This window comes from Solea senegalensis, linkage group LG19 (assembly GCF_019176455.1).
Source record: "Solea senegalensis isolate Sse05_10M linkage group LG19, IFAPA_SoseM_1, whole genome shotgun sequence".
Taxonomy (NCBI): Eukaryota; Metazoa; Chordata; class Actinopteri; order Pleuronectiformes; family Soleidae; genus Solea; species Solea senegalensis.
In genome coordinates this window covers 4,506,843-4,651,021 of record NC_058038.1, presented here as the reverse complement: position 1 = coordinate 4,651,021, position 144,179 = coordinate 4,506,843, and the positions used below count along the sequence as shown (strand labels likewise).

Here is a 144,179-nt window from a genome sequence, read left to right as displayed (position 1 = left end):
AGAAGACCCAAACGGTCACCAGTCACATCATGCTCCACATGGTAAGAGTCATGTGACCAGGCACGTCAATGTTTGCCTCGTATCGGGAATTTCTCTCCAACCTTCTTTTCTTTCTTCTCCCCAGAGATGGCACGATGAATTCCTCACTTGGAATCCGTCCGACTTCTGTGGGATACAAACGGTGGTCATCCCCAAATCGAAACTGTGGTACCCAGATATAAGCATCCTAGAGGAGTGTGTATATTCATTCATTCATTCATTCACTGAATCAATCAATCAACCATGAATACAACTTGGTGATGGGAAAGGCTAGTTTTACAGGTTCTCGTGTATCTTTGTCCATAGCTGTTCCTGCTTTGGACGGACTGAGGTCCACCTTGACACTTGAATATGTAGAATAACTGTGACGTTGCTTCTTGTCGTCCCTCCAGCATCTCAGACACCGGAAGCATCCGGCAGAGTCCAATGGTCAAAGTGTTTTCCGACAGTAAAGTGAAGGCTCATGTATACCAGCACCTCACCTCCACCTGCCCGCTCGACCTCTACCTGTTCCCGTTTGACAAACAACAGTGCAACATCACATTTTCATCAGTGAACTACTACGGTAACTTCCACCCCGATCAGCTTTTTACTTCTGCATCTGAAACATACTTTTAAAACGTGAAATGATTGTTGTCTATCTTTTTTTTCTGTTTTCAATCCATCTACCTCTCAGTGGACGAAATCAAACTGGGAACGCTGAGCAGTGACGAGACCCTCACTTGGGTGTCTGATACGTTAATGATCACAGAGGGAGAATGGATACTCGTGAACTTGACAATTGTGGAGTATAATCTCAACAAAACGGATGAAACGCTGAGCAATCTTGCGTACATGGTAAGAAAACACACACCTGGTTCTCATTTAAGAGCGTTTCATGGGCAGAAATTGAATGTACGACACACAATTTGCCAGCGACAACTTGCAGCAAAAAGACCGAGGTGCATGATCGGTGTTGGAACAAGGGGTTCTCTCTGGGTTCTCTCTCATTATCTTCGTCTCACAGTCCAAAAAACGTGCACGAGGTTAATTGGACACTCTAAATTGCCCGTAGAGAGTGAGCGAATGGTTGTTTGTCTCTGTGTGGCAGGACTGGTGACCTGTCCTGTAGATACCCTGTCTTTTTCCCTATGTCAGCTGGGATTGGCACCAGCAGCCGACCCTCAAGTGGTAGACGATGGATGGAGTATGCCTTGTGACGTTTTCCCGGTTTTAAATTGTACGTCTCGGTCGTATCTGGTCTTCTCATTGGTGTTTGGACAGGAGACTTCGCTCAACAGCTTTATCCAAGGGTGAAAACGAAAAGGTCAACATGCCAGAGTAGTGGCTAGCATTGTGGCCTCACATCAAGACGATTGAACCGCATTATTGGTCAAATCCCGGTTTGACCGTGTGGGTTCCTTCCACAGTCAAAAAACATGCAGAGGTCAATTGGACACTCAAGATTGGCCGTAGGTGTGAATGAGAGAGTGAATGGTTCCCCATGCCTTGCGTTGGACTGGCGACCTGCCCTGGACGTACTCCGTCTTCCACCCCATGTCAGCTGGGATTGGCACCAAGCGGCCCCAGAACCCTCATGTGGAGGATAAAACGGAGAGACAATGAGTGAGTGTCAGATTTCCGGAATATTAATCATGTGAATATCTTTTTTTTGTGTGTGTGTTTTTATTTCAGGTCACTTTAGTGAGGAAGCCAATGCTCTATGTGATTAATTTACTCGTGCCCATGTTTTATTTCCTGATCCTGGACCTGGCCTCCTTCTTCATCAGAGGCGAGAAGCTGAACTTCAAAGTGACCGTCCTCCTCTCCATCTCCGTCCTTCTGCTCATTCTGAAGGACTTGTTGCCCTCCACTGAGAGGAATATGCCGCTGATTGGTAAGCAAGCAGAACGTTGGTGCATTGTCACCCGGAATTATGGACTCTGTATAATCCAGGTAGGACTTTATGTTCTGGAATGGATTATAATGTGGGGTTAATAACACATGGAACACTAGTAGTATGAGTGGAGCCGGGGTCTGGAGAAGCCTTTAGTCCATAGGCCCAACAATTGTGTGAGAACCCTCCTAAATCCTGTGCTCCAACTTGTACAGGAGGCTGCACTGACACCAAATATTTAGATTTAAAATACTTTAAATCAACCATTTGAAGCATTATGCAATTTGCGTCATCCGGCACGACTGACAAGCAATTCTACACAACTGTCCGTGAACTGACATCGAATGTATCCTTACCCTGTTGTGTGTGAACGCTATTAATCCAATGACCAGTGCACATTTGTTCCAGCCAAATTCAGTCTCATCATTTTTATCATGGTGGGATTAAGCCTCCTGGAGGCCATGCTGGTGGACTTCCTAATGGGGCTTGATGGTTGTTGTGGTCAGAAAACTCCAAGCGCCAGTAATACCCAGGTGGAGATTCAACTGGAGGTCAATTGCCGCACAGGTAAGACGGTTGAGTTTCACCACTTCAAAGTCTGCCCAACACTAGAGGATTTTCAAATCTGAGCCACCGGTTGGCCAGGCCTGGACTAGACGATCCAGTCAAGACGCAGGACCACACACTTGGCGTTTAATCTAACGATTTCAGGGATTTGGGATCTCACGGAGAATTGCGTGATTTAACGTAACTTCAGAATGTCAACAGACATGTGGCACCTCCCACTGTCAGTATTGTCAGTTAATAGCTATTGTGTGTGCAAAGTTTTGTGCTGAGGAACGCAAAACAGTGTGGATGACGTCAGGGCTGAGAAGACGGAATCGACTTGGCTTGTACAGGTTACGGTTCTAAACAAAAGTACACAACACTTGTCAATCAATACTGATTGACAAATACTGTTTTGCGATTTGAAATCAGGAAGACTGCTCGGTCCAATGACGTTAAAATACCGTCTGTGAACCTCTCACACTACAGGATAATTTAGCCAGATAATCCAGGATAGAAATCTGAGAAATTATCCTCTAGTGTGTGGCAGGCTTATCAGACACAGAAGCACCTGTGATCCTTCACATCCTTCTGGTAAATCATGTTTTTGCCACCCAGAGCCTGTTGAAGCTGGAGAGAAAAGCCAGGCGAAGCCAACGGCGAGGCCTCGCGAGGGTGACCTGCTGAAGCTCCTCCTGGAGCAAGTGAAAGCCGCTCGACAGGAAACAGAAAGACAGTGCAAAGATGAGAGGAAACCTGGATGCTACGCAAGACTGGCTAAAATCATAGACTATGTCTACTTTGTCTTCTACTTAATTTCGGTTGCCACTTTCTTATTTTATATGTATGTAGTGTGGGTTGAGGGCAGATGTTTCAATTTGATCAGTGAATGCACTTAAATTTGACTGTGTTTGGCTCCTAAATGGATTTTAAATGCATTACATCTGTGTGTTTTTCACATCCATGTCTACATTTAATAATAGTTAATTATGTGATGGCACTAATTAAGATTAATATTCAAATAAAAAGTATAATAATGGGATTGAAATGATCGTACGTGCTATCATTTATCCTATCTTTTAGTCTGTGGTAGCGACAGAGTGCATTCCAATTCTCATAGTTTGCAGTTTCCCAGTTACAAGTAGGGAGTTTTAATTAGTATGCCCCTTGAAGTCATAAATACAAGCTGTCAACTTGTATTTAAACTCTAATTCTGCCGAGCTTCAGTGTGTGAAAACTGTGGTTTATACTCTTGTTTTCTTTGTGTTTCTCTCAAATTTAACAAGCTGTACACAGAATACTGTCCTACTGCTGTCTGCAAACATATGTTGCCGTGTTGTTATTGAATTAAATACTGTGTCTCATCACACGGACTGGATTAACTTGCTAGTTAAATCTAACTCCTCACTTTTTTAATACTTTTACTTAAAATACAAATACTTAAGTGCACTTTATATGAGAATATTACTTTTGATACTTAAGTACAGTAAATGTCATATGCTTGTTTATGAGTAATTTTATGGTAAGATACTTGTGCTTTAACTCAAATATCCTTTTTAAGGAATTTATACAAGACTGGCGAGCAGCAAGTGCGGTTATCACACTCGGAAGTGTTCATTTGACCAAATATGCATCAGGTGGTCACTGGTGCGTACTTGGTAAAATGTTGTGGAACGCAGTTTTAAGATTTTTTGAGGTGAGAAATTACTCATTTAGAAATCCAAAATTCAAAACGTCCACTGGCTCAGACGTCTCTGTCATTAGATACTTGGTGTGACCAATACATTTGGTGTTGAAACGTTATTTTATTTTTAATGAAAAGGTTTGGCCTGGTTGAAAGTTAGTGTATTATTAATATTTAACTTTGAATTTTAGATTGACTTTAAAGTTGCACTGGTGCACTGTCAGTCCCATGGTTTGCTTGATTCCCCCTCTTCAAATAGCACTTGACTCCTTGGTTAGAAAAAGAAAAGAAACATTTATGAGTCATGTGTTGTGGTTGTTTTATATAACATGTCTATTATTATTTTTTTTTAGTGATTTTATAAATAAATAAATGTGTAATAGAAAAAGTGCAGATTATAGAATATCGTATTTAAATGACACCTAACTGCTCAGATCCTCATCTCCCGACATCCTCCTGTCAATTTAACTGACGTTGACACGCAGCAGAATGTCACATGACGTGAACACGTGTCACGTGACACGTGGCAAAACAAGCTAGTCGTTGTATGTCACCGAAGCAGCACGGCGGGGCGAGATTTAAGACATCCGGAACGTCAAAATAATTGCTGTTTTTAAACCGGTCGTATAATGGAAAGCACGGCCACGCACACTGACGGTGATATTGTTGCCGATGTTGTGATTCCTGTACTTAAACAAACATGAAATGCGCTCACAGTATGTGATTTGAAAACTCTCATCTCGGTCTGCACTGGTTATTAGATATTTAAAACGATATTGCGGCGCACAGATGCTTTTATTTTGAAAACTAACACCGGAAACGTGAGTGTTTGTTGTGGGTAGTATTGTCGGAGGGACTCAGCTGGTGTGTGGTTTAGTTTACTGTCGGTTAGCTGAACGTTGGAGCCTCGTTAGCCTCCCGGGAAGGCGATTCCGCTTCCCTCCAGCTGTCTGACACCACAGCGGCTCATGTTAGCGAGGACACGGGGCTCTGCGCTCATTCAGCCCACGAGTGAGCATCCAGTTCCCGGCTGACAGCTCCGAGCTACCCTGCTAGCCTATAGCGGCTAAATTAGCAAAACACACTGGGAAAGCAGGTAAGAAAATGACGTCTTACGTGTTGTTTTGAGGGAAGACGCCACTGGATAGCGTCAGTAATTAACCCACATTTATCTTAAGTTTAACAATAATGAATAAAGCCAATGAACCAGGCGCTGTCGCTTTGAAGTCCATCTAACAAGGGCTACCAGTTGCGCAGATGACAGATTAGTTATGATCCTTGACAAACTCTCACATTTGTGTTGAAATATGCTCTGCTTAGTGAATCATGTTTAAGCCGATTTGAAAAATGTTCTTCAAAACGTAATGTAAGTCTTGAATGAAGTGTTTAACACGTGCGCCTTCGTGCTGACATTAACGTGATTTTAAAAATGCAACATATGTAAATGGAGTTCTTTTTTTCCCCTTGCGTTCAGAATGTGCCTTTTTCCATCACGTGCTCTGTTTATGCCTCATGCTACCTGGCTGCTTTTCTTTCCTTCAGGTAAACACTAGTGTCATCAACAATGGCAGGTGGAATCACAGACACTGGGGAACCCTACTCTCCATTTGTGAGTATTAAAAAGTCCTGTGATAAATTCCTAATTCACCCTTTGTAATCATCCACACTCTGCTCAACTGCTTAAATCTACCGTATCTATAGAATATGTTTGCCATTTTAACTTGTGATTAAACAGCCTTTTCTGTCTTGAAATGGAAGTTTATCTCACTGAGTACACTGTTCTCTCACACGGCACCAAAGTCCATAGAGAAAATCAGTAATTTTACGTCACAGCATTTAGGAGTTGTTGATCCACTTCTGACTCCATCAGTACGTTAAAATGTGTTCATTTTGTGTCACTGGTGTTTGAAATTGTTTGACCTAAGTGACTCAAACTCAGCAATAGACCAGCAGCTCCTGTGTCCCTGCGAACTGTGAGCACAGATTGTATCGATGGACTTTTACGAACTTAAATTTCATGATGAAAAAAGTTGCTTAACGGTGACAAAACTGACACCTGCTGTGACTGGTGTATAAAATGCCTTATGAAGCTGGTGTGTTAAATAAAGCCGTGATGCCTCTTTAGTGTTGATGGTGCACATGAAAGTGCTTAAAGAGGAAACTGAATTGCTTACGCATGCGTTTCTTTTTTTCATTCCCGTATTTCACACACTAGGCCTCTTTATGGTCTGGACTGACTTTACTCACGTCTACAGAAGTTCCCCACAAGTCTTAGAAGCTGCTGGTCTAATGTCTTTTCCAGGAAGCTTCAGCTTTGAATCTTTAAAGCGCTCTGTTACCTGAGAGCTGTCCTGCTTTATGCTGGGGGACTTCATCAAGAGTAGTCCAGAGGATATGGATGATGAATCACTGATACACGATTTTTTGGCTGGTTTCCCCTTTCACCCTCCATCTGATAAAATACTACTGTTCAATAAGAATAAACTATACACATGTGTACAAGTGCAATCCCAATTCATGTAATAATGGGCCGATACCTCAATTTCTCATTCCTACAGGTGGGGCTGGTGTATATGTTCAATCTCATCGTGGGAACCGGAGCTCTGACGATGCCCAAAGCCTTTGCTACAGCCGGTTGGGTGGTCAGCCTGTCACTCATCTCGTTTTTAGGGTTCATGAGGTGAGTGTTGCTCAGCTTCTTCACAGTGTGACACCAGCCGGTAAGCACAGCACCTGTATTTCCGTCTGAGTTTCGCCTTTTGCTCTCATTTTTTTTCACCAGCTACATGACCACCACTTTCGTGATCGAGGCGATGGCGGCGGCAAACGCTCAGCTGCGCTGGAAGAGGAGGGAGGAGGTGAGGTCATAAACTCTGCACTCTGCCGTGTACATTTTTATATCTCTGCATGTGTTCACTGCGTTATCTCTCTGTTTGGCAGTTTTATCTCTCTGAAAACTAAAGATTGTGTTGCTATGTTAAAAATGCTTACTCCTCCAAACCAAAGTCCATTGACAAAAACAGTGATTTTAGCTTGCGGGATACAGGAGTTTCTGCTCTACTGCTGCCTCATTTGGTAAACGTGTGTCACACACAGTCGCCCTCGCTTGATATTAATCTGTACAGAATTTGTGAAATTATTAAAAAAAAATAAAAAAGCAGCTTGTGATCGGTGAAACCGTGACATCATCTGTTCTCCAAGGAGCTTCCCAGCTGTTACTCGTAATGTCCAGATGTTACCTTCCCCTGTGTCTATATACACACACACACACACACACACACACACACACACACACCGACAGCAAGTAAACACTGTGTTTACAGCTTGTAAATCAACCCCTCTTCATGCTGGGAAATTAGGAATAAAACAAGCAGACAAAGTAGATCCATACACGCCATCATCATCAACCTCACCCTCCTCCTCCTCCTCTCCCTCGTTAGACTGACGACAGTGACTCCACCTCTGACTACTCGGACGATGACGTTGTGGTTCGAGGGCGATCAGAACCGGAGACGAAGCCCATCTTGTCTATCCGTAAGTGGGCAGCATTAAAACTACAACTACGCGAATGTTTATTATTATGAATGATTGTTATTATTATTGTTAGTTTTTTAAATTAGTCTAAAACTGTTCTAAAGCCATAATGTTTCAGTTTACTCTCATTTAAGTAAAAGAAGTAAAATATATGTGTCTGTGCTCCTGGAATCATCAAAAGTTTTGCTTTTATCACTGATGCATCACCTGTGCATTATTCATTTGTCTACCACTTAATCCTCCTTGTGAGGGTCGAGGGGGGCTGGAGACAATCCCAGTTGACATAGGGCGAAAGGTGGGGTAACACCCTGGTTATTTGGACCATAAAATGTCAGCAAATTGTGAGAAATGAGAATTTAAGTGTTTCCCAAACCTCAAAATGATGGCGTCCTTTAAAACAAACCAAAGAAACTTACTTTACTGTTGTAGAGCAACAAAGAAAGCAGAAGATATTCGCATTTAAGAAGCAGAATTAACTGCATCAACACCTAAAACCGATGAATCAGTGATGAAAATAGTTGTAATAACATTTTAAATGTAGTCAGTAGTTGTCTACTAATTGATTCATGGTTGCAGTGCTAAACAAATTGATTAAAAAAATCATTTTTGGCACAGTTTTTCTTTCGCGTCATCGTTTAATTTCACCATTTTTTAACTCCGTCACTTGTCATATCTACTGGGCGATTGTCAGGAAATGAAGTCATCGATAGTTTTGATCAGTGGTCTTTTCAGATATTCCTCTGCGCCGTCCTCACAGATGAATTGGCTGAAGAAAATGAGACATTAAAAGTCCCCAGTGTCCGCTGTGACTGTTCATTGACTGTGGATGTTTTTCATGCTTCCGCAGAGAGGTCAGGAGGTCACGTGGATCACTTCGACATCGCGGAGCGGGTGGAGATGGGTCAGATGGCGTCCATGTTCTTCAACAAAGGTAATATTCTTCTGGCCTCGGGAAGAGTCAACTGTCGCACCGTGGTTTCAATTTAATTTTAATTGTTGTTACCTCTTCAATACATTACATTACATGTCATTTAGCAGACGCTTTTATCCAAAGCGACTTACAATGGAATTGAGTACAATCAGCCACCACTGAGCCACCCCCCTCCTTTTTCTGGTACACTGACCTCATGGTGACCAAAAACCTGGTCCCAATGAAGCAGAACCTCATTTCTGAGTAACTGGTTTAAGTTTATGGCTAAGATTCAGGGTTAGATATTAGCTGGTTATGGTTAAGGCTAGGGATGATGTGTTGTTTAGACCAGTCCAGATCAATGGAAGTCAATGCAGAGTCCTAAAAACAATAGCTGCACAAACGTACGTGTGTGTTTTTTGTATGTGTGTCTTTGTGAGGACAGTTTGACTGTGTGGGGACATTTTGTCTGGGCCCCCCCAACTTTAAGAGACCTGGGTTTAGGGTTAAGGTAAGATTTTAGTAAGGGTAAGGGTGTGATGGATAAGGTTAAGGTAAGGGGCTAGGGAATGCATTATTTCTATGATGTATCCTCACTAAAATATAAAAACAAGTCTGTGGGTGTGTGTGTGTGCGTGTTGGGGGACAACATGAACACTGAAGCCTCCACTTGAATGATTAAGGGGCTAATGAAGCCTCTTTACACTCGTGAAATAAAGTCACCTTGAGCCAGAGACTGAATTCTGGTTCAGACCTGGTTTTAAAGGGATAGCTCATGGTTTTCTTTTTAAAAAATGTGATTATATTAGCGAGTACGAAACAAATTACACTTGACAGTGCAGGGAGTGACCCCTTGCACTTGAGAGGCAGCCTGAGAAGCGGATGCTAAAATCAGATTTTAGCCACTTAATGAAAGACTTCACCCTCCTGCACCAAAATCTATAGAGAAAATCAGTGATTTAACGTCACAAAACACAGGAGTTGTCGATCCGCCACGCTGCCTCCATCAGTAACTTCAAATATGTTGTTTTTTGTGACTTTTGGTGCTTGTCATCTTTTGTTTTGATTGACTTCAGTGACACAAACGTATCTAATGAGAGCAGCAGTAGAACAGCAGCCCCCTGAAGTGAGCCGAGTACAAACTTCAGCCTCCAGTCACAAGAGGCCGTGTTATAACAATATAAAGCACTGAACATATTCTTTACATATCGTAGACATATGCAAAAGTGGTTGAAATCTGTTTTATTCTGATTGAGGCCAGAGAAACCTTGAGGCTTTTACGCACCTCATTCAAATCAATACATTGTCCTCACCTTGTCCACACGCCGCTCCCCTCCCTCTTCTTGCATCACACCTACCGGCTCCGTTTTCCACCAGATGCGCGTGACTCAACAGTTCATTGCATCCCCACTGTCGCACAACGGAAGGTCAAAACACTGACATCATCATCATCATCATCATCATCTGAGCTGTCCCTCGGCTTTTCAACACTAGGTGGAGCACTGGGCACGCACGGCACAACCCCGGCATCTCCCAACACTTGCACGTGTGAACCGCTGTCATGCAGCCCCGAGCTGTGAGAGCTGCTGCGTGTTGCTGTCCATTCAGCTTCCTGTCACTCACTCATTCACCTGACTGTCCTGCCTGCGACAGGACGACCTCTCCCTCTGTGAGACGGGCTGTGTGTGTGTGTGTGTGTGTGTGTGTGTGCAGGTGCCGGTGAGGAGGCACGTGGCGCTATCGATTGGTTGTAAGGAAATGAGTTTTCTCTCCTTGTGCTGTGGGACAGCAGCACGCCGAGTCTAATCAGAGATGAATTTGATAGACGCAGGTCCCAGTGCACACAGGAGGGTGGGGAATAGAGCAGAGGCGCGTCTTTCTTCTTGTGCATCCTGAATCAACTAACCTGCTCAGCTCTGACCTGCTGTCAGCAGCGTCGTGTTTGTTCTGTGCACGGAAAATGAAATGTGACACCTGTGTATGAGCAATACCCGAGCTCTGTCTCCAAATGTGGAAAAAGACACAAGTGTGTGTACATTTTTTGAATGACGCCTGAAGGTCACACAGATAATGTTTTTCATTCAGTAGCAATAACACAAAAATCCATTTTTATTTTATTTATTTTCCACATGTTAAAATAATAAGATCAGATAAGATAGTCCTTTATTTGTCCCACAATGGGGAAATTTGACAGTTTAACAGAATTTTCCCGGAGGAAACTAAAATTTGTCGACCAGTCACTCTACCATACCAAAGTCCATAGAGAATATCAGTGTTTTTAGCTCACAGGGACACCTGCGCTAACGGTCTACTGCTGCTTTCTTTGGTATGTTTATGTCATTTGGGAAAGTCGGAGTCGAGCATTTCAAACACACAAAGTAACAAAATAACACATTTTAAATTACTGATAACTGAGGCAGCAGCGGATCAACAGTTCCTGTGCTCTGTGATCCAGAATCACAGGTTTTCTCTATGGACTTTGGTGTTGGGGGAGTTATCCGTCCTCAAACTTCAGTTTCCAGTCAGAGAAGTGCTGTTTAAATGTGAGATAAAGAGGCGTACATATATCCTTTATATATCATAGACTTAAGCAGGCATAGATTTAATGAGGCTACGAGTCATTTGTTTCCCCAAATGGCCGCCATGTTTGCGAGAGGCAGCCTGCCTGGGGTGCATTATTAGTACCGCATGCATTCACACTTACACTAGCCCACCTCACGTCTCTTCGCAGGTAATAAACTGTGTGTGTGTGTGTGTGTGTGTGTGATCACACTGTCTTTCTGCCCCTGCACCTTTGCAGGCAATTAAAAGCATCTCTCCTGTTTGGAGGGCACTCGACTTCCCTCTGAGCTGACCATGACGCGGCAGCGATGGGGACGTGGTCTTGGATTAGGGCCATGGCTGTTGTATCAGCTCAACAGGCTTTATCTGCGCCTCTGTTGGAAGATGTTGCCTTTCACACTGTCTATTTGAAAGTTGATTAGAAGGTCGACTTGGACTTGGTCACAAAGGGAGTGACTGATGTAACGCTGCCCTTGCATCAGCAACTCGTCTCAGCTTTTCCTGCCTCTGTGACGCGACGGCGAGGTCATCAACATGGCGGCTGTGCAAACAGCGGGATTGTGTCTTCGGCACGTGCCGTCCTTCCCCTGACACACGTAGGACCATGGCAGTGAATACTAATTCTTCTCCGCCGTAACCCTGTCTCCTGTCCCCTAATGAGAACCAACATGCATTTTCAATACTTGAGTGACTTTTACTTAAATGTCATACTTGCGCACTGAGAGCACTGTTGAAATGGAACCAGGAGTGAATGCACGAGCCACTCGGAAGATAAATGGACGCGTTTGCCTCCGCTTGCAGCCCAATCATTTTCCTTGAGCCTCTGCTATAATAGTCTCCAGTGTCGCCCTTTTAAAAGATGCACTTCAGTTTCAGAGAGTATGCGGAAACGTCTGTACCTGCGATCAACTCCAACAATTTTACAAGTTCCAGGAAAGAAGGTTTTTCTCCATGAAAATGTGATTTGTTTCTGAAAGTGAAGTCTGATACGCCACACTGACGGTTGGAACACGGTTCTTTCTGCATGGAGTTTGCATGTTCTCCCTGTGTGGGCGTGGGTTTTTCACGGGTTCTCCCCCTCCCTCCCACAGACCAAAAACATGCCATATGGGGATTAGGTGAAGATAGGCGATAGGCTCACCCCCTGCGGATAAAGCGGTAGAAAATGGATGGTACGTGTGACTTGGTCTCTATTCACTATTGTACGACCCAATGACCTCTGATTGATCAAAGGTCATCGCGACACATGCTTGGCATGGGATGATGTGATCAAGATTAGCAAAATCAGTTGCTTTGAACTTTTAAAATGCACTGAAATCAGTGGTAATGAAGGGAACCGTTACTGAAATGACAAAATCTTAGATTTTCTTCGTCATACCTTTTTTTTAATTTGGTTTGTACCTGTTCACATGTTCACATACAAATATGTTCTAAACGTTTCTGGTCACAGAATAAATGGATAAACTTAAACGTTAGAAATGGGTGTAAAATGGACTGGAATCACTTTAACTTAAAGAATTGGACGAAATCCTCTGTCCATACCGCTGCATTTGGTTTGTACATCTTACCTTATACAGATACAGAGGAAGCACGTTGCTAATGTTAAAACTTGTGTAGTAAAAAACCTGTAGAGCTATATATATATATGTATATATATATATATATCTACAGGTTTTTATATGAGTGTATATATGTGTATATATGTATATATATGTCACATTTCCTGTCACAAATATCCTGACCTACTTTATTCACAGTATCATTATTGCAGTCATTTTAAAAATCGGCTTTTAAGGGAAAAGAAAACTGTTGGGTTTTTTTTTTTCCAAAAGCGTTACTTTCTAAATATGTCCATGTTGACAGTGAAGATCTAAATCAGCTCTCTTCTGTCCTATTTGCTTATTTTTGGAGACGCGCTGTTAATGGCGTTGCTGCCTCTGGGGCAGGCTCAATTTAGATTTGTGAGCGTGTGTTAATCTCACTTCATCAGCATTACACTGTGACGTCCCCACAAGATGCAGAATTTGTAATATGAGGCGCCGGGGGTGTTAATGAGGTGAAATCCAAAGTTTAAATTCATTTGGCTCACTTCCGATTTCGTCTCTACAAGGTAATAAAACTGCCCCGTCGCCGTTGTGGCCTCATGGCTTTTCTGCGCCGCTCATCACAGCCGCGTTGTCAGCTCCACTGTCGGTCAGGCCGACGTGTTGATTGATAGCGCTGCATTTTCACAACCACGTGAAACAATCAGGCTCCTACATGAAGAGACAATTTTTTTGCCTGTGGCTCCGGGTAACTGCTTAACGGGAAAACGTTAGTCGCCGAGCGCCGAAAGCCTCGCGTCCCCGTGGTCATGCAGAGTTCTGTCCTTGCTAACAGCGGTCGCAGAGCAAAGTATGTCTCGTCTGTGCTGTTTACCACTGCGTCACTTTATGTGTGACGTCCGTTCCGTGCCCCAGGAGACCGTGCTGCAGAAATGACTAAAAACGCTAACCCTAACTCTGATTGTCTCAGTGTTAAAGGGACACTCTAGGAACCACTTAACAAAAGGTTCACCCTAATAAAGTGTACACCACCTTAAATCTATCATCACTTTCCAAAACCTTGACTCCGCACACCAGATTCCATAGAGACAATTAGCGTTTTTTCCACCACGGAACACAGGGGTTGCCGATCCATTGCTGCCTCCAGCAGTACGTTCACATGACAATTATGTTTGAAATCGCTTGTCTGCATTGTGACACAAACTTGTGTCAGATGAGGCAGCTGTAGTGCAGCACCTTCTGTGACCTGTACGATTAAAATGCTTATTTTCTCTATGGAATTTGGTGCAGGAGACAAACGTCAGCTTCCAGGTGTGAAAGCCTGATAAATCGTCGTCATCATACCGAGGCACTGGCCATAAATCCAGTCTCCAGATTGGCTGCTTTTAAAACTAACTGCTAGTTTTAACTTTGAATAAACTATCCACTAATTAAGACTCGCAGTCCTCTGTTATGCCTACAATCTCTAATGGAGGTTGAGGAATCCCTTAATGCCCCTTTACAAATAAGTGAAGGGTTGTTTAGTAGGCTGCCAGTTCCATATGTTTTCTACTGTTTGATAGGCACCTCCAGCCCTTTATTCATAAAGGAATCAGTGTTGCTTGAAAAGCTGTAAATCTGTCACTTTTTTTTTTTTTGATGTCTTTTTAATGGACTCCATGCTCTAATTTCCCTGGCAGTAATGAATTAGCTGAAGGGTCCAGTTGGACGGCTGAACCCCCTTCTGAGGAAGTGAGGAGTGTGATGGATGTGCGGTGCTCTGTGATGATGTGTCTGCTGGTGAAAGCTTGATCTCAGCTTGGCGAAGGCAGCTGCTGCCAGTCGTGCGCGTGTGTGTGTGTGTGGATAATGGAAAGCGGGGGCAGATGGTGAAGAGCAAAGGCCGAGGGAAATTTTCCTTCGTGGAGTTGCCTTGTTGAAATCTTAACGTCCTGATAGCGTCAATAAATTAAGTTGTTTGGAGAAAGGGAGGAAAAAAAAAAGGGTATAAATTGTGGTGTCTGTACACCTTGCGATGCTGTAATAAATTTTGTCTGGTTTGATTTGCTAGCACACCTGTCACTACCTGACCTGCCTACAGCGCAGTTCACTATGATTATGTTTTTTTCTTAGAGGTGAGTAAGGCACTGTTAAGTGTTTTTTTTTTTGTACTCAGATTCTCATACTTGTTGGACAGTGTGGGTTATGTGGGCGGAGCTTTGATGAGAGAATAGACGGGAGTAGTTGAGATGTAATAATTTAGCTGACTAAGAATTATTTGTCATCGTCATCGCTTAATCTGACGATTGTTTACTGGTGAAACCATATTTAAGAAGGTGGAAAATCAGAGAGTAAAAATATCTTCACAATAAAAAAACTTTTTTTTATTGTGAAAATGTACCGTGAAGAGATTTCAGCATCCATCCATCTTCTACCGCTTTATCCTCCACATCAGGGTAGCGGGGGGCTGCTGTGCCAATACCAGCTGACATAGGGCGAAAGGTGGGGTCACACCCTGGACAGGTCACCAGTCCATCACAGGACCAAACAACAAATTTAGAGCGTCCAATTTACCTATTCCCCAAATATGCATGTCTTTGGACTGCGGGAGGAAACCGCAGAACCCGGAGAAAACCCACCCATTATTGTCTGCGGGGTTTGTTTTCTCGGGCAGAGAACTGTTTGGGGTCACAGTTGCTTGCTCAAATCCAGCCGTGACACACACTAGTCCCGATAGCCACCTCCAGGACCAGCCAGGTGTTAGACACGTCCACTGTCAAGCGTAGAAGCGACGAGTACATGCCAGTATAAACCTGTCGCTTCATATTTGTGATGCGGTCATTTATTGGTTGTTTGTGTTTTTGTCTTACAGTCGGTGTCAACATGTTCTACATCTGCATCATAGTCTATCTGTACGGGGACCTGGCCATCTACGCCGCAGCTGTGCCGATCTCATTAATGGAAGTTGCCTGGTGAGACCAATACACTTATTTAATCACGTTCATTCCATCACTGTTTTATTGCAAAATAAAATGATATGTGCAGTATGTTAATCATGGATTTATTGGTGTTCTCCTTGAAGAACATTTTGCTAATCCCAATTTTGGCAAGACAGTGTGTCTTTCTTCATTTCCTTTGCTCTCGTATTTTGGCCCAAATTTCACCTTCTGAACCCAAAATTTAGACAATAAAGCTTTGCTGATAGAGGCCTGTAGGCCTGCTGACCTCTTTTCTCGCGCACTTGACGTCTTGAGTCTCGTTGACTTGCTTCCAGACACGTTTTTATTGCCAGTCTGTTGGCCGGACTGGCCCAGAATACGGTATTTGATATAGTTAGAGACTGTGCCCTTCAGAGCCCCGGACTACAGAAATAGCCATTTCCCCTTAAGTGTTGTTTTACTGAGATGATTTTAAGGAGGGTGACAGTTAAAGTTTCTGACATGGAAGGTTTTCAATAGAATCGGACAGTTCCAAAACTTTCAACCATGAAAGAATGGATCACTATTTTTATGATCTTTCATGAAGTAGATCACTTTCTCGCCGTTAGGTTCTCTGACGTCAGAGTTTTGCATCGTCTGGAGTAAGAAAATAACAATAATATGCGATTATTGCAGCAGACCACTGACCCGGGGAGGGGGACCCTTTTCAGCGTTGCACCAACCAAAACACATGCTAAAGGCTTAGCCAAAGAAGTAACTTTGAAAGTAATAGCAGGTGTCGAGTGGCAAAAATGAGAAATGAAGATTGGACCTTGAAGGTTCCAGAACTAAAGTGGTAGCTGTGTCTGTTGTTTGGAGCTTTTTTTGGGGATTTTTATGGGGATTTAAATAGTTTGATGTGGACCAAATGATGGTTAACTGCAAATGTAGTTGTGCTGAAGGCAACATGAGTAATTTGCTTCACTGTACGTTCATGGTAAAGAATTTGTGACGCGAAACAGACACGGATGTAAATGTAAATTGAGAGCACCACTCACCGCGCGTCTCTGTAACGTCACTTTCGGGTCGGCGAAATCTCTTCTCCACAATGTGCTTCCCTTAATGAATTCACGATAACAAAATCACCGTGGCGATTTGAGCCGAATACCCACACGAAGTCTTTCTTCTCCATCTTGAAATCATTCAGTCACCGCACCGCGTCCTGTCCACGCGGTCAGTAAACAGATGCTCCTCCAGTGTGGTCCAACTCGTGTTCTCCTTCCAAAAAAAAAAAAATACGAGACATAACTGAGACTTCAAACGACGCCTTCTTCGCCTGGAGGCACAGACTGCACAGACTTCTTTGTAGCGTGGACGGCACCACCTCGCCCTGTCATGCAGCAGTGATGGGGTCTGTGATTGCTTTTAAATCATCCCCTTCAAGTCTTCACAACCTCTGCAGCACGCACCCGCGTCTCCTTGAGCGGATCAGATTCGGCCTTTGATAAAACTCCCATGTTTTACACGGTGATCTGCGATCAAAGTGTGTGTGTGCGTCATTTTCGGAATCTCATTCTGTCTGTTTGTGTAATTTATTCTTGTCATAACGAACAGGGAAACGACTGTGTCGCCAAAGTTCTGCTTCCGTGTGGTTGAGGTGCTAACCCTCTTTTGTCTTTGTGTTCCCGTGCAGTGGAAATCACTCGTGCAGCGCCGGAAGTGTGAAGTACAACGACACGGACACGTGCTGGGGCGCCGTCACAAGGAAAGACGCGTACCGGATCTTCCTGGTAAGTGCAGATTCCTCGTTCCCGCAGCCGTTCACCTCTCTTTACCTCCCAGTTTCTCCTGTAGTATTCTGAACAACCCCACATTCTGTAACTCCTCCTCCTTTCCAGTCAAAGCAACTGGTCAAATTGAGGTCAAAATGTCCAAAATATCTGGACTGAAAATGTCCTCCATGTCCATTTTGCAGTTTGTAGGGATGGGACGATTAATCGGTTCAAGCAGTTGTTGACCTGCTAATTTGGGCGGCACAGGCTTCCTCCTTAGGCCACAGGACGCCACGTTCTTGTCCTTGAAGTCCGACGCGAGCCAAAAAAAAAGTGCGATTTCGACTCGAACTTTAATTTTGCACAGCGACAGTGACGGATGAGCCATTCCCTCCGCTGTATAATTCCCCCAGCCTTCTTCCTCACTCCCGCTCCCCCCCCGTCCTTTTCAACGGAATGAACCGACCTCAAATAGTTTGCCAATAAATGAACTTTTCCCTCCTTCATCTCCTGTCGGATTATCTCCCCGGTGTACTGTGTACTGTGTGTAATCACGGTGAAATAATGCTGAGTTGTGCGCTCCGGGTCAGTTTGTTTACACTTTTACAGGCTAATCTTTCCCCAGTTTCGTGAGGGAAAATCGATTTTTAACGTTGAGGCGAAGACGGACACTTAAAAGGGCGAGACTGATTTGACCTTTATCTCCATGTGAATCTGAAACCTCTGTGTAAATGTTATTTGCGCTGATATTTAGAGATTCAGTTCTTATATAAATGTAAATATAAAAAAAGAGGATTTAAATTGATCACTGTGTAATGTGAACTATGTCAAAATTTAAATGCTGATCAATTTGCTCGAGGGGTCGCTTCCTTTTATGCTTTTGACCTAGTTGAACTTTACTGAAATAAATGGAGAATTACTGAGGTGTGATTAAACCTTGATTAGTTTCACTCCACTCTGTGTTTGTGCATGTGTGTGTGTGTGTGACGCTGCCCCAGATTTCTAAATAATCGACTCCCTTTCATCAGCTGAGCTCTACTCTGTGGAAAGAGCTGTGGAGACCTGGTCCAACCAGGTTGGAGTCTGCAACAGTTTTAGAGTTTAGAAAATGTCGAGGGATTAAAGAGCAGCCTGATTATTGGTGTCACTCGTAAGAGTTTTAATCCCCGTGTGTGTGGGGGTGATTGATGCCAACGTCTGGGGCAGAGAAAGAGAAGGTGTCGCACATGAGTGTCGCAGACCTAGGTTTTGGGAATCTCCACAGCTATCAGCGTAGTCAATTCATCACCAGTTAATGTGTGGTTTTTTTGTGTGTGTATAAAATGTCACGTAATAATGGAAAATTCCCCAGTTTTGAAATCTTTGGGGAAACCCAAAGATTCTCAGTTAACGGTGAGATAAAGCGGCAAGAACGTAGCACGTCCTTGAGCCCAATAAGCCAGAGCAAGTGAGAGAGCGTAACTTTTTTTTTTTTTTGTACTTGATAAATTACATAATAAATCGTCACAATTGTTGCTGATAAATTCTCTTGACGACCATTTCGGCAGTAATCCATCTCGCCCCTTAAAAGCAGACAGTTTAACAGCCGGGGTCTTTAACGGAGCTCCGTCCTTGTTAGGCGTCGTCGTCCCGTCTGTGTGAAAGTGGCGTTCTTAGATTCTACTCGTGCCTTTCTCCCCAATGCTTTTGGCAGTTTTCCCATCAGATGTTTGGCAGTTTTGTTCGTAGCAACCGAGGAAGATTTTCTGAGTTCATGTTAGGTTTGAGGGCTGGGCGATATATCGATATTACATCTATAATCGTCATATGAGACGAGACACTGGTCTTAGATTTTGTATGTCGTCACAACATTTTCCCAGTTTTAAAGGCTGTTGGATTTAGTGCTGAAACAATTACTCGATTATTAAATTAATCGTCAACTATTTTGATAATCGATTTGAATATGTTATTATGTAATTATGTTATTTATTGATTGAAATACATGGAATTGATGGAAGTCACTTCATAACACTTTTACTTTAATTTTAAGTCTACTTTTTTGTATTATTCAGTTAATGTCATTATTTCTAACATAGATTTAACATAGAAAAGCCAAAGACATAAACCAGGAATCTGAAACGAAGCACAAACTTCTCATGAGTCCAGAGAAACAACCTGTGTGCAGCAGCTTTATAGCCTAACAATATCAAGATATCATTTATAAACAATGTCGCCCAGCCTTACCGTCAAGCTTGACAGCAATATTTATTTGATTTATACTGTGATAGATATTTATATCGAATGTTGAGAAAAAAAACCAAAAAGAAAATCATGATATGATTTTTTTCCCCCATATTGCCCAGCCCTAAAACTGCGTATCCTTTGCAGGACTGTGGCAGAAGCTCTGGCTGACATTAGATGAGAGTGAGGGTGAACTCCACACACATCACCAGCCTAACACAGGGTCAATATACAAGCCGTGTCTCAGAGTTCAGAGAAATGCATCTGTGTCATTGACTGCTCGGGCGGGGTATCTACCTCCCTCTTCTGCCACATTGAGTTTTCCTCAAAGTCTCGAACAGAGCAACGTTGACACCTGAGTGCGTGTCACACTCTCGTTATTGTGGGCGGTGTCATTTTTGTTTTTTATAAAGACCTCAGTGCTGGATTCACACCGAGGCTGACTAATTACTTCATGGTAATAAGGCTTTGATCAGCCCAGTTGATATTTCATCAGGTCAGATCTTTTGACTTAATCAGTATTGACGTTACTCGGCAGCACTGTCAGCGGTGGACATGACAAGACGGCCGTTTTTCTCCGGGCTGGTGTCGTGAAAGCTCTTAAGAAGATCAATTGACCGTGATTTGCCCCGCCGCTGATTGATTCTCATGTTCGAGTGGACAGCTGTGGGCTTTTCCTCCAATAGCTACGATATTTGTTGGCTTAAAGGGTGCGAAAAGCGAAGATGACGGAGGCCGTTGCATAACGGAACCGTCAGTGTTGATCCTGGCTCTTTACACCACTCTGATTGAAAAGATTAAGGGGGCCGTGCTGCAACAGTGGATCCTTTCTGGTTTCTTTTTTTTTTTTTGTTCAGCTCCAGCAGAGAGTCCCGAGACCTCAATTAAACTTCTCTGTCCTTGATTGTCCCCTGCTAAGTTTTCTTTGCAAATTTCACTGCAGGGGCTTTGTCACAGTGGTTAACCAAGCAGTGGTTGGTACACTCTACCCTGCTGGCCTGCGAGGACAATTTAAACGGCTGATTTATTGTCCTAATTGTATGTGGAAAGTGATGTAAAATCAATGAGACCGAGCTGGATGACGTTTCCACCGCAGCATCATCGGCTTTTCATCTTTAATGAAGACGCTTCCTCTCATGTGTTCCAGGTTTTTTTGAATGTGGTTCTAAGAAGTACACATTCTAATTAGGGCTGCAACTGTTACGTTTTTCGAATCGAATAATCCATTGATTATTTTCTGATTATTAATCGAGTGTTCTTTTGTCCATAAAATGTAGAAAAATGTTGAAAAGAAACCAGGAAAATATTCATATTTAAGAAGCTGAAAAATCTTGAGAGCTTGTATTAATTTTTATAAAGAACCTGATTAATCCATTGTCAAAATAGTTGGCGATTAATTTAGTCATCGATTAACACTCATTACATTTATCGTTGCAGCCCTAATTGTCATGCACTTGTTGTTCTCTATGTTGTGAATAAATCCTGCAGATATCGCCGTCTTTCGCTATGAAATTGTCTCGCAATATATCGATTATCACAGAGTTGCTGTATCGAGACATTATTGGTATCGTGGGCCGTGTATCGTATCTTGAGGTGTCCTGTGATTCTCACCCCTAAGCATGATCAACAGATCTTTTCTTTGTCTATTTTTTTGCTGGGAACTGTGGGGGAAAACAAACTCTAAATTAGACCAGCAGGTCTGGCCTCATTTACCATCCAATTGGTATATATTGTAGATATGGAGCAGTGAATTTACCAGTCAGGGTCTGAGCTGTGGGGAGATAACGTTGTTTGTGGTATAATGGCGATTATAACAGCGGGAAGTCGTATCAGAGCGGCGCATCGGTGCTCCTGGGGTGATTCCTGGGGGGGTGAAGGAGCAGTCATTACTATTTGTTTAGGGATCTTTGATTGATTGATTGATTTTTTTAATTGAGCTGTTCAGTTCATTTTGTTCCCTCCTGATAAACTGAATGATTCATTAGTTGTTTATATTCGATCAGATGAAATGTACACCAATAAAATGGCTTTTTATTCCCATCTTATCAGATGTTTTTTCACGTTTCAAGGGCATTTGCGGTCAATGTGTCACCGTTCATCTCAGCAAGTGCAAAAAAAAAAAAACAAACAGATGTCAAACAAGTCATTATTTACACTCTGTTTTCTCCAGTCTGACGGGAACACTTTAAGTCAGTTATTCTCAAAGACTGGGTCGGGACCCGAAGAGATATTTATTGGGGTCTCCAAACAGATATTTAAGATTTATGTGGATATGTTTTAAATGAAATGCATTAAATGAAGTTGTACTAATTCAATATGGCATCAGGTGTTAGAGATATGGCTGTAAATGAGTCATTTTTCTATGGACTTTGGTGCGGGAGGAGAGTTACGACCTTTGAAACAACCCGAAGGGGCAAAAAACACACATTCACAGCAGTCACTGATCAGAATAAACTGCAATCAGTGTTCACCTGCTGCAGACTTTTATGACTTTACACAAGCTGCCGTTTCCAAGATGTTTTCGCTAATTAAAAGCCATAACACGCTGTTCTGCCCCCTCACAATGAGACTGTTACACACCTACGACAGTGAATATAACGAATGATGGCACGCGGGGAAGATTTATGACAGGCTTGGGACATATCTGCGGAGGAAATGAGAAATGATAATTTATCGATGGCTATTACCTCCCATCATTGTCCCAAGTATTGTAAAAAGGGAGACCGAGAGGGTGGAGGATGAGGAAGAACAGGAGGAGGAACCTTTGCTCCCAATTTAAAGGGAGCATAGACCTTGTGTTAAAAACATTAAAAGAACCAGTTTGTGAACCAGTAAAACATCAAGACGTGTCTGAAGGGAAGGAAATGATGAGGGCACAGTGGGTCAGTGGACAGCACTGGTGCCGCCGCTCTGTAACTACCTCCCCCTTCTCTGTTGTCAGAACTGTGGCAGAAACATGTATTTGTAAATGTAATGAGCTCGAGGTTACACTTAGTGTCAGCGCGGATGGCTGTTGTTGCGCTGTCTGCATTTTAAACATGGCCCTGAACTACTGTACAGTTCGCGGAAATCACATTAATTTGCCCTTCGCAAGGGAGGCTGTTACACATGTCTGCACACGCCTCAGTGTGTGTACATTTCTCTCATCTTTGGCGGGGGACAAAGAAAGGGACCTTGTTGAATCAGCGGAAGGGGTCAACTGAAGTACATTTACTTTATCTCACACTCGCAGTGCACACAAACAAAATGTGTGTCTTAAGACTTATGAATTATTAAAAAAAAAACAAAAAAAAACAGAGGACACAACAGTCAGAGAAACTGAGCGCTTTTGTGTAAATAAACATCTCGTATCTGAAGCAGCTGAACTTTTATTTACATTCAACCTTAAGTCTTCGGGATCTCTGTAGAGCTGCAGTGCGTCATTTTTTGTTGTTGAACAGAAACGATGGAACGTGATTTATCTGAGGAAGTGTTTGTGTGCATACACCAGCCGCACGGGGTGGTTGGTTGGCAAGAAATCTTAACAGACATCTTAACATCTGTTTATGTGTAAATGTTTTAAAACCAGATGACTGTTGTGTCTCCTCTCCAGGCTACAAGGAATTGAGTCACACATAATTCTTTAGAAATCGTAGACTTCGATAGCTAACAAAGACGTTTATGAAGTGAGTGGTTTGTTTCGTGGCTAAAATATGTTTTCCTTGTGTCCCAGGGTTCCGATGGGTCCTTGAAATCCTTGAAAGTTTGTGGAAGAATTGTCCAAAAAGTGGTGGAATTTTGTGCAAGAAAGAAGTTAAGTTGATATTTAGGTAAATGTCTCCCTAGTTTGTTACGACACCAACTACTGTTTCATGCCCTGCATTGCTTGACTAGGACTACGCCGGTCATAATTACGGTGTTGTGGACCCTGTTCACTGTCTCTCTCCACCATTGACGTGAGATTCCATGCAAATGACGAGATGATGCCTGGGAAATGAAAATTCCAAGATCTCCGTCTCGTCAATGAAAATGACACAGACTGACTTTGACCAAGATCCCAAGGACAATCACTTGTCCAGATGCAGTAAATGCTTTAAATCAATAAAAGTGGACACAATGGGCGAAGCAGTTTGCCCTTCCATCTTAAGCTGTGAAAGCACACTGAGGTCCTTTTATTTGGAGGTGAACTGGTCCTGGAAATTCCTTGAAATGTCCTTGAATTCGATGTCAACCAAGGCGTGGGAGCCCTGTGGCAGCCATGTTCTCCGAAGAACAGTGAGCCTCCATGTCTCCTGCTCGTTCTCAGCCGACTTGGTTCACACAGCACAGCACAATGGCCACATTTAGAAAATGGCTTTAAAAATGTGGAAAAAGTTTGATGGGAAATCATTTATTGAATGTCTTATAATTAGATATGTACAGCTCCACCTCTGTGCTGATGGCATTTTGCGGCCCATTCCGCCATTGAGGAGTTACAAGCGAGAGCAGTCAAAGGCCGGACATTGGCGTCTGCTTCGTGAATTTAAGTGCAGCATAAATGCTTCATGTTCAGTTTTAGTTTTTATGAATGACCTTTGCTTCGTTTTCCATTCCGAGTGTGTTGGTTCTGGATATGTGTGACCCAGCTAATGGAAGGTGAGAACTCTGTCCGGAACAAGTCTTAGTTGTTATTAAAATCATGGAAGCGGAACAATCCTAATCACCGCAGATGACCAACGTGTGATTAACTTTTTACCTGCTACAAACAGTGCAGCCAGCTCATTAATCGCGGTTGCATAATGTCAGACTAGTCTTTGGTTGACAGTGACGAGGCCGTGTGATTTAGTGGTACTGCAGTGGACTAACGGCTTCTCTCTGCTCCATATTTTTTCCATCAGCTTGGTTCCCTGGTCTAAAGCTGAATGTCAAGTAGTTAATCTTGCCACACTCTTAGTGGCTGATATTATCCAAAGTCCTTAAACGGCAAACATTTCTGGAAAGGTGGCCTGAATCAGAACTGAATCAGTTACTGAATCTTATTTATGGATTTTTTTTTATCCATATTTATGGGTAAACACCTTTTGATATTTATAGATATTTGTAAAAGTGCATGTCAGAGGAAGACAAATGTGATTGTGGCCGTGCGTATGTGCATGATTTTTGATGGCAATGCTGACGGGAAACAAAGCAGCATCCCACGATTACTGCACGTATATGGACGTAGACGACCTTTAATGTATCATAAATGTATGTGCTGCAGCTACAGATTAGATCCTCATTCAGAGATTAAAAACTGTTAAGTTCCTTTGGTCTGCTCTGATGAAACTGGCAAATTCCAATTATTACATAATGATTTATTGTCTGCTATCTGGGAAGTCGGGTAATCCGTCAAATATTTTCTCGATTTATTGAGTAATCGTTTGGTTAATAAAATGTCAGAAAATGTTGACCAAATCTCAAACTATAGATGTTTTCAAATGCCCACAGGTTGTTAAAAATACTCTGACTTAGTGTTGGCGGCTCTTTGTCCTGAGCTCATCAGATTGTTGTGGGCAGATACTCTTTCGCAAGCGTCAGACGCCCCAAAGGAAATCTCTCCACCTCTGCCCATATTGACACGCATTTTATCGGCGTTTATTTTAGGGATGGGCCATTTCAAGCAAAAATGCTATTCAAATATTTAACCCGCACACATATCTCAAACACAAACACTGACTCTTTCTCATCCAGCAGTTTTTTTTCTCTTTCACTTCACCGCTGTCTTTCTGTGGGAGGAAAAAAGTCTTTGTGCTCCAGTCAGAGATTTAAATCAGAATCAGAATCAGAATCAGAAGAGCTTTATTGCCAAGTACGATTTGCACATACAAGGAATTTGTTCTGGTGTCAAGGGGACATATTATGCAAAATCAACTTTTTTATCATTTTAATACTTATATTTGAGACTCTGGAAGCCCTACCAGTTGCCAAAGTGTGGAAACTTTTTTTGTGGTCCCCCTTAGTGTAAGTATTGGCGATATATCACGTGATGTTGAATTCCCTGCGCATTATGACGGCAGCATGTGCATTTCACCACGAATGTTACCACCCCACCAGTAAGTGTACTTTGAGAGCTCCACTTTAGCTCCACCTTGTCCCTATAAAATGCAAGCGTGCAGGTGAGGGAGGAAGAGTGGTATTATGTCAACACTGAGGGACAAGTGTGCTGTTGGTGGCTGCACAATGGAGCACAGTGTTTTTACACAAACTTCCAGCCTCAGAGGATTTTATATATGAAGCTAATGTGCCAGATAATGTCAGCAAACGTGTGTTTGTGTGTTCACACCACTTCGCATCAAACTGCGGCCAGTGGTCGCCGTATTTAGTCAGCGACCGTATTTCACTGACGCACAAACACACACATTTTTAAGAAAAGGTCAAATAGAGCTCATAACTGACCATTCTGACACGTCCTAATTAAAAATATTTGTTCAGTACGTCCTCCATGATCGGAGCACAGACTCAGTCTGATACAGTCACATACAGCGGCAGTGTATGCAGCTCGCCGCTCGACTGTGGCGATCAGCGGTGCTGTCCCTAAGTGTTTTTAACTGATTTACAGTTCGGCACTGTTCGGCTTGATCCTTGTGTTGGACGTCTCTTTCTGTGACGGTACTCTCGCTGTTGTCCGCGCACGCTGCCATGTTGATATTGTCAGAGAACTAGCGGAGGGAGGGGGGACAGGAATGGAGTGGAGGGAACAGGAGCTGAGCGAGTGAGCGCTGTAAAAAGGACAAATCAGAAACCCCCTGGAAGAAGTGGGTGTGTGTTTGCCTGTGTCTCATTTGCATATAAAGGGACCATGCACAAAACCGAGCGTTCTGAAAGGGACGGTTTTGGCAGGGTTATTGAACTGCTATGGTGCTTCATCCTTATGGTATTTTGACCAAAGCATGTCACAGACATGTTCATTAGGACACCAGGGAACTATTTTAACTTGGAGAAATAAGGTATAATATGTCTCCTTTAAGCCTGACCCACGGCATTGCCATTCCAAACTGCACTGTACCATGATGGGAAGACTGCTTGTTACTGCTGCCACCTTGTGGTAATAGATGCACAATCACTACAGTTATCAATCCGACCACACAGAGGAAAATAGTAATGTCAAGCACGTTCATGAGATTTTTAAAACCAGACTTCTCTACTATGCTGACTGGAAGCATGTCCTGGGCTCTGTGATCAGTCACTGCCTCAGTCACATGGCACTGTTGCAGAGTACCTCGACAGGGCGGTCTCTGTATCGCCACATGTAGCAGCAGATGAGGTCGATTGCCGTGCCGTACAGCGCGTGGAATCCAGCGGGTGTGAAGATGGTAGATTAAGTTTGTTGATAATAAGTAATAAGCTCTGGGTGGGTATGGTCGTCTGGAGTAATTTGTAGGCGACATTGGCGTGACTGTGGTCGGACTTTAAGTAACCAAAAAAACTGCCATACTGAAGAGGTAGTGTGTCCTTTTTTTTTTTTACTAATGATCTCCTCGCTTTGAGCGCTCATTCTCGCCTCTGCTTTCTCTGTTGTTGTGAGTGACACTCAGGGAAAGGTGATGACGCAACCAAGCTTTACTGGATACCCAGCTCTTCCAAGAGCATCTTCTATCCTAGAACTTACCTACTTACTTACTTTACTTACTTACCAACCCCCTCCCCTGCACTGTTTCGTCTCCTTCTGCACTTGAATCCACCTCGGCACTCTCACCCTCTGTCACTGTCCACTGTTTCTATCTAGTAGAGTTCTTTCCAAGACTACTTTTATGTAGCTTATTCCTCTTTTGTAAGTCGCTTTGGATAAAAGCATCTGCTGAATGCTTGAATGTAAATGTATCTTCTAAATCAGGGGTCTCAAACTTAAATGACCTGTGGGCCACTGACTGTCTCGTCTGGTCAGTCGGGGTCCAGTCAAGTAAAAAAAAAGCCCAATGGTGGACGATATGAGCTCAAAATTACATATCAATATGCCGCATTGATTCCTTTTTTTATATGTACTCTATTGCCTCGTGTGAGCTTTCCTGTCTTTTGCTTCTTCTGTCTTTCATCCAAAATATAAGTGCTTGTTTTAATACGGAACAACATTCACAATAAAAAAAAAATATTTATGATGCAAAATCAATCCATTAATTTAAAAAAAAAAACATACAGAAAGGACTTTTTACAACTTGATATTGTTTGGAGGGCCACATAAAATCGATTGGGGGGCCCCATGTGGCCCCCTGGCCGCGACTTTGAGACCACTGTTCTAAATATAAGCAACAATAGTCACAACTAACTAACTGACATGCCTCCCTAGTTTATTGTCCAACATTTTGATGCTACAAATGTATCTGCGAGGCTGTAAACCAAGGTGAAGTCAATAACTTGCAATAGATCCCATCCACTACCTAATAATACCTAAAAAGTTGGAATCAGACTTGATCTGAAAACTTTAAATTTGACTCTGACTGCAGTTAATGAATAATGGACTTTGGTTGTCTTTATAATTCATTGACCAATCATGGTGGCTCGGTGCCCTTTGCCACCGTTTGTGTTAATAATTATTATTAATGACGTTGTCACGTCGCAGATATAAACACCTGAAGGTAGCACGGTGACATTCCCAGTGAAACGTAAAGCGCGCACGGTTAATTTCTTCCCCATGCGGGGAACATTAAGCATCTGGGGGAATCGTATATCTTAATTGGTTTTCATTAATTGGTTCTCGAAACATGTCAAACACTCTTAACGGATTCCAGTCTTTTGTTATTTATTTATGGTAATTATCGCGCATGTGATGATGGAGATGTTTGCGGGTGATTAATGGCACAGTTTGGTGGATGCTCCCTCACCACGATAGATGTATAGTTCCAATATGGTTTTAAGTGTTGCCTTCGAGGCACACCGACTCGCCCCCACCCCCCTCTGTGTCACCTGTTTCCACTCTTGTCACCCACCCTCCACGATCATGTGGCGAACATCTTTGTCTTACTTCCCCTCCCCGCCGCGTGTGTGTTCAGTGAATCAGTTGACTTGTTATTGCCATCATAAGGGTTTGTGTGTGTCTCCTGGGCTTTTGATGGCCTATTTTTATTTTTTTTTCTGTTTCACGCCATTTCTGTTCTGTACCGCCCTGGTCACGTTACCCCTCAAGTCTTTTATCATACATGTCAGCAGTGAATTGCCCCCTTGATATCGGCCACTGCATTAAGCCCCTATGTGCGCGATGTAGCTGTGTTACAAGTGTTGCTTGTCACGACATCACGCAGTCACACCACGTTTTTGCTTTGTTTTGCCTCATTAAGATGAAATATCGTTTGGGAATCTGAATAATCTGTCTTTGTGTGAGGCAGTGAATCCTGTTTTTGTTGTCAGTACACACACACACACACGCTGTAAAAATAGTTTGGTTCGGTCTTTGGACACCAGACACAATTTGTTTGTGAGATTATATATATTTTTTTAAATCTGTATTCATGTTTGAACAATATCGTTGCTGTTTTTTCCACGCCAAGTTTGATTTATTATTATTTTTTACTTAAAGAAAAAACAATCCACACAAATCCCTGCCCAGTTTTGCATTTTAGCCCTCCATCACAGCTATATAACGTTACTTAGACTGAAAGTGTTAGTGAAAATGTGTCACCTGAGGAAGAATGAGGAACAACACTGTGAGATTATAGTTTGCATCTCCACAGCACTGGAAGTTGATCATTAATTCTGTAATTAGAAATTAAAAGAAATAGGGAAGGAATAGTGACATGCAGTTTGAGCATGTTCTTTTTGGATTAAAAATTAACATCGGACACAAATGTTCAGGGATCTTGGGACTGTGTGGGATTGAGTATTATAATCCTCCTTTCTCTGTTTGATTGTCAGGGAGATTATGAATGTCGAGGCTGGGACCACTGCATGGAACCACCTGATTTCATGATCCTGTGATCTCTGCTAACCCTTAAACTGTTCATCCTCTTTGTGACAACACTAGGGCCGAAACAGTTGCATCACTAATTAATTAATCTTCATGGATTTGCTCCATATGACAAAGAAATGATTTGGTTTGTGGAAATGGTTTGTGGCCAAAACATGACAAATTTGAGAACATCATGGATTTTTGAGGTTTGGGAAACGACCATCGACATTGTTCAACATTGACTGACATTTTATGGACCAAACAATCTAATCTTAAGTGGTTTCATAAAACCAAATCGCTTTTATGGCCCGCTTCAGATTTTGAAAAACCTGCTACAGTGACGTCTAAGTGCTGTCATACCGAAAAGAACAGAAGAAATATGTTGTGTAATTATTTAATTGGTCGGATGGTCGGGGGTTGACTTGTGTGGCCAAACTGTGATGGATGATGTGCAAACCCATCGCGACGCTCAGGAGAAACGCACACACACACACATGTGGTGATTAATGACACCAGTGGATTGGTCGCCTCTCATCCGCACAAATCCAAAAACATTGGTCTTCATAGACTTTGAAGTTGATTGACAGCTAAAGCCGTGGTTGCCAGTTGGTGGCACATTTTCACCATAATTGAGATCATTCACCATATCTAAGCCCCATTAATCTCCCAAATGATATATATATACACACATATATATATATATATTTAAAGCGCTCCAGCGTCACCGAGACCGTTGAAGAAGTTCTTCAAACGTGATATTATTTTATTACTTTCTTTTTAACCCTCTCAGGTTTCATATTGTGGCTAATTCTGAGCAAGAATGTACATGTTCTCTTGTGCGCCACACGAACCACAACATAAATAAATTACATCTACAAGCAATGACAATAATGAGAAGGACGGTAAAACTTGGAGTTAAATTGCTTTCAATTAAATTCATATCTGTCTTTAAACATAGCGTTACTCATCCACTCGTCACCTGGGCAACTTGGAGCTGCATGATACAGGAACAGCAGCAGATGTGTTGTCTTTGGCACATGACAGGTATTTGTTTAGGGAGTGCTTGAAACAGCCAGTGTAGTGATTGTGATTAAAATACAAACGTTTAGGTTTATTTAGCAGTAGAATCCACTTCTGAAACGTTTTCACTGATTGCTGTTTCATGTCTAAAATGTGTCACTACACAGGCATGAAAACCAAAACACAGCTTTAGAGAGAGACACACAGAGTTGTGTGTGTCAGGTTTGATCAGCTTTATGAGAACTAATTTGACAGCTTTAACTATTAAGGACAGTTTTGCATTACACTTGACTCTTTGTACCAGTTCACCATGTAAAAACAAAACAATGCCATTCCATTAGATCCCTTTTGACTATCTCAAGGATGTATAGCCTCTAACATCACCTTTTTAAAAACAGTATTATTGAAGAATTGATCAGGTGCACTTAGTATAAATCTAATAACAAAAAACCGGACTGATATGGTTGATACCTTACATGTCCAGTGTGGGACATTTAGGTGTACTTCATGCAAGCACCTTGCTTTATGGATGTTTCCAGGTGCAACTAGGAAAGTGAGCAGTTAGTTGGAGGGATACAACCTGCAGTTCCACCATTTAAACTTACAATGTGTTCTGTGAATAAATGACAGCAGGGAGCCTCTAAACCGAGCTAACAGGGCTGATCTCATTGTTTGTATCCATCATCTGGCCTTGGTCACCTTTGCAGTTTCTCATCTCACCTCAGACTCATGGTTTATTGCCTTTCATTGAGGTGTGTGATTACAACCAGCAAGGCGTTGTCTCATAAAGCTGAGGGGACCAAAAAAAATGGCAGATTCTTCTAAGAACGTCTTTGTTGCCAAACGTGAAATGGTCATAGTTGATGAGTAGCGCTGTCCCTGGAGGAGCAAAGCCCATCATCCTTCCCGAGCAGGAGGCAGTGGGAGAGAAGCCTCTACCCAGATATAATTCACGCCACTTTTCACCTGACTGAATTTCTGTTTTGTTTATTGAGACATTTATTAAACCGAGCATGAAACGTAAGCAGTTTCTGTGCAGACAGAAATGCAGAGGAAAATATGTATGTCGGCCTTGCAAGCAAGAGTGAGATGAGATTTCTTAGTGCAGCCCAGACCCAGTATTAAATGAATAAATGCATTGGAACCAAGCGTCAATCTGTCTCCGTTATGAATTTCCAGTCATATTCATTTCTTTATCTGCTGTCATGTGGCTCTTTTATTTGTTTAGTGACACTGTTGCATATTTCCTGCTGAAAGAGCCTGGAACCGAGGTTATTCTGTGTGATATTAATCTAATTATTGCTCCCTTACTTGTTCTTTATGACATTTTATCTTCCGGACTTGGATATCTTGATATGGTAAATGATACACTGGAGCCAAATATTTAGGGCCAGAGACACAAATTTGTGCGAGGAACCTCTGGTTGTCCTTCAGATTATTATTATATTTGTGGCTTTGCTGTCATTTTTGAGGGGGTTAACGTGCACAAAAACTCTTGAAACTTTGCATGGAGGTCAGGTGTGGTAAAAATGCAATATTGCCATAGTTCCCTGACCCGTGTGTTGTTTAAGGGCTGTAAAGCGCCCCCTATGGTGAAAACAGAGGCCAAGTTGAGTTCCACCGAATTTCCCGAAAGAGACGTTATAGACCAAGACAAAACAAAATGGTCGACCGTAACCATGGCCTCAACTCAATAGGAAATTGGCTACATTTTGGCGATTTGCACCCTATGTTCCGACATAAAAAACGTGCCAATTTATACTAGACACGTCAAAGGTGAAAATAATGTAAATCCTTCAAATCCTGTTATTTTTTTGCTGAATCACTGTATCAAGATCATCATATTTGTTGGCCGTCTCCGGCATACCCTACATTCCCTAGCCCTAAAAGGTCTTTCTTAAATACGATAATAGTTATTAGCAGCAAAAGTAGGTTGTTGTCCAACCTCTATGGTGCTTCTTACTCCAGGTCTCACATCCAAATTTTTAAAAGTCAGACGAGTGAACTCATGTTGGCCTTGCCTCTCACCAGTTTATGTATCTGCTCCAGTTGGGTTTTGCCAAGTCTCCCAACGGGACGTGGCATCTGATGCCTTTTCGCTCGCCCACTCGCACTTCCACTTTTCCATTCCCATGCTGTCTTTTTCTGTGCCCTTCCCTGCTCTCCTGTGATTTCTCTCCCCCCTCTGTGTCTCGTCGACTACTCTCTTGATGTTTTGACACCATTTGTTTGTATTTTACTCACGGCAACCATTTTTTTCAAGAAGATCAACTTAAAATGGAATGCAGTGCAAATGGTGGCAAACTCATTAACCAGTAATCATTAGTACCATGATAAATCATGTCATGTTCTTGATAAGATCATTTGGAGGTTTTATTCTCCATTTGAAAAATGTTTGCGTATGATTGGTATGATTTCATTTCCAGAAACCCAATGATTTTATATTTGGGTTGGTTAATAATTGGATTTAACTTCAGGATTAAACTAAGGAATATGGATTTTTTAAACTTCCAGATTAAACGTGGGAACACGGTTGATTTGGATTAAACCCACTAAACAAACTCCAAAATAAGTCAAGCTTTGCAGTTTGGCTTGGCACAAGCAATTCTAAAACCAATTTATTATTTCACCAAATGAAGTCATTATCAAAGATTATGTTTACCCTTTAACCTGTTCAATCATGTTGGGTTCTGAATTTGTTGTAGTCAATAGTTGTAGCCTGTTTGTATTCATTTAATATTTAGCTTATACGTCATTTTTTATAGAAAATACTTTATTTTGATAAAATGTGGATTGCTGTGACAGACCATTGGTGTTGTTCAATAACAATTATCAGCCATTGGCTGCCCCTGATTTCTAAAATTCTTTATCAGTCAGAGAAAAACCCTGTATCAGTCGACCTCTAGTTGTATAAGTCATGATCTGAAGAAGCCATTTTCATTGAACAGAAATACATTGTATCTATACTCAGGCTGATGTCATACTCTAGTTTAGTACAAACTGATCTTTATGCAGAAAGCAGAGATGCTGGGAAGGGCTCAGCGTGTCGGCCAGATGCCGTTAATTTCACTTTGTTCTTAGGTCACATCTCCCGTCACTTTGTTTCATTCATTACCACTGACAGATTTATGCTTTGACTCGTCTTGAGCCCAGGCCGAACCTTGCCAAGAAGACAGCTGGTGATACTTTGATATAAAGACACATAGGCGTCATCATTTTTCAGTGGAATTAGAGACCGTTTCCCACAGTTCCCTCCAGCTGTCCATCTGTACATCTGGACCTAACAGCTGACTCTTGTTATGTCCGAAGTTCCTCTGCCCCCTAATTTACTTTGCAATGATTACATTGAAAATAATGTGTAGTGTAGCGTTTGAAACTTTTTTGAAGTTCATGAAGTGACTGACCTTCACCATAGAGCTCAGACATTTTCTGAAATAGATCTTTTGATCTCAGCTGAACTAAAGCACAGTGACTTTAGTCAGATTTTCCACCACAGGAATGATGGAACTTCAGCCAGGAATCATGGACTGTGTGTGATTTCTCTGCAGGGAGGCGCGGCGGCTCGTAAAATCTCCTCACTATAAAAATCCAATAGATGTTTTTAATATGCTTTGGTAGTAGTGCTTGTCTCTTTAGGGCGGCGTTACTTGCATCTCCTTTATGTTTATTCTTTGTTGTGCTTTTATGGTGTGTCACTGTAAACACTTCTTTCCATTAACTGTGGCGGCCCTTTGCTTAATTTGTCCTGCCACTGTTGCCGTTTTACGATCCAAAATATTTCACACTTAAAGATGTCATCATCTGTTTGCTTCATCGCTTCACTGGAGAGCCAAACTGAAGTCTGTAAACTGCTCAATGTCCTGCACCAAAGTCCATAGAGAAAGTCAGCATTTTTAGTAGGTGGAGACACAGGAGCTGCTGTTTTACTGCTGACTCATTTGCTGAGTTTGTGTCATATCGTGCAATCCCAGCAAAAGATTTCAAATGCCAAAGTCACATTTTAACACATTTGAACTCACTGATGGAGGCAGAAGTGGATCAACAACTCCTGTATGCTGTGATGGAAAATCGATGATTTTCTCTATGGGCTTTGGAGTGGGAGAGTGAGTGGTTTACAAATCTAAGTTTCCAGTTGGAAAAAGGCTCTCTAATGGAGAGATATTCTTAAGATATTCTCGACTCGATGGTGTAGAGATTGACTTTAAATTATAAAGACGTGTCTGTCTACATTCAACTGGAGTTCACACAATACTGATTTAATCTATTAGCTCTGCATCTCATCTACAGTGGTTTCTTTCCGTGTCACCTGGAAAGATTCCTGCACTCACAGCACAGTCAGCTCAGACTAAAGAACCTGAATTATCCCTTGAATAGCAGGTCTGAACAGGGCATTTGAAACTCGGGAGGCTGCTCCAGAAATGAGATGGCCTCATGCGTCTCACAGTGTGCAGTCAGAGAATGGAGGGATGGAGAGGTGTGTGGAGGAGTGAGAGTGGGGAGGTGGGCTGATGGAATTGGAGCTGCAGAAGCTGAGCCACTGCCTGTGATCGCTGCTCCTGATAAAAGCGAGTATCTGATAGGCAATCAGAGGTGAGGCTTGAGTGGATTTCAAGTTTTTGTTGCACCGGGGATCGGTCCACATGTTCATCTGTTCACTCATCTTTTTTTCTTTTTTAATCATTAGTATTTTTTTTTTAGTTTTTTTGATACCAAGAGAAAGCTGATGGGATTTGGTCATGTGGTATTTGGGGATTGTGTTATTATTAGGGGAGGTGACACAATCACAAGTCAAAAACAAATGCACTGAAGTGAAATAATGCCTGGAGGGGTGGCCATTTTTATGCCTTCACTTTGGCACCAGCTGCGGCCTAAGGCAGTGTTTTCTTTTTTTCGGGATGTCCATTCCTCCCATTTTTAAAAATAAAAAAAGTCTAGAGGGAATCCTTTAAGATTTGGCAGAAACACCCACTTGGTTCAAGTTCACATCACTCGGCTGAAATGAGTTTTTCCGTTGATCAGATTTTCTTTTGGAAACTCGAGTGAGAGGCCAAACAACTGTGGAGTATAATGCTGTTCTTTTAAAGCTTAATCTCATCACCAAATTGGGTGTGATAGCTTTCAGTTCTGACATAATTTCCCGCTTCAATACTGAGTGGACTTTTCAAAAGTGAAATGTTCTGTGTCGCATTTGAGAGGAAACGGTTGCATTCACGTGAAAGTCAGACGCAGGACACTTGTAGTTACAAGTGGTAAACGGGTTGTGACGTCACCCACACATGAGAATCTGAACTCTTGTTTTGAGGGTTTTCACCTGCAACCAGACTCCTATTGGACAACACAGCTGTCAGTCACGCTGGTGTCCACTCATTATGTGCTTGTACTTTATCATCTGTTTTCCTCTAAATGTGAACACCAGTTTACAAAATTGAAAGATCACAATCAGATTAAAGAATCTGATTTGAATCTGGTCTACACATTGTGACTGTGATGTGAACGTAGCCTTAGCCTCAATCTTGTGCTGATGAAACTTTGGTGGTCCAAGGTCAGTTTTGTTTCTCACTATTTTTGTGACGTTTGTTGGAAAATTCTTTTCAAATTTAATTTAAATGTAAAGGTCAAAGCCACAGTGATAGTGAGTACATATTTATTAAGTGAAACCAGTTAGAAATTTCATTCAATTCTGGCATAAACGCTCACTTGGACTCACGTCACAACGATGTGATTAGATCTTGGTCCTTGTGTCCTCACAGACCCTTTATTCATTAAACACGATTATCCTCAGAAAACATTGAAAGAATATTTCACATTTTCTCCACAAGCCTTCACTTGGACTCACATCACAGGTGGGATAATTTGTGTGGCACAAACTCAAAGGCCTCTGTGGCCACACAAAATTGTGTTTTCAGCCTCTTGAACGTTTAAATTCCTTTCAAGTCCACAAGCCCAGTTTATGTGAGTCTGGAGGAAAACTGTGCAAACTGAAACTGTTTGGTCAATGCTGGCAAACAACCAGCATAATATAATAATATGTGTTGATTTCTTGTCTTTCTTCTTTCTGCAGAGTGTGTTTGCTGTCCTGTTGGGACCCTTCACCTTCTTCAACGCTCAGAAGACCAAATATCTTCAGATCCTCACCTCATTCATGCGCTGGATTGGTAAGACCGATGTAACCCTCCACGATTTGCTACTTACTTAATTCTAGAATTGAGAAGTGAGACATGGCTGTGTCTGGTGACAGCAGAATTGACACCACCTTAAAGATTGTTCAGGTGTTTTTTAGTATGAAAACATGGCTGCCCGCAGGGACACAAGGAATAACTGATATTAACAAAAGACTCACACTGTAAAATCTTAGCCCACTTAAGTCTATAATGTCTTAAGAATATGTTTGTCACATCAACATGCTGTCAGACAGCTGAAAACTGAAGTTTTTATCACAGTGTCGACTATTTTCCCTCCCGCATCAAAGCCCATAGACAAAATAATTGACTTAACATCACAGCGCACAGGACTTGGTGATCGACTTCTGCCTCCTTCAGTCGCTTCAAATATGTTATTTTGTGACTTTGGTGTTTGAACTCCTTTGTTTGGGTTTACCAAAGTCACACACATTTACCACATGAGGCGGCAGTAGACTGGCAGCTTCTGTAAAACCACAAACTTTCTGTATGGACTATGGTGAATGGTGTCCAACGCTGAAACAAAATAGTGACCATGTTCTTAAAATCTATTTAAGTACTTAAATGGCTAAATTCTGTTGTGTCACTTTGTAAACTGAAAACTATACCTGCACAAAAGATTTCCTACACCAATATTACTCCCACTCATCTTTTTCACCATAAACACATTTCTATTCCCTTAATGTCTCCTCGCATATTTACCCCCCACCCCCTCTGCCATGTGCCTCAGCCTGTGTGGCCGCTGTGCTCAGGTCCGTCCATCATGGATTGGTCCTGCTCTGTCTTTGGTTCCCATCTCCCCTCATTCCTCAGCCTGACAGGCTTGACAGCCCGTCCCAGGCTTGATTGGACTGTCACTCACAGGGTGTCGGATGAAAATAAACCGCCCGTCCTGGGCCCCGCTGTTAAAATCACAACACCACTGAATCATGGCGCTCCCGTCACCCCCGCACAGCCGCACGCTACCTCAAATAAGCAACACACAACCACTGTAGCGTCCATACACTGTCCACTGGCTGCCTTTTCGACCGCACTTTTCACTCATCCCCCCCCGTCTGTCCTCGCCCTCCCACAGCTCTCTTTGTAATTGATTGGTTGTGGCTCCTTGCAGCACTCGGCAAATGATTCAAAATGTCTCCAGAGTAAGCTTTATGGTTCCTCTGTGTATTTGAGTGATAGCATAAGGGGTGACTAATAAAAAAAAAATTTGATTTAGACTTAAAAACTAGACATCATTTTTGATAAAAATGGGAAATGGAAAGCTGTGATTTTGTCATGTGTACTTTAAGTCTTGGGCCACACAGGGGTATAGTGGTTAGCACTCTCGCCTTGCAGTGGGAAGACCCGGGTTCAAACAAGGGCCTTTCTGCATGAAGTTTGCATGTTCTCCCAGTGTGTGCCTGGGTTTTCTCCGGGTTCTCTGGCTTCCTCCCACTGTCCAAAAACATGCAATGTGGGGATTAGGTAAATTGGACACCCTAAATTGACCATAGGAATGAGTGTGGGAGTGAATGGTGGTTTGTCTCTATCTGTGTGTGGCCCGGCGATGGACTGGCGAACTGTCCAGGGTGTACCCCACCTATCGACCGGATGTAGCTGAGATTGGCACAGCAACCCCCGCAAGCCCGAGGATAAAGCGGTAGATGATGACTGACTGACTGACTTTAAAGGTGACATAGAATGCTTGTATTGAACATATAGGTTAGTTATGGAGGTCTACTTACATATATTAACTTGTTTTCATGGTTAAAAACCTACTAGTCGCTGCAAACGAGCCAATCAAAATATCTCCTCACTGACGCTCTCGTCAGCCGCGCTGTTTCAGACCAAAACCACACCCCCAGAACGTGGACTGTGTTGTGATTGGCCAGCCAATGAGATCTTTCCCACTGTCCTGGGAAAGATCCATAGAGAAAATCTGATGTTTTAGTTTAGGGGTGCACTGAGAGTTTGCTGGTCTACTGATGCCTCATGTTGGTAAGTTTGTGTCACATATAGGTAAATTCCAAACACCAATGACACAAAGTGAAACAAATTTGAACTTAATGATGGAGGCAGCAGTGGATCACCGAAGCCAATCTTCGCTGTCCGTTTGAAAACGACTGTGAAATGGTGAGATAAGTTGAATCTAAAAAAAACCAAAAACTCTCTAGTGTGTCTTGATTGAAAGAGTGAACAGTGTGAGGGAAAAATCCCCCGGTCGACCCATGCCTTAAGGCTTGCATAAAATTTATTTGGGGTGATTGCAAGGTCGTCTGAGCACCATCTCAAACTCTTTATCTCCTCCAACAAACCGTTATTAGTCAGAGGTAAGTTGGTCAAGCCCGGCATACTAGATTAGTGGTTCCCAAACTGTGGGTCCTAACATCTGTCAGTGTCCAAACGTGCAAAGTAATAAGTAATAAAAGTATCTTTCAGGAACAGGGTTAAAAAGCCAGTTTTTGGTATGCTCTACAAACTAGTGCAGTGTTTATCCCCTTTTTATTGCATTTGTCTTGCGGTGCAGAGAAAAGAGTGGATTTCCTGCTGCGTGAAGATGACTTGTCTTATCTGTAGATTGTTTTTTTCCCCCAAACTTGCTTCTGCACTACGGCTGAATCACACTGCGGGGCTGTTAAGATGCAGTTTCTCTACCGGAATTCAGTACCCGCGCCTCCTTTCTGACAACTACAAGGTGTTTCAAAGTGGCATGCTGCTCTCTGAAGCACTGTAACCGCGCTGTAGCAAGTGGCTGCAATATTCTACAGTGCTCCCCTGTTTACACGTGAATGGCAGATTGTGCCTTTACGTCAAATATAAGTCATTCGACAGGTACTTTGACCAATGTTTCACAGCTGCTGTATAAACAATTCACCCTTTTTTAGTCTGATTGTTTGAGGTACACATAGTCAGTACTGCACTTAGACAGGCACGCACAGTCATCGTGGACCACAAGGAAAAACTGATTTTAACTATTTAATAAAAGGCTTCCCGTATAAAATCTACTGCTTAAATCTACAATATCCTAAGAATATATTTGCCACTTCATCCAGCTGCAACACAGCCTTATTAAACAGGAAACTAAAGTTGGTTTTGCTTTTAAAAACCACTCACAACCAAAGTCCATGCAGAAAATCCGCAATTTTGCTTCCTGGTGCACAGCAGTTGTGCTGCATCCATGAGTAAGTTTAATTGTGTTGTTTTGTGACTTCAGCGTTTGAGATTCTTCTTTGAGATTCAGCAGCTCCTCTGGGCCCAAGAGCTATAAATGCTGATTTCTCTATGTACTTTGGTGTGAGAGAATGAGTAGTTTACAAACTTAAACTTAAATTAAACTTCAGTTGGCAAGATAAAGCAGGAACCATATTCTCCAGGTATTATTAACTTGAGCTGGCTTTGAATGGCAATGTTTGAAAGTTGTTATGAGGGTCGTTAACTGTTTACTCTGTTAATTGACGTACACAATGTTTATTAACGCAACATAGTTTGCGTCTCAGGAGTCTTTGACCATTCCCCCATCACTGCCTTTATATCGTGCCACTGCAGCGTGTCTGTGGTGACACGGTGTGCTGGACGCCAGGGTTAGCAGCTGGCTGGTGCAACAGTCCCCTGCCTCTGCCCCGTGGCTCTGGCCTTGTCACGGTTGTTGTGACTCAAATGTTGTCACCTTGGTGTCCACTGAGCCTGATTTATTTTTTCTTTTTTTCTTTCAGCCATAAGACATGAGTGATGGTGTGACTGTCTGCTCCTCCTCCTCCTGTCTGTAACACTGTAGGATTTTCATTGGAGTCACGATCCGAGTTATTTGGGACTCGTGACCCTAATGACTCGTCCATACATTTTTATTATATCTTTAAAACTACATTTTAATTTGACAGAACACAACAGTCATCTTTTCTGACAATTTTCGTCGCCAGCAGTTAAATGAACTGAGGCATCACATTCAAGATCTGAGACACTAACAATCACTTGTATACCAATCAAAAAATGTTTTATTTTTTCACCCCCTAGCAGCCCAAACAAACAAGGTGTGTGTTTCATATTTTTAGGCAAAACCTAACTAGGCAAACAAATGGGACAGACGGACAAAAGAAAACCCAAAACACGTGATGCCTCTGGTCACGACATTCAAATCCCATGCTCTTAGTTTACGACATCATAGCATGAGGAGCTAAGAAAGTGCACAGATGCCCGCTGCCTATTTTTAATGGATAAGGAGGGAGGGAGATATTGTTTTTGAAGGTCAGCAGGACTCTGTGGACTGGCGGAGTTCAGTTTGTCCAGAGCCTGTTAGCTCACAGGGGGTGGGGAGGGGGTGGTGGGGTAGGGTCAATGAACTGTACACCAGAACCACTCAGTTCACGAGTCCTGTGAAAATTACATTTAAGAAAATCATTTGTTTTCCGTCTCTCTGTGACACCCAAGGACTAAAGCATCAGTCCAAATGAATGGAGACATGACCACAGCCACGGTCACTGTAGGTTTCCATGTCGAGCGTAAGTGGCAACTGGTCATGATGTCATTCGGTCTCATGCACCAATCTGGATTTGACTGTGTTTTCCTGTACTGACCTCTTCCATTATTTCTGACTCACATCTCCACGGTTGGATTTTCTCTGTACTTAAAATATAATCTTTGTAAAAAGGTAGTGCATTAAACTAGTATGTACATGGCTTTCCTATCTATGGAAGGGATGGACATATTTATGTTTTCATGAAGCTGTTAAGACGGTGTGGTGTGGTGTGGTGTGGTGTGGTGGAGTTTCATCAGCCCCTTCCCTGTGAACCAAAATGGCAGGATGAGTGCTGCTCTGCTCTGTGCTGTGTTTACCGATAAACCTATCTGAGATCACACTCGTTGTCTGGAGGCGAAGCGGCCACTTATCACTCAGCCACCCACCAAACGCTGCGGTGGCAGCCCGCTTTAGCACCGCTCCTGATACGTTTGAAGTGACAGCTCTGCCACAGCAAGCAATCCTGAAACCCTGGTGAGAATTGGGCAGAGAGCCGGCGCTGCTAATTACCAACAAGATTATCTAAGAGTGCTCGAGGAGTGCCTCACTTAATTAATCATAGGACGTCTGCAGTGCTCCACAACCACCAGGGGAGGAGAGGTTTGGACTGGCAATCAAGACGGGAAAACGGTGCAGCAGTGTCACCAGAAATAATAAGCACTACCTTCACTTAGAATGCACTTTTTTTCCATTTTAAACTGCATCTGCAGCCACTGTGAAGTCCTTGACCTTCTCACCATCATCAATGAATTCCTCACGTACACATGTCCCAGTCATTCTCTCTAAGGAGCGAGCCCACCCCCCACCCAGCTTTTCTCCTGCTCTGTCGCACACAAGATTGATCACCTCTCACCTTCCACCATTTTCTACTCATTAATTGAGTCCAGGATTCCCATCTCTTCTGAGAGAGCTGCTGAAGAGTCCTTCTCCACAGGCTGTCAACGACTCCTTGGTGTATTGAGAGTGTCTGCCAGCCCTGGGTTAACAGCCACAGCTTTGTTTGCAGCCACAGAGAATACAGCCGAAGCGAAACTGCTCCGGAAGGTTGTTAAGTTGAAGCATTTCTCCCAAGGTCGCTCACATCCTCATTCCGGTCGTCTAAATCACAGGCTGATGGACGGCTGCCTGCTATGTGGATGTGACGTGACGCGGTCTGACATCCCCTCAATATATACTCTCAGTTACTGTATTCACATGTCAGGTGTCGTGGAGAGTATTGGCGAGGCTCGGCACGTCACTTTCATAGCACATTTAATCACCACATCCTGATAGATATCTGCTGAGGAGAAGTGGCTCATTGCGTCTGAATGAATGAGTTGTCTTTGGACAGACGGGGCTGTTATTGGCTTGCGTGTGTGGGTGACACAGATTTCATCAGTTTAAACTACATCAGGGAGTCTGTGGCGTCTCCTGAAGCGGCTTTTCCAGCCTGTCAATACAGAATAAAGAAGGCAAGCATGAAGGAAGTCATGGTGTCAGATTACAAGTGAAAGTTCTTGGTTTCAGTTTGATTTGTAATAGTCACTGAATAATGCATTAAAGGCTTGTTTTAATTTGAAAAGAAGAAAATTCTATGCGCACACGTACAAGCCGTGTGTTCCAATAAAAATGCACACCAGGCACACTGGGCTTGTGCCTGCCATAAACAGGAAGTTGGGGAAAAAATTACACTCTACCCAGTATTCCGCAAACACAAACAGCGTAGCAGCATGTCCATGGATAAAAATTGAACCGCACTGTGTGTACGATGGACTAAATGTGAAACAAATAAAAAAGTGCAGCTACCAGTAAAAGTAGCTTTTTTATTATTGACACCAGTGGTAGCCATCTTAGAATTCTCTTGGAGTCAAAGTTTGTGTGGTTGCTCCAGTTTTCTGAGTTGGAAAATCTGACTCGAGGGGGCATTCCAGTTAAAAGGTCTAAATGAGAACTCAGAAATTCTATCTTCCATGTACAACTGAGACTCACCATTAGTTTCAGAAAGTACCACAAGTGAGAATTGGCAATGGTGAAAAGTAAAAGCAGGAATTTCTTTTCAGAAACTGTAAGGAAAATCAATCAGGAGGTGACCATGGTTTCAGTTTCTAGACTCTCTCTCTCTTTTTGGGGCTCAAAAACGTTGAAGTGGTGTGGACGGCGAGTGTTTGCGAATAGTGGAGTAGCAGGGATGTAGCTGGAGTGTGACTGAATCTGACCCCTCATCTATTACTAAGGAGGCTATAGATGAGAACAGCCCACCAGACTTTGTTGCCCTTGTTTGAGGTCGTAGTTTTTTGGGTGGAAAAGAAGCCCTTCTGACTGATGGTGGCAAGACAGTCTCAGTCAGACAAATTCTGCCAAAATCCCTTGGCTTGTCGGGCAAATCACTTTAGTTGGTGTCCTTTCAGTCTCCTGCCAACCAAGTGGACAAATGACCCTACAGTATTCTTAACTGTTGTCCCTTTTATGTCGTCTTTGTTCTGCCCTTTCAATCCATCAATATTCACTCCATTGACTTTAACATCATTATAACATATAATTTGAAGTGTTTGCCACAGACATTGATGTATTGATGTCGGACGGCTTGAAGCCACAGATCTCTTCTTCTTCTGTGCGATCCTTCGAGTATCAGGAAAAGTTGCTCTCATCTATATCACTAGGCCACATCCATGCACATCCGCAAAGACACTTGTAGCCGGTCTTGTTTGACTGAAGTGCGTGGAATGTTCTGTATCACCTTTGGAATCGTTGTCCTTCTTTGAACACGTGAAGCAACTGTCCTGGAGGAAGATGTAGGAGGATTCTCAATGCAGCGTCACATCACGCCACCTTTTCACACAGATCAAACTGCGAGCGACTCAAGGAAATAGGGATTCACGTCACCCGGCGTCTTCACTTTGACTTCGAGTGTAGACGGCGATTATTAGCATAGCCTGAATTGACTGCGTAAATAAAGAAGTAGACTGTTTCCTTCCTCTGCGTGAGCTAATATACCCTTACTTCATGGCATTGCTGAGATTGATGGCTGCAGGTGTGATTAGTTTTGTCTCTTGTGTAGTAGCATGCTGTCGCGAAGCGTCCGTGACAAACTGTTCCACGTTGTTAAAAGCTTAAAGCAGCTTTGTTGTTTTGTTGTTTAGCTCCCGTCTACCATCTGGAGTGACTCTCAGTTTCTTTGACAAACTTTGGGATTAAGATGATGAATGATTCCACTGCCACTGGTCATCTGAAGAAAGATGCTCTGCTTTAATAGGTTTTTGCAGTTTTAGGGGATTGGGAGCATCATTTAGTCATTACCTCTCATTTAACTAGGAGCTTAGTTACCACTATGGCTGACATTGTTATACTTTATCACAGGCTCTATCACAGCGTTTCAATCTCGGCTGGACTCGAGAAAAAGGCGCCCCGCCACCCCGAGGTATTTTTAATTAAAACTCCCCTGCTTGTTTCCTTCCTGTGCAGCCTGCGAGTCTTGGTGTGAAAAGAAGAGAAAATCGTCCTTTCTCCCGTCCTTCACCTTTTTCTCCCAGGGACCAGGTGGGTCTCTGCGCTCACTGCTTCGACTGAAGCTTCTCTTTCAGACAAGAAAGAGTGGGAACAGGATGAGAGTCTGGAGGAGAGAGCGATGATGGACGGAGCGCAGGGAGCAAACAGATGGGCTGCAGTGACGGCTCGTTCACACCTTAGGATGATTTTGAAGATTAGGAAAGAAATGCATGTGTCTCTGCTGCTGCAATAAGTTGTTTAAGAACCGTTGAGGAAGCATTTTTAAAGGTGTTTCAAACGGTATCGACAGGGAAGGAGTAACTGTGAGTTGCAGCCTGGTATCTTCTGTGTCCTTGTCCTTGAAACTTGGTCCACTGCCCACAATATTTGCCCTCCTCAGTCTCTTAAAGGTCAGAATGAGGAGGTTTCCTAAATCAGAGATTACACTGGACGGAGGCCAACAATGCATTAAATGCCTAACTCTCGCAGTTTAATGTTGCTGTTGTTCACCGACCGGCCAGTACACGACGACGTAACAAAGTCAAGTTAATGATTATCGCGGCAGGCGTTCTTATTTTTAATCTGTGTGTTTTCTGTCTGTAGGGTGTTTTGCATTTTTCGCGTCTGCAGTGTAATTTAAAAAAAGAAGAAGAAAGTCTCAGTTTGCTGGCCTGAGGCTTTTTTTTTTAAATTAAATTTTACTTTTGTCATTTGACCACTGCTCAGTTATTGTGGACTTCACTTATTGCTTTTTATTTGATTCTTATTTCTTTGTTTTGCTCCAACTTTCACCTCCCATTCTCCTTCTCTAAATAATGATAATTATTATTATAATAATAGTGGTAATATTGTCTCTTTCCACACCTCACTCTTAGGTGCTTTCACCTTCCCCGTTGTACAGTCCTTCGCCCCCCCGATAATTGGAATGAATTTTATCCTCCTGACACATTAAAGTGCCACTGCAGGAGCACACAGGAGTTGATTAATCGAGCTTGTTTAAGTCTTCACCTTCCCCTCGACCCTGATAAAGCACCATGACCCTGAGCTGGAAACAGGAAGTACAGAATTCCACGACGTGCTGCATTGACCCTCTTAAATATCTCCCTCAAAAGCAGCTGGGATCTCACTCTTCTGAGTTATGCATTTCAACCAGTCCTCGAGCAGCGCTGCACCAGGCGGAATTTTATGGTATAGAATAATTTTCTGCATATGTGCGGCAAATTATGGTCACTTCCTAAACGTCAACCCACATTTAAACGACTCCCAGTGATGAAAGTCGAAGGGCTGGCTGCAATCCATCCGAGGGCTTTGACTAGGTCCTGTGTCGGGGACTGATAAAGGGTGTGTGTGGAGGTGAAACGGATTACTGTGTCACATGACTGTCAGCACATAACAGGACAGCAGGCCACGCTCACAGGTGTCCTTTAGATACGCTCCTGGAGGCATCGGCAGAAATCAATTGGAGATGAGATGGGAAGAGCAGGGAGGGCGGAGACACGTCTTCACCTGGCTGCGGTGACTTCACATCGGACCATGAAATTTGTTCCATAGTTGGGTGTTTTTTTTTTTGTTATGGCTGATGTTTGTGTGACGAGCAAGGCTGGAAAGGGTGTTCCGCTCCGAGAGAATGAAATCAATCCACACGAGGTGTCGCGCACAGGATGTCGTGGTTTTTGACAGAAATAGCATCACCACATCACGAAGACTTGGTGAAACTCGTGTGTCGTCAAGTCTATTGCATTGTGTGTGTGTGAAATATGCAGCCACATTTGAATTATTTAAAAAAAAAAAAGTCTTAGTATGTAAAATTTGGTATACAAATCATGAAAGATGAGCAGCAGTCCCTGCTCTAAACTGTTGGAAGTGTGTCCACTCAAGGAGGAAGTTGTCAGCTTGGAAATTCAGAGGTGAGACCTCAAAATAAAAGTACTGATAGTGTTGATCACTGGCTACATCCAGAGGTCTCGAGGCTGATATTTTTGCTATTTTGACTTCTTTTATTATTGAAAAGTGAAAACTGGTAGAACCATCACACAGACGCTGGTTCTAGATTAATGTTCTGTTTTATTTGTGTCGAATTGTCCAAATTATATTGGAAGGATATGGAAGAAAATTCATATTCATGAGGTCGTCTTCTGCCTGATCTGTCGTCTGTTGGCTCAGTGTGTATACAGCGACTTGTATGTTCCTTCTGTGAGTTATTTTTGGTCACAACTGCTAACTTTTTTATCTTCTTCTTTTCACAGCGTTCACCATGATGATCATCTTGGCTCTTATCCGGATCGGCAAACACAGCGGTGAGGGACAACCACCGGTAGCCTCCTTCTCTGGAGTCCCTAACCTGTTCGGGGTTTGCGTGTACTCCTTCATGTGCCAGCATTCCCTCCCCTCCCTGGTGACGCCCATCTCAAACAAGAAACACGTGGGCAAACTGGTGTTGGCGGACTACGTCCTGATCCTGTGCTTCTACGTCCTCCTCTCGTTCACCGCCATCTTCTGCTTTGACAGCTCGCTGCTGCACGACATGTACACGCTGAACTTCACGGACAACTGCAAGGTGCTGGATATTCCGGTGCTGCGCTACTTCCTCGGCTTGTTCCCGGTTTTTACCATCAGCACAAACTTCCCCATCATCGCCGTCACACTCTGCAACAACTGGAAGACCCTCTTCCATCGGGACGGCGGCACCTACCCGTGGGTGGTGGACCGCGTTGTGTTTCCCCTCATTACTCTGGTGCCCCCAGTCGTGGTGGCCTTCTGCACCCACAACTTGGAGTCCCTGGTGGGCATTACAGGAGCGTACGCCGGCACAGGGATCCAGTACATTATCCCAGCCTGTCTTGTTTATTTTGCCAGACGCCACCTGGAGCCTGTGATGGGCAGAGATGCCATTAACAAGCACCAGTCCCCCTTCCGCCACGCCTTCTGGGTGTGGTTTGTTGTGCTTTGGGCCATCTCCTGCCTCATGTTTGTCACAGCCAACATCATCCTGACCGACACTAAGACATGAGAACTTCTTATCTTAATCTTCTCGGGCCGGTTTCTCTGTACTTGTACTCGAGGCCTTACTTGCTGCTGGTTGGACAGTGTGCCTTTTTATGGGACTTTTGTTGCATAGATTGTATGTAATGAAGAGTAATTTATCAAAACTCTAAGGGACCAAAATGTCAAATGTTCATGTTTCATTCTAAAAATCTGGAAAGAGTGCACAACAATAATGAAAAGGGAATTTATTAAAATCAACTTTTGTCAACAAACACCTGATGGCCTCAGGTTTTCACACGGTTTTTAACGTAGAGCTTGGGTCCGTCTTTGGTTTCTTAAACGCTTTTTTTGTTTTATTTGTTGAAATCCTCTTTTTGTTTTGTTTTCTGCGACAAAAAAGAAAGGAAATGGGAAGTAGGAGGAGTCTGGAAATTCTCTCAAGAGCAGGTTACAATGCAACCTGTAGATCAAGATTCTCGTATAGCTTTAGCTTTAGCTTCATCATAGTGAATTGCACAGGTAGGCGGGTCGGTAAGTGACAGGTACGCTAGCAAATTATTTTATTTGCTTTTTAACAAAATACTTAAGGATATGCAGGAGGATTTCAACTAATTTGATGAAACACATTTTAGAAACCAATTGCGGAATACAGCTTTACATAATTTGATAAAAAAAAAAGATATAAATGGGCTTCAAATGACCAATTTCCTTTTGAATGCGCTCGTACAAAGTGCAGAAATGTTCAGATTGTCGAGAGTGTTTCATCTGGAAAGTTGTAGAAATCGCCAGACAGCGTTTTGTCGGATGCCATTTATTTGATACTCTGCTCAGATGAAGCTGCAGAAAAAGTTGGTGTGTATTTGCTGAGTGAATCACTGGACCTTCGGCACAGAATGTTCCAATAAAAATATGTGAGAGCCACTGAAAGAGCCAAGTGGCGACAAGAATAAGAGCCTGTCGCGTCCAGACTCGCGTCGGTTGCCATCGACGCAGCTAAATAATGAAAGTGCGGGGGAGAAAGTAAGAGAAGAAATGGGGAATGCATCACTTCAGTCTCGCTTCCAATTCGTCACCAGACGTTGGCTTGATATCTTCATTCCCTCTGTGAACAGAAGAGAAGACAGACAGGCCTCCAGGAAGAGCTCCATCTCTGTTTATCACCAGGAGTTCATGTGCAGGCCATGTCTCTCGTCTTTTACTGCCCCTGCCTCCTCTTTCATGACTCTGGCAGGCTTGACTGCATCTATCACACAGCCCCATCACCTGACAACTTAATGGTGATCTACAGCTCCTCACTTCTTGCTGTGGGGAAGCCGTCAGTGACCCAGAGTGAAGGCTGGGACCGATTGTAGCTCCACAGCCTTGCGCTGCACTTTCTGTGCCAAGTTTGGTAACATTTGGTTCCTTTTTTTTTTTTTTCTATCTGAGTCTTGTCTCTGTTTATGTAGTCACTTATACTGCCCTTATATTTCCATCTCTGTGCCTTTTTAAATGTGCCGTCTCTGTGACATTCCTCCCTCATTAAAGGAACAGTGTGTAGGATTTGGCAGCATGTTGCAGCTCAGTATTCCTTACCTCACCCCTCTAAGCATGTCGGAGAAGCTACAGTAGCCTGTAAGTATCATTACAACTCACAATGTGTGGAGCGGTTCGGTTTGATACAGTATGGCATGTGTTTTTTTTTGCGTTTCCAGTGGGCATTGCACCAAAATAACTATTTATTATGTTCGGGACCCTTCCCTTGGGGTACCAGTTAAATGGTGACAAACACAAAATGAGCAGGAAAAAAAGAGCTGGACGTCCTCCGCTTTTGTCTGTTTTGCGTTCGATTGGCGTCGTCGTTTGTTGTCGTACTGTACCAAACGGAAACCATACCATAATGGAAAAAACAGTCAAACGTGGCGGCCTCCTTAGAGAAGACTTGCTGACATTCATACATACAGGAAGGGCTGGGTTTTAAACGGGTTGTTTTTTAGCAGGAAATTGGCTTCATTTTAACGCCCGCCATGCATGCCTCCTCTCGGGCTTCCGTAGATTACCACAGCTGTGGGGTTTTTTGTGTTTGGTTGCACTGTAAGATTTACGTTTTCACATAATTGTGGTTTTGTTTTGAAACTTGTTTTTGAATCATTTCTTTATTTGTATAAAGTGTTTTTTTTGTTTTGTTTGTTCCTAAGATTTTATGTTTCTTCAAGTGCTTCTTTAGATAAAATAAAGGCTGAAAAAAGATTTGGGCAGGAAACGTCACACAGATGTTTATTTGAGTGCAACAGATGGCGTGAGGTCACTCTCTGGTTTTTATCGTTCTGTCAGTTCTGTCAGGCCTCCACCGTTTGTTCGATCTCCAAGTCTGTGCCCTTGCACACTGCAAGTACTGACCCCACACACACACACACACACACACACACACACACGGTCAGTTCTGCCAGAGCTGTGTGCGCCCCCTGCTGGCACCCCTGCTCCAAGAACCAGCACATCATTTTTTTGCTGGTGTTTCATCTTGTCATTTTGACATCCTTTCATGTCTCTGAACAGTTTTCTCTCCTGCACCAAAGTCCAAAGGAGCTGCTGGTCTACAGCTGGTGCCGCTTCGGTAAGTCTGTCACTAAGGTGAGTCCAAATAAAGGATTTGAGCGGGTGGTGTGGACTGAGACGAAAGACATTACTATACAAGTAAATGTAGGAACAACCGAATAAATCGTGCTGATGAAATGCTCTTTCTACATTTAGGCTTTCATGTATAATTTATTGATTCATTTATGAATGAGTACACTGAGTAGAGTCATTTGTCCTGACCTAAATCAAGTTATGATCTTAATTCCTTAACGTATTTATAATTTCAGCACTTTCTGTCCTCCATTATTCAGTTGATCAGGCGAAAAGGCAGAAAGTTCAATTCCGGCTTCATCTTTTTATGGAAATTCTGCACAGTTGGAGAGCTTCTCCCAAGATTGTCCTTGACACACACCATCTGCAGTTGTGACCCGCAGCTTTATTACTAGATTTATTAACTCTGGCTGGTTCAGGTGTTTTTGTGAGGCCTGTTTGCCCCCACAGGTGTGCCTACCGAGGGGGTGGTGGGGTGGCGTAAGCGATTATGCTTCTATCTGGCGCTTAGCAGCAGCAGCAGTAGCAGCAGCAGACGGGACACTATTCTCAGTCCTGCTCGTGGCTCATTACCATGTCCACTCCGTCCACGGTCGTGCCGTACGACCACACCGTGCTCACCTTGCGGTTTCGACGAGACTGGACCACAGTAAACGCAGCTGCTACAAGGTGTAAACATGAATACATTAAAGGCGACACGGCGGGCTTACTCTGAGGATGCTGCTGAGAAATCAGAGGGAGGAGTTGCAGCAAACAGAAATGTTAAAGCCGCATTAGGCAAGAATCACTGGAAAAAAAACTGCTGATTGTTTATTTTCCTCCCGATGATATTATAGTAAAATCTGCCTGATTTGAGACACCAAAGACACAACGGATTCCAAGGATTTAACTTGACGGTCAAGGAGGTGGACTGTCGGCGTCGTCACTATCGTCGTAGCTGTTGCGTGACACATTTAACAAGCAGTCGTACTGTTGCCATAAATGCCATAAAAGTTTGTCCTCTTTGTCTTGCCGTCCACTGCGCTCGGGAGACGGTCATCACATTCATGCTCGTCGCACTGTGGAGGAGAATGAAGATAGCCATGTTTCGTACGCAACATCCGTTTCCCGGACAACGCCACCTCACACTACAGGATTATTTGGTCTGATAATCTGTTCAAATCGGAAGACACCCACGAATGTCGTAAAGACCAGATTGGGACAGAAATGTGGCCAATTATCCTCCGCACACAACGGATTCTTATGGAATCAGAATTACCTTGATCAGGATAATCTTATCATCCCATCCATTTTCTACCGCTTTATATGCTGTGCCAATCTCAGCTGCCATGGGGCGATAGGCAGGGTAAACCCTGGACAGTTGGCCAGTCCATCGCAGGGCCACATATAGAGACAAACAACTACTCACTCTCACATTCACTCCTATGGTCAATTTAGAGTCACCAATTTACCTAATCCCCATATTGCATGTTTTTGGACTGCGGGAGGAAGCCGGAGGACCCGGAGAAAACCCAGGCACACACGGGGAGAACAGGCAAACCCGGGTCTTCTTGCTGCAAAGGCAAGAGCTGTTATCGTCCCATGCCTAGGAAATATGTGTAATAAGTCTATCTCCTTCCAAAAACCTCACACTGGCCTCAAACCACTCTGTAATCCTTCAAATTTAGATGCTAAGTTAGCACAAACAAATTGAGCCGGAGACTCTGCAGAGACACATGCGGCTCGCTTTGCTTCCTCGTGTTTGTATCGATGTGAGGATGAACATTTCTCTCCAGGTGATGGGGAGTGTTGGCTTTTCAAGCACATAAGGGGGAAAAAAAAAAAAAACGAGGGAAAATGAGATTGTCATCCAGAGATTTTCAATCTCTGTGGGACTGACAGGCTGTGCGATGGGGCTCAGCTCTCTCTATTACAGCTGCCGGGTCAACAAGCTTGCTGTCTGCTGTCAGCTCGCTGCTTCGCTGAGAAAACCCTTCACTGGAACCACAGACTCTTGACACCTGTCCGGTTAACAGACTCGGGCCATGACGCGCGGGCTGTGCATGCAGCGACGCCTCACAGCTCCCTGTCATTCATAAACACCCAGACTCCCGCAGAACTGTACCTCAACAGGCGGGAAGCTGCTCAAGCTCAACGCAGAAACTCCTCTTACACGGCCGCATGTTGATTTGTAAAATGTTGCCCCGGGGTTGAGTCAGGAGGAGGGATGATGAAGGTGTCGTAGACCTGGCAGGTCCTGGAGATCCTCATTCTTCTCATGAGGCGACACAACGACCTTACAAACACTTTGTTTGGATTCAAAGATGAGGAACAAGTAGACGGTGAAGAAGACAGAGTAGACGGGGGAGAGGAAACAGGCGATTGAGATTGTTACCTCCTCAGAATAAATCAAGTGAGACGTAGAGAAGCTCATTGTCCCCATAGAGACCATTCAATATGTTTTCACTTCCTATATTTTTTTTTATGTACAGTTTATGGGCCAAAAAACATCTGAATCGCCCCCTGGTGGCACAGAAACACGTGCGTATCTGACTAATAAGATAATTATTCAGTTAATTCCCCAGCTGACAAATCACCATAATATTCTCAGAGCCGAGTCATTTACTCACAGTCCTGCAGCTCAGTTTATTGCTGAGTTTATTATCGTGATGTGTGTGTCCCGGCTTTTACTGCAGACGTGCACTGGTTCCCGCCCTGCTGTGACAAAAATAACCTCTCTGGCATGAAAACAGTAAACACTGATAATTGTATGAAAAAGAAAAAAAGATGTGTTGACGTGTCTGCAGCTTCGAGGGGGAAGAAATATCGGAATCGCTTTCAACCTTCAGAAATGTATTAATGATTCATTTGTCGTATTTCTTGACGTTAATCAGAGCGAGAGCGTGGGGATGGATGTGCACTCGTGCGAAGCTGCAGTGGAATCTGATCTGTAATCAGTCCATAAAGACGTGCTAAATGTCCATTAAAACTTTGATTTGCCTCCAAAAAGACTTGAAGACAGATTCATAAAAAGGCTCATCTCGTAAAATCTAGGCCAACTTAAGTCTATGATAGTTTCTGAATTATGGAATTGGAACTTTAACTTGCAATTAAATGTTATTTTTCCAACTGATTTTTTTTTTTGCTATCTTAATATAAAACTAGTCAGACTAGCAAAGGCAATATTGCATTGTAAAAATAATTAAAAGCACAGATATAATCAAACCACAAACTTTATTTAAACAGTAGTGCACTATCAGATCAAATTAAACAGCAAACATAAAACAACTAATGAAATATAAAGTACTATCCTATAAAAATAAACCAAATTTTAACCCATGCACAGAAACTACTAAACACTACAACTACAAATACAATCAAATCAAATCACATTTTTATTCTTTTATGGTGGTTCAAATTACTTTTGTGTAGTAATATTTGTTTCTTGCACCAAGTGGAGGAATTCTGCTGTTTCCTCATTAGTGCACACTCTCCTCTTCCCACCTGCTGTGTCCACTTCTCCCCACAGTCTTTGACTGCGCCCGTGTATGTACATGAGTGTATCATGTGCGACGGTGTTTGTCTGCGCGTTTGACTGAGCAGATTAAGATTGTTTTTTCTGTCACACACGTGGTGACTTTCCAGCGTTCTCCTCTCCCACCTGCAAATCCATGGCCTCGGGTCGTGTCTGCCTCGGCAAACAGGGAATCGATCGAGTCACCGTCTCAATCACTGCACTGACAAGGTCACAACGTGAAATGTAGTCGAGGGAGGAAAAAAAAAAAGAAGAAGCTACGATTAAATATTTACAGGTGTGACTTTTATGTATCCGTCTTCCAGATTCGTCTTTTTCTTCTTCTTCAGTGATGCATCACAGATCGCCCAAATGGACATATTTGTCGTATCTGGAGTCGGCTTTGATGCCGTGAGAAGTGTACAAGTCTCTGCGCTCAATTAAACTTTTCTCAGAGGAATTCGACTCGAGGTCCAAGCTGTCGCTGCGACTTTGAAATTTTACAGCGGCGTCACTTAAGATTCAGGCTGCATTTCAACAAACTGTATCTCCCTCACCTCTGTCTTCTTTCATCTGGAACCATCTGTTCCTTCTGTCTCCACCTTCCCCTGCTGCTGCTGGATGTTTGTGTGCAGCACAGCTGTTAGATTTTGTGAATAACAGTGTTCGAGCTTCAGGGTGCGCTCACACCAGCCCTTTATTATTATTCAGTCCAAGACCTCTGAGGCATACCAAGGAACCAGACTGTGGTCTTCTTGAGAGAGGTGAACTCTGGAGCAGTTCATTACTGGTGTGAACTCTATCAGAACCTTTCACTGGAAGCGAAACATTTTCTGTTGCGCTCTAGTACCTTATGTCACACAAACAGGGTAACACCGCCTGGGCTCTATATAGTACATACTATAGGGAAGTTGCCATATTTTGGCCTTAAGATACAGTAGATTTAATGGGTATTCAACCATGGCAACCTAAGCCTTGTTCCGCTGTCTGTTGTGGAAACAGCTTGGCGAGTTTCAGCGTTGGCGAGTTTCACCGTTGTCTTCTGGAGTTCGGAATGGCCGAGAACCGCGTCCAGAGATACTTTTCGCATGACGAAACTCCTGTAGTTGGTACCACTCAGGGAGAAAATCCTGGCCTGGCCTTGGAACGAGCTAGCAAGTCTTCAAAGTAGCTGTGTGTCATCGAAGTGGTTCTCACCCATACGGGTTCTCCTGCAGTAAACGGCTGAAACTCGCCAAGTTGTGCCCGGCTCCAGGGGTGACGTGTGGCAGTGTCATGAAACCACACATGACGGCGGTTTCCTTGTTTGCAGAAGTTTCAACAAGAGATAGACCTTGTGTCGTAGAGAGCGCCGGGTGCAGTGATATCATCCGGAGAACGTTAACATGTAGAAACAAAAATTTCTACCCTGGTGTCAATCGCTCAGCCCGACGGATCGACAATTGTGCGACAAATTCTCTAGGCTGCCAACGCAGCGGTTCATAGGCGAGTCATGTGACATCCGGAGTTCGATAGATAGATTAGAAAGTTAAAAAGCGGCCACAATAACTTGATCGTGGTGAAAAAATAAGGTAAATCGATTTACGATCTTTTATGATCATCATTCGATTATTTTGGCCAGTGTCATCATGACATGAAAGTTTCATATCGTCCCATTCCTGGTCTTCTCTAGAGTCTCCAAATGTGGGGACACTATGACTTTACCCATTTGTCCAGTATAGTCCGTAGTCCTCTCTCTCAAGAATAGGAGGAGTATTACCTCTTCCGCTGTCGTAGGCTCATTCCCGTTTCCCCTCTTCTACGCCTTCTCTTTTTTTCCCCTCTTACCTCGGAGCCTTGCCCTTGATCTAGGTCAGTCCTCCCAAAGCTTGTGTGTGTAGGGTACAAATTGAAAGCAGGCTTTGGATGTCATATCTAATTAGTCTCCGTGTGCCTCGTTCCTCCGCTCACCTCTTCCCTTCTCGCCCCATCCCTCCATGACTTTGGTCCATTAATGCCAACCTTGGCCTCCAATTTGTTCTTAACCAAATGAGCAGTCAATCAGGCCCCTTAATTATACCCTTACATGTCCACGGTCACTCCCGCGATGTTTGGAAGTCACTTCAGCTCAGGGGCGACGACGTGTACACCTGTGTCATCCAGAGAATCTCAGTTGGTCAGCACATCAATTCGAACTCTTTGCCAAAGTTGAACATTTTTAACTGGAGTGTTTGCCGCGATTGACGTGGCAAGGGTTGGGTTGGGGTTATTGTTTTACTGTTTTGTAAAAAGACTTCTTTTCCTTTTCCATATCACCTCTCTCAACCATGTTCACTCCAGCGTGTGCTGAAATTCACCACACAGTCGGTGTTGTCCCACACTTGAGCGTCATGAACGTGGGTGAATATTGATGTTCGTGTTCCTGAGTGGAATTGTGAGTGTGGAAACGACTGAATTAGCCTTCCGATGAGCTGTTTGATGAATAACTATGTATGTACTGTATTTATCATTGTCACGACCTACGGTGACTCTGGAAAAAAATACACTGTAAGCAAATCACGTTCACGAGCAGATTTTCAGCCTCGCGTGTGTCTAATGTGAAGCCGGAAAACAAAAACATGGCAACAAATGGCTTGTTTGTGCACCACAGCTTACGGAAAATCAGGTTGATTTCCCCTCATTGTATTGGTCATCAACGGGTGAAATAGGAGTCTGAGAGGGAGACGTGAGCTCCATCACCTGGAGGAATATGCTCCGGGCCAGTGGAGGAAAGTGACGTATGGCTTTAATATCCCGTCCCAACAGCTCGTTGCACTGCCATGATCCATAAGTTTGTCCGTTTGATAAACAGCGCTGCCCTTGCTGTCTCAATAATCTGAGCCAGTCCGTCCGAGCGCTCTCCAAGGACCAACAGGATGTGTCTGTTTTTATGTGCGGTATTTATGTGGATGTGACAAAATATTTGTCCTTCTGAAACTTTGCCCCCCGTCTTCGAAATTGGCCCTGAGATTTACTCTCGTCTGACTGCAGCGTCCTCTTTTTTTCTTGTTTCGTTATCATCATAAGCAAGCAGCCCGCCTGGGAACAGGGTGGTTAAATCTTACGCTGCCGCGTCTCACCGCTTGTGTGACACTCTGATCGTGAAGTGGTCGTGGGAACTGTGCAGGTTTAAGTCGCAGGTTAGAGTCCCGGGGATTCCGCCTGAGCTTTCTTTAAGTCCTCTTTGCTCGGCGCTAACTCCCGATTGCTGTTTGATGCCAAGAACGTGTGGGAATGTTTTTTTTTTTCCACAGGAGTCACTTTTCATTTGGAGCCTGAAACTAAAGTCCTGACAGCGACAATCCATCACTAACACTCACTATTAAAGTGATAGTTCAGGGTTTTGTTCTTTTTTTTTTTTTTTTCAACCTGAGCTCTCATCTGAAAACATGGCTGCCAGTGGGGACACAATGAAATACAGATTTTAGCCGCAACTTAAAAACTGTTTTTACAGGCGCTTGTTTACGACTCGCTCTCCCACACCAAAGTCCATAGAGAAAATCAGTGATTTTAACGAGTGGGGGACACAGGAGCTGCTGCTCTACTGCTGCCTCGTTTGTTAGGTTTGTGTCACTGAGGTAAATGAAAACAGACGATTTCATACACAGAAGTCACAAAATAACACATTTTGTGACTAATGGAGGCATCAGGGGATTAGTAACTCATGTGTACTGTGAGGAAAAAAACACAGATTTTCTCTATGGACTTTGGTGAGTTCAGTTTCTAGTGAAAAATAGCTGTCTAACGAAAAAATTAATTACAATAAATAAAATTATCAGGAGATTAACGTTCTTTTTGGCCTAGCAAACTTTGTAGTTTTATTAACAAGCTGTTGCAACAACTAGTAACATTGTATGCAGTGCTACCAAGCTAGCAGACCCCCGAACCGTAGGAAGGAGACCACTGAAGACCGCTAGCTCCTTTAGCTCGGGTTAGCTCATCACGGCAACGACAAGTCGAACCACAGGACTCTGTCTGCGTTGAAGAACAGCACTTTATTCACAGCACTGCAGGCTGATACGCAGGCTCTCTTATTATTGTGCGGCTCTCACAATAAGAGGAATAACTCAAAATATGCAGCGTGACAGAAATATTGTCTCAGATAAATCTCAGATAGATAAAAATGTGAGTTAACTATGACATTAATGCGATTAATTGCAATGAAATGTTTTAAACATTTGACAGCACTAGTATTTTAACTTGGAAATAATGAAAACGTGGACAAACAACTGTATTTATCCTTTGTCGATCACAGTTACACCATCTAAATGATGTGTTACTCTTGCAGGCGCTGCAGTATAAAGTTTGTAAGCGCTGTATGTAACCGCGGATCACTTCGCCTAATGACTAAACTATTTCTCCCCTTCACTCTGACCTGACGGGCTCTCTGAGAAGCCAGCAGACGGGAGGAAAACACTTTGCATTTTCAACGAAAGTAAACATCCATGGTTCCCCTTTACTCGCCGTTATGTCGATCACAGCAGGAACTCCACAGTTTCCCTGCCGCTTGTACAGGAATACAAAGCGTGTGTAGCACCCTGTGACAGATGTGCACCTATTATTTCGCAAGAAAAGCGATCAATGAGTGGGACTCATTAGGGCAATGATTGGTGTCGTCAGTCGCTTCAACCAGGTAGATTTGTGCTGTAATGATCAATGCTAATGTATGCTTGGATCCCGATGCGCTCGGTAATTATGGGATAGTTTCCCAGCACGTTATGGATTAGCACATTACTGCTCACATTGTTGGCGCTCCTTATCCGTTCCCCCTCTCCACCCCCTCCAGACCTTGGCACATTCACGTGTCCACTCTGCCACGGCGAGCCTGACTTGTCAACAGCATCGTCTCTCACTGAGCGACGTGACAATGACATTAGTGTGCAAGACATTAGGCACAACAGAGGAGACTCGTCGGTGACAGTGACTTATTTCCTACTTTGTTTTTTCCTTCTTCCTTATAAATATTGGTTGTATTATTCATTTACTACCAACTCTTTTCGTTTAATGACGCTTTCAGGGTATAATCAGATACTTTACAGTTATCCTGACCATCACAGCTGTGGGTGTCTGAACTTCACCAGGTGAAATCTCTGATCCAACCTTCCAGAGGACGTTTGCCTCCATGTTGGAAAGCACAGAAGCCGTAAGACCACGTGCCATGGTGATCTGGAGGAGGAAAACGGCAAAGACGTCGGTTGCACCCTGTCCGGCAATGACAGGTTGGTTTGGACCTTTTTACCCTTTGACCTGAAATGCAGGTTCTGCCACAGTACACAAAGTTTTGATATTTGTCAATGTCTGCCTCATACAACGTCCGCAAAAGTGAAGCCAAAACAACTGCAATGCAGATCCACGACGTGCCACATTTACAGAGACCGAGCAACGTTTTAGTTGCCAATGGATATGTGGAGTAAAGGAGGCCAGGTTTGTGGGAGTCAAACTCAACTGGGGAAATTCATGTTAAACATTCTCAAATTCCATCTTCATTTTTACCAAGAAGAGCAATGAGTTAAAGTTATTAAAGTTGTATGATCTGGTTGAAAACACTATTAAGTTGATAACTATTTAGTTCCATTTAGAATATTGCTGTGTGTGTGTGTGTTGGTCGGCCTCAGGCCTCCTTGTGAAAGAGGAGCAGATGCTATAAACTTCTTTCTTCTTTCTGCTCCATTTAATCAGAAAATAGAATTTATGATGAGGTTCAATTATTAATTTTTTTTTATGAATGAAATAGAATTCCAAATTAAAAAGAAATGAATGACATAATTACTTTTTCAGAAAAGAAATGTGAGGTTTATGTAACTGGCCGTAATAGAGATGATATAATGATATAATACATCCATATGAGAGGTTTGTGAAGGTCTGGACAATAAGAAAACACGATTTCTTCATCTCCACCAGAGTTTTTCTTTTTGCAATGCAGGATTTACTCTCTGCCACTTAACAAGCCGATTGTTTGGATTTGGGATTGGGATTTGGATTTGGGGTTTTTCCTGCATCTGTGTTTGACCACTGCACCAAAATCACGAGCACACTTAACGTCTTTATGAAGTGACCCAGTGGGACGGCGTAGGCCGCTTATTTTTGGAAACAAATCCATTTAAATCTGCCTAAATAAATAAAAAAAATCCAATTTGCCTGCAGTCTGAGCTCAGCCGTTGTCTTTGTTTGTTTCTCTGTGTTTGGAGACCGTATCCTTTGTTTTGGGAAGAGAAGCAGCTGTGAACGGACGTTTCCACATCCGCTGGGATCCGTGGCACTCATTGTGTGGTGGAAAGAAAATTGTTTTGGGCGATAATGAAGGCTCTGTGAGCTCACCCTCTGACCTTGCTGCTGATTGTGAGCGCGTCCACTCCAGCGTGCGTGTGCCGGCCCGCTGACCGTCGCCTGGCACGACACTGGGAGGAGGTTTGAGGCTTTACAGTACGTCACTTTAAACAGCCTTGAATGAATGTAAATGTGACCCTGTGTGATCTACTTCTTAATAATGTCGCCGAAGCAGTTATCATTGTTTGTGCTGTTTTTTTTTTATCTCTGCCTCCGAGATTGGATTTGAGATTGGCGGCCGAAAATCTCATTAGTCACAATGTCAAGTTTTAATTTCCACCAAATCCGCCGTCCATTTATGTAAAAAAAAAAAAAACATGGACGCAGAGGATCATCCTTCCTCCAAACTGACACCTCGAAGGGTAAAGCCATGATGGAGATGTCTATCAGAGGAGCTGCCAAGGTTCAGTGTCAAGGTTGGACACGTAAGACATAAATGAGCGGTATGAGATTGTGCAGCCGTGCGAGACGTTGTTGTCGGCCGCGCTGCTCGTGCCGAGGCGTCATTGGCATGTTCTTGTTCTGCTCCATCATCATGGATCACCAGAAGAAAAACCCCTGGAGGAAGAATCCTGTTCTCTCCAGCGACCTTTTCAACTTTTTCTCAGCACGTCAGGTTTTTCATATGCTCACAGAAAAATATCTCAGCTTCTTCTTGATTTGCTGCCACAACAAAAACAAAAACAAACCTACAGTCAATCAGTTAAACCATAATAACGATCTTCCTATTATACCACTTTTACATTTACAGTAATAAACTAAGACTACCAGCCCTCTGGTTAAAGCTCCGCCTCCAAAACACTCATCATGACATGGAAAAGGACAAAACACACGTTAGGGCCCAAGTCACCAATGGCAGGGAGCTAAACGGCGTTATCCTTCAGATTATTATTATATCCGTGGCTTTGCGGTCATTTTTGATGGAGTTCACGTGCATTAACACTTGGCATGGAGGTCAGGTCTGGCAAAAACGCAATATTGGCATAGTTCCCAGACCTCAAGGGCTCTATAGTGCCCCCTAAGTGAATTTTGGCTTCCATTATACCGACATTATTAACGCGCCAATTTGTACTAGAACACATCAAAGATGAAAAGTTGACGAAAGCGGATTCAAAAACGGCGCGGCCACGGCCACCCTCAGGGTTTGGGCGAATATTCCCCCCATTCGCCACGAAACAGGAAGTGCCCTATAACTTTGGCATACATCGTGTACCACTGAATTACCCGAAACTTGGTGGGAAGATGTTACAGACCAAGACAAACATAACAAAAAAAGTCGACAGTAACCATGGCCTCAACTCAACAGGAAGTTGGCCATTTTGAATCTTGGCGTCCATTTTTGTCAATTTGCACGCTACGTAAATGAGCAAGACACGTTAAAGTCGAAAAGTTGTCGAAAGGTTTTGCGGATTCAAAAGTGAGGTCAGGGAACTTCTGCACTTCCCGAAGGTCTTTTGTAATGTTAGACATTACATGTTGTTTTGGTAATATTTGTTATGTTTTTTTGCAACAAAAAGGTCTGTATTTATGTCATGAATACTTCCCACCTTGTACTTTTTCAGGCCTCTGGTCAAAGCTCCGCCTCCAAAACAGTTGTTTGTTTTTGTAATGGTTGCAATGGTTTCGTAAAATCGCATTGACTTATTTCTATGGTAAGGAATTTTTTTTGTTGTAATGTGAGTAGCTTATTTCTGTAGCATTAAGTAAAAAAAGAAATTGTAAATATTTGTTGTGGTAACTAACCAGGTATTAGTTACCAGTATTAACGTCTTGAGACCACAAATGATTTATTCTATTTTGATGCAAAGTCAATTTTCAGGTTTGGGAGCACAGGAAGCCGAGCAGAAGCTGCGAGTGAAGATATTGACATCGTCTAATCTGCTTAGAAAAAAATAAGTTTTACTTTTCCAAAGTGCAGATTAATGAATGTGCCTTGAATTCTCAGATAAAAGGTTTAAAGCAAATCTGCTCTGACTGGACGTAAACAGATGGGACTTTTTTAGTGTTCAATTAATGTTCAATTAATGTACATACTGTAAATACAGTATGTACTACACTTGACTCAGCCTCGGCCGCTAAGAGTCTCCCTCGGGTTTTGATCTCTGCCACTAAATATGTGAAAATGAGTCTTTTACTCCTCACTTTCCCAAAAAAGAAAGTGAGTGTGTCAGCATCCAGTGACGCCTCTCTGACTGTTTCATCTTCAGATAAGACATAAGAAGAAGGCGAGGCTCCTCCTGCAGCGAGTGTGTGTGTGTGTGTGTGTGTGTGTGTGTAAATCTGAGCGAACACGCTGGCAAATGTGGTTGGAAGTGCAGAAGGGAAGTGACAAGTATAAAACTAATATGTGTCTTGGGGGCTGAGAGAGACAGACTCATTTCCAGCTGATAAAATGGCCTTTCCTGCTCTCTCAGCCGTCCCCTTCATAGCATCACATAAAGAAAAGAAAAAAAGGTAGGGAGAAGAAGTGAGACTCACATTTTTTCTCCCCACTCATCAAAAGCTGATTTCTCCGGCAGCTTTTTTCACTCCCCCCTTTGTCTTCCTCCTCCTCCTCCTCCAGCATCAGCACCTTTGCTCCAAATCTTTCAAACCCTGTTCGTTCCACCCTGGATCAATGTTGTGTGACTTTCCTGTCCATGTTTTTCGGTGAGTAAAAGCTGCCTGAAGTAAACGCGTGTCGTGGCTGTCGCTCTGCACAAATGACCGGTTACATATGTTATTTTTTATTTCAATGTCAAAAACTGCTTCAGAAAAGTCTTACCCTATAAGACCGAAGTGCTAAAGTGACACGTTATTTTACCTCTTGTCGTTGATGCACTTCTAGGCTGCATATTCACAGGGTTTTTTAACCCCGAGAACACTGCTGCTTTTTTCCATTACTATGTTAAAACATACAGCATATACAGAGGGTATAAGAAAGTGTCTTATATCCTTTTATTTCCAGCACAACCAAGGTAATCTGATGAGAAAAAAATAATAATTTGCACCATCTATATAAACAAAAAAAGTACTAAAAAGTTTTTAGTATTGCTACTTTATATCACTGCTAAAAATGCAATATAAAATGAATCAGAACTTTTTTGAATTGCACTTTTTAACGCCTGAATAAACACAAAGCCCCAGGATGTCCATATAAGGAGTTATGTGTATTGTTCCCACGGCAATTTACCACAGGTGCACCATTATCAAACTGTGCCCTCCCCCAAAGTTCAAGCAGTTATCCAAATTTAAGAAGTGACAACCCTAATCAATAAATGTCCCTGTGTTTACCCCGATGACACAAAGCAAATGTCCTCACCCAAACTCTGCCTGCACCGCTCTCACATTCAAATCACACACACACACACAAACATAGTCATTTAACTGAATCTAAAGTTCTGTCTTCACGCCTGTGCGGGACATTGATGAATCTCTACTGCAATGCATTGATAATGTAATCCAGGGACACATCAATATTTATTCATCATCGTAATTACGCTTTCCGAGGATGCGGCGCTTGAACAAAAAAAAAGAAGAAAGAAGCCGCAACTGATTAATGTGGTTATATTTTATTCCATGCAACTTATGCAGGAAAATGTTCAACCAGGCAGAATTTATATTCTCATTAGAGTCGACACAAGGCCGCGTAAAGTGTCAACTCATTCAGATGTCAGAGTCAGTTTGGGAGGATCTGTTTCGTCTGTATCGCCGCCGAGACTCCGTCTCGTATAACTTAGATTTATATGCCGCTGGTTTACTTTGCCAAATTTGTTTGGGAGGGAAATTTAATTGCCGACGTCCTCGCTGTACTGTGTCAGTCATAAAAGACTTAATTAAAGTTTGTTTTTTAACTGTGTTGTCTAAATATCGACGGGGGGGATGTGGTCGTTGGACTCGCTGGAAGCGGCTACGTTGGCACAAATGCGGTGTTTTCTGTGTTCAGATCTGACGCAGTCACGTTAGGGTTTTCTGGTCTGGACTCAGTTTCACTCACTCATACAAAACTGAACACACACCAAAACAGTCCTTTCCTGTACAGTGTTTCTTCACTTCATAGGAAAACTTCAATGGAAAAATGTGAAGGAAAATTCGCTAGACGAGAGGAACCCAAACTTACGGCCCGTGGGCCACATTTGGCCCTCCAATTGATTTCATACGGCTTGCCCCTTAAAATCAAATCATTTTCTGTTTTTCTATTAAGATTCATTTTGCATTATAAATTTATTTTTATTGTAAATTATGCATCGTTCCATATTAACACAAATGCTTTTATTTTGAAAAAATTGGACATTTTTTTTTGAAGCCTTGTGATTTTTTCTGTGATTTGCCGAGTCAGTCTTTGAATACTGGAGCTTCACAGGCATCTCCTGCAACTCCTGCTCCCATTGGATGGTTCAAGCTGTCAATCACACTGGTGTCCACCCAAATCATGCTGTTTTGAAGAAGACCTGAAACTAGTGTCAGAGTTCATTAAGTCCTCAGGACAGTGTTTACTGATGCTGAAAAGTCAAGTGAGATGGAGCAGACTTCCATCAAGTCTGCTACTCTTGCAACCACCGTAGTCGCCCCCCTGGTGGCAATGCGTTCTGGATGGCGGCTTCCTAAGTGTGTGCCCTATCCAGGACCATTTCCTCTTCAAGGATCTGGCTTCCAACTGGGTTTGGTCCTGCTCTGTCCCACAAGACTCAAGGTTCCTTATCTTGTCTGACCATTTGATTTTAAAGATTCTTCTCAGATGATGGGTGTTTATGAAGGTTTGCATCCTGTGCTGTGTCACGTTTGTTGTTCTCCATGTCTCAGATCATGACATGGAGAAGGACTGATTTGACATTGGAGTTGAAGTTTGGTGGCCTGACAGAATGAATGGACACAAATTCACACAGAAACACTTGAGGAAAGTCTTCCAAGAAGACGTGTGGAAGCTGTCATAGCTGCAAAAGTGGCGCCAACTCCATACTAAAGTTCTTTATATGTATTTGACTACGTCATTACAGTCCCTGTCTGCGTGATGGTCAGACATCCCATTACTTTTGTCCATATAGTGTTGGTGTGTTTGATTGAGGAGTTTCATTATCTCCTCCCCTTTCAGTCTATGCTCAAGGACAAACACTAGAAAGCAACGAGGGCCCCTTTCCTTAGCGTTAAGGGGAATTCAGACTGCCATTAAAATGGCTGACGCTGGTCCCATCACTCAGTTCGGGACCTTCCTAGGCTGATTTGGCTGATTCAGATGCAGCCAATAATCTCATCTGTCAGAAAACCAATACGTCGCTGGACAAACTGCAAAAACTCAAGGCTTCAAAACAGCATTGATTTCTCGCGTCGGGGGGTTTGAGTCGTGGGCAAACCACTTTTTGAGGCTTCGTCTTCACACAGATCGTGATTGCTTTCTGCTTTTTGAATTCGCTTTGTTCCATGTCTGTTTTTGTTTCCTGTGTGTTCTCTGGATTTAGATTTCCACAACACTAACGCCTCCCTCTTTTTATCTTTAGACCAGCGAGGACGTTATCTGAGATTGACGTCACGTTCCAGATGATGTCGGAATCTCACGGGTCACTTCCCATTTTCCGCTGCAATCATGGCGCAGGTAATTATCTGTTGGGCGAGGCGAACGCATATTGAGCAGCTTCTCATTGAAGATGTGCTTTTTTTGAAGGCTGGATCAACTATCGAGACTCATTTCCTGTGCAACTTTTTCTCTTTGTAGACTGAGCACTGTCGAGTTTGTGCCTCGGGAGATTTTACTGCACATGCAGATAAGGCTGTGACGACACTTCGCAGCTAAAAACTGACTGCAGCCATTCAAGCAAAGAATGAAATGTCTGTGAACCTAAGTTTATCATTATCTTTCGAATATTTAAATACATTTTTTAATGCTGTTAGACAGCCTTTTCCATCAGGAAACGCAGGGTTTTTGTCTCTTTCTGTAAACGGTTTACTTCCTGTACACAAGTCCATAGAGGAAATCGGCGATTTTACGACACAGCACACACGAGTTGTTGATACTCTGCTGCCTCTGTCAGTTCATTCACAGTGTGTTATTTTGTGACTTTTGGCACAAACTGACCAAATGAGGCAGCAGTAGACCAGCTGCTTGTGTGTCCCTGTTAGCTTAAAATGCAGATTTTGGCGTGGTAGAGTGTGCGCTTTATAAACCTTTGTGAAACGGTTAGAAAAGGCTTTTTAAACTTCAGAGAGATGAACATTGTCAGCAGATCATACCTCCACAATATCCCTGTTCTTAATTTCAACAGATCCCCTCAGGTTGCTCTCGGGCTCCTACAAAACACGAAACTCCGTCTGCTGTCTTTAATCCACTTGTCTGCTGTCACAAAGACAATCAGATGAAGAGATTAAAAATGTGTTAGATTAGAATTTGCACCCCCAAAAAGACAGTAAAAAAAGGCATCACATTTTCATTCCTCCTGTGGATCAGGATCCCCCCCTGTTGTTGTTTCTCGCAGGTGGAGCTGAAGCATTGGATATTAATTTCTCATGCAGCACCTCCGGTGTTTAAATGGGAGGAGACAGATGGTACCATGTTGGCGGCAGTTCAAGAAAAATTACCTGACTCTCAGACACGCCGGCGAACAGCAAATAAAGCACCGGTAAGTGAACCGAACAAGTCACGGCTCGGTCTGTGGAAACGGGAAGACACCTGTCTGTCTGGCACCTCAGCATCTTTAAATCCTTCCAGATGTTTTGGGGTCACGGAAGGTCACTGTCACTGAAAATATGGCTGCCAGCAGAAGATTTTGACGACTTAAGAAAAATACTTACCTAAGAACATCTGCCTCAGCTTACGTTTGTAAACCACTCACTTTCCCGCACCAAAGTCCATAGAGAAAATCAGTGATTTTAGCTCATGGGGGAAACAGGAGCTGCTGGTCTGCTGCTGCCTGGTTGGGGTAAGTTTATGTCTCTAAAGAAATCAAACAATAACATAACTTAACTTGCAAAATAGAGGAAGGAGTGGATCAACTACTCGTGTGTGCTGTAATATAAAATTGCACATTTTCTCTATGGGCTTTGGTTCAGGGGGAGTTTGCGGTTGACAAAATTAAAAAAAACTTTAGTTTCCTGTCTGTAAAAGTGAGATAAAGCAGAAAACTAATGATATTCTTACATATTATAACTTTAAGTTCTTTACAGAACAACACAAACTTAAGTTTCCAGTTGAAAAAGGGCAAATGTAGCGCTGGTCATACTCTTAAAATTAAACTGACAGTGATTTTATTAGGTGAGATTCACGTCAAGTTTCCTTGTGTTTTCAGAGCGAGTGAGCGTCTGTGTTTCGTGCTGTCAGTGCTAACTCTGAGTTAGTACCTCATACAACCACACTTCAAAAAAACTCAATTATACCCCGAAAGAAAACTGTGAAGTTTGCTTATTCCTCCTGCAACAGGGGCACAAATGAAACATCCCCCCTCATACTTATTTTTTGCGGTGTGAAGTCTGAGACATTAATCTTCCACGTGGAGGAGGCAACGGAGACAGAGATGCCTTATTTACAAGAGAATTGCTTTCCATTAAAGTGGACACAACATAAAGCATGTGAAGCAAATTATGACAAACATAAAACACAGCAAAAGCAAATACGGCTTAAAAAGGAAAACACACGCAGCAGCTGTGAAGACGGCAGTTTGTTTAAGACGGAGGTGAAAAGTGTTCGTGTTAATTCTTCCCTGGAGTGGAAATTTCCCCTGAGGAAATTGGCCAGAAAGTAGAAACCATTTATGTGCTCACTCCTCCCTATTGCGAAGAAATGATCCCATACAGAGCAGAGACCCCCCCCCACCATACACACACACAGAGGCAGCTGAGCACCTTGACCTTCACCACGGTCCACCTGCTGTAAAAGCCTCTCCATTTGCTGCCTATTTTGTTCTGGATATAAAAAGTGGAGTGAGTTCCACCGTTGGAGAATAACCTGAACTGACATGTCCATGAATCCCAATAATAATGATAAAAAAAAAACCCCAGACACAGGCACAAGCAAAACAACAGCATACAGTCTATTTATTTCACTGCCTGTGCTGTGTAGTAACGAGTGCCTCACCTGTGGGGGGCGCTGTTGTTAAGTACAAATATAACGTCCAGTATATTATCTCTTAAGTGATGAAGAGAAGGTTGTAGGGACTCAACTGTAAAGATTCTAATCTGCCTAAGTCTTTGAATATGATGTCGATACTGTGAAATAGTTACGTAGTCACAGTGCCGCCCAGTGGTCACAGGAAGCAATAGCAGGTTGTTGTTGACGGTCTGAACAGAAGAGGCAAAAGTCTTCACTTTTTAGTCCGTGTTTAGACGAGCGTTTTCGGGAGGAAATCTGCGTGCATACGGTGACGCAAAAGTGTGTGGAATTCGATTGGGTATGCTTGCCAGGCAGCTAGGTGGCGCTAGGTCTCCGATCCGTAGAGGAGGATCTAAATCTGGAGGCCCAGACGTTCTTTAGCGTGATGAAGGCTGCTCTTGCTTCCTTTAGGAATAAAATAACTGGCCCCAACTGTTCCATTTTTTTTTGGGACCTTTCGCTTGGGGTACTAGAGTAATGGTATAGTATGGGCGGAGCTAGACCCCACAACAGTCAATATTTCTACAGGCAGGCGTCCATGGAAAACATCTTCTTTGTTGTCTCTTTTAACCAAAACATGAGCATCAAGTTTAGAAATCCAGGCCTAGGTTTTAAACTTTCAGGTTAAGTTGCCTTTCTACCAAAAGGTACTAGTGTAGTCCAGCTCATCGTGGTGCAGTTCAGAACAGTAAACCCCCATCTGGTCTTGCATTTGAGGCGATAACTGTGTCCGCTACATAAATAGTGTTACCAAACGTTACCATAGTTACTGATTGTTTTCTCTCATTAACAAACACATAGATAGAAAATGTTAAAAAATGAAGACATGGACGATAATCACAAAGTGGACCAATCACAGCCTGCAGTTAATTTTAAATGATGTCTTTGCATAAAACTGAAAGTGAATTCTTTGTGTTTGCTTGTGCTAATGACACACATTTGCAGAATGTATTTTTGCATACACCTTAAAAGAAATTAGACAGAACAGTCGGAGGTTGGAGTTTGTCGTTGGCGACATGACAACAGAAATATTCACAACAGCGCAGAAGCCCACTTTTGTGTGGATTGTGAGTAAACGTGGAAAACAGGAGGCTGAACGCAGCAGAAGGGTGAGAGAGGAGAGACTTTTTATTTTTCAGGAAACTGAAAAGGGGGCTTTTTAACATCCCTCAGTGTGGGTTGTGTCTGTGTTCCTCTCAGTGTGTGTCTGTGTTTTGTGTGTTTTGTGTGCGCGCTGACACTCTGCCCTCTGCGGTATACCCTCAGTCCCTCAGGGTCTCTCCTCCGACACAAATTTGTTCCCACTTCTCTTGCCCTCCTGACACTTTTCCACTGACTCAGTTTTTTATTTGTTGTTTAGCTTTATTTATTTATCTATTTTTTTAACTTGCAAAGCCAAAAATCTTTCAAAGTCACCTACAACCGTCAAAAGTTTCTGCACACGCCAGCCCAAGAGAACAAGGATGTTCTTATAGTGATGCCAACAACTTTATGCCTTTGTGCCCGGCATCACGTTGTCATTGGAAAAAGTATCCAAAAAAGTTAGCGTCACCGGAAAGTACCGAAGGTTACCGATGCTGCGCAGCGCTCGTGAATCTGTGTTTGTTGCGTGTTCCTGTGCTCTGTAGGCGTGGCTTCGGGAAGAGGGAGGTCTGAAGAAAGGGGCTTGGATCTCCAACCTTGCCTTTAAGGTAACACCAAACGCTACCAAACCAGCTTGTCAAAGGACGTTGAAGACAGACGACAAGACACTGAGGGCAGAAAATGGACGACCAAAGTTTCCTCTTTTCTTTTCATCAGTGCCCCAAAAAAGTGTCAGACAGACTTGGGAATATCTTGTAGAGTAGAACTTCCTGTGCGCTGCATACATCGTAGCAGACTGATGTGGTCATTTCTCTCCACCGCGTAGCCGCTGTGTCACGTTTGGCCTTGTGTGGAAAAAATAGAATCAATAACAAAAATGATCAGGAGTCAACCATCTGCAATTTCCGTGAGGGCGAAATCCTATAGGAGAGTACCAGGATGAGTCGATTTGTCGTTGCCAGACTGCGGGCTCGTTAACTGCCCTGCACACAGAACAATTCATGGATCAAAGTCAACTGATGGATGGCGCCGTTTGGAAGGAGGGAGGGAGGGAGGAGCCGTGGCGATGTTTTATGACACCTGTACTGTGACTACATTTCTCAGCCTTGGGGACAGTTTTCTATTGTTGTATATGATGTTCATGTACGGCAGCTGATCGATGCCCACTGAAAATGGCCATTGGTGATTTTCTTTGTGCCGTATTTACGGAGCATGAAGGCTTCTGTTGGCTTTTTCGACCGACAGATCTGCTGTTTTCGAGTCTACAGACGGGCATATTTGTCCCATGGAGTTGTTGAGTGTGGAACTTGAAGCTGTAGTGTGTAATTTTTAAATATAAACAAATGATTCAAACCACTGTCAAATCATTTTGACACAGCGCTGATAAAGTCCGTCAGCTCCACACGACTCTCTCTTTCTGTATTTCTCCATCTGGCGTCGTGTCGCACACAGGAAGTGATTCGTTTTACATCAATTGTGCGAGTAAAATGAGACGATTAGCGTCCACGCAAGTTTCAATTTACAAAAAATGTGACATTTTTAAAACTTTTATTTAACTTGACAATATTGGTAAAGTTTCCCCTTAAGTTCCCCCTTAACCATCACCTGGAAAGCAGCAAATCTGGATGTTAACTTCAGAAGTTACAAACTTTAATTGTGATGTGTAAGGTCTCCTCGTAGAGTGGAATCAGTGAAAGTTAATGAGGAGGCTGAAGATGTTGTAATGCTGCAGGTTTCCATACTCGTGAAAAGCGCTAGGGGGCAGTGTAAGGGTCAGACACATTCACACTGTCAGGTTCTGTGATTATATTATCTCTCGATCTTTGTTGATTTAAAGTGTGCAGTTTCCATCATAAAAGTGTTTGTGTTGATATGCAACGGTATATTCATCACAATAAAAACAAATTTATAATGCAAAATTAATTTATTAATTAAAAAGAACATACATGTATACCTCATTATGACTCTATATTAAGTGGCGGTTTGAGACCTCTTGTTTAGAGGCTCTACATGTGTCAGGCTGGTGTTTTTTTGTTTGTTTTATGCACTTTCGGCTCTGGCCTCTTCCCCGCAACACAACGCAAAACGCGTGACCCCGTGTGGACATATGGATCGAGTGGCAGAGCAGTGGCGTGAAACAAAAATCCATTTAAAGCGACTCAAAGGACACGAGAGCATTTACAGTGACAAGGAGGAGCCGTAAGAGCGCGTTGGGCGCCTCCAGGCGAACATGACAGCGGGATTTTTTTCTTTAACAGATGTCGGTTTAAGGTAAATTTGGAAAGTGGAAAAAAAAGAAAGAAAAGGGAACGCTGCCTGTCACGGAAGCAGCTCAGCGGTCGTTAAAGAGAAAAGGAATGAGTGGGTTTCCAGGATTCATCACCGCAGACAATCTATCTGTGTTTAGACAGAGGAAGAATCTCATGTTATTCAGTCTCTCCCGTGCATTGATTCATTGATTCAGTTAAAGTCAGTTTGTAAAGCCATAAAGGAAAAACGAGCAGAGGGGAGCGGGTGGAAGGGGGGAGCTGTCGGTGCTTAAATGGACAAATGTTGACGGAGTTTCTTCCGGGGAACATGAAGCTTATATCGATTTTACCTTGATTACTCACAGGCATCTCAGTATTTATACAAACACATTATTACAAATGAACTCTCAAAAAGGAAAGCAATTGTTTTCTTGTCTTTCTTTCTTCTGTTTCTTTTGTGCGTAACTTATAACCTTGACTCCGGCTCTGTCTCATCACCAGAGAGTGAATCGCTCTGTGTAACAACGGCGCTCCTTTCATGTCTCGGTCACTGATGTGGGGAATGAGATGGAGGGAGGAAGGAAGGAAGGAAAGAAGGACGGGAGGGAGGAAGGAAGGACCCCATTAAAGCACTCCCATTGCCCTTGCTGCTGCCATAAACCAAAAACATGCAATGCTAGAGGATTAAGCTCATGAAGAGGAGGGTCACATGACTTGGTACAGGATCCTGAAGGTCGACAACATCAGAATCAGATCATGTCCAGTTCTTTTTTATATCCTTTTTTTATTATTATTATTATTATTATTATTAGTATTATAATAAATTGTAGTATAGAAGAAAACAACATTTTATGGCTTTCTTATACGTTACATGAAAACATTTTAAATAATATAACCCCACCTCAGGCCCCACCCCAGATTTTTATTGTTTGTAGATAATATTGATCATATTGACCTCTAACTGTCATATTTCCTTTTACAGGTACAGACTTGGAATCGTTACCTCTGCAGTAAATTATTGAGGTATGTGCTGCTCAAATGGATTTTTTTTCCAGTGTGAATGTATTCATAGATTCACATGTTTCTGAGTGTCTTCTCTGGATTTTGTCACGAGGAGGAGCTACACGTTAACAACGTGAACATAGTTCAAAGGGAGGGAGGAGAACGCGCGGTGGTCGCCGAATCAATCGTTTCCAAATGGTCACGAGTGGCTGCTTTTCCCGTTAATTGGCAGAATTGTGCCTTAATTAATGACATGTCACTTTAATGGAGAGCGGTCGTCGACGTCATAAGGTCAAAGAGTCGCCAAGCCGCGCCGGAACCATCACAGCGACGTGAATCATTCGAAAGAGCGAACTTTAAATCACATCCTTTCCCTCCGCCGTCTTTTCTGCCGTCACGTCCCCAATAATCTGACATTCACTCAGTTTGCATGATGGAAGCTAATGGTGAGTGAGGAGTGTGTGTGTGTGTGAGCAGCAGGTCACTGTTTGAACGTCTGGCCCAGATGGTTCACTGTGTTTTGCAGCGAGAGAATAAAGTAAAAAAAAAAAGGTGAAAGGTTTTTAAACCAGCCTGGGATTTGAGCGGTAAGACCATATGGTCACAAGTCATCAACGTTCCAAGGGCAAACATGTCACAGATATGGACTGATCAGCCAAAATAAACGACTCAAGTTATCTTCACATTCCCTGCATTCTGATTCAATAGTTAAGGGGAAACTTAAAGGCGCTGTAGACCTTATTCTTGGCTGATGTCCACCAGTATTTTTGGTCCAGGACAGACCCAGACCGAGCATGTGCATTGCATTGGCCTGCATGCTAGTTAGCTGGTCCCCATGCTCATTAGCTCCAAACTCACAATAGTTCCACTTTGCAGAGCAACTTTTTAGGATAATCCCATTGAGATTGCAAATCTCTTTTCCAAGGGCATCCTTCCAGTGCAGTCGCGCCACTTCTTCTTAACCAATACCGAGATTATTGACTCGAATTTTGTGGCAGTTTGTGACAAAGAGTACTGCGCAGCATGTTTTCATTAGCATCTAGCTTCTCCGTGGACACTGAGAGTAGGAAAACAGGTTTAATGGAATGGGAATGTTTTGATCATCAGCCACAAGGAGGTGAATACCAAAGACCCCTTAAATGCAGATTCCTTGTGGGTAAAAAAAACAAACTACCAAACCTAAAAAGCTGCATAATCTTTCTCAGAAACGTCTCAACCAGAGGAGAAGGAAACTGAGGGTCTGCAGTGGAGAGGAAGTTGAAGACATACGTGCCTTTGACGATAATTTTCTCTAATATGGAGGGAAGGATGGAAAGAGCTTCAGCCAAGGTTAGCTCTTTTTCTCTCTCTCTCTCTATTCTCCGCTGCTGCTTGGAGCAGACACACTTTTTCTTTCAATCTCCACCTGCTGCTGACACACAAACATATTTATGTGGAGGATAAAGCGGTAGAAGATGGAAGGATGGATGGATATTCATCTTCCAAAGCCAAACAAACACTGTGACTAGATTTCACTCTCCACCCACAAGATAAACATGCGGCAGAACGCCACTGATCTATTTCTGTTTGCATCATTTCACTCCCCTGCTCTCTTGGAACCACAGACACTCACACACGTTTGCCTACCTTCATTTCCTGAAATTGCGGTTCAGAGGAGGGACCCTGCAGGACCCTGACTTATCTGCAGGGGCATTGGATAATGGATGATGGAAATCAGGCTCCATCACGGCCACCAATCTGCTCCACTGAGAGCTCCTGGCCCTGTGCACTGGCAGTCCCAGCGCAGCTTGGACTTAGACGCCTCGATGCCATGCACACACTAATGGTTACTTAGTAACCCAGGGCCCAGATGACAGGGCATCTGCCCACAAATAGAGGAGCCCTGCGGGCCCTGTGGACTGGCTGGATGCCCAAAGACTGGAACCAACAGGGACTGATACCCGACCTGTCTCCTCAGCTTATCAACCTCTTCTCTGTGATGCTGTTGTTAGCTGCTAACGTCAAGTGCCAAAGCCACCGCATCTTGCTTTATTAGTGGCAACAGTAGCTGCTAACACAAATACCATGGTGTGGGGCTATTTTAGCAGCTTGAAGCTACGGTAGCTGAGATACTTTTTATATTTGTCGGCACAACAATCAAACTTGACATTCTAATACATTTGCTTAAAAAAAGCTGTGATATTTCAGAGTTTCAGATGAAAATACGTTCTATTGGGCACCATCCTGTGGCTTCACGTCCACCTCAGCAAAGCTGTCAGTGGAAGGGGAGTTCAAGGATTCATCATGTGAACAGCAGGACTCTGCTGGTCCGTCCTGTTCCACACATCAGGACTGGGCTAATGGGATGGGTGATGTGTGTGAGGGTCTGGCTCTCGGCCAGCTCTTATCCAGCTCTTATCCATCCAGGTGGTTTGATTAAACCCATCACCTGAGGATGAGAGTGGAGTAAGGAGAGGAACGAGGCAGGGGAACGATGGCGTCGTTGTCTCAGAGTCAAAATAAAACAAATAAAGTCATAAACCACGACCTCGGAAGCTGCAGAGACGACTCAGCTGATGAAAAGTGGAAATACTATGACTGGCGTCATTGACAAAGTTACTGTCAAAAGTGAGCTCTTGAAATGTTCTCTCACCTTCTGTGAATTCACCGGGGAGTGCGAGGGAATGAAATCGTCACATTATTTGCTCAGATTTGCTCATTAATTACTGTGTAGGAATTATTGAAGATGGCTGTGGCCAGAGAGAGAGAGAGAAAGAGAGAAAGTGCGGTGAAAGAGTTCACACATTTACTTTTCCCACAAATTGGTTTATTCAGCCGGGAGCCGGTGTTCTTACACTTATTAATTGCATGTAGAATTAATCCCTCTTTGTCCCATTAGAAGTCTCGTTTCTATATGATATGGAGCTCCAGTGTTAAACTGCTCATGACACTGTAACACCATTGATATCAGTGCACCACGCTGAGCCACACAAAGTGTTCCACTCAGAGAGCTTTTCCCCACAAAAGAGTTGAAATACTGTATGTGCAATATTGTCTGTCTCCAATTAGTAACCGTTTAGCAAGGACATTTTCTCTAAGAATTAAGGAATGTGACTCATTCAATCATTTCTAAAATAATGGGGATGAGAAGGGCTTGTCTGCCAACAAGGACACAAGACAAAAAAAAAACAATTTCAGCCACTTCACCTCATATAATCTACACCATCTTAAAAGTGCAGTAGTTTAAGAATATGGCTGCTGCTGTTGTGTTAAACAACCTTTGAAACTGCATTTTTTGTTGCTTTGTAAACCACTCACTCCCCCCACACCAAAGTCCATTGAGAAAGTCAGCGATTTTACATCACAGCGACGCAAACTTACCAAACGAGGCAGCAGTTGACCAACAGCTACCGAGTCCATGCGAGCTAAAATTGCAGATTTTCTCCATGGACTTTGATGCGGGAGAGTGAGGGAGTTTACAAGCTTCAGTTTCTAGGTAGAAAATGTTGTTTAGGTTGTTTAACAGTGGAATAAACCAGCAAGCATATTCTTATGGTAAAGTATACCTAAGCTGGCATAGATTTCATTCAAGAGCTTTAAGTTAAGAGTCTTAAATCCCTCCCCCTCCCCCGGTAGCCATGTTTTCACTGAGTGTGGGCCTCCATGCACACAGAAACCTGAACTATCACTATAATATGTAACAGGGACACAGTCTTTCTTCCGTTCAGTCAAATATATGCTTGTACATGCAGCAGTTGCTGACACCGTCGGGTAGTTCTGTTTCTCCTGTTTGACAATTTTCACACCGGGTAATAAACCAATGACAACACAGTCACAAATAACAGCGGATGTCTTTCAAGGTCAGTCGTGTCGACTCACTGTCTGTAGAGTGTTAACCTTGATGTTTAATGTTGAATGTGTGCGTGTGCACTGATCCCCATCAATCTCTTACACAGCACACACGTAAGCGTGTTGCTGACGCCTGACGCTGGAGGCAGCTTTCAGATCAGTGTATGTTCTGTGACAGAAATTGCTGTTGTTGAAGTTTTGCTAAAGTGATCATAGTGTTTGTTTTGCATTTTTCATGAGGAATAGTATACCCAAATAACCAGGCCCAATTGTTCCATTCTTTGGAACCCTTCCCCTGTAAGTAAAATGCTATAGTCACGAGAGCCAGCTAATTGGACGACAGAAAACAACAGAAAAACATGTTTTTTCCGGCTGTCCTTCTCGTCAAAGCACCACAGTCCATACTCATACAAAGCTAGAGGTCTTGTGGAGACAAACAGCCACAAACCGAGCTGCTGGATGTCCTCCACTGTTGTCTGTTGTGTCGCGTTCCATGTTGACACAACGGTGCAACGTGGCACAGGCACAGCCCCACAGCCCCGCCCGCCAAGTAAAGTTGTACTGTACCAAACCAAACTGTACCATGGTGTAAACACAACATTAGTTCAAGTTCAATCAATCAAGACTTTCGGGGGTACACACGCACAAATGAAGGGGAAAAGTAAAGCCGCGTTTGACAAATCACCATAGAAAGTGCACACATTAGATAGCATTTTATATAGAGACTGAAATGACAGATGATTCCAAAAGGTCCTTGAGATGACCTTGTTCTTTATTATTAAAGAGTTGTGTGACAATGGAAATACACGTGACAATTATTATTTTTCTATACCCTTTTTTTTTCTCTTTTTTAAATCCCAGTCAAATTACATGAATGACGTGGAGCAGTTTCAGAAAATCCCAGAAGAAACTTTGCACCCAAGGTCACGGAGCAAGAAAATTCACAGAAGATTATGTCAGTGGTTTGACGACAAAATTACCTTAATAATTTACTTCTCAAATTAAATATTGAAATGATTAGAAATGAAAGTCTGGGTGCGGGGAGGAAGAAAAGAAACGTCTCAAATTGTATTGAGATTGAGAGGCTACAGTATATTGTCTCCCAGAATTCTTTCACATAGCAACACAGCATTTAAAAATCCTCTAAATAACAATCGATAGATTAAATTCTTACATAATATATACTTTCCAACACTGCTTTTTCCTTCTTTTTTTTTATATAAGTATAATAGGTTTGGCTTACAAAGTCCCACCATTAATTTGCATGTCTGTGTCCTTACCTTTACATTTTGCTGCCTATGATATTATTGCACTCATAATTGAGAGTCAGCACTCTCAAATACACTGTTGGTGTAGAGTTCGATTTTTGCTTTGAACAGAGGCAGAGGGAAGAGCCCCCAGGTTTACCCGCTCCTCAGAGGGGCTCAGTGAGAGAGATCCAGGGAGAGACTGGTGGCTCAGACCTCAGACTCCAGGCTGGACACCCTGCCCCAGGGCTTTGGCACATAGGGACTGTTAACTCTGCGAGCCACCAACACCTGCCTCCGCTCTCTGCCTCCGGGGCCTGGGTCCTGTCTCCTTCCTGTGCCATCGTAAGCCCCATACATATTGTTATGGTAAATCACTTGCCTGTCGCTCATGCGAGGCAGCATCCCTGTATTATCTGGACAGTGGCTCGCACAAGGAAACAGGTGGCACACGTTCTTGGAACCATTGTACATTTGGGACGGTCCTACGTAAACTGGCAAGTCTGTGTATGAGTTCAGGTAGGTGGAATAATGTCTGTGCACCACTGTGGAGGAGGAGCGGCGCAGGGCGGCAGCGTTCTGTAGGATGGCTTCCCTGTATGAGGGCAGCCGGGTGGAGTCGGAGTACTTGAGCTTTTGCTTGTAGGGGTAGGAGCCCATGTGGGCTGGGTCCAAGTACGCAGGCTCAGCAGCCAACGAGTAGCAGGACAGGTTGTGCCCCAGACTTCCGTATAGCTTTTGGGGTTTTGGGTTGGTCACGACCACGCGTGGAAACAGGTCAGGCATGTCTACGCGGGTGGAGGGAGATGTGGATGTGGTTGGCTTTGTTTCGTCCACCTGATGGATTCTGTCATTTCCCCATGTGGCTCTGAGAAACGAGGCGCGGCGGTTGAGTTTGTCCTTCCCCAGCAGCGGTATGTCATCTGTTTCGGGCTCCAGATATGACTTCATACAAGAGTTGCAGCTGGTGCTGCTGCCTGGGTAGTGCCTTGCAGTGCAGGATATGGGAGCAGCATCGGGAGTGTGGTTACTCAGGAGGTGATTGGCCCTCAACTCGGCAAGGCAGGACCGAGGTTCATCATAGTCACCTCTCACTCTGGGGTCTGCAGCATCAAACACGTAGGTATGGGACCTCCTCCTCCGGCTCACGCAGTCAGGGGGGTAACTAAACTTCCTCCTCAGTGGCCCTTTGTGCTCCACATAAATATCGGGCACCTGAAAGTCCCTGTAGGGAACAAAGGGCGATGTGGGGTGCCGGGCCGGGTTCTCCACATACAGCCTGCTACTGTGGTGGGGGTTTGGTGTACCAGAGGGAGAAGGGTCCCTCATGGCGATGTGAGGGCTGCTGAGGCTGGAGATGGGCAGAGTCCTTTCTAAGACGTGCTGACTGCTGCGGGCCGGCAGGGTGTAGCGGAGTGGGGTGGGCCTGGTCACGATGCGGGGCTTCTCGAGGAGTGGCTGGGTGGAGGCGTCACTATAATGAATCGGAAATGTGGGTGTGAGGGCCCGCTGCGGGTATGGCGAATGGTTGTCAGTGATGCTGGAGATGTAGGGAACGCGGCCATGAGTCATGTCTGCGGCCGTCACTCTGGGTGGTAGGCCAGTGCGCACATTGTCGGCTCCCCGCCTGCTCCAGTTCTCTATTGTTTTAGTGGCATTGTCTAGAGAGTTCTCCACTCTGGCAGAGGACACCATGTCCTTGGCTGTCTTTAGCATCTTCAGCATATTGGCTTGTGTGTAGTTGGTGGTGACGTCTGGACTCGGTATGCTCCCATTGTGGTCTGTTTTCTCCACACCATTGAAGCAGCTGTAGATCCCCTGCAGAGAGAGACAAAAAGGTGATTTTACTATAAAATAAGTGCGCCCTCCCTTTTACTGTTGAACATTGGACAGGGATGCCATACTTCATACTTATCACATTAGTACGGTGTTAGTAAAATGCATATGCACACTGCAAACATTCAATATGTGTGCAAAGCAAACAAAGACTTATCAATCGAGGAAAGTACCTGTCTTTGAAGAGAAAAGATTGATTGTTGTTTCTGGGAGTTTTGTGTGTGTCTGAAATGTTGTTTACACATTGGCTTGATCTTACAAAAATGCAGTGAGCATATAAATAAGTTGCGGGTCATGCAGGGTTTCTCCATTTTTTATTTTTTTTTATCTCACCGGCCTTTATTTTACTTTTAAATTGTGTATTGCTTTGGAATACCTAATCTGACCTTTGAGTACCGTTGACAAACAGATGAAGGGTTTTAATGGGGCAATTTAAATTCAAATTCATCATCACCATCATAATACCTCAGTATAGTATCCATAAAGTCATTTTTTATTGCTTTAAAGTCATTTTCTTACTCTGTTTTTTAATAAAGCTGTCCCCGAGCAGTTATTGTTACACTCAACTGCCTTACCTCAGAGGGAGACAGGAGACTGTGCAACCATTACATTTTCTGTCACGTCCATCTGCAGGAAAAGTGTTTTTGTCGCTCGTGTGGCATTCAGATTACTTTAATTTGAACATGTTTATGGAATAAACACATCTCAATGGGCGCTACACAAAAGGAATCCTAATCCTTACATTGTGAGTTCTCAGCCACAGACGGTGCTTAAAAAAAGTGAGTCCCACGAGTTGTTCTGCCAGCGTTGCCGCACTTCATTACAGTTCATAGCACAAATAGTAACATATGGCAGTTTACACTAACTGTTGTTAGGATTTTATCAACACAGATGCAGCAGATAGTGCTCATTGATTGCCGCTACTTATCTCTACTTTTATTCACACTGCTCTCTAAACTTTGGTGCAAAAAAAAATACGACATGACATAAAACAAATGACAAAAGATTAAGATTACAGTTTCTTCCAAATGTGAATAACAACTTCCTAAAGTAAATTCTCACAGTGTCTAGAGAAAATTAAAACAAGTGTTCCCTTCAGATGCCAGAAGTACTTGATTTATATATAATCAAGCTTAATCAAGGGGGAAATCGTAAACTCCTAATGTGGTGTCATATTTACGCTTCCGAAAACATTAGGCAAATTGGACACCCTAAATTGAATGGTTGTTTGTCTCTATGTTGGCCCTGTGATGGACTGGCGACCTGTCCAGGGTGTGACCCCCCGCCATTCACCCCATGTGAGCTGGGATTGGCACCAGCGTCCCCGCAGGGACGTGAAGGATAAAGCGGTAGAACGTAAATGGATGGAAGCTGTGCTTGTCCTGGACAGTAAACAATGCAGTACAAAATAAAACATAATGGACAAAATGGTAATTGGAAAGTTCTGGCAAATTTTGGAATGACATTAACATAACTTTTGATATTTCGGTGCCGACCGGTGAAGATGCCCTTATCCGTTATGACAGTAAAATAAAGCATGGTCTGCGGAGCTTCTGTTTTACAAATCTGAGGATCACTTACTCTGCTGATGGCTAGGAGGAAATCCACACTCTCCGACTGGCGGACTGAGTGGCGCAGTTTCCAGTAGAGCAGGTGTTCCCACGCGAAAACCAGCAGGCTCAGGCCCATGGCCACAAGGAGCATGTAGAAGACCCCTGCCATGTTGTCGATGTCCAGCTTACTGCTCATCACCTCCTTCTTCTCGTTGCGGCAGATTCCCGTGAGCCAGACGGTCTGAAGCTTCTGTGTGTCTCCTGAGAGGGAGGAGCAGATAATTGCAGGCTAATAAAGGTATTGGGGAAACAAGTATTACGTATCATATATCAGTGATGTGGTGTCAGACTCCTGCTTGTGCTTCTCAATGTGAGGACCAGCTATTAAAATTAGGCTGTTGACCATGTTTATTGGAGAACTTCCTTGACTCATTGACACCTGAATGTTTTATGAACTCATTGTGATTTAGCAAAACACCAAGTGTAACCCTAACCCTACAAAGAACTCAAACAGGTCAACCAGAGCAGGCACTAGAGGAGAATAGTACCTTTGGAAAGCTATATTTTTCTTTCGAGCATCTTAAACCTGGAACAAAATTAACCTGTCCAAGGGACAAAAGATGAAAATTAGCGTTTGGCAATAATCTAGTGTATTTACACTTTAAATGTTCATTGATATATGCTGTCCTTGTCTTAAATAACCTATTTTATTTTTTAGGCCTGTAAAAATAATTACTTTTTGCACATTCAAAGCTGATTAGGTGTATCGTACTCACACTTGAAATTGAGCTGTTGTATGCTAACTTTGGCAGTAAACAGCTCAAAGGTTAATAACTTAGTTTTAATAATATTGAATATGACAACTCACAAGCAGAAAGTCAAAGAGTAAAAAGAGAACATAACAGGATTTGTTTTGCAATTGTCTCACAAACCTTCGAGTATCTCAGGGATCTGATGATACCAATTTGTAATCTGCTAATTCATTGTACGTCTCAGGTAATAAAACTAGCCTCGGGTAATTACAAAACACTTTCTTAATTATCTCCACCAAGAAGATTGTGTTGTGTTGTGGCTTGTCTGATTGACTGTAAGCAGGATTACACAAGAAGAAAAGAACAATTGAACTGATTTCCATTAATATTTTGTGAATTGGTGGGTCCATGACCCATGGACGATCCAATTAAATTTTGGGTGTGATTATCTTTTTTTCTGCCAAGATAAATAATTTTATGTTTAGCTCTTGCAGCACTTTTCCAGTCTTTGATGAGTTTTCATACATTTTACTCACTTTTTCAAGTTTCGACCAACATTTTCAAACCACTTTCCCCGTAATGTTTTTTGTTTTCTTTATAAATGTTTTTTTTTTTGTTGGTATTTTGATCAAATATATCCTCATATCCATTCTCTAAAAAAAAAAAATGCAAATACAGTAGCTATAGACTTAACGGTAACACTCTCTGACATTCTGTGTGCACATCTATGTTCAAGAATTCACCATCAGCCAGGAACTGGAGCAGAGCCAGGTCGATGGGGCGTTTCCAGCGGGAATCCTTCTGCAGGGCGATGCCGTAACCAGTGGTAGCAAACACCTTGCCGCTGCCAATGGTCACCAGCTTGCAGCCTTCATCCTTGCCAGCCATGTAATTCAACACCGCAGCATCGTAGATAAAGGCATCCAGTTTCCTAGAGCAGTGGAGTAAGAAAAAGGGCTTTTTACTTTCTTAGAACCATTTGGCTCGGCTTTGCATTTTCACTACTGTGTATGTAAATGCAAAATTGTTGGCAGACAGACACCGACCCTGTTTTGAGGCTGTTAAGGGCATCCTCGACTCCCTTCTGGTTGTATTTGACCATGTGGGAGTGCATCTCGGGGTAGTTACTCCTTATGTTGCGCTCTGTACTGCCATTTGGGACGGTACCAAAGCGGAACGGCGGGTACTGCTCCTGTGGCTTTTGGAACTGTCGAGAGAGGCAGTATTGATGAAGACACAGTGATCAGTGATATTGACTGGATAGAACATTTTTTTATTTATTATCAGCACCAAAAACACTATAAAGTTGTCTAGCTCCGAGCTGCTGATACAGTAACATTCACCAGTGTGTTTCCTTTTTGTGATTTCTGCTCAACTCCCAGGTGCTTTCATGCTAAGTGTCCCACTGGCCTCTTGCTCTATTCATTTGCACGCCTAACTCTACAATTCAAAGACCTGACAATCACGAGTGAACTCTGTGTCCGCAGGGGTTCCGCGTTCCCTTCATCCCTTTCTTGTCTGCAGTCAGAAATGAATTTTATCGTTTTGCTTTTGGCAGTGCTGTGCGCTCTCAAAAGATCTGTGGGGAACGGGGTGGAAATATAATTGACAAATTCATCATTAACCTTCGGCAGATATGCTCACGGTATGTTAATAAAGGAGCCCAAGGTTATCAGACCTTGAGCAGTTGGTCAAGGTCAAGTTTGCATGTGAAGCGCTGAAATTGAAAGCTTGTCCCTGAGAATTTTTTTATCATCTGAACTGCATACATCGCCCCCTGTCCACGATAGAGATAAAAAAGAAACTGTAATTTTGGTTCACAGAAAGAATCCATAGAAGAGGCACTTTTGGAAGTCTAAGAACTACAAAGGAACAACACTAAAAAGTAATTTTATTCTTCTCTAGGGTTCACCACAGTGGATGAGACGCATATTTGAATTGGCAGAGATTTTCACGCCGGATGCCCTTCCTGGTTCAACCCTCCCATTTATTCGGGCTTGGGACCGGTACAAGGTGTACACTAGATGTGGCCTCCCTGTGGCTTGGGTCAATTTAGTGTGTCCAATTAACAAATGAGCAATGGGGATTAGTCACCTTGCACAGGGGTACTAGGAACATACTGTGCAATAACAAAATTGATGAGATGCAAGAATTACCTTGGTTCATTTCAGTTGTTCGAGTTCAAATATTTAAAAATAGAGTGAAAAGCTGATGACAGTGAAGCAAAGTCCAAACAGAGCACAATGTCCTCAGACTAGCTGTGCTCGTGTCCATCACTCTCTCTTCTCTGATACAAGGTCACTTTTGTCTTGTTTCTCATTTGCATTTACTTAACCTGAGGACTCCAGCACAGCTGGACAAACAGCAGTTCACTCTAAGCAGGATGCTGTTCAATAATCTATGGATTTGCTGTTGAAATGGCTCTGTCTCTGTGTTAATGTGTAATGAGACGACTGTTGTAAATGACTTTGCTAGAATCATAATGAGCAGTGGGGGGAAGTTTGGTCCTTTCCTCAAATGCCTCCTTTCAGTCACTTGCCAAGCAAAAAGTCTACAAATGATTTCCTGTGCTGATGGTTTAACGTGGATTTCCGCGTCGATACTCGTATTGAGCACTTCCTCAGGCCAGCCAAATATGCAGATAACACCTGGGTTTATAATCAATGTCTGCCCAGAAAATCCAACACAGTCGTCCACATAGAGTTTGATAATTCACTGTCACCACTTTGTCATTGCTGTTGCTTGCTTATTGTCCTGTCATTGCTATGCTGTTGCTACACTGGTAGAGGGTTTATGGTATGTAATTCGGTGCTGGTTAGAACAGACACTTGGCCTATCAGGAAAGTCCTTGTGATTTAGGGTAACACATTATTGGTCCATCTTTGTGTCAGTGAATGTTTGTGGAAGTTGAAAGACCAGGTCTGGTTATGGAAAAAAATGTTGTATTGCAAACCCATATTATTGTATGGTTGTTGCTGTGGCTAACTAGCCATGTAGCTAGTGTAGTGTTTAAAGAAAACATGTCTCTTAATGTTATCTTGTCAGTTTTCACTGTGTTTTAGCCAAACTGACTTCTCTCTTTGAGCTACTCGATGCTCTGACTGTATTGTGCTAAAGCGAATGCTAGCTTTCTCTTAACATGCATGTTACACATGCATACACAGTCAGCTACATGTATTGCATAAATCTCTCAAACAGAGCCATGATAACGTAGACAGGGTTTAAAGCTGTTGCGGTATCGGCCAACAATGCATGCCGATGTTGTTAGCGACATGCGGAGAATCCAGAAATGTGTGTTTGATTTGTTATTCTACTCTTTTGCAGCTTTGTGAACTGCCTCCGTGTTCAGGATGGAAAAAAAACAACAAAAACATAATTAAGGAGAGAGAGCACTCAGAGATTGCAGACTCTGCCAAGGCTGCTCGCTTTCCCACAGTTTTGGTGCCGTCAAGTGGGGATCTGTATCCAGATCACCACCAAAACCTCATCATGTCCTCCATGGGTCATAACCTACATTTTAAAGATATAACCTCCTAGGTGCAGGTAATACCTACTAGTAACACACCCAAAACAGTCCACGATATTGTGTTTTTCCTAACACAATCAGGTCAGTCAGTACCTTTTTGTCGCTCAGTCCAGACACGGTGTCGATGTATTGCTCCTGGATCATGAAAGCGGCCAGGTTAGCTGTGTATGAAGCCAAGAAGATGACAGCGAAGAAGGCCCACACCAGGACCATGATCTTACTGGTGGTGCCTTTTGGATTCTCGATGGGCACCGAGTTGTTGAATACGATCCCCCATAGCAGCCACACTGACTTCCCAATGGTGAAGGTGGGACCTCCGGGATCTGACAAGGATGAAAGTTTAAAGTGGACAGATAATTGGTCTGTGCATGTTGGACAATGCTGGAGGAAATACACTTCATCATCTCAGTACAGTGAGTATAACTAATATAACTAAGCGTAAAAGATGTGACAATGAAACAGTAGAGTTAAACACTTAATTCTCAGATCTTCCTTTGTTTCTATCATATGTGTCTCTTCAACAGTAGAGATATAAGCAGGAAGACCTGCTTGGGTTTTGGTTGAAGATGCTTCACCTCTCATCCAGAACTAGAGGAGCCTCTTGGATGAAAGGTGAAAACTTATTCACCTAAACACAAACAGTCCAGTTGCCTATTATCGACACTCTTGGAGAAAAGTACAGTTTTTGGATCAGTGTGAAATTGTGGAGTGACGCTTTGGACTATGGCCGGTTGCCACAGTTAAGATAAGGAATGGGAAACGGTGTAGTCTTTGGCAGTCGGCCATTTTTCATGCAAGAGCCAGAGATCTGTTTGGTTAGGAAACGTGAATGTAGCTTCTGCTGATTAATCCTCCTTAGCCATGTACACAGCGAAAGTGGTTTGTCACGTTTGTCATGTTTACCTTATATTTCAGTTTAGATTTGTGGCCAGTGGTCTCTATGACAAAACTTAAATTAATGTCATCTCAGGTCTTCATCAAAACAGCATGGTGTCCAATGGGTCCAACAGGCACAAGTCCAAGTAAAAGAAAATTCTCATCTGACTTGGTTTCCTTGCCATGCAGTGAGAACAGAAACCTCTATCAGAGAACAGAATGTGAGTCACGGGTGTAGCTTTGGCCCTCACTTCACTCGTGATGAGCTATGTTATAGATCAAGATGAAACTGTACTTTCTCAATTTTCCAGGCATTGATCCAATATGTGGCCACTTAGATTCCATGTGTTCTCTAAAGGCCCCCGGGTTAAGTGTTCATCGCACCTCTCAATGGGTTTTCAGGGATGTTAGTATTAGAAAAAATCAAAAAAAATCCAAGCATTAAAGTGATAGTGGAGTTTTTTGGAACATGGAATATGATTTGTTTAGAATATAATGAATATTTTATCTCACTGTTTTCCAAGAAGGAATTTAAGTTTCACTCTCCCACACCAAAGTCCATTGAAAAAATTAGCAACTGTAGCTCACAGGGACATGGGGTCTGCTGGTTTACTTTAGGATTAAAAAACGAACCAACAAAATGCTGTTGTTTTTGTCATTGGACAGTTCTTCTGTGGTGTTTGGGGAAGGATCGAGGACAGACTGAGAAAAGGAGTCAAGGCTTACCTTTGGCACTGACCAGGCTGCGGTTGTACCCGACCGGACTGCAGTATTCAAAGACGAAAACTGTGATGGCAACGACGGTCAGACACATGACGAACATCATCACCCAAACGGCTGGACTGTACGGTTCTGCGGGGACAGAGGACACAGAGGAGGCGGAGTCAGGCAAGTGAGTGAGGCAATTTATATACTTGATAGAAGATAAATTATTGCCAACAAGTCAAAAATCTGGAATGCAGATTTCATTTAATGTCTGAAATATTTACCATTTAAACCATAAGTTTATTAACTTCTCTGCTGATCAAAAAATTACTCAAAAATAAAATGGTATGTGTCTGAATATGAACATAAAATAACAGTACAGTAAAATGATGTATTTGATTGATTAAATTTGTTTAAAATGAATTAAACACAACTGAAAATATAACAAGAAATGATGGTATAGTGCCACATGTTCTTATTAAATTCAAGTGTTTTCAAGGGTTTTCTCACCTAAGAAGGCAGATGGTGAGACTGTCCCGTTACTTCTGGCCACCATCACACTGATACCCGTCTCCACAAATGGCACAGAGAAGTCAATAATTTCCGAACGCTCTTCGTTGATGGTCAGTGAGCCAATCGCCATGTCTGCCCGCTTGTAGAACACCTGAGGCGGGAGGAAGGGGAGGTGAAAATGACGCTGGACAGACGTCTTGTGATGACCTTTAGTATGACATACATTAGACTATGAAAATACACAGAAAATTTACATTTTTTAGTTTAGTTTTTAAATTAAGCTTCAATCTCTAAAACTATTTACAATCAGTTTTAGTAACCAGAAGTAATAAAACAGAATTAAAGTGACATGTTATTCTTCCAAAACAAGCGTCACTGCATCTGTTAACCCTCAAAGTTGGAGGGTCATATTTGTTTGAACTTTATGTTCTGGGTCGGCGATGACGGAGCAGTGACTTGCAGATGGACAAAATTATCAGAATTAAAATGTCTGGCTTATTTCCTACCTGAATAGAATATTTAGCCTTATCTTTATTGGCTGCTGTAAAGATAAGGCCCATTACTAAAAGATGACAAAAAGTGGAACTAATTGTTAAAGGTTAAACTCGTAAAATCTTAAAATCTTGTTGTGCGTAACATCAGCTCTAAATATCACACAGGACCATTACAATAACACAAGTTTCAGTCTTACTACACAAACCCTTTATCATGCTGCTGTCGTCCAGACACTTCATCTAATGCTAGCAGAGAAAATATGACTGTGGACATTATTCACCTGGACATCGACTCCTCCCCTTTTTGGTCCTCTTTCATGTACTCATTAATCTTAACTTCAGTGCTGCTTTTGTTTTAATTATTTATTTACGAAGAACAAACAAACAAGTGGTCTCACTTGTTTATCTGTTGTCGCCGCACACTGTTAGCATTTAATTTGCAATAGATGGATAGTTCAGTGTTTTTGCTGACAATGCTTGTCTTTCACTGAAAACATGGCTGCCAGTGGTGGACACAAAGAAAAACAAGTTTTATCCACTTAAAGGTTCAACTGCATAAGCTCAACATTAGACGACGTTTTTTGGCTGTAAACTGAAGTTTGTCAACTTGTCACTTTCCTGCACCAAAGTCCATAAAGAAAATCAGTGTTTTTAGCTTGTGGGGGACACAGGAGTTGCTGGTTTACCGCTGCCACATTTGTTAGGTTTGTGCTCCAAAAGTAAACTCAAACTAAGAATTTCAACCTCCTAAATCACCAAATGAAACATGTGAGGTTTACGGACAGAAGTAGCAGTGCAACAACAACTCCCGAGCACTGTAATTTTAAATCACAGATTTTTTCTATGGAATTTGGTGTGGGAGAGTGAGTGGCTTAGCGACTCCCAGTTGAAACCCTTTCCAGATGAAAAGGGCAGTGGAATGAACATATTCTTAAGATATTATACTTTACTGTAAGCTGGTGTAGATTTTACCAGGTAAACGTTCAATTAAGTGGCTAAAAACAGTTGTTTTCTCATCGTTCGCTTGTATTTTAGACGTTAGTCCACTGATTACAGGAATGTCTTAGCACACCTGGCTGCACTTTGCATTTCCTCTCCCTATAAATAGTGAGTGTGCTGTATGTGTTGCATCTCGGCAGTGAGTGTTCCACTGAGTGACTATTCCATGACCTTGACAATGTCACTGTGGTGGAGTGAGGTGTGACCGCCGGCATGCACATGTTCTTACCTCTCCGATCATCCCATTCCATATGCCGCGAACCAGTTTCCCGTGCTTGCCGTTGGTGACCAGGTAGAGGTCGTAGGAGAACTTAATGTTGCGGGACAGCTTCTTCAAAATGTCAATGCAGAAGCCCTTACAGCACAGTTTAGTGTACGGCTCTGTGTGACCCACAATACTGGAAGACAGACAGACAAAAGAAGAGAAAGAAAAACAAAGGACATTCAGTGTCATTCCTGCTTTGTCTCTTTAAGAACTGCCCCTTTTTTTAAATTATAGGTTTCTGTTGCTGCCCTGACTGCTCGGTTGACATTGTTATAGATGATGCTATTAAACCCTCATTATATGATATCAATCGAAGGGAAAATCTTTTAATATATCCAAACTACACAGATGGGCAGCTGATGAAATAAAAGAAAATGGCTTGATGTGAAACACATCAAGCTTATTATGTTATTTGAGGTGTGTTATTTGTATGACATTTTATATTCACTATCATCTGTATCTCAACATAATACTGTCTTTTTCAATCAGAAACTGGTCACTCTCCCACACCCAATTCCATAGCGAAAATGTATGATTTTACGCAGCACTTCTGTCCATTGCTATCTCCAAAAGTAAGCTTAAATGTGTAATTTTGTGACTTCTGTGTTTGAACTCCTTCATTCAGATGTACCTCAGTGACACAAATTAACCAACAGAGGCAGCAGTAGACCAGCAGCTCCTCAATATCAATATTGAGATCAATATTCTGAAGATATCAGAAGGTCTATATCAGATGCAACTTATGCTACAAGGCTAAAGCTGGAGCACTGACCATGTGTCAGTAGCTCGTACGACCACACAACAGAAAAAGAGTGCAGTTGGAAGAGCTGGAGCTATACTCCACTGGCTGTGCATTTGTGTCACAGCCCCGACAGATGGACGGACAGCTGGGTGGCAGGAAACAAATCTGACATAAATGAATCACAAACAAACAGTGGCAGACAGGAATGAAACTGTTTTGGACAACATCGTGGCAAATTGGCAAACGCTACAAGTGTTTAAATATGCTTCTTGAAGAACACAAATAGAGTATTTAGAAAAACATCAACATGACACGAGCAAACTGAGAAGTTTCAAAACACTGCTGATTCTTACATAATCAAAAAGTGAGAAATTAGGATATGGTGATGCTGTTACTCGCATTCGCGTCTTCCAACTCAGCTGTCGGCCGTGCCCATACAGCTTTAGCTTGTTTTCTGGGCACGTTTTCAAAAACACAGCTCGTCTCATTTGTTAATTCAGCTTGGAAAGTCGCCTATTAAAGCAAACCTGATTTTAAACCCTAAACATCCAACACCTCATCCAATGCCTCAATCATTTAGTGGGCAGTTTAGGGGTTTAAGCGTTGATATCTACTGACTCATGCAAGATCAGGTTTCAAATGGGCTTCCAATGAAGGTTTGAGATTAGATTTCCATACTGAAAAAGTTGATATTTTGCTTTAGATACAGTATATCAGAATGGGGATCCTGTTCATGTCAAGCTTGGCAGGAAGGTTTTAGACTTATCTGATCGTGATTGGATTTTGGATAATACCAGGTCTGAACATAGCCTGCGTTTACGATGACACAGCAGTTTTTATTTGCTTTCGCTTAAACCAAAAATCAAACCTCAATAAAGTGCACAAGGTGGGCAGTGTGAGGTGATGCGACAGCAAATTCACTGAGCCATGGATGTGATGCAATGACCACTAATGACATGTCAGCCCACGACCCTCCCTCGGGCCTTCAGCCTAATGAGTTCTGCGCCCAAACATCAGAACCAGGAGGCAATGAGTCGAGCAGGCGAAGTGGCGAGCAGGCAAACTCGATGCCACAGTGAATAGAAACCAATGAAAACGAGGCGGCCACAGCAAACTGTGGGTAAACATAGTGCTCCCAACATCCCCAGTCACACCAGCTGCCAGAGCTCAAGAATCAGCCCTGAAATGGCATTAAACTGAATTAAAAGGACTGCTTTGTTACTGTGTTGCATGTGTGTATTAGACGGCTCTGTATATTCAAAGTGTGGACATTGTTTGACAAAATATTTCAAGGCCATTCTGTGGATGGTGGCAGACAGTGCCAGACAGCTATTTCAGAGTGTGTTCACACCACCGTGAATGGCTGTCTGTGCAGACATGTTTCAAGGGACTTTGGCAGCCCCAGGCAAAAGAGACCTGTATATGAAACTAGGCCAAGCCCCCTAATGAAGACAATAGCCCAAAAATCTAATCAATCTCATGTGTATGGCCCAAATTTTAAATTCTACACCCAGCATCCAGGCAGTGCATGGAGAAAGAAAGAAAATGTTTGCACAGTGATGCATTCTGCAAAGATCAATCTGCTCTTAAAGTGAAAAAAAAACCCACATAAAACAGTCGAAATTTAGCACCGTTAAATCATGAAGTTAATAATTATGCAGTTGTGTCGGGTCATAGTTGGTGTAGTGGTCAAATGATGCTAGCACTGCTGCCTTTGCAGGGTGTGTCCCCGACTTTCACCCTATGTCAGCTGGGATTGGCACCATTAGCACAATTTGTCCATTGGGAACTTTGTTGGTATAAAAGCCTCAGTGTGTGTCAAACACATTAAATCAACTGTCTTTGTGAGTGGAGCAAAAAACAGCACACAGACTGGGCAAAAACTATGTTTTTGTTGTTGCAAAATGAAAAAAAATATATTGTTGGGTACCTGGACAGACTTCAAGATACTGGTATCAGTTGAAATGTAGTATGCCAAACCACATCACTGCATACAGAGAAGATGTGGTTTGACAATAACTGCCTACACTGCAAAGAAACCTAAAAGAAAAAAATGAAAGACTCTTAAATAGAGTCAGACAAACACCATACAACACGTATGACATGAGTGCATCTGTTCTTGCCTGTTGCGATAAAAATTATTTATAAAAAATGTACTTCTTTTTTTTTTTTCAAGCTCCGGGCCGGCCCAAAAATGTGCGTTGGCTCACCGGCCCACTGGTGAATCATGCACTGCTGCGATTATGGTTGAACCCCCAGGATATGTGGACAATATATGGTGATATCATCCCAGGTCAATACTCAATACTTCACCTTCTGAGCTATTCAGCTCAGCTAGCTGCAGTTCAAAGGCGTACGTGGGTCTGTGAGCTTTAGATTTGTCTGATCTCACTGGGGAAAATGTCCGACTAAATGTCCGGGAAAAACTTGAGTGAACGGCTTCGGGCTTCATAAGTCAAGTGTGAGCCAGGTAGCTGTTAGCTGTTTGTCAGATCTCTCTGAGGACAAAATGAGCGACTAGCACAGATGGTGTGCTGGGTAAACTGAACTTATGGCCAATGCTTTGAGGGATGGAAATGGGGAAACCTGCACCAACCAATGATTTCCCATTAAGGAAGCACTGATGTGGGTCTGAGATGTTGCCCATGTTGAGGGCTGTCATTGTGGATGAGATTTGGATAAGGATGGTGATGCTGCCTAAGACAGATTTGGCATCTTATTCAGCCAACAAAACAAATTGTAGCCAAAGTGTTTAAAACCGTGTTTATTTTTCTTATATTTACCAGAGTATATTAAAACTACATGTGCATAACTATTAAATATTAGCAAATGTCAGTTTGTGGCACGGTAATAATATGCCATGATCTCATTCAATTGCTGGAATTGCACATTCTGTAGTGCCATGAAAACTATGTTCATTTTGACTGATCTACACCTGATCTACCGTTTCTCCTTCTCCTGACCGTAGTTTCAACCAGCTGAAAGCGTTCCATTTTGTCCAACGAAGGCAACCATGCACTTCTAATCCTGGCCGGGACGATTTGGTCGGCATGAGTGGTAAAGCTCTGCAGCTCTCCATAACGCTGAAGGGGCGCGATTGTCATCTTCTGTCCTCTTCATCTCGTTAACACCATTGTCAGTAATGGATAATGGCCCGCGCCGCTCTCCCCCACTAATGAACACCAATATCAGCATGCAGGTGTTGAGGATTGATGACATGGCCTAATCACCCCATCTAATTGATGCCCTACCATGCAGCACATATATTTTCCTGATCGGGTCACAGGTTGATCCTGGGGATATTGCACTCTGGCCAAGCAGCCTAATGAGTATCTCACCTCATTGAGTGATAAGAAGCCATGCCTGAGCTAATGGCACGGGAAGAGCCTCTTAATCTCCCACCTAATGACACCCTCAAGTTGGATACAAAATCAATTAGGCTGAGCGTGTTAACATGTGAGAGTGCACGTGGGACTGTAAAGTGGTATAAAGACAGTTTCCTTGACGTGATGATCCACACACACTTAGCTTGAGATGATTCGAGAATACTGATGGGGGGAAAGCAGAAAGACTGAAGACAATCTCAAATTGCCTTATTATCTTTTACCCTTGAGTTCTCACAATGCTGATTGAGCCTCAGCTCCATGTGACTCACTGTTGCTGTGTTTCCATCATGGTACGGTTCATTTTGGAATGCAAAAGCCCTGCTTCAGGCTTGTATTTCGACTGGAAACAGTACCTTTACTTGGTAGGCAGGGTGTGGGCTGTGCCCGATGACGACAACGCAATGGACGACAATGGAGGACATCCAGCAGCTCTTCTTTTCCCTGCCCACTTTGTGGCTGTTTGTCTCAACAAGACGTCAAACTTTGTATGAGAACAGACAGCGGGCGTTTGCCTTGACTTCCATGGAATATTTGCACTTATTTCAAGGAATTGCCGGTCTAGCTCCACCCTGACCATACCGCACCATTTTACCCATGTACCCCAAGGGAAGGGTGCCAAAATGGAATGGTTGGGGCTGGTTCTATTCCTAATGGAAACGCAAAGAAACCTGCACCATACTGTACCAAACTGAACCGTTCATCTCGGTGGAAGCACGGCCTATGTGTCTATCTTGTCGCACACTGGAGAAACCACTATAGCCACAGTTGTGTATGGTTGAAAATGATAAAAAAAAAGCATGCACAAAAGGTTTCAGAAGTGAACTCTCACAAAGTGCCTGGAAGTTCGGCACGTTGACGGGCTTGAACTTCTTGTATCATTCTCATCACATGAAAGATTCAGGTTGCTTTCCGTGTCAACACAACTTAACTGTAATGGAACCTGAGATAGTTGATGAAAACAGAGGACGACACAACGTTGAACGCCACGAGGCAGGACAGCGTGACTCATGCGCTCCAGTGTCCATCTGGCACCGCTGTCCCTACAGGACTCCTAAGAGCTATGACCACGAGGCAAACTTTTACTTTCTTACGACTGTTCGTGTCTGCTGCTGACACATTACAGGTGAAGAACTGAGACAGTTTTTGGGTAAAACACGCGTCATTAAAAGAGTATGACCTGAGGCTACTGCTCTGCCGTGAAAGGTAGAAAGCAGGTCAACCATTAAATAGACAGCTTTGCCTCGCGGCTCAGCTCCCTCTTCACCAGCCCCGTCTGGTACAATGACTGCATTAACGCTGATGCTGCACCAATCACTCCATTTCACCCTCACTCAAGTGTTACTAAAAATATGATTATAAAATTAAGATAAGGGAAAAAGTGTCAACCAAAGAAACCAGTAGTACCTGACCAATCAATATCCTATAAATGACTCAAATGATTCAACTCCTGACTATGAGACAGCCAAAAATCTGTGTTGTATCTGTATGTAACATTGCAAATGTGGACAATTCAGGAATCCAAATTTAATGAAGCGATGAAACACAAGGGAACGTGGCTGGAAAGCTTGCAGGGAACAGATAAACAAAAACAAGAACAATCTGGTGGGGGAGTGACAGGTGAGAGGAGAGTATATTCTGAGATTAAATGATAATGACAATCAGGTGTAACTAATACAACACAGGTGATGACAATAGACTAACAAGAAGTGGGACTAACTGGAACAAGACGCAAGCATGAATACAAAATAAAACAGAGAGTGAAGTTGATTAAAAGACATTGGGAGGAAGTGTCCAAATAAATGAAAAACCTTGAGTTACTCAAAAGTCTGCACAAGGTATGTTCTACATGGTGCCATTGTTCTTATTTTGACACAGTCCACTCCATGATTACGGCAACACCATGCGACGCCATCAATTTAGCAACAGTAGCAGTTCTTGTCTTGTCTCTTCTCTCATCAGTAGAACCCGGTTTGATGGTTCAATAACAGTATTTAACAACTCGATTACTGTCAGCTCCACGGTGACTGCAATCAGTGATGAGGTCTTTGTCACAGTGTTTTTTCCCTTCCTCACAAGAAGTGCTGTATTGGGTTTGCCAGATTTTTAATCAGGGGTTACTTGGAAGTTCAAGGTGCACTTAACGTAATGCCAAATTACCCCTTGTGGCTAATGCAAGCTAACTATAAGCTAACGATTGATTACTTTGCTGTCTTTGCTAAAATATCAAAGACAGATGGGGAAATACGAGGGAGTGACATGCCAGGAAATTGTCAACCTGACAGGGACCTGAACCCAAAATAAATATTGTCTTCTGGTTTGAAAAGAGAAGCCAAGGAAGTAGGATGGAAGTAGCAGTTAACCAACAGGGGGCAGCTGTGCTACTTTTGAGTGAAAGTCATTGGCAAAATTAGCCTTTTTCCCACTTGATTTGTAATGTCAGTGAACATGTTCCATTTTCAATGGTCTTAACAGGTCTTCGTAAATAGAGCATGATGTTGATTTTGTAAATGATGGTCCCATTTAGAGCAGGTGAGGTCTGTGAATAACCTATCATGGCAGCGATCTAATGGCAATGGCTTCAAAATGGGAGCTTGTTTAAATCAGTTTTATACACAGTCTATAATTAAAAATCAGAACCTTCTCTGCTCAAGCTGCTGCCCCCACGACTTGCTTGGATTCATTTCAGCTAAAATGCCATGAACCAACGTGTTGTTGAGCGAGAGCACTACTTACGCCTCTGTTTTGTTGGACTGTCGCCGGCAGGGTACGGTGTTGCTGACACATGTACCGGTCGAAGGGTCCACTGACTCCACAATGACGAAAGGCCGCTCCTCCAGCGTGGCCACGGTCAGATGCCTGTAATCCGACACTGGCTCCAGGTACGAGCCGAAACGTGGCCACACGGGATACCTCATCTGCAGGATCCCCATCTCGTAGGTCCCCACCTGAAAGAGTTAGAGTGAATACTACATGAGCCATAGGGGAAAATCTCTGCAACAGGCTCCAGATGGTGTTTCTGATGTAAAAACAATTAACAAGATGCAGGGAAAATCTTTTATTTTGTCAGGGTTACATAGATTTACCACCGAGGGTACATAAAACCTTCTTAACTCTGCCACAGAAACAGACATAGATAAATAAATACTGAAACCGTTTTCTCATATTTCACTAAAGAAACAAAGGCATACCCATATCTTTTATATCCTCCATTTTTATCCCCACTTCTCTGTTTGTTTTACTGTTATCACACTTCTGTGATTTGTGCGTCTGAACGTGGCGGCAGTGAAGAGAGTTTTAGTTTGGAGACAGTTTAAGGGAAATTGATTTTTGGGTCACTGGGGACGTAGAGAGTGCAATTATACATCTAATGCAACAAAAGCAATTCCACCCTCTGCTATATCACTGATTTTAATTGGATGTTGTGGGGGGAAATGAGCATTCAAGCATGATGAACACCTAATCAAGATCTGGAATGAAACGTTTCAAGCTCACTTATTTGAAGACGCCACGACCTGTTTAGCGCCACGTTTAGCTTTTTTCCCCCGACCGCAAACTGTTTAAATCACAGCTGTGAGATGTATGAGCGGAGGTCAGCGAGGACCGATCGGGCCAATTAAAACAAAACAATGACACATTCCACTGATCGTTCACACAGTGCTGAATCAGTCGAGGCTATTAAATGCCGCGCTGGCCGCCGTAACTCAGTAAATGAATTTCATGCAGATTTTGCGGGTTGATCATTTTTATGTTAGCGCAGAGTAATCAGACCCAGTCTGACCTTGTTGTAACTTCTTATCTGTGACTACATTTTGTCAGCACGTGCTGATTAGACAAATGTTCTTTATTAGCAAACTGCTTCTAACGGCGAGTGATTAGTGAAATGACTTTTTTAATAGGAATTTGCAAAGTAATAAACTAACAAATCCTGAAATGATATTACTGGTGCAGTTATCCACAAAAAGAAACATTCAGCAGTTGTTATTCCCAAAGTGACAGTTAAAAAAAAAATACTCATCATTATTATTATTATTATTATTATTTTTATTATTTTTATTATTGCTGTTATGTTAAAGGTTCAGTGTGTCAAAAATGATTAACATTAAATGGTGAAGTGTACAGAAATATTCTACTAAAGTAAAAGTACCACTATTTTGATCAAATTTCACTTAAGTACAAGTAAAAGTACCTTGTTTAAAATGTACTCAGAGTAAAAGTTACTTATTTACCTATTTATTTATTTATTTATTTATTTAACAAAAATGATTTAAAACCTAGGGAAGTACAGTACTTCCAAAAAACCCATACTTAAGTAAAATTACAAATTAAAAATGAATAAGTACACAAAAACCCTAATCAATTACAGTAACGCGAGTAAATGTAATTCATTACTTTCCAACTCTGTGCAGCATCCTTGCAATTAAGTGTGTTGGAGAATGTTTGTTAACCCTCAATTAACATAAAAACTACTTAATACTTTTTTAAAACGTGGTGGTCCTAAATGGCAGCCTCAACTACTGACCCAACTACTGATATAAAGATAAAAGTTGTTTATTCATTAATTTAAGTAACATTACTGGTAGGTGTGACTGGCTCTAAGTTTTCCTTACCAAAGTGAAAACGTGTTGACGTGAATTTTTGACCTAGTAGCTTTAAAATGGCCACATTTGACAGTTTCCACGTGAAACACATGGATTTCTTATTACGCTGTTTCGTTATTGGCAGAATGAAAATGACTTCTACTACATTTTTCAACCCTAGAGCTGAAGAGTAACATTACTGTTAGCTGCGGCTGCCTCTTGTGCTTCTGTTGTGGTGGAAAGTATTAAAAAAGTTTTCCCAAAGTGAGGACGTGTTGACATTTTTGGTCCAGAAGCGTCAAAATAGCCACATTTGACAGTTTTCGGGGTTTTTAGTTAAAACTCAGGGTCATTGGCTTTTGACCAGTTGGACGATGTTTAATTGGCATTTACTCTGGGGTTAAAAGATGGATTTCTTGTCATGCCGCATCATTGTTGGCAGCGATCTGGGAATCTGCAAGTAAACACACCTGCAGCCAAATTTGTGGAAATAATTAACTGTGTGGAATTAATTAATTAACTGTGGAGTTTTTATCAATGCACATTGAAGAGTGATGTCACTAATCTCTGATTGTCAGGAGAAAGTTAACTGCCCTCCGATAGACAACGCAAAAGTGAAATTAGAAAATAATTTCCGTCCCCCCATGGACAAACTCTTATTTTCAGCCGACGGGATTGAAATTTCAGGGTCCGCGCCGGCCACAGAACGGTGGCTTTTCAGTGCCGTATATCACCGTGCCAGATAACAGTCGTGACAGGAACATTTTCCTTCCTCCTCCTCCTCCAGGACTGTTACTTTCTGTCTCCGCTCTCTCTACTGTCACGGTCTCCCTCCATCATCCCCGAGTTACCTTGACTTGTAAAACGGGGAGAAGTGGGCGAGGCGGCAGAACAACGACTCCTGGGTAGAAGCAAATTGCAGCAGCTGTGTGTGCGAGAAGAGGACTGTGTGATTTAACTTTAATAAATAAAAAGTGGAATGTGAGCTATCGCTTTATACAGTGTCGAGACTGAGGCTGGTATAATACAGAGGTGATGTATGAATGTCGCGGACCGGCCGCCGTGCAATGTGTTCAATAACAAGGCTGCGGAGAGAGGCATTCAGAAAAGGTAGGATTGATTTTCAGCTCAGAGAGAAAAGATGCCGGGGGCAACAGAAAGTTACACACAGAAGAGGTAAAGACTCCTTCGCAATTTCTTTTGAATGGAGCACAGCATTGTTGAAAAACACATTTTCATCCATCAGAGAGGTTTATATAAAGGTCAGGATGCTGAAAAATGAGTCTGGTTTTGATTGAGAGCAAAAACTTGAACATAAACAAAACCCCATTTGGAAAAACTCGAAAAACATGAATTCAGTTTGAGTCGCGGTCAAAATGGCTTCTCTTAAACGTCTCAAATTGTTTGTTTACCTCTCGCGTGGTCACAGCTTCTCATTAGCTCCGAATCTTGATAACATATCGGAAATTAATAGGTAGAAGCCCCCCCGAGACATCAGTATGACATAATTAGCTTTGGAATGGCTGTGGGCTGTTTACTCCGAGTGTGATGTTTAACTAAAAACACCTTCCATTCAGCCAACGGGGGGAGGAAGTGATGGCGTCCGTATCGCATCGCGCCCCCTGTGCTTAAATTAATGTTTCAATCTCCAAACAAGTCAATGAGGCGTCACACCGCAGCAAAGTACCCTGACGAAAGTGTGTGTGTGAGCGGGCGCTTTACTCTTAATGTTTTCAGAAGAGATGGAGGGCAGGGCCGTGAGAGGCAGCTGTGTGTGTGTGTGTGTGTGTGTGTGTGTCATTAAGCAGTTCAGTGGAATCCACAGTTCTGTCCGCAGTTCTGACTGTTTTTTAAAAGGTTCAACGTCATACATTTTGCCTTTAAAGATGTGAGGAAACTGAAGCAGGTAGTCGTACGCCTGAGCTGATCACAGTCTATCAGTCACATTTCAGTTACGGCCAATCTCTCACCAATGCTGTCCATTTAGATAACACTCCTCCCTGCTGACAAAGCCTTGCCTCCACCTTTCTATATCAGAGTCTAAGGTCACTTTTCCACGATACAGTTCTAGCACTTGGCTCGGCTTGAATCGGATCACTTTTTTTCGCTTAGTGTCTTGTACCCGGTGGTTTTTTAGTACCTGCTCTGGCTAGGTTCCAAGCGTGCCGAGCTGATACTAAAACGTGAAAACAGACTGCCTGACTGATGCCAAACCGAGACAAGTCGAGTTGAGCCAACGTAGTGCATGGAAAAGCACCATTAAAGCCCATTTATACTCTCCGTCACTACCCTTAATACCTTGGTCTTTTGTATTGGTATGGATGTTTATGCGATATGTCCTCTAGAGGGCAGTGCCAAGTACCAAGTTGCAGGCATTGACAAACATGGCGTCATACGGATGGATATAATTCCGCACCATCTTGTAGAGACACTCTTTGATGCTTTCTGACATTTTTAAAAGCCTCGAAATAAACTCTTCTTCGTGGTTTTCCTGATTGATTGGACTATGGGCTTTAGGAGTTTCCTGCATTTCTGTTTTTCAACTGTATTTCCATTCGTTCCGGTGGTTAAATTGGGATGAGAACGTCTGTGGCTGGACTTATATTACCTGTGTAAATCGTGTCATGGCATCTAGACGTCGTCAAGACAACCCGGCGAAGTTCACGCTGAGCATCAGAGTGAAGACGGAAGGCGATCTAAGGTGTTCAAGTTCAGTCACACAATGCATTCTCCACACACACACACACACTGTGAAGCTCACCTTGTCCCACTGTTTCTCTCTGTCCAGAGTGATGATGATCATGGCTGGATTCACCAGGTATCCGTTACTGTTGAAGGAGAAGTCGTTGTGTTCCCAGGTTACGTTCAACATGTGCCTGCAGAGAAACAAACAGAGCGCGAGACGATCGGTGACATTTCCTGAAAGCAGTTGTTCTTTGGCTAAAAAGGCATCAGGCAAAGAGCGATATCTAAAATATATATATTATCGAGATCTCATGCAATGACTCCAACTTGACTCATAGACAGTCCTCCCCCGACTTGACTTGTAAATAACTTGATCCAAACATTATGTCACACGTCTGTTTTCATTGGTGACCTTGGTAGAGTAGGCGTGATAAGTTACTGGCCTTTGGTTTGACACGTTGTTCAAATATGACATATTGAGCCTTTACTTTTACCCTTGGCTGGCAAAACAGAATAAGTGAATGTGAGACTAACTTCAGTGGAGATGATTGTCTTGTCATGTCATGTGTGTGATAGACAATATAACGAGTCGTTCTGCACTGGCAGGAAATAGACTCTGGCTAATAAGAGTTTAGACAGAAAGAAAGATCAGGGTTCATATTGTTCGAGCATTTCTGTAATGAGAGCTCCACAGCTGTAGTCTTCCTCCCCCTGGACTTGATGCGTACATTATGTCACATGTCATGTTTTAATCCTTGACTGGTTAGAATAGGCATGATAGCTTATGGCATCTACTGTCATGAGAGATTTTGTTTTGGTCAGACACGGATGCTCAACTGCAACAATTACCTCACCTGTCAGAAGAGCACATGTTTTGCCCCCAGGCTCATAAAAAAAAAAAAAACATTTAAAATTGATGGGATTATGTGTCTGGTTGTTCACTTTCCACCGCAGCCACTGCAACATGGAGGAAACATTCATCTGCCTCCTTTGATTCCATATTAGGCCCGCGGCTCTGCTCTCTCACCTCACCGTCACTCCAGCAGAGGTGTTGAAAGCCCGCGGGGAGAAGAAAAGCCTTCAGCCCGGTCTGCGTGAAAAGCCCATTTTAATCTGGAAAATCTGTGATTATCCCATTAGCAGGTGAGCTGACTTGTTGGCAAAATCATATCCAATCATGTGAGGACAAATCAGAGAGCCAAGGGGGCCGTTCATGTTTGATCTGGCTGACGAGCGAGCACAAAGCTAATACAGAGTGCTTTGTTACGTGCCGTCGACCTTCGCGTTAATGCGACGGGAGCCGCGGCCACTCAAATCGTGCCCGTTGGGTTTTAGAGCGTCTGAAAGGAAAGGCTTTGTACAGTATCACAGCCTTACATCATATTTACCATCTTCACTTTTTCATTGTTAGTTTGGTTTTTACAAAAGGGGAAGTTGTGTCCCCTGCAGCTCTTGCGGACTCTGAAAGAAAAACGGCTTCTGACATCAGAGGGAGAGGGCGATGTTTCATCTCACAGGAGCAGGAGGAGGAGGAGGAGGCGTGTCTGACGACGCTCGTGTCCCCTCGTTGACCACTGATTACGACACATTTACACACACTCTCACAGTCTCCTTGAACGACCTTGGCTTATGCGAGTCGAAAGCTGACGTCAGAGTCGTTTTTTTTCTCCGGCTCGTCCCGCTTTCATTAAAATGTGTTACTCACAGCAACAATGAAGAGGATTTGCTTCTTGCCTCGTGGCACATATGGTGTCAGACTACTGCTCAATGCATGATTTAAAGGAAAAGAAGCCGCCGCCGTCACTGTCCGTGTGTGTGATATACAGTATGAACGGGACGACGCAATTGGAGAGAATGACAGTCGCCATAAAATCCCCAACACTGAACAGATGGGAAGTCATGAATAAATAAACAACTGTTGACCTATTTTTTGCCACAGGTCTCACAGATGATATGATACCATGAATTATCACGGAGGAGTTAGTTCTCCGTGTGACCCCCCCCCGGAAAAAGGAGCCAACTTCCGTGTGTCTTAAGCAATGTTCTAAGAATCTAAGAAAATGAGACCGTCCTCTGCAACAGAACAGGTCATCTGTGGAAACTCAGCACCTGGACTCAATTCTGGAGATTCTCTGGAGATTGTGTTCGAAAAGCAAATGTCCACAAAGGTCACTGTGGACTTATTTGGAACTGCTCCTGCCAGCTTCATACTCAAATGTCTGGATTTTTGGGCATTCTCCCACATCTGACGCAGACAATCTCCGACCTCCAGTGTTTGTCCAATGTGAACAATGTGTTCTGCCTCATGCATGATCAGGCCAGTTGCAAATCCCTCACCTGGCTGGATTCTCCCAAGATTCCCCTGCTGTTGTGAATCTGGGAATCTGTAAAGGTAGGGATTCTGGGAGCCCAAGGCAATGTGGCTCGAGAGGCTTAATGTCACCCCAAAATTGAAAGTGACATCCCCTAAATGTTGGGTTGTATTTCCCACATGTAGCGGTCCGCATGGACCCTAACTAAACACCCAGTTTGATGCTCCCACTAGCACAACATCTTCAAATCCAGTACGTTTTGATCAAAGGAGACAGCGAAAAAGACAATTACCATACACACTTGCTTGAGGCACCCACACATGGTCAAATTCATGCTTTAATAAAGTGGAATTTGTGATTTCTGTGGGATAAAGCCACTCACTTTTGCACAGTTGCAGTAGTAGCCGGGTCACATTGAAGTTTTTTATACTACTCACAAAATTGATTTTTAAAACGAGGTAACACGTCGAATTTATGATTACAGACAACAAACAAGTCACCGTAAAGTACAAACGAGACGCAAGGGTTTATCTCTCGCGCTACTGCAAAATCATTTTCCCTTTCACTCTGTAACTCCCTCTGCCCGTTTATGAGGACGGTCTTCAAGTGGCTCCAGTGGCCATTTAAGTAAATATGAGTCCAGTGTTTGCCAAGAGAACATTCACTCCCTTTTTTCCCCCCTTCTTCTATAATGCGTGGAAGCATTTTGCTGATCTCTTTGCTTAAGCAGGCATAAAGACATGGAATTATTCCTCAAAAACCTTTGTCCTGTTCCCTAAGAATGACAGAGTTTCAAACTACAATGAAGTACTGTGAGTGTGGCACAATACTTTCAAAATAGGCTGGAAATGAAACATAATTAATTCAGCTGTGACGATAGATGATAATGTAATTTCATTTTATGAACATTTCCAAAGCGCTTAGTCATACTCTACACACCGTTCTGCTGCTACACGTTTCTTTTGTCATTTTCACTTCATAATGTCTTTTTTTCCCCTGCGTAATTATTGTTGGTGCACGTTCTTTTCACCTTCGTTCCTCATTAGAAAAGAGAGATGACTTTGTTGAGTGTGGCCATTTTCAAGGTATGGAAACATCACGTCACTTTACCTCACCTCTTCGACAACCGTTTCCGAACTAAAACTAAAGTCTGTCTAAGGTCTTTAACTTCTCAGTCCCCACACCAAAGTCCTTTGAGAACATTAACAATTTTATATCAAGGCACAAAGGAGTTGTTGGTCCACTGCCGTTTCTGTCAGTCAGTTCAAATATGTCATTCTCTGACTCTGACGCCTGAAATCCTTCATTTCAGATTTACCTAAGTGACACAGACTTTCAGAATAAAGCTGCAGTAAGCCAGCAGCTTTTGTGTCCCTCTCAGCTAAAAACACCAATTTTCTCAACGGAGTTTGGTGCCACGGACGTTGACAGTTTACAAATGTACTTTTCGGGTTTAAAAAACGGCTGTCTAATGAAGAAAAAAACCCAGCAAATATTATCTTAAGAAAGTGTGCTCTTAAGCTGACATATTTAGGTGAGCCTTCCTGTCTCAGTGTCAAAACGTCCACAAACATGAATTATCCTTTTCTACAGGTATAGTGGAAGTAGCAGCATTTACTGAATACTGAAGGGTGAGTCAACAACATTCACGTCAAATTTGCACATCAGTTATAGTTGATAGATAGAAGAGATGTTGGTGCTGAACAACTTCCCTCACCTGAACAGAGTGTCATTGGCAGATGATGGCTTGACGGGGTTGTGGCAGTCGCTGTGGCCCTCGGGAACGAAGCCCCTCTGTTTACGGAAGCTCTGCACACCTTTCACCACGATGGCCACCCCGTCTCGCACCCGCTTCCTCAAGCTCATCCTCCACCGGTCTGGGATGATGCTGATGAGCCCCACGGGGAAGCTGTCCGGCGGGGGGATGTCCGGGTTTCCAACAGCCAGGCTTGGGATAATCCAGATGTAGCCCGGCCCCAACAGCCCGGACTCGGACGCCATGGCAAACAGGTAATTCGCTTCGTCGTGTGAGCAGTAGACCAGTAATACTTGGGTGTCGATCTGCTGCAGCAGCCTTCGTGCTCGGATGTCGTTCATGCCGTCGGCGGACATGTCGAAGGTCAGCACGTCCTGCAGGTCCCATAGGAAGTAGCTGGTGTCAGAGAAGGACTTGATGTAATCCACGTAGGCTTCGTAGCCCGGGTAGAGGCTGGTTATGACCACAAAGCTGTCCCAGTTGTACTCCTCCATCACCTTGAACATACCGTTGACCTGCTGCTCGATGGAGGAGCCCAGCTGGAGGAAGTTGGAGCCCTCGCCCTGGAGAGAAAGTAGTAAATCATGAGTTAACACCACTGTACACAGTTTAATTTAATATTTGTCGTGTGCAGTGACGATCCTCTTTTATACCATTTAAGAGTACACACATATGATTTGTACCCACATGAAGTAGTGAGTTGCCCAACCTCGAGAGACTATGGCACAACCGTGACAGGAACTGTAAGTGGTTCTGCTTTATTTTCCTATTCCTGGAGCCGCAGGATCATTCATCACTTAAACGCATGTGCAAACACCGGCCGTCATCCACGTGTGCAAATTCAGAGGGATGGCACTAGCGTTGAGGCCAGTAGCAGCTCTATATTTCCATCTGTCTTTTCCGCAGATGCACTGACCTTGAGGTGGGATTAGATGTGACTTCTCTGTTAACGCGGTTATTAAAAGAGGCGGAGAAGGGGAAAAATACTTTTTCATTCTGGAAAAAAATAAGTCAACGTTAAACTTTTCCAATCACAGCGTGTGACGTCGCTGATCCCTGAGGTCCCTGGCCGGAAACTTCAGACTATGAGCCTGATTGTAGCGTAACAAAGAAGATGAAGGTCATCTAATCAATGAGCAACACATGTAAGAAATTACACTTTTTTTCTGTCCATAACCAGTGGGTGGTATAACATGGATGGACGAAATCTGAGAAGCGACGCAACATTTATTATAAACATTTTCTATTGAGCGCTGCTGTCCTCAGTGAGCACAATGATCGAAAGGTCGTCATGGTGTTGTGGCACAAACTCATTAAGTGATTTACCATTGCTTTTTTAAAGTATCATTGATTGCTCACTTTTAATAAGCTATTAACAAATGTTTGTAGGTCATCTGCAAATATGTATATCATAGGTCACTCATAAATCTGCAAATGTAAATGTTAATTAGTTAGTAATGAATTGATTTATGTCTAAATCTAGACCATTTAGATCAAGAGGATTTTCCACAACCTGCCGGCCTAAAGGTTTATTAATGTCATGAAACACTTTCCATGAATGGGTCTGAACCATTTTAAGCATTTGGCTACAGCGATAAGAATAAGCTTTATTTTTTACATTACCGATTTTACATTGTGGCACACAGGAGTTTGTGATCCACCTCCATCAATCGGTTCAAATGTGTCATTTTGTGACTTTGACGTTTCAAAACCTTTGTTCCGATTTTCCTAAATTGCACAAACTTTACCAAACAAGGCAGCAGTATACCACCAGCTCCTGTGTTCTTGCAAGCTAAAAAAACGTAGCTGTTCTCTGTCTATTCTCGCTTTTGTGCAGTACTAGCGATATTTATCTGCTGCATATATTAATTTCTGCCTCATACAATCACAGTGTAGAAATATCTAAGTGTTTGTAGGCTCTCCTGAGATCATGTCATAAAATCTTTGACAGTTATGTGCCCTCCCTCCTGACCCTGACCCACTCAGGGGACCGCAGCCCCAGCCTCGGCACCAACCCCTCCGAGCTCAGGAAACATCGAGGTCAGGCATCTTGAGAGTGGAGGCAGGCCAGTTGTCTCATTCGGCTTGTCCCCTTATCGTCCTTGAGAGACGTTCAGTGGTCTTGTGATGTATGAGCGTCTCACGATCTCAGACGTCACTGATAAATCTCTGCAGCTTTGCAGCTCCGACTGTCTGTGCTTGAAACATTTTTCCCCCCCAATTTCCTCTTGAACTCTAGAGCAGTGCTGTTTAATGGAAGCCAGTTGTATTGTAAAGAGGACATTTTATTGATAAATTGGCAGTTGTTGCATCTTGACTTAAAAATGGCTGCTGACGCACAGCGTATTACTCGTTAATATTCATATTAATGATGTCAGAGACTTGACTCGGGATTAGTTCTTGTTCGATGTAAGGGACCTGCTGTAGACTAAGATGGATTAGACCGCACTAAAGGCCAGATGGCTACACACATCCATACTGAGTGCAGGGATCTTATGCAGGTTAGTCACGGAGGAGTTAGCAAAGATCGAATAAATGCGCTGGTTTTCTCGTCCCAACCCCTCGACCCCACCCCGCTGCAAATCTGTCGACATTATTGCCTAATTCCTCTACATGCTGCTGCTGCCCGTTCCTGCATCACAGCGTGTTCTCTGGCATTTGCAAAGATGTCAGTGTGTTTACAAGTAAGTTGACAAGAGTTTCAAGAGAAATCCTGTGATCAAAATGAGACAGCACACACAACCCTGTCTCCTATAAAACTATAGATGACAACTTTTAAATATAATTAAGATTTAAGCCTCAGCCTCTTGCTTTTATATCAAGACACACTGAGGCAAATGCAACATTGCGCTAGTAAAGCAAACGACTGCAAAAAGGACTGCAAGACTGCAAAGATTTAGAAGTGAGTTATACTTCTTCCTTCTACCATTTAACTTCCGATCCTGCTTGTTTTTTTGTCAAATAACATTATTCTAAGACATTTTGTGAAATTTTGTAAACTAAGACAAAAGGGGAAAAGAAAACAAAGCAAACAAACTTGAGTGTATGTTACATGTTTACTAGCCCCAGGGTCCATGAGAGTAAAGCCCCTCGCAAACCGCAATCTCAACAGCTCAATTAGCAGAGAGCAGACTGATAGGATCCTGGGGCATTACCACAGGCTCAGCAGCAAATCAAAGCTCAACATGTCAGGGGTGCAGAGCAAGCACAGCACTATCCGCGGCAACAAGTCCGAAGTCAGTTTACACAAAAACTAACACGGGTGTGTTCAGACCTTCAGACCCCCGTGTCAGAAATGATATAAATTAGAGCTGAAGAATAATATTTGAAAGAAGTGATGTTGTGATAGTATTTCTGACATGAATACACACAATAATTTTCAGCAGATGACTTCAAAAGCTCTTTTCTGAAAGACTCAATCTCTTGAGTTTGGACGATTGTGTGAATTTCATCTGCATAGAAAAGTGCAATAATGACTTTTTTGGGTTTTTTTTTGCTCGTGTTGTTGAGATCTGCTGTTGTTGTGAAAGAGCAAGGACATAAGTGACTGGTGGTTTGTCTTGTCATTCACAGCAACGGGAGAAGCTTAAACCGGAGTTTAACGAATGGGCTACATCCAGGTACGTCTTTGCTCTGTCTTTTTATTAAGTAAAAAGAACTGAGCACCGGCTCTTCATTGCAAGATGCTATTCTTTTTCAATAGCAGCTCTTGTTCATTCACAAAACATTCACAGTTTTATGACAGTTGTTTGAGTCACATCACCTAAAACTCTGTCACGGAGTCACATCGTTGGCCACCAGAGAATTTGCAGAATAATAGAGTCTCATATTTTGGACAGTTCTCAGGACATTATTTTGTAAACGGGTGTCAGTCACCAGACTCTGTCCAATCAGTAAGCTGCACTTCCACCGTGTTGTTCACAGTAGTTACACAGTCGTGCGTCCCAAAGAAGATTACAGCCACTGAGCAGAAATCTTAGCTTCTCAAGACTTGAGATTAAATCCAGGAGTATAAAATATACAGATGGAGAAATGTTACATTACTAACGTGAGCTTTTTTTGCCCGTTTTACATGAGTTTGTGTAAACTACAGATATCTATACAAGAACCAGAGATTTTCCTCCACTTGGACACAATGTCCTGGCTGTCTTTAAGATGACACAATACAGTGTGTGTCGGGGATAGATTTGCATTGTAGTACTACAACTAGCACGAACGCCCTGCACCTGTAGAAAACTGAACGGAAAATACTTTATTTACCAGCAGGGGGTGGTAGTCTGTAGTTGTCGTTGTGTATTTGCAGTCATCACATAATACTTTTATCTTTGATTGTCTTCTGAGGGCACGCTGGCTCAACATCGTAGTTTTATTTGCGTCCACATGTCCGAATTAGAAGAGGACCTTGAAGGAAAACGCTCATAGGCGTGTGTCTTCTTGGCATCTTGTCATTTCTGTGTCTCATTCCGCCAATTCAGTGTGTGACAACCAAAATACAAGAACAACAGTCTTAACTTGCTCGAAAGCGCTCATTTGACAGGTTGTATGGTTTGGAAGGTTATTTGAATGACTCAGGATGTCTATAGATAGACTCGGACTGCATCCAGAAACGAAAAGGGAAATAAGAGACTAGAGTAAGCTTTTGCATTGACGTAAATGTGAGTGGAATTAGCACTAAAGATACAGGACAGAGAGTGGTCCTTTGATCCTCTGGTCATATGGCCAAATCACCTTTCCCACCCGACCATGTCGCTCTCTCTCTCTATCCCTGTACAACGAGTGACTTCTGGCCATGGCTCATTGCTGCGACATATGTCTGCCTCCACCACGCAGCAGGAAGTGCCCTGGCACCGCCTGTCTGTCCCTCTGACGTCACACAAATCCTGCACGACGACCAGGAACAGACACACAACTCCGTGGTCGTCTGCTGTGACAGTACCTCACACACAGATAGCATTGACTTCACCACGTTTGCCTGAGGTGCACCATCTGCATTTGGGACCAGCCTAGAATCAGGGTCCACGCTCTTATACTGAAAACAAAGAAGACTCACCAAATACAGTATACACCTCCTTAAATGGACAATAGCTTGTTAATATATTGGCCACTTCGTCTTTCAGATAGTCTTCTCTTACTGGAAAATGACCTTTGTGTCCCTTTTCAACCGGCTCACTCAACCACACCAAACTCCATTTACAAAATCAGCGATTTTAAAACACTGCTGCCTCCATCGGTGAGTTCAAATGTGTTCTGCGAGGCAGCGGTCCCCATGAGCTAAAAATGCTTATTTTCAAGTCCTTTATTTATGATGTAAAATCCCTGATTATCTGTGAGGACTTTGGTTGGAGAAAGTGAGCATTTTACACAAACTGTTTGATGTTGGAAAAGGTTCTGTTGTTAAGTTACAAACACATTCAGTTGAGTCTGCGTGTCAATATCTCACACAACCACATGTCCAAAAACTATCACTATGAAATGAGCTCATCCTCTGGCTGAGTTGCTTGCCGTCATTTACTTAGGGATTAGAGAATGATAAAAATGAGCTGACGTGGCCAATCAACAAAGTGAAATGTCCCGAGGACAAGAGTCGGTTTATCACCTAATTTTGTCCTGTCACTTGCAAGCACATCAAACTCTCGGCTTTCAGTGATGTGTATTAAAAATGAACGAGGGCTGGTGCCTTGTTGACTACCTTTGACAGCATCCCTCATTATTGAGAAGAAAAGTAAAGGAGGGTTGGACCAAAATCAGTGCCGTGCCTCTGGTACACAACTTCCATCTGCCAATGTTTAGTTAAATCATAAATAAGTGACTACTTACAACGGTGAAATATGAGAACGCCAAACTTTTAACTGAAGCCAAAACTAGACTATAACGATATTTTTATTGCCAATACTCATGTCACATTCTGATGAATGGAAAGATCAATGCAATAAATTCTAGTTCACGGATGGGGAATCGAAATCTCATCCTTAAACAAGAGCAAGCAAGGGATTTATCATTTCAATGTTGTTGTAACTTTGCGAAACAATAACTTGAAACCCCTACACTGTCAGACACCAGCACGGATGAAGAACTGGTCGAATAATTACCGTATACTGAGACTATCTTGTTGTGTGTATCAGTCGCTTTTGAATATCTTCAGCGCCACGATTATTGTGATGATAATTATGATCAGTATTAAGAACGTGATGTGAAATTTTCGTGTCGGGAAGCAGACGAATAGAGTCTTTCTCTGAGACTGTTCACATGAATAATGCATGCACTCACTGTTCTGCAAGACACTTTTAATGCATTCACTAAATGGCATGTATTAATGCTCTCAACTTCTCCCCGCTGACTAATTGACATTCATTTTACCAGCTGTCAGCCTTCACCATTATGCTTATTACTTATTACACATGTTTATTCTGTAATTTAATATGACTGAGTTGCTGCTCCTGTCCTCAAGTTAAAATTGTCGGGGTGTAATGAGCAGCAGGACGCATTAACTGCTGGGTGACATTTCTTTTCATTCCCCCCCCGAGAAGCCGCGCTGTTGGCAAAACCGCTGCAACTTATTTTCTGTAATGATACAGCAGAAGGAGAATCTGTCCACAAAGCCATCGAATTACCAGAAACTTATGTGTTTACTCCTTATTTCTTGAAAAAGTAGGAAATGCCCCAAGACTCAAGATGGAAAACAACATTTTTTGAGTTTTGATCTTACTAAAAAGCACCAATGTGCTACAGCTATGAAAATAACCCAAGTCCCAGTCCTCAAACCCCGGTACTAATTTCAATAGTGGCTGAATACTTTATTTGTCTGTCTTATACTGGCTCCAATAGACAGATGACTTTCTAATAATTTGGAATTTTTCACAGTTGTTTTTTAATGTGATGCTGTGTGAGGTGTCTGTGGTGTCCCTCAGGGTTCTATTGTAGGCCCCTTCATTTTTGAATTGTGTGTCCAGAGATCCAGATACTTGTTGAATATATTGTAAAATAAGTGTAAATCTTTCCTACTATAGAAACTTAATAGGCAACTTCAATATGCAGAATTAACACTTATAATAATTGAAACTATCCCTTATTTAGTTGGAACAGCTGTCAATTCCATTGGGTCCTTACAGTTGGTAACAATGGCAAAACCATCAACCCTGCTCTTTCCTGGCCACCCCCTTCCATGACCCCGCCCCCCCACACTGACCTTGTATGGCAGGACAACAGCTGAACCTCCACTAATGCCGACGATGGGCACGGCTGTCTGAGTGGAAATGAAGTCCAAGATCTGCGCCACGGCCTCCGAGCCGACGTTGTCCTCGAACACCACGCCATGGACGCGGTTGGTGGAGAGGGTGTCGCAGATGCGGGTGAGCAGCGCCCGGGGGTTGGTGTTGTTGACCAGCACGGTGATGGGGTTCACTTCCAGAGGCAGGTCCATGAAGTTCTCCCGGCTCAGCCGTCCCTTAATCTCAGCCTGGTAGGCCGAACCGCTGAACACCACTGCCACGTTCACCGAGGGCATCGGAACCCCGAATGGCCGTCCTGAACAGGCAGGCACAGAGCACAGCAACGGCAGCAGCAGCAGCAGCGGTGGCGGCCACCAGGGGGAGTCGCTCAAGCAGCCTAGACGAACGCCCATCTCAATCACCTACTGCCTGTAGGAGGAGACAGAGAAATCAAATTTTAGATATTACAAGGTGGCTCAATACCAATTTTTAGTGAGCGAAATGATACCAATGTCTATCTCTACTTGCCCCCATATCATCTTTTGACATTTCTAAAAACATTATGCTCCAACTGCATGGCAGAATTTTGCAGCCCTCACTCGTGTCCTTGTCACATGATGGTGGTGGAATTCTCTCTTTAAAGGTACAGGATCTAGCAACAACTATTGAACTTCAACAAGCATGTAGGAGCGCCCATGCTAGCCTTCAGTTATCAGTTAAACTCTGCAGAGAAGACCCGCTCTGGTCTGTGGTAATACAAACAAAAAAGTGTAAAAAACATTATCGTAAGATATACAGCAACTATTTTATACTAAATTTCTGCCAAATGGAAATAATTTCATCTAAAAGCACGAAGCAGATATGTTTATATTTAATATTTAATGATTATGAATTGTCTCCAATAAGACTTTATTCTTGATTTTCGGCAGTATTTCCCCATTGACGAGTATTGCGTCGACAGACCAATCCAAACTGTTGTTGATTTCTGAAATGTTGTGATATCTCATGCAATGGCCTTTTTCCTTTTCTTTTTTTTTAGAGTTAGCTTATTTTGATGACGTACTGGTCTGCACGCTATATAACTAAGTCAAACGTAAGAGCCCATTAACGGAGAACCCGGAGAAGTATTTTTAGTGTTTCACCGTGCAACATGAGGCCGTGGCCAGTCTGTTGCATCTTAGGGAGGCAGCTGCCACCCTACTGCTATTATATTCTCTGGTCCAATCCAACAGATGGTGTCCAGAGTTTAGTGCAACAAATAGAGAACAAGAGGATTTATAATTGTTCTCTCGTGACAGTACTTTTGAAGCTGTTACTTTATTTTTTTTTTTTGTTCAGAAATCCACAGCATTCAAACTTAATCCGCCTGCGCTGATTAATTCACATCCGCTGTGTCAGTATTATGATCTGTAGCTGTTGGGAAAGTTGTTTTTTTTTTCTCTTGTCTAGCTCTGCAGCTGACAGTTTAATTATTGTGACATCAAAGTCTGTATTCACATAGGACATGAAATCTTCCGGGTTGCCCTTTGAGCAAATCCAGGCGTTTGCGTTGCGTCACTATTTCTCTGCATTGCAACCACTCTTGAATAAACTATAATAATTTCTCTCAAAAAGGTGGATTGCTTTGCTTTCCGCCCTCCTGGAGGTAACGGGGCACAGACACTGTGACAAACAGTAGCTCTGCGGTCGCAAAACCCCGTGGTGTTAGTTTAGTATTCACATAGTTGCCAGACAGTGGTTAGTGCAGAGCTGTCAGACAGATTTAGGCTCTTTGTCAAATCTGTCACGGCCGTGTTTGGGGCCCTAAAGGAGTGTGACACACTGGTCCCCTGTCACAGAGATCTGATCCACCATGTGATGGAATCCCAGTGGGGTGAATATATTGTAATCCCCTGGTAATCCCTGCGTGGCGTCATGGCCAACGGCTTTATTGTAGAGTGTGCATTTATCAAGAGATTTGGTTATTGCACAAGGTTTTGCTGTTGCTATGTTGTTTTACTTCCTGTGTTGTGTTTCCTGTGTATGAGTGAGGGTGCAGATTTTTTTATTTTTTATTTTAAAAGTCTTTGAATAACACAAAGTAACACACTTGATTAACCTTAAACATATTTTTCTCTCGTCTCATGTCTACATCCTCCTAAAAATAAAACTTTGTCTTGCAATGTAAATGTGTAAAGTAAGCAAATACCTAATGTGAGATAGTAATTTCTATTATTTAATTATATAATGAATATTAAACAGAATTCAGATTATGATAAGACCAGGCTTCATTTCTGGAATCAAATTATTGGTAGGAGCTGTATTTGACATTGTAAAATCGGATGTTTTCTTGACCCTTTTTTCAGGAATCTCTAAAGAAATTAGATCAGAGTAATGATTCAGACTTTAGCGCTGGTATGTGCCAGCTGAGCATTAAACTGCACTGCACATATTTGTGACGCTAGCAGCTCGTGCTACAAAGTTAGTCACGTCTGCTCTGCTACCTTTGGAAAAACCACCTCCAGCGTCAGGTGTCAGACACGGCCGGTGTAAAACATTAAAGCAAAGAATTATGTGTGAGCAGAAAACACAAGCAGATAGCAGACAAGCCGACTATAGGGGAGCAGGAACACTCGCGTCGTACGTAACTAGAATATTTATCATTGGATTGTTTTTCTCCGGTCATGTCATATACTGAAATCCAAACAAAAGAGAAGCTGAGTGCACTGTGTCCTACATGTGATTCTCCTGGTAGGTGCTGCCTCATAAATCATTTTGCAAATTGATTGCTCACCACTCGGAGAGGGCATGTGCTACGCTCCTCTCAATGACATTATCCATGTTTCAGCTGCGACAGCAGTGGAATAGTTTAGGGTTAATGTCGTTGACGAGAAGCAACGTACACGTGGTCAAAATGCTTAAAACGCTCTGACCTTCCACGTGTTAAATCAAGGCATGGGGAAACAGCTGAGAAAGATACACGGAGGACACAATCCAGAGGTGGTGGATATAGAATTAAACCAAACGGGGAATGAGTCATCAATTTCTTCCTGACGGGGCTTTTGTGACGTCAGTGTGCTTGTAATGTCTTAGAGGATAACAACACACAGGAATCCAACCACTCAAGAACCAACAAGAGGTTTGTTGCCTCGTTGATGTGGTTTGGGATTGAAAAGTCTACATTTGAGAAAACCTCCTTTAACATCAACATGCAATAAGCTCAACACACATAAAGCAAGTTTATGCCATATACCCAACACAAACGGGCCAGGATTACTGTATATCAACTAAAAAAAATGCACAATGATATGCATCAACACAGTTCTTTGACAAAACTTGCACTCAATCATTTTGTTTTTGTGAAATGAATGTGGGACATCTGTCATTTTCATTAGAAAACTAATTCATTTTTGATTAAAATGAATCCTGTGCGCAATGTTTTTGTCGTGAATTGTGTTGGTGGTCTGGCAACCCATGCTGCTCCGAGTGTGTCTGGCTTTATTTATGTGACCTGGTAAAGTGAGGTGGGCTTGACATTGCTCCACCTAAGCACTTTACTATCACTGCAAATGCGTCATAGTTATTAGCATAGGTGAAAAAAAAATACAAAAAAACACAAGGAAGTGACACTTTCTGAGTGCTTTCAACATCCTGACCCCCGGATCTCCAGCCACTTTATGGCACTTTTCCATTATACAGTTCTAGCACAGTTCTATCACCCTTTTTTCAGTGCCTGTTCTGGCGACGTTCCAAGCGAGCTGAGTCAAAACTAAAAATGTGACATCAACAGACTGCCGGCCACTGATTGGTCAGAGAGCGTCGTCACTGGAAGAGTCATGAGCGAACGTCCGACTAAAGAATAAAAGCGAACAATGCCAAAATGTAGATCAGTGAAAAAAGAATTAAAAATCCCTGAAAACATGTGTTGATCTCCAACATTTAGAAAATTGAAATGTCTAAAATGTCAATATTTAACAGGAGGAGGAGTCTGGTGTATTAGTGACAGCACAGCTGTTCTTTTGTCAAACTCCAACTAATTAGAAAATACAAATTAAAAATAAAACATCCGGTCCATAAAAAGTAGCCTGTCGGTCACAGACTTGCTCATATGCGACGTGTTCTCCTCCGGTTTAGTTTGGCGAAGAGCTTTGCTATGGCTCGCTAAATTGCTAACCTCTTCGCTGCTAACGTTAGCTGTGGCTGCACTCGCGACTGGGTGCTTTGCATTGACATGGTAGGCTAAACTTGAGCATATCACCTTTAACCTTTATTAATGGTGCCGTCGGGGCTTTTCTGAAATGTAAATGTCCCGTTCATTGGGCTGAGAACTCGCATACGGACACAGTAAAGTTAGAGATTAAAAATGAGATTAACATAACGTGCTAAATATGACTATAATTAGCAATTGACGGCGATAATTTGACACCCCTAAATTAGTCATCAGAAATAAATGATGTTAGCCTGATGCTAACGTTGCCACCACTGGTAACTGAAAGTTTCAGACAAGTAAGCAGATGTTACTGTCACAGCTTGGGCTTTTACAGCATATGTATTGAAATTGTATTTGGCACAGAATTATGCAGCAAGTTTGGCAGATTTGTATGCAACTAACAAATCCTGATCTCAGACTCGGAGGCCTTTTCCTGCAGAACAACGTATATAAATTAATCATGAACAACAGCAGTTGACATCTGCAAAAACATGGCGAAAGTTTTGGGGAGTTTTAGTTTTAGGAGTCCAGGAGCCTCAAGTCACAAGTTGAATATCCTCACCAAGGACCGCTCCTTTCTCTCGTATATTTTTCTCTCCAGGCCGTTTTTATTTCTCCCTCCGCTGCCCTCTTTTCTGTTTGATGACACCTCTCGAGTGCAAATCCGCAGCACACTGACATAAACTGCACAGTATATCACAGATAACTGCGTCGCCTTACACTATCTGACTGCACAGATTAAAACCACTGGAGCCGCTCAGAAAATGATGTCGGTAATTTCTGTGTTTCGATCATTCCGGTGTGTCACCACTTACCTCAATCACGGGGGCATGAACGTGGGAAGTGGCTGTTTCCACAGATGTTAAACCCTTAGGCGCTGTTAAGAAAGCGGAAATATGTGCCGTTTTAATCATTTCGGCATCTGTTTGGGACGCACCTCGAACCACCTGCTCAGTCACATATGTAATTATTACTGGATACGGTGTACAACAGAATGTCCTTAGACAAAGATTCTACGTTTCATATATCAATTTGGCTACAACAATGAAGAGGTTGTTTACTAAATTTCTTATCATAGTGAATCAGAACTCTACATTTTTCTTTCCAGGAGTGTCAAGTAGATTTTATGATCGATGAAGATTCATAAATAGCAGCTCACGTACAACCACGAAGGGACTCGAACCCCCAATCTTCTGATCCGAAGTCAGACGCCTTGTCCATTAGGCCACGTGGTCACAATTTTTAGAATTAATGTAATCTGTTATCAGCTAACCCAAACTACGTGCAACAAACAAAGTTTTTTTCATGTTAATCAATGTAGAACATTTAAATTTAAATGTATAGAGGTTTATGACAATAAAGTTAGAGATAAAAGACAATAAAGATCATGTAGAGCTAACGGGTATCATCTCAGAGGTTCTACAGTTCAAGTCGTTTTGAGAACATTTGAGAACATTTCAGACTGTAATTGGTGTTTTTAACTGCATCTAACGACATTTAATGGATTACATTTAAGTATTTCTTAATCATAGAAATGATCAGCATAGTATTTGATAAATAACACTGGGGCGAGCACGCGGACAAACCTCCACTGAGACTGTTCAGTCTCTCCCAGTGTCACCACACGACCCCCGTCTCACTAGGTAAACAATTTATTCAGATTCAGATCACAACCAAAATGTATTCATGTCCTCCACGGGTGATTTCCTCCTACATCCGCAGAACATTTCATCCAAATCCGTCCTTTGCTTTTGTGACTTATGCCGCTCAAAATCAGACAAACAATGAGAAAACAAGTTCCCCCGCGCCGGCACTGCACAGAACTACCTCCTCCTGCTTCGAGGAGTAAATGTGTTTGTCTGTGGCGCCTCCACACTGACACTGACACTTTGATAAACTCAACCGAGGATTAATGCAAATATCCACATCTGCATGTTTGGCCCCCGCACATACTGTATATGCTTCTCCCCCTCAGCCGCAAATTGAATACTGTTGATAAGGTGAATACAATTTCCTGCACATATTGACACCTCTGCTCAGTATGTATGGCCCTGGCAGTCTCTGTGATTGGATTATGAACACACACATTCACATACCTGATATTTTCAATTCCCAGTAGTATAATTCAGGTTTAAGTCTTAATGGGCTTTATTGTATAAACTCAAAGTTTGCATCTCTCTAGGAGCCAAATTGAAAGAGGTTATAAATAGGAACCAAAACCTTGACTGGGCAGGGTTCGATGAACAAACAAAACATTTCAGCGCACCAAATATGGGTCACAGGGGCTTAAAGCGTTGGCTTAGCCCCTTAGAGTTTTGTATTGTGTTATTAATCACGTCACGAGGGCTGTCCTGTTCAGTATTGTGGGTGTGGTTTTGTGTTTGAATGATAATTGGCAGAGTTACATTTCCTGAGTAAGCTGTCTGCAAAGTTTGAAGGCTGTCAAGCAAACCAGTGGACAGTTATTCGATTAAAAGAGAGACAGAGGAACGTCTGGTTCCTTGCATTTATAGATCGATGTTTCATTGTGTGATGACAGTGCAAATAAACCAGAAGGAATCCAACCACTCAAGACCAGACAAGTCACTGCCTCTGTCATATGGTCAGATTTTAGGTAAATAAATGTCTGACGTTGCAGACCAGACTCAAAAAAACCTCATGAACCACTTACTCAAGAACCACAATAAAACCCTCCATAGAGAGAAGATACGTGAAGGTGTTTGAGAATAAACGCATCCCAAACTCTAAGACTCAACATATAGACATTAAAAGTATCAGATCGTTTGACGTCTACAAAGATATGAGGAATCGTCCGAGTGTGATAATGTGAGGAGATTTGTGCTTTGAGTTTTATCACCTGGCTTAAACCAGAATACACATATTAAATAACCATGAAGGACATCTTTGTTGCTTTTGAGAGAGTACAATGCAGGTACAAGTCGTGTCTTGTAGAATAAACTGGATCCTTTTTTATTGGTCCTGATAGGGAACATATGTATTATAAACATATTTAAAAAAAAAGAAAAAAAACCTTATGATTTGCTGCCGAGGTGTCAGCTTCTCCAACTGATTCCTGATGGAGGTGATGAATGTGAGGCTGCAGCAGTAAATACATCTGGCTGAGCAGCGAGGTCTCATCGGCGCGGTGTTTAATGACTCTGCCTCTACATTCTGGGCACGGCGCCTCTGCTGCAGCTGTTTAACAATGTGCACCTGTCCCATCTTCTGCTCCGTGATCAATACGCTCTGCCATGGATCTGCAGGCTGCTGCATCCCAGACCCGCATGTTGTCCTTCTCTGCGTCTTCCATCCGTCAAACAGCTGATGACCATTTCAAACCGAGCTCACACCGTCAAAAACGCCATTCACCTATGACCTTTGTTGACCTCTAAAGAACACGAGTGAATTTTATTCACCCTTCCTTGACTTTCACTTTAACTACCACTATCCTGCTAAAGGTGCAATGCTCTGTAAGAGATAAATGAAAGGTTACATAAGAAGTGTCACAATTTCAGTGGTCGTTAAAGCTGCAGTGCGTAATTTATTGTTTTTAGTTGTCAGTTGTTGTGGATGTTTGTTATCATTGTTTCTCTGTTTAATCTGTGGGGAGAGACATCATTTGTCTGCTGTAGAGAATGGATGGATGGATGGATGGACCCTCAAAGGGAAATTCCTCTCTGCATTGAGCTCATCCTCGCCCGGTTACCAGCCAAGTTCCCTTTCCACTTGGCCATGGGCTATGTTGTTAGCAGACACTACAGGTACCAAGCATTAGGCCTGCCCACCACCACAAGCAGAGACCTCTTTTTTTTTTGTTTAAAATGATGTTAGACACTGAAAAGGTTTCTCCTTGATTGACTGTCTCAGAGGCCAGAGATGGAGAGACCAGCGTCACCGAGAAAACTCTCTAGATTAGTCATCGCTGTCAGAATAAATAGCTATTTAACACAGATTCAAACCGAAAAGTCTTATCCCTGACAACAGATTTAAACCCCCCACTTACATAAGAGTCAGGTTTCATTCACCAGCACATCAATACGTCGGTCATGTCTCGTTATATCTTCCACCTGTATAAATATGATTAACTAAGCTCCGATTAAAAGAACACAGTCGTCCTGATCTCTTTAAATCCACAGCCATTAAACTAATCTTTAGATTAATCAAAAATCATGGGTACAATGAGAGCAGGGAGAGATATGAGCAAAAAAATTAATCTGGATCAGACGGCTTGACATAGTTGGCATGTGCCCAACTGTCGGGTTCAGTGTCATATATGTGAAGCTGGGCAATATTTCTTTCATTTATTTTAAACTACACAAAGATTGAATAGATGTGGTTATTATACTCCTCGCAACAAATGTCAAATGTCCATGAGTTATTTCTATTGGAAAAATATTAAGTGTACACGGAAGATTGAGAAAATTAAAGTTAAAGGGATAGTTCAGGTGTGCTTACAGCAATTAATGTCTCATCCACTCAAAGGGACAAAGGGGAAACTTTAGGATACAGTATGTTTTGCTGCTTTATCTCGCCGTTAGACTTTTGTGACTGGAAAGTAAGGTTTGTGTCACTTTTTTTAAATGATGCCTCACTTGCTGCACCAAATTCAATATTTAAATCACGGCATACAAGAGTTGTTGATCTTCTGCTGCCTTCATCAGTGATTTGAAATGTGTTAGTGTTTTACTTCTATGTTTGGTTTTATGTTTGGAGTTCTACCTGAGCGACACAAACTTACCACACAAGGCAACAGGAGACCAGTAACTCCTGTGTCCCTAATGGGTTTTGGTGCAGGAGAGTGAGCAGTTTACAAACTTCAGTTTCCGGTCAGAAAAAGACTTGTTTAATAGCAAGAAAAGTCACAAACATATTTTTATTTCACGAGTCTTAACGTGATTAACGCGATTAATGTTGGAAGTGGAAGCCGGGCAGTTATTTGGAACAATAAAACTAATCTAAACTAAGACAATTAAAACACCACCACTCGTCTGCACTTGCTTAGTTTGAATTAAGCCTAACAGGGAAATCAGCTAAATCTAAATCTAAATTTAGAGCTCAGTGGTAGCAGCCTTTTCCACTTCCTTGGAATAAAGTTTTATTATGTAAATGTCCAGCACCTGCTATCTCCTGTTACCATTTTCATTTTGACCTTGGCACTTCTTCTTCTTCTACCTTGTCCTTGCCTCCAGAAACAAAAACGTACACACATTTTTCTTTTTTCTTTTTGAAACTATGCCAAATCTAGACCTCTTGGCTGCTTGTAGCTGGTTCTCTAAAAGAGTTTATAATGTTAGTGGTAGGCCACTACAGAGCCTGAATGAAGCAACAAACATCCCATTAGCTCTTTGACATGTACATCAAGACCACAACTGTATATTCATGAGGCTGAGTCTGGCACCGCTCCACATTGGCATTGCATGGTGCTGAGTTATGGACATAGAGTTAATAAATTGGGCATGACAACTCCTCGATTTCAGAAAACAAACATTAGTAGACGATGATGTTCCACAAGCATGATCTCAGGCGCCATTATAAAGCTCAGGAGGGAGGAGTTTTAGCTATACTGTATGTGGGTTTGAAGAGTTGGTCAACACTTAAAATATCAGGATATAAATCTAATTATATGCTGTGGGTCCAAGAGGCCTAATATCTCTGATGAAAGCTAGAGTAAGTAAGTGTGGGCAAGCGAGCAATAGCAGGCTACGATTTCACTCTCACCCCCTCTGGTTAAAGTTTTTCCCCAGAATATTGTCTGTGGTTATTGTGAATTATCGCTGCACTTTTTCAGCCATTTCCCCATGACTTGCTAACTCGCTAACTATTGCAATATCACGCAGAAAAATGAGTTGTGACTCATTAACAAAAAGTGATGCAAGGTGTTCCAAAATGGCAGTGAACATAGTCAAATTGGCTCTTTATTTATATTGTGGAGAGTTTTGTGTAAAGTACCTTAAAGTGATACTTGAGTAAAAGTACAAGTATCTTACCAGAAAATGACTTTGATAGAAGTTGAAGTCACTTTTTTTTATAATATTACTTACGTAAAAGTCTTAAAGTATATGACATTTACTGTACTTAAGTATCAAAAGTAATTTTCCGATATAAAAGTTTTAGAAGTAAAAGTATTAAAAACGTGAGGAGTTTGTAGCACGAGTTGTCTTTTCGTCTGGAAGGCTGTAGGTCCAATTCCTGGCTCTGCTAGTGTGTGTCCTCGAGCAACACACTTAACTCCATGTTGCAGGGTGTGAATGAGTATGAAAGATGCGTGAATGGGAAAACTGTAGTGCAAAGCAGCTCATACAGACCAACAGAAAAAGTTGCTAGAAATATAATTAACAAAGTACAGATATGTGAATGTTGTTCTTTGAATGTGAATTGGGTGAAAACATTTTTTTTAAAAGCAGGAGCCCATACATAACAGTTTTGGGAAACACACGCTCAAAGTTCTGACTGAATGTCCATAACAATCTGAAACAAATGAGTTGAGTTTGAGTCTGTATTATACGTTAATGCTCATGAGACTACAGGGAAACATCCAGGATCATTATGTATGATGTTTGATCACAATATGCGGCTCCACAGTCCATTACAGCGGAACAGTGTTTGTACAATGTTTGTGGCGTACAGCTGCATATTAGCAAAGCACCGTTTAAGAACTGAATCCAAAGCAATTGGAAATTAACCTCGCTGGGGCAGCAGAGTGTACAAACAACGCTCGCTCGTCACGCCGTTAAGTTTTCAAATGTCCAATAAAATATTGATGCTCTCTGTGTTTGCTCACATAAACCCAGAACCCAGGAACAATCGTACTGCAGTTTTCAAACATCACCTCGTGTGGTGCATAAGATGGATTGTTTTAGGCAAAACTGAAGAAATGCAATGCCACAAATTGAAAAACAAAGTTAAAACACACTAGTTTTGCCTGTGAGTCGGAAAACAAATTGTTCCGCTGGACACATTTATGTTGAAATGTTTTATGTAAAAGCCTATACATGCCTGGAATTGTAACAAGGTGCCACAGCAAGAAATATTGTTGGTTTTTAATGACATTTGAGGCACTTTGAGGATTTGTGATTTTTGTGGCGGTGGAATTCTTGAACAGCTGAGCTGCTTCTCCTTGTTGCCCAACTCTGAACCTGTCTGTTGATTTACTGCTCTGTGCTGGATGATGCAGTCTTCTGCATCACGGCCATGTGATAAATGGCACCCTGACGTTGTCATAGGAAAATGTGTTAAACCAAGTCAGTGTCCTGCAGCTTCTCCCACTGATGTGCGCCTGAAGTGAAACCGTAATGGAGGCTTTGCGGGGCAAACCAGTGGTGATTTATCTGTTCCCGTCGACCCCTGGAGACACAGACACATCAAACAGATTCACTCAGTGATATTAGGTTCTGTCACAAACCCCTCCCTCAGCTTTCACTGCTGCTCCTGCCTACATCTGTGCTACTTTATACGTTTTCATTTGAAAACAGCATTCTTATCGACGTTATCTGCATCTATACCGACACACCTGAAAACATACGTGAGGCGTCCGTGCAAGGAAGCCGCTTCTCTTCGAGGACTTCACCATTCCAAACCGTATCGGAATGTACCAAACCCAACTGTACCATGATGGAAACACGGCTATAGGCAGTTGTTGGTACTGAGGGAGCAATCATTTCTCCAGAATAACTTGTATATATGATTGGTCGCGTTATTAGATCAATAACTGACAATGATGTGACACTGAAACTGAAAGACAGTGGTGATAATGAACTTGTGGTGGATAAGAATGAAACTGTGTCATCGTAGAGGGCAGAAGGTAGTGTGGACGGCAGGAGTGTGCCGCACCAGTGTCCATGCAGAAAACCTGTGTTTTTAGCTTGTAGGGACAGAGAATCTACTGGTCTACTGCTGCCTTATTTTATATTTATTTATATTTTTATAAAAGGGTTTTAAACACAAATCAAAAAACTTTAAAATTGTCAATTTTCTCTATGGGCTTTGGTGCGGGAGAGTGTGCCGTTGACAAAGTGACACAAACTTTAGTTTCCAGTTAGAAAAGGCTGTCTAAGGGCGAGATAAATAGATTTCTTTTAAGATAAAGTCAACTTAAGCTGGTGTAAAATCTATTAGTTGAGCCTTTTCCTGCAATCTCAGTCTGGTTGTCAGTGCAGTGGGTGCACACAGTGCAATTAGTACTGACTGTGAGTCATTACCTAACTGCAGTTCAAAGTGGGAGGAGGGGTTAAAAGTGAAGACGGTCGTTAAATGTCTTGTAAATTTTCACACACAACTGCAATGAAACCAAAGAGCGTTCAGGCTTCGGCTCGTGTCTTATGAGCATTAAAGGATTTAAATATTCAGGAGCAAAGTGGAGCACATTTTCTGACTTTCCAGTATCAGACGGGTCGTGATCAGCAACTTTATAAATGCCACAGCAGATGGAAAGCCTCGCACCCGCGCTTTATTACAGTGTTGTCTTTGAAATCCCATCAAGCGCTCCCCCTCTCTCTCTCCCTCTCCCTCTCTCTCTCTCTCTCTCTCTCACCAGCATATGCGATATAACCTTGATCATATACTACGTCTTTCGCGTTGCTTCACATTTGGACATGAAATGAATTCCCAGCACTAAGATAATGGCAGGGAATGGATCAGCACGGTTCAAATAAGATCATCGTTTCACACCAAAATGCTGGAAAGGGTTGATTGTTTTTTTCCCCCTCACCCAAGGACACAGAGCCGCGTGCTCTCTTTTCATTGGACAGATGTTCGATATACATCTCCCCTCGTTCCTTTATCACATTTATTGCGAGTGTGACACTCAATCAGATGGCATTTGCTTTTGTCAGCACACCATGGAGCAAGATTGAGCAGATTCTATGTGCAAGTGTTTGGAGGGCAATAATCATTCCGAGGCTGCAGATTACAATGATGCGGTGAATATAATCCGTTTTGAAATGACACATCGGTGGATGTTTTACCTGAGGCTTAAAGGCCTCCGCGCGGACGCACTGATATTAATATTACTGCTTCCGACCCCGGCTGCCTGACCCGTGAAAACCTGGGAATTATGGGTTACATGGAGGGTGGCGATGGACGACCCAGCCCTCAGCCACATGTGTGTCTGTATTTGGAGCAGGGATCAGTGTAAGACTGTGGTTAAGCTGAAACTGTGGCTACCCATGCAGAAGCAGACCTCCTCCTCCTCCTCCTCCTTCTCCTCCTCCCACTGGTCCAGCTGTCACCAACCTGCTCTTACAGTCGACTCGTTGGCTGCCCACACATACCGCTGACCTCTGACATACACACACACATGTTCACATGCTTAATCCACATATGAGCATACCACTTTGCTCTTAATCTACACTGTGAGTGTGTGAGTGGAGTGTGTGTGTTTGTGTCGTCTTATGTGCTTCCGAACTGCACTGACAACATTTTCTCTCGGGGGGGGGGCAATAACTTTGGACAATAAACCAAAATATGATGAGTTTAAAGAGGCAGTTCTCCCAAACCACATGCACACAAATGACATATTTTGTGCTGTCAATGCAATGATGTGAGTAGACGTAAATTTGAACATTCCGTGCCGGTCTCACAAGTTGAAATATTTGAACGTAAGCAACATTTTACACCATGCAATGTCAGGAATATATTAGACACACAGGGATGTTCTCACTGAAGACATGCAAACAAAAAAGCCCCAAAGAAAGTTGAACTGGCATCCACACCGGTGACCCTCTGCTTCACTATCACGTGTCTTAGGAAATTCAAATGTATTCATTTGTGATTTCAGCTCTTAAAATCTTTTGTTCTGACACAAACTTGGCAAAATAGGCAGCAATAGACAGCAACTCCGCTGTCTCCATAAGATAAAACTTCAGTTTTAAGTGAGAAAAGGCTGTCAGAGGGTGAGATACAGCAACAAAAAACATTCACAACATATTGTAGACTTCAGCAGGCATAGATTTAATAAAGTGAGGCTTGTTGTTAAGTGGCTAAATGCACACGCAGCATTCTGTCATTTTTCAAAACACTTGAACTGTCCTTTCAGACACCTTCCACAAAGTAACGCGACCCCCCTCGTGCTCAAGCAGGGAAAAAAAAAACACACAAGCACAACTGAATAGATTCATTGCTAGTCTATGAAGTATTTCCAGCAGCCTCCCATTCCCACTTTCAGCAAACACACAGCAACATTATCATCCAATTCAAGCTGCATTTGCATCCACCATATTAAAGTGCAGGGGGAAATGTCGTCTTTTTATCCTCTGAAATTGCAACTATGTTCTCTAACAGTGCCGTTGTACCTGAAAACACCACAAACAATCAGCCGAAGTGCAAGTTTTGGAGATCACTCCATGTCTACGTGACTCGTTTCACGTCACACAGTGGTTTCACTTGATGTTTTCTTAATGGATCTTAACTAACTAATACATAAAAGTGGGAAAAATGTGTTTAAATGAGGAACAAGAAAAGGGGGAACACGACGCCGTTAATACTGTGGCTCATAATTTATCAGTCAGTTCCTCTAACAGCCGCTAGAACACGTAAAGCTGCTCGAGGGAAAGCAATCAGAGCGAGTCATAAATGACTTGGCTTTTATAGTTCTCTCTGGAGATGACGGATTGATTCGTTTGCCGCAGTAAACAGTCTCCAGGAAAGTAAAAACAACTCCTCATCCTGTGTCAGAGCAACTTCTGGAAACACTTAGGTGATAGGAAGTTGTGCCCGGTTGCAAGAGCATCTTTCCGCGTGTGTTGAGCCGCCGGTCAGGTGACGACAGAGAGACTGATGTGCGTGACGGCAACAATGAGTTGCTTACGACTTTATGCGATTAGATGACGACTCAGGGGCCACAATTCCATTCTAAAATGATTATCGGTGTCTTTTGAATGTCTTTGTCTCACCGTGTGATCGCTCACCACTTACCCACCACTATTTTTAACAATAGTACATTTGTAATGAGAAATAAGAGTTTAATTCATTATCTTTTATTAACCTAAATGAAATATGTGTAAACAACTTTACAAATTAAAGTAAATTCCCAATTTAAGACAAAAGGGTCCGGGTGACGGCACAGATCTGCCTTTTCGTGTCACCTATTTTATGTTATTTAACACTTAATTAATCAGAATTTGGAAACCTGTTAATTGATTCAGAATCACCCATTGGTATTATATTCTATTATATTTGCCAAAAAGAATGTCATCTTTCACTGTGACTGTCCCAGTTTATTCATTTGCCAGGTGACACAAGGCAGTGACTTAAGCTACTAGCTGCTGCTAGCTGCTACTGCAGTCCAGCATTGTAAAATTAGCTTTAAATGTTTGTAGCTACTGACGCCAACAGCCAATCGCATTAGTTAGCAGTAACATTTGTAGATTCAGCAACTCTTATTCAGACTTAATGACTCATATTTTAGTCTATTTTCTGTAACCACATTTTATTCTTTCACCCCAACCTGTCGAGGCAGAAAACTTTCACTGTCCTCCTCTCCACTGATGTCTATAGTGTTCGCTCATTGTGTGAATTGTTGGGTTTCTCTTCTCTCTATAATATCGTAAAGCTTTCTGCCTTGCTACGGACAGTGCCTTGAGATAATGTATGTTGGATTCCGGAATTTTAATTCAGTCGCTGAAAAGGTATACAGTAAAAATGTAATTAATGATATAAAATCCTCCTCAATGAAAGGACACATTATTGAGGCAGTTTAGTGTGAAAGATTAGATTTTCTCTGCTCACAAATGTGTATTTATTGAGGAAACTTCAGCAACTTTCTAACAACAAACAACCATTGTTGCACCATTCGTGTGTGTGACATCACCATTTAAAGATCTGCAGTGTTTAAGTTTGATTTTTTTTGTAAGATAACTGAGCTGTTCGGCGGTCGTGCACAGTATTCAGCCTTTTTCCTCTAAAAATTCATCAGGCAAAGTGATGGAGCTCCTCCGCTGAATGAAGTCTCATCACATGCCCTCACGCGTTTCATTTCTGAGGTTATCATTGTCATCATCTATCATGGAGGCGCCCCCCTCCCCATGTCTCAGCCCAGGGCTAATTGTGAAAAATTAAGTGACACACATGGCGCTATGAATAGAAAGCTATTGGGCTAATCAATTTCCCGTATTACAAATTTCATGTGCACCACATATGCGCACACGTGTTGGTAGCAGAATCCACTAGAGGCAGAGGGAGTGACAAGGAAGCAGAGGAGATGCCTGTTTTCCCCCCCGCCAGCCTATGCTGTGAGTGTTTTCCTTCTCGACAAGAATGAGGTGCAAGCGGCGCCGCGTCATGAATATAAATGAGTCCAGAGACGCTGCTGCTGTGCCCGTGAGCCCAACCATAAACTTTAGAAGCATTCTCAGCTCGCAAGACTCTTCCTCTATCATCAGATATCACGAGCGCGTCCCGAGAAGCTCTGCCCCTGCAGGACCTTAACCAACGTGGATCTGATGTGTGACCCTCTCAACAGAGACCTGTCAGGCCTCTATAAATTTGGCGGGAACCGGGATCACGTGTTGCTGCAGCATTGCCTGATTTGGAGTGAAATTTACTGCTCCGCCTCTCCCCTGACCTTGGATAGATTGCTCCGATACCCTGAAACCTTGTCCCTCCCCTGCAGTAAATATTTTTACTGCCTCGATTGCCTGTGACTAGCTGTCACTCAGCAGCACAATACCACTTGACGCGCTTGTTGTTTTTCCTCATCATTGTTATCTTTTGGACCTGCCGCCTCACGCCCCGCTCCACTTGTTTCCGTCCCTCTGTCTTCCCCGTGCCCTGTCATGCTTCCTCATCCTCTGTCTGCAGAGAAGATGGCGTGAGGTCTGGCGTCTTTAACATTTCATTAAGCGGACCATCTCTTAGTGTCCATGGACGAGCTGAACAGCTGATAAAGCTGACGCAAACCCCAGGATACAAACCCAGAGGTCATTTCATTCTGCCTTCAGGCTGTAGACTCATACACACACACACACACACACACATGCTAACATACTCTCACTCGCTTCTCATGCAACAGTAACGCAACTTTCCAAAGTTCTTAATTGAAATATAGTTCCATTTCATCACTTCCTGTGTGGATGATGAAAGGAGAAGCATAACTGATTATTACGTTAATCTAATGATACAACCTGATAGAAGCTGTATTTGTGACTTTACCTCTCTGTTAGACAACGTTTTCCAGCTGGAAACTTAAGTTTGCGTTGAGTTGTACACTGTTCCGTTTTTTGCACCAAACTCCATAGGAAAAACCATTGATTTTACATTACGGGGACATAACATGTTCATCCACTGCTTCTTCCATCAGTAAATTAAAATGTGATATTAGATGATTTACGGTGTTAAATCCTTCAATCCTGTTGAACCAAAGTGACAAAAAAAATGACTAAACCAGGCGGCAGTAGAGCAGCAGCTCCTGTATCACCATGAGCTAAAAACGTTGATTTTCTCTATGGGGTTTGGTGTTGGAGAGAAGGCAGTTTAGAAACTTCAGTTTCTGGCGGGAAAAGGCAATTTTGTACGCCAAAATAAAGCAGCAAATATGTTATTATTTTATATATTACACTGTAGACTCGAGCAGGAGTAGATTTTATTTTTATCTTTTGTTCAGTGGCTAAAACGCTCCTGTGACCACCGTCATGTGAGGAAAACGACTTGTTTGTTTCCTACTATAGAAAACACTCATCCAGTCACAGTGTTATGACAGTGATGGTCCTCGCATATATTTAGTATGTGATGGCGGTTGCCATGGGAACCGTCACCATCTGTTTAAAACAAAATAAATCTGCTTAATCACCAAGTGTATCAGGTGTTATTGATTAAGCTCCGCCCTCAGCCTCAGTGTCAGATTCCTCCATCATGGTTTAATAAAAGTGAGTGTGTGTGTACTTGCATTTCATACACACACACACACACACACGTGTTGAATTGTCGCACACACACACACTCATTCATGCATCCAATTACTGGCACGGGGATATGGTTGGTGTAACATAATGAACAGCCATTTTTCACCTGCCTAAACGGCACCACACTGTCTCATCCGACGTTTTCCATTCGTCCTCGGGTGAAGCAGCTGGAGAACAAAATCATATTTAACCTGCACACTGTTTTATTGATCTTTATGTCAAATTAACCACCAGATATGGATATTTATTGACACTGACCGAGAAACAAAGAGTAAACTAAAATATAAGCACAAAGTACAATGTCCACGATCGGTTGTTCACGATATCATTTCACAGTAAGTGTTGTTGGTCAAAAAGCAACAAGCAATATGAGCTTAAATGTGGAGTAAACAGTGTGGATAAGACCTCTGTTTATTTTTAATAACTGATGTTTTTAATAATCAAAAGTCAGATAAATAGTATTGATAGTAGTGTCTGTAAGGCAGGAGAGCGCCCTCTTTGGGCTACAATGAAATTGCCCGGCTCTCCTGGGAAATCGCGGCACATTCACTTTTCACTCGTCACCAGGATTTGCAGCCAGAGCAGAGCAAAGTTTTTAAAACATCTGTTTGTTTTTCTCTCTACGGGATAAAAAATGGCATCCAGTTAATTGAATTGTGTCTCCGTAGTGGATTCAACAGACTATTCAAATCATCATCAGCAGCAGCAGAAGCAGCAGCAGAAGGTTGTTAATGAAAATAAAACATTATTCTGTCAACAATTAGAATCTGCCGCTTTAAAGATTAACAGTTGTTGTCAGGGGAACAACTTAAAGCTAGAAAAACCCATCTACATATTATCAATTTTATGAGTGTGTTTGATAGAATCTATTAAAACAGAAGAAATTGTGTTACCAATCTGAGAAAGAAAACCTTTGCCTCTGCCCCCCCCCCAAAAAAAATGTTTCTTTAGAATAATCTTTAATAATAAGTTTTGCTTCTTCCCTGAGGGGCAGGAGGAAAATGTCAGCAGCCCTGACACGACTGATGGAATAAGCTCAAAGAAAAAAACATAAACACGCGGTTAAAGCTACATTTTCCTCTAAAAACCACCAAACGAGAAGAAAATATTAATTTTATAAATTGAATGAGCTGCTTATTTTTTTAAATAGTTGTTGATCTTTAACCAGACTTGGAAAGTCACTTTTTGAAAACTGATCACACTTGTTTCTGATCCATATATATTTATTGTAACTGTCTTTATTATTATTATTATTGTTATTATCATTATAATAATAACATTAATTGTTAAACAAAACATATTTTTTTATGTCTTGTGGCTCCTGATCTGTAGAAATTCAACCACGAGCTAACAGCCATTACATGACCATGTCCGTCTTATTGTTGTCCTTTTGAACAAATCAATTAGTGCTGTCAAAATGAACGTGTCATGCAATGAACACAGCTGAGTTTTAGTTCACTCCCTGTCAGAGCTGTGACCTTCGATCTCAACAAAACAGGTAGGATCTGCTCATTAGTTGTGAGCAGATCATGTAACTGTGTCTGTCGCCATATTAGCGTCGTAGAGGACGGTGGACTGGGAGGAATCTTTCACATGCAGCGCCATCGGGAGACACATTAATTAATGTCTCCAAATACACACGTGTATATGTGAAGAGAAATGACAGCGCCCTCTGCTGTTCAAGACGGGAAACTGCAGTGACTGGAAACTGCTGTCACCTGAAGTGTTTACATTTCGGTCCGCTGGATTCAGAAGAATCTGTATAATATAACTGTACCTGTTTATAGCTGTGACCATCGTCACATAAACATGACAGAGTTCATCCTGATTTGTGAAGATGTCGCTAAATTTATCACATCTGTTAAATGGGACTGAGTCATGTTAGAATCTGTAATCTGTAATCTAGAGTCTGACCGAGGGTGTGATCCCGCACACATGTGCCAAATTGTGCTCCAATCCATTGAGTTTTGACAGATATGTTATATGTTTTTTTTTATATATAGTTTTGCCCAGATTAGGATTAGGATTACCCGACAATTTGATCTTTTTTTGTGATGTAATTAGTGGGTAGATGCTTACCAAATGTGAATATAGAATATAGATTGAATAGACTCATAGACTGTACTTTATTAATCCCAAACTGGGAAATTAGAGTCCAAGACACATGGAATAAAAATATATGAAATGAAATTATATGTGTACAAGGAGTGTAATGAATAATAAATATGTAGTTAACTGCAAAACATCTAAACAAATGGACACATCATAGATGAACAGTTTGTCCTGGGTTTTGTTTGTCTATGAATTCATATAGTTATATATGTGAAGTACATATAGTGTGTACATTTAAACTGTAGTTCACTTAAAGTTAGTGAAACGTTCGCTGATTTCTGTTGTTGTTCTGCTTTTGTTTGGTGTCTGTGAACAGAACAGAACAAACTCATGTCAAGCAAAACTATCAGACCTGACTGAGGGAGCACAAGTGGGCGGGGCTGCCCGAAACACCTGCGTAGTTCTTTAAGCGGCAGAATTCCCTTCTGAAAGTTTTCGCGAGCGCTTCTTTGTGTTTTAGCAGCACAGTGTTGCTGTCTGGACACACAACAAATCACTTCCTGTGTGCGGCGAGGCTCACACAAGACAGTGTGTAAGTGAAATACGCTTTAAACTTGTGTCCAATCTACATTAATGATGTGGTTTTTATTTAATTAATCCTGGTAAATTTGCCTTTTTTTTTTTAATTGACTGGCGTCCCCTGAAATTAATAAATAAATAAATAAATAAATAAAACAAGCTGCTCTGTATTCATGGAGCTGGAGTGACAGAACACATCCTGCAGTAATTACAGGAAGCCACTCGCTCTCTCCGTCTCTCTCACACACACACACACACACATTCCTCAAAAGTCACTCTTCACTTCAGTGGCAGTTCTATTTCCCCCCCTGCAGGCGCAGCAGCAGCCGTGTCCCTGGTCCAGTGGGCAGCAGGTATCAAAGCGTCTCTCTAACTATTTACAATGACGCATCGATCCGCTCTGCTTAATCCTCCAGGCAGCTCGGTGAGTTAAAGCAACAGTTACACACACGCACACACACCGAGAGAGACACTCTGACAACAGACAGTGGAGCCAAACGCAGCGTGTCGCCGCCGGATGATCCTGAACCAGGATCCTGTTGAGTCCCTCAACCTGATCTGATTCCTAAGTGGAAGAAGATGAGGAGGAGGAAGAAAAACATACACACACTCACACACATCCACGTCCAAACCAAGTCCCAAAGAAGCAGGAAAACGTTTGACCCTCAAACTGAGGAAGAAGGAAAATTCTGGAGCAGACGTGAAGTGATGATGACACGTGAAGGTGATTCTCTTACCTGTGTTGGCAATCCACATCCAGCCCAGGCTCGTCACCACTCATCCCGCGTCCACAGCTTCAGCTGTCCTGCTCCTTTTTTTCTTCTTTTTTTTCTCTCTCTCTCTCTCTCTCTCCCCCCTTCTCCTCTTCCTTCTCTCCCCTTTGGCCCTCTTCTCCTCCTCCTCTTCCTTCACCCTCTCCCTCCTCCCTTCCTTCTTCCTCTCCCCGCACTTGTTTGAGTCTATTTCAGTAGCAGCAACAGAGGAGCCCGCTGCGACGGTGGCATGGTTTCCAGCACTTTGGCAGAAGGTCACATTATCACTCGCTGGTAAGAAAAAAAATACAAAAAAAAAAAAAAGGGGGAGGTGTGAGGGGAGGGAGGAGGAGGATGGAGTGATGGAGGGAGATCGAAGTGAGCAGATGCCAGAGGGGAAGGAGAAGAGGGAAATAAAACCAAACTGACAAATTGTTGCTGTCCTCTTGTGCTCAGAATGTCCCCCGGTCAGAATTAGAAGTTTTCTTATTTTTTTTCCCCCTCAGAGGCAGATTTTCTTCGGGGTGTGATGTCCCAGAATGCTTTGAGTGTGCATGTCGGTGTGTGAAGAGCAGTTTCTCACCTCTGTGAGAGAGAAAGATAGTTCCCGTCTAACCCCAAAGAGAGAGAGAGAGGGAGAGAGTGAGTGTGAGACTCTTCAGAAAAAGCTCCAGAATCTCACCCTGACCCAGCACACGTTCAGCTCTGCTTCCCTCTGCTCATCTCTCGCGTCCCGCCTCACGGAGACGTGCTCCATCTTTGCCGATGACACCTGTGAATTCCCATCCAACCTACAGACCCTGTCTTCACTTCCCAGCATCCCTTCTTCTTCTTCTTCTTCCTTGACACGAGTAGCACTCTGCGCTTGCTCCATTAAAAAATAAAGTCTCCAAGAATTGAACCAGCTGCCGGAGACAAGGCAGGCATCAGGGTGTAGATGGTGGAGAAGGCGAATCCACTGCCGGAGTTTGAAAACGTCTTCTTCTTTATGTTTACTTGTTCGTCCTGTCTCTGTCACACTTTGCTCACTCTCTTTTTAAGGCTTTCTTCATCCCGTTTGTCTTTGGCTCCTCTCTTTTCCCCACCTGTGCCCCTCCATCCATCCATCATGGAGCAGGAGCTTTCACTCCGGCCAACTGTAATCCCCGACTCCTACACTCACTGTGTGTGTGCTCTAATCATTATGTAGTAAGGATTTATCCTTTCCCTCTCCTCCGTTACCCTCCCTCCCTCCGCCCCTCCCTCTGCTGTCAGAGCATTCGGCTGTCCTACAACTCTCAACATTCCCCAGCTTCGCTTTTTGCGTCATGTAATACATCATCACGCACGCTCACATCATTTATCAGCTGGTATTTTTTTGTTGAGGCTTGTCCCGTTTCTGCTCCGTCTCTTGTCTTTCGGCAGATCCCATCAACAAGTTTGCCCTTGAAATGTTCTCTGGGACAAACGCAGCTTCTTCTCCCGTCTCTGTCCTGTGTCTGTGTGAAACACAGTTATATGCACAGTGTAGGGTACAATCTTTGTTTTGAGCAATTGTTCGGTTCTTTTTAATTGTGCTAATGAAACGTCGTTAGGCAACCGCACTGGGACGCGGACGCGCTGCCAGCAGATTTTAGCCACTTAACCAAAGGCTCGCCTAATAAAATCTACATCTGCTTAAGTCTAAGATCTCTTAAGAACACAGCATTTTGCTTTATCTCAACATTTTTTCCAGCCTGTTGCTTTGTAAAAAAGCTCACACTAAAATCCCTGATTTTCTCTATGGAGTTTGGTGTAGGAGAGTGAGATGCAGTTTCCTGTATAAAAAGCCGTCTAATGGCGAGATAATATTAATTAATATTATATAATATTCATAATATCATATACTTAACCAAAGGCTCACCTAATACGATCTACATCTGCTTGAGTCTAAGATCTCTTTAAGAACACATATGTCATCAATAAACACCTTTTCTCCAGGCTGGAACCTGAAGTTTGTGTTGCACCAAAGTCCATAGATAAAACCAGTGATTTTACATCAGGGCACACCGGGGTTGTTGAGCCACTGCTGCCTCCATCAGTAAGTTCATATGTGTTATTTTATGACTTTGGTGTTTGAAATCCTTCTTTCATGTTTTCCTCGGTGACGCAAATTTAACAAACGAGGCAGCAGTAGACCTGCAGCTCCTGTGTCGGCGTGAGCTTAAATCACTGATTTTCTCTATGGACTTTGGTGTAGGAGAGTGAGATGCAGTTTCCTGTTATATAACAGGGGGAAGACGTTTTGGTCCAGCAGTGAGAGATTTAATTTCTTCATAGGGCTCATAGAGGAGAGTCTGTGTCACGTGTTTTCAAGTGTCCCACTAGAACCAGTCGCACCGGTGTTGAACGCAAACCTCGGCTTTGACCTTCGCTGTCACTTGTTGTTCGTCATCCGACACATGTTCCGTCAGATGCTGTTGTTGACTCTTCGGGATGTACAGTACAAGGTTACTATTTCTTTTTTTTCTCACATTGGTATTCAGCACATGAAGCTGTGCTAACAGAACAGACCAGTCCAGTGCGGGCGGACTGACTGCGAGTGACTCATGTCTGCGTCTTTTATTCCCCTCAAAACTCACCACAGAAATAAATGGAGGAAAGTGGGTCGAAATGCCCTTGAGAAATCTGAGGTCGTCCTCTGAAATGAAAACTCTCCCACCAAAGGGACAGTTAATAGGAGGCCACGCTTGAGTCAATTGCAGATTAGAGGTGTGTTACAGATTACAGGAGGTTTTTGCACTTGTCTGTTGTGCAACATAACAAATAAATACAAGTTTATTTTGAGTTATTCTCACAGGTTTGGACCCAACAAGGTCTTTATTTTGTGTTCTCACAGAGACCACGTGGCCTAATGGACAAGGCGTCTGACTTCGGATCAGAAGATTGAGGGTTCGAGTCCCTTCGTGGTTGTACATATGGCACCTTCGCAGCCAACATAATGTATAATTTGATTTGTAACCCCAAGATTACAAATGTACACCGTTCTTTGATGGCTAATTCAGAAAACTCACGTTCCCTGACACTATCGAACTTGTGGTCACTGAGTTATACAGAAATACTCTAAATCGAATTTGGACAGCACTGCCACTACCTTGATAGAAGGAATACGGTAGTTTCCAGCCTTTGATAAATCTGCGCTGGAAATGATCCAAAATAACACGCTGAAACATATTTCACAATGGCCAGAGAGCGAGTGCGAGGCGACGTTCGCAATACCACGGCCAAAGTGACTCAGTCACGTCTGATTTTTCTTCAGGAGTATGTGTGGACACAGAAATCTAATCGTCCAGTTGCGATTCTCAAAAGCGATCAGTGTCACTTCAGCTGTGTGTCCATCAACCTGCATCGCAGCATCAAACGATGGATAAAAAGAAGGATTAGTAACGTCATATGTTGCATTAAACATCCTTTTCTGCCTGGAAACTGAAGACTTTTCCGGTCATTGTAAAAAAAGAAAAGCTCTATATGCACCAAAGTCCATAGAGAAAATCACTGATTTTACATCAAATGTACCTCAGTGACACAAACTGACCACACGAGGCAGCAGAAGACCAGCAGCTCCTGTGTTGTCAGTGAGGCTAAAACACTGGTTTTCTCTATGGACTTTGGTGTGGCAGATATTTAAATTCCCGCCTTTATATGTTCCGAGTTAGCAGTGACCTGAGTGATCTCTTCCATTGGATAATTATCAGGAAACAGCGGTGGGGTTTTACAGGCCTGTCACCGCTGCACACTCTCCGCGGCCGGGCAGTGCGGTGACCCCCGATCGATCGCCGCGCCGTTACAAACGTCGACAAGTCCCGCTGCTTGTGATCAACAGCTTATACAGTTAGCTGTTTCTCGATTGATCGCCGATCAATAAGGCAAACAGATAGCACTGTAGAAAGCAGGAGATAATTACGCGTCAGCTGCTATTGGGAGACTTTTTATTTTTGTGCGTTTGTAGAAGAAAAGAGCGGCAGCTTTTACCTGCAGTACAATGTCAAGATGGAACAGATACATGCATTTATAATTTGAACACAAATAATAACAAATTAAAGGGATAGTTCAATTTTTAGTTTATTTTTTTATGCTGGCTCTCAGTAACTCTATGATATCTTAAGAATATATTTACCTCTTGACTGAAAATTCAAGTGTGTGTGACTCATTCTCCCCGCACCAAAGCCCATAGAGAAAAGTTGTTGATCCACGTTTACCTCCATCGTTATGTTCACATGTATTGTTTTGTGCTTTCTTTCTATGAATCTTTTGTCTTGGTTTTACCCAAAGTGACACAAACTCATCTACCGCAGTCTAAAAATGTTGAGTTTCTCAATGGACTTTGGTGCAGGAGAGTGACCGAGTAACAAAAATGCTGTTTTATTAGATGCCAAGTATCTAAAAATCTGTTTTTCCCTTATTAGTCATTTGAAATGATCCCTTTAAGTCAGCAAAACAGCAAGCGTTAAAAGTGTGTTGTTTGCTTCTTTACTTTTTGAATTTATTGGTTTGGTTGTTTTTGCTATTTATAGTGTTATACTTTATTTCTGGGGTGAAATTGTGCTTTTCTAGTCACGACAACCACTTTTAGCTGCTTCACACCAACATTTCTGCCCTTCACCCGTTCACACCCGTTCCACTCACACGTTCATACAGAGACTCGCTCTCTACCAACCAAGCAGTCGCCACCACCATTTCTAACACATTTTATTTTTAACACATTTTCGTCTGAGACTGTCTGAGCTTATTTTATGTCTGCTTTGTGTGTGCTGTATTTTTGGGTTTTACAGAATCTCACACGTTGAAAATCCTTATTAATATGTTTAAAAAAAAAGAAACTAAAGGACCTGTTTTAGGCACAACATTATTTTGTTTGGTTGTAATTACTTTTGTAAGTTCAAATGTATTATATTAATTCAAGATTTTAGGGAAAAGAAACCCATATAAAAATTATATAAGTTGTTGTAAAAGCCATGAATAATAATATAAGAATCCATTTCAGTTATATCACCAGTTCTGGTTTGTAAATAATCCTTTAATCCAGCTCTTTCCTGACAAAAGTTCCTCCTCCTTCACGCTTTGACAAGACAAATCTCTGCAGATTGACACCTTCTGTGTGCCGCTGTCGTCTGGCATTTACGTTGTGGCGGAAGTAACACATGTCAGCGGATGGAAGCGCAAAACATATGCTCTCTCTGTATTTGTCTCTCCACGGCCCCGGCCTTCCTCCGTGACACGGGGCGAAATGGCAAAGACAACACATCTTAACCCAAAAATAACGTCCCCACAGTCGGTGACCCGAGCATCATGTCAGCTGTCACTATGAATCAAACTCCTGTCATTCACAAAAATGTGAGGTTTTTTTTATGTATCTGGGTTTAGTTTGGAGCTATTTTCAGAAGAAGTGAGGACGCGGGAAAACAGCGGGATAAAAGGCCAAACTGGGCTGCTGCAGATCCCAGGAGGGAGGCTGGATTTATCCCCCGCCGTCTCCCAAGTATTGACCAGTGCCATCTCAGCTTTCGCACCAAATCCTGGCTCTCTGTGCTGCACAGCGAGGCTTCTGGTGCTCGCTGTCTCACTAAATCCAACACTGCTGCCTCTGACAACGAGAGATAAATCCAGTCCTCAAACATGTCGTTTTGTTGATGAATTGAAATTGACTTTGTCCTCTTTCCAAGCACAAGAATCATGTGCATGGATTACAGTTTAAAGTGCTAGTTCAGCTTTTTTTTGAAGTCAGATGGTATGAGGCAGTCGGTTAAAAGTCCGATTTTAGTCAGACTAAGCCAATCATTTGGTTTTCTTAATGTCATGTTAGTCTGACTACAATCAAGCTAGTATTAGTGATTATTATGTGATTCATAGTCCGATTATTCCTGCATGTATACACTTAATCGGACTGGAGTCGTTCTTTGACCCAGAATTTGAAGGCGACCACTTATAAGCTGCAGTACTGTTGCCAGGAATCACACGACAACCACAAGAGCCAAGCTTCATCTAATTTGTATCACAATTAACATAACACACAGAACCAGCGCATGATCCATCTCATTGTCCAATGTTTGTTTTTCTGTGACATAAAAGTCAACAGGAAACTGATTCACTACGAACAAGCTCATAGAGAGATACAGCGCCACCTATGGAGCCGTAGTCAGATGTACACGGCCAATAAATCAATTTTTCTCCCCCCGCATTACTCGGACTCTGCAAGTTGTCTGGTTGGCAGTCTTAGTCGGACTAAGGCCTTAGCTTGATTAAGCCTATATCATGGCTGCTATACTATGACAACCTACTATGTCTGCAAAGTGAAGTTTGCGTCGCTCTGTAAACCTGTAAAATCGTCCCGCACCAAACTCCATTGAGAAAATATGTGATTTAACATCACAGCACACAGGAGTTGTCGATCCACTGCTGCCTCAATCATTAAGTGCAAATGTGCTATTTTGTGACTTTGGTGTTTGAAATCCTTCATTCAGGTTTTCCTCAGTGACACAAATTTACCAAACGAGGCAGCAGTAGACCAGCAGCTCCTGTGTCGGCGTGAGCTTAAAACGCTGATTTTCTCTATGGACTTTGGTGGGAGATATTAAGCAGTTTAGAAACCAGTGAGTATGTTTTTGCAGACTTAAGTTGGTGAAGATTTTATTTTGTGGTTATTTTTGTTTATGGCTTCTCAATAAAAGTGAGCCTCCATGTCTTATGTCTGGTTCCGCTCATGGCACAATCAGCACCTCTTACAACCACACTCCAAATACCCCCCGAATTATCCCTTTAATACTCTTCCCAGTCAGCATCGATTTAGGTATTTTAGGATCCTTAAAACGAGGTTACGTTCCGACAGTTGTCTTCAGACGTTTCGGGTTACACGTCACCGTCGTTTCAGCGGCGGATTATTGTTTCAGTCGCTTTGTTTGTGTTCAGTTACCTGATGATGAATTCAGTGCACTCACCCCGTCGCAATCAATAACGTGACAGAGCCGCAGATAGCGACGTGAAATGAAACATGCTGAGTGACCTTTGCTGGGGGGAAAAAAAAATGCACAGTAAAAAAATAAATAAATAAAAATTGGCTGTTAAATATAATTGAAAAATGGGATTTATGTTGACTTTTCTCCGTCTCTCTGTTTGGCGACATAAGTTATGACAACGTTAGAGACAAAAACATGTGAACAGGATGTGATGTTTTTGTTGTTCTTTCTACTCCACGTTATACAGTTTGGTTTTCAGTGCACTTTTACAACATACTGTGTCATTATTTGGCGTTTTTATGGCAAAGGGTGATGACTTTATAGGCATTTTTAATGATGTATGTATTTTACTCAGGCATTTTCATTTATACACATCACATATTGCTCTGTAGGTATTTTACGACAGTGAATGTCTTTATTTCATTATTGTCTTGTAATTCACACTGAAACTTTGTTTGATAGCAGCAGCAACAGCAAGAAACAACTAAAAATATGAATGCAAACAATATTATTTAACAGTATACAACATATACTGTCATATTTGTACGGAAATGTAAAGAGTGCAGTTGTTAACAGGTGAAAAGTAACATTTTATACTTTTATGACACAATTTATGTGGATTAATTTCATGTTAAAACTTATTTTTTTTAAATCTTTACACTGCAACTAATGAATCATTTCGGAACCACCGACAGTCATAGACATCATTTTTATTGCGTTCCTTCCTATGCATAAAAATGTTCAGATATATCTCTCCACATTTATAATATTTTTGCATTTAACGATTTGCCCGACACTTTTACACAAGATGATTTACAAGTGATCAACATTAAAGGTTACGGTTTAATAGGAAACATTCAATATTAATTTTCAAAAGTTACAGTGCAATCAGAGACATTGATTATAGAGTTACAGCACAGAGAGAGAGAGAGAGAGAGAGAGAGAGAGGAAAGACTGTCAGGAAAGAAATTATTGATGAATGAAGAGCTCGAGATTTGAAAATAGTAAGAGTAGAGACAAGTTAGTTTTACATATATATACAGTATATATATATGTATATATACACATATATATGTATATATATATATATATATATATATTTATATATATACATATGTATGTTTGTGCATATGTGTATACATATATAACACAATGAATCAGATTTGATCTTTTCCCTCCAGTCTGGTGCAAAAAAAGAACGAGACAACTGTTAGTTTTTAAACCTCTGATGTAATTTAATGAAATTGTGTGTGTGTGTGTGAGAGAGAGAGAGAGGGAGAGGGAGAGAGAGAGTGTGTGTGTGTGTGTGTGTGTGTCTGCAGGTGGGCCTCACTCACTATTTCACACCATCACTGAGAATTCACACACACCTGCAGCGGCTGAAAAGCGTGTCCTCAAAACTGCTGCTGCTGACACACTGCTGCTGCTGCTGCACTCAGCACCAGTGTGTCAGCAGCGCCCTCTGTTGGACACACTCTCCAGTGCTCTCTGTGGATGTCATAATACAGTATATGCATTAGTGGTTGGCAGTGGATCTGACTGCCTATCTGCCTGCCTGCATATCTTATCTTAAATCTTTTAACATTTCTGAATAACTGACTGTAGTAGACATCATTTTATTGAGTTATCATAAAACACAAAACTTCTGATTTCCCTTAATTCATAAAATTTACATTTAATCATTTGACAGACAAAGGAATTAACGTTACAACTAAGGTAAAGATTCAGTATTAGCCAAAAACTACAGTAACATCAGAGACATTGACTAGCACAGTGAGAGACGGTCATTAATCTGTGTGTGTGTGTGTGTGTGTGTGTGTGTGTGTGTGTGTGTGTGTGTGTGTGTTTCTCCAGAGGCCTTGGACAACAGACGGGTCACAGTGAAGCCACGGTGTTTAAATCCGGTGTGCAGATGGACACCAGTAGTGGTTCTAAATCCTGCACGTGTTGGCACCAGGCAGAGTTGGACCGATACATGAGCAGGTCGATATCTCAACAGATCTTGTTGTTTTTTAACTCGTCCTTAGAAATGTATATACATATACATACATGTGTATATATATGTGTATATATACATATATATATACACATATATATGTATAAAACATTTAGCAGATATTAGATATGTTTTCTGTATTGTATTATATCATCACTCTGAGAGAAGGAAATGTGTGTTTACCTGCTGAATTCCTGCAAATAGAACATCACATTTTGTTGGGCTGAAAAGTGTCATTCAAATTAACTCTTTGATTTACATTAATCCTTGTTCTCCTGTTGTGAAACAAAACATAATCCCAGGGAACTCCAGGAGTGGGGTTAAGTCTAAACATTCACTTGGACTCAAAGAAAAACTGAATAGAAGTCAACAGTCAAAGGTTAAATCAATTATTTTAAAGAGCTATGTCGGGTTTTTTTTTTTTTTAGGTGTGGTTGTGTGAGACCTTCACAGGCCTCGTTAGCGCAGTAGGCAGCGCGTCAGTCTCATAATCTGAAGGTCGTGAGTTCGAGCCTCACACGGGGCAAGTGTTTTAGGATCTGCCCCGTGTTTACGCCCTGAGTGAAGGTGCCCATCCCCCGTAACTCCTCTGAGCATGCAAAAAATGCGCCTTGCACCCATCCCCCGTCACTCCTCAGAGCCTACACCCTGTTTGTGCGTGTTCACTGGTGAGTTAAAAACAATACTATCATTAATTCACAGAAAAGTATTAGAGCCACATCTTTTTTTTTTTTTTGAAATTGAAGCGAAAAAAAAAAACATATCATGAATTCTAGAAAAAATAGAGTAACTACTTTTGTTGTAATTGATTGAAGAGTCATCACTCTTAATATTCTTAAATGCCATTTGTCTCTTTCATCCACAAATTCTCTTGGCATTTTCATAAAAAGTAAACAATTATAACCATTTATCAAACCGTTCTTTATATATGTATATCATCTAAAAAAGTTTTTAGTTCTGGACAGGAAAGAATATGACGGATGGGCATATGTTTCCCCACAACACTATTCACTTCAAAATGAAGAGACTGTGGTATATATTCATTCATTCCTTCATCCCTGCCCTGCTAGAAGTTGAGCTGGACCATGAACAGGTGAACTCTAATGTGCAGCTCTTCGGGTCACCCCCTGTTCCTGTGGCAAATCAGAGCTTACCTCTGCTGGACTACATCAGAGAGTCAGGCAGGTGATTGGTATCAGAAGCTCTTACATCTTGGCATCCGAATATCTTATCTGTAAGAGCTGCAAATAATGGGTGATCGGTTGGAGCCATGCCATCGTCTCCCAGCTAGACATAGGCCACCACATCCAGTTCCCACGTCTCGTGACGTACAAGCTGGGATGCGACATGCGTCAGTGGGGCTTTGGCAGCATCAGCAGCCAGCTTCAGAAGCAGCTGGAAGAGCAGCATGCGGAGAGCTGGCTTGGGAGACAAATTCAGTTTCTCACTGAGTACAGAGGAGTTGCACGTGCTATCTCCTCTGGCCTGATTTCACCGGTCCCGCTGGGGGACTTGCCAGCTATGCCTGCAGTGGCTAAACATTGCTGGCTGATGCCAAGGATGTCCTCAGTGAAGGCCTCCATCACCTCATGGTGACTAATGCTGCTTGGGCCACCAACTTAGGAAATGATCGTGGGCATGTGATCATGTCAGAGGGTCTTGTGAGGCGCTACAAGGACGCAGGGGTGCCACATCCCGAGATCCTATATGTGGAACACGACTCCACCACGACAGTGTGGGAACTTGCACCTTAAAAAAATCTTTGGAGCATGGCCGGGCATGAGGATTCAGTTGGATGTCTGGCACTTTATGAGGAGGTTTGCGACCAGGTGCACAACTGATTCTCATGCTCTATACACCAGCTTCATGGCCCAGCTTACCCGGTGCATTTTTGTGTGGGATAAGTGACCTGCAGCGACTCAAAGCAGCCAAGTGGGCAGAGCTGAAGGCAAGTCACATGCCAGTAATAGCTGATTTTCCTGGTCATGTATTTTTTTAAACTGAATATTTTATGGCTCTGCACAAAAAAAGCAAACTGAAAAGAATTA

At 42.6% G+C, this 144,179-nt stretch overlaps 3 protein-coding genes and 3 non-coding genes across 6 annotated transcripts in view; 4 read left to right on the top strand and 2 right to left on the bottom strand.

The window, feature by feature from the left end:
• The window catches only part of LOC122785558 (5-hydroxytryptamine receptor 3A-like), a 5,223-nt gene extending 837 nt beyond the window's left edge, over nt 1-4,386 (top strand). Inside the window, exons 3-9 of the mRNA XM_044051419.1 lie at nt 1-41; nt 125-234; nt 432-604; nt 716-876; nt 1,714-1,915; nt 2,324-2,482; nt 3,080-4,386. The exon at nt 1-41 is cut by the window's left edge and continues 4 nt beyond it. Coding sequence (XP_043907354.1) covers nt 1-41; nt 125-234; nt 432-604; nt 716-876; nt 1,714-1,915; nt 2,324-2,482; nt 3,080-3,360 — 1,127 coding nt within the window. The 3' untranslated portion in view covers nt 3,361-4,386. The remainder of the gene's footprint in view (nt 42-124; nt 235-431; nt 605-715; nt 877-1,713; nt 1,916-2,323; nt 2,483-3,079) is intronic.
• Nucleotides 4,387-4,995: 609 nt separating this feature from the next.
• Nucleotides 4,996-49,849, top strand: tmem104 (transmembrane protein 104). The gene is made up of 10 exons (XM_044051642.1): nt 4,996-5,241; nt 5,688-5,754; nt 6,704-6,825; nt 6,928-7,003; nt 7,586-7,679; nt 8,527-8,610; nt 15,547-15,646; nt 17,286-17,382; nt 36,543-36,636; nt 46,864-49,849. The coding sequence occupies exons 2-10, from the start codon at nt 5,710-5,712 to the stop codon at nt 47,625-47,627; spliced, it is 1,476 nt and encodes a 491-aa protein (XP_043907577.1). The 5' UTR covers nt 4,996-5,241; nt 5,688-5,709; the 3' UTR covers nt 47,628-49,849.
• A 27,154-nt stretch (nt 49,850-77,003) lies between these two features.
• grin2ca (glutamate receptor, ionotropic, N-methyl D-aspartate 2Ca) lies at nt 77,004-133,261 on the bottom strand. The gene is made up of 13 exons (XM_044049958.1): nt 133,150-133,261; nt 111,676-112,126; nt 104,451-105,052; nt 100,498-100,612; nt 95,893-96,104; nt 88,996-89,164; nt 87,271-87,424; nt 86,782-86,907; nt 85,273-85,502; nt 82,700-82,860; nt 82,397-82,584; nt 80,930-81,162; nt 77,004-79,330 (listed from the first exon to the last, which is right to left on the bottom strand). The coding sequence occupies exons 2-13, from the start codon at nt 112,108-112,110 to the stop codon at nt 77,723-77,725; spliced, it is 4,233 nt and encodes a 1,410-aa protein (XP_043905893.1). The 5' UTR covers nt 112,111-112,126; nt 133,150-133,261; the 3' UTR covers nt 77,004-77,722.
• Nucleotides 117,049-117,121, bottom strand: trnar-ucg. Its single transcript has one exon. It is a non-coding gene; the product is annotated as a tRNA-Arg (tRNA).
• A 2,761-nt stretch (nt 133,262-136,022) lies between the features above and the next one.
• trnar-ucg lies at nt 136,023-136,095 on the top strand. Its single transcript has one exon. It is a non-coding gene; the product is annotated as a tRNA-Arg (tRNA).
• A 6,489-nt stretch (nt 136,096-142,584) lies between these two features.
• On the top strand, nt 142,585-142,657 carry trnam-cau. Its single transcript has one exon. It is a non-coding gene; the product is annotated as a tRNA-Met (tRNA).
• Nucleotides 142,658-144,179: the final 1,522 nt, after the last annotated feature.

What these genes read in the sequence shown, in the direction of transcription:
- tmem104 (XM_044051642.1), top strand. Translation starts at nt 5,710, where the DNA reads ATGGCAGGTGGAATCACAGACACTGGGGAACCCTACTCTCCATTT. An exon ending in GTCCATGTTCTTCAACAAAG is followed by an intron (nt 8,611 to 15,546) that starts GTAATATTCTTC and finishes TTTGTCTTACAG; the next exon opens with TCGGTGTCAACATGTTCTAC. An exon ending in CTCATTCATGCGCTGGATTG is followed by an intron (nt 36,637 to 46,863) that starts GTAAGACCGATG and finishes TTCTTTTCACAG; the next exon opens with CGTTCACCATGATGATCATC.
- grin2ca (XM_044049958.1), bottom strand. Translation starts at nt 112,110, where the DNA reads ATGGGCGTTCGTCTAGGCTGCTTGAGCGACTCCCCCTGGTGGCCGCCA. An exon ending in GGAATGGGATGATCGGAGAG is followed by an intron (nt 87,425 to 88,995) that starts GTAAGAACATGT and finishes CTCCCGCCTCAG; the next exon opens with GTGTTCTACAAGCGGGCAGA. An exon ending in CTTAACAGCCTCAAAACAGG is followed by an intron (nt 82,585 to 82,699) that starts GTCGGTGTCTGT and finishes CCACTGCTCTAG; the next exon opens with GAAACTGGATGCCTTTATCT.